The 124,426-nt window shown below is 32.7% G+C and overlaps 1 protein-coding gene across 4 annotated transcripts; it reads left to right on the top strand.

Moving 5' to 3' along the window:
* The first annotated feature begins 7,011 nt into the window (after positions 1-7,011).
* LOC143057830 (uncharacterized) lies at positions 7,012-105,326 on the top strand. 4 transcript variants are annotated; one of them, XM_076231258.1, is made up of 24 exons: positions 7,012-7,162; positions 8,957-9,182; positions 10,213-10,283; positions 13,775-13,877; positions 45,817-45,913; positions 49,425-49,578; positions 56,697-56,830; positions 57,161-57,260; positions 58,087-58,185; positions 65,878-65,958; positions 79,431-79,563; positions 82,341-82,439; positions 83,932-84,128; positions 84,860-85,006; positions 87,472-87,561; positions 87,806-87,892; positions 90,064-91,118; positions 92,370-92,535; positions 93,092-93,333; positions 96,925-97,049; positions 98,980-99,183; positions 100,007-100,273; positions 102,439-102,608; positions 104,355-105,326. In XM_076231258.1, exons 2-24 carry the CDS (start codon positions 8,957-8,959, stop codon positions 104,439-104,441), a joined length of 4,134 nt encoding a protein of 1,377 aa, XP_076087373.1. In that variant the 5' UTR covers positions 7,012-7,162; the 3' UTR covers positions 104,442-105,326. The 4 variants fall into 4 exon arrangements, with proteins under 4 accessions (XP_076087373.1, XP_076087372.1, XP_076087369.1 ...); XM_076231257.1 differs by lacking the exon at positions 100,007-100,273 and adding an exon at positions 100,335-100,505 and having other exon boundaries at positions 89,740-91,118; XM_076231254.1 differs by having other exon boundaries at positions 89,740-91,118.
* Positions 105,327-124,426: the final 19,100 nt, after the last annotated feature.

Below are 124,426 nucleotides of genomic sequence, written 5' to 3'. Positions count from 1 at the left end.
AGATTTAAAAAAAATTAATTCAAATTGTAAAACTTGTGAGGTCATTCTGTCCCACTTGCATTAGTCTGCATCATATTAACAGCTCACATATGCGTATTTAGAAAGACAAAGTCAAAGAGCAAAGAGCAAATACGGCATTCGCTGAGTTTTCATAGATAAGAAATAAGAAAAGTATTGGTTAAGGTGTAAGTGAGAACCAAGCGGGATACATTTAAGTCTTTTTTCCATCACAGAGCCAACATCATAGTTATCAGAAGATAAAATTGATACTTTGGTGAATGGTTTTATAGTGGGAAATAATTTTAAATGAATGCTGGCGACAAAGAGAAAAATATTCAACGAGTGACCGAACAATACATTAACTCACGAATGCGCGTAGTGGGAGGTTTAGCTAGCTATAAAACCAGGTTCAATCCAACATTTCCTATATAAGAAAATGCCTGCACCAAGTCAGGAATATTGCTATCCATTCGTTTGATATGTTTGAGATTTTAATTTTGCCATTTGATTAGGGACTTTCCTTTTTGAATTTTCCTCGGAGTTCAGTATTTTTGTGATTTTTCCTTTTTGCATGAACCTGGTTTATAGCTAGCTATATATATAGCTTAACCTCTCACTTGTATGACAGTCTCATTAAATTCCATTATAATTCAAACTATGTGTGAACAAAACTAACAGACACAATAGGTAAAAATGTCAAAAATAGGGGTACAGCACTCAACATTGAGTTATTATTACTATGAAACAAACAAAATTGTAACCAGAGATAGAAAAAAAGGCATATATTAAATTTAACGACCTTATTCATTGCTTTTTTGTTTTATGATTTTAAGTACTGGGACCGAATCCTTGCTCTAAGCGGCACATGGTTAGGTTAGCATTAACTATGACGTAGAATCGCGCGTTTGACGTACATCAGTTGTTCAGCTTATAAACGTCACACAAGTAGGTATAAAATTATTTTGTCGTTCAAATAAAATTTAGAATGTGTCAAAGAGACATCAACCCGACCATAGAAAAAACAACAGCAGAAGGTCACCAACAGGTTTTCAATAGCGAGAGATTCCCGCACCCGGAGGCATCCCTCAGCTGGCCCCTTAACAAATATACACTAGTTCAGTGATAAATTAATGAACATCATACTAATTTTCAAATTGTACACAAGAAACTAAAATTAAAATAATACAAAACTAACAAAGGCCAGAGACTCCTGACTTGGGGCAGGCGCAAAAATGCGGCGGGGTTAAACATGTTTATGAGATCTCAACCCTCCTTCCCCTGTACCTCTAGTCAATGTAGAAAAGTAAACGCATGACAATACGCACATTTAAAATTCAGTTCAAGAGAAGTCCGAGTCTGATGTCAGAAGATGTAACCAAAGAAAATACACAAAATGACAATAATACATAAATATCATACCATCATAACATATATGAGAAGAACATAACCCGTGCCATGCCAATAACTGGTTTTTGAATAAATGTGTTTAGTTCCAATACAAAGACCCTATAAGTAAATCAATATTAACGCCAAAATATGCAATCTTTAATGACCTGACAACAGTGTCGTAACTATATCCCTTCTTAATAAGTCTATTTAAAGGTTTTAATAGTTTCTGAGGTGAAAACTGACATTTTTGTGCTTAATAAAGAATATTTCCATAAAAAAATTGGATGTGAAATACCTGAACGTATAAGAAGTCTGCATGTTGAGCTATATTCACGAATGATGTCCTTATACCGATGATAAAATTTAGTAAATGTTTTGACTAGTTTGTGATATCGAAAACCCTGGTGTAATAATTTTTCAGTAATACATAAATTTCTCTCGTTAAAATCTAAAACATTGTTACATACACGAGCGAATCGTACAAGTTGAGATATATAAACACCGTAAGATGGTGACAAGGGAACGTCATCAGCTAAAAATGGATGATTAACGATAGGAAATGAAAAATCATCTCTTTTATCATAAATTTTAGTATTAAGCTTTCCGTTAGTGATATAGATATCAAGATCGAGGAAAGGGCAGTGGTCATTGTTAGTATTAGCTTTATTTAAAGTAAGTTTAACAGGATAAATTTCTTTAGTATACATACTGAAGTCGTCATTATTGCGAGCCAACATATCATCCAAATATCTCAGTAAAAGTATTATTAAATTTGTTTATCAGATGTTGTTTCGATGGGTCTTTGCTGATTTTTGTCATAAATTGTAACTCATAGCAATACAAAAACAGGTCCGCAATAAGTGATGCACAGTTAGTCCCCATTGGAATTCCGATAACCTGACGATATACGGAAACTCCAAAGCGAACAAAAATGTTATCTAGTAAAAATTCAAGGGCATATATAGTATCAAAGCATGTCCAATTGACATAGTTTTTTTTGTTTATTGCTACTAAAAATGAACAGAGTATATTCTTTAGTTCTTTTGTCCCTTTTATGCATATCCTCAGCAGAATTATATTCAATAACCGGATGCCTATAAAGTTAGGTTATGTCAAATGAATATCCGTCACCAAAAACAGACAAAACCGTCGAATAAAAGAAGTATTACATGTTCATAAAGACAAATAAAATAAAATTGAGAATAGAATTGGGGAATGTGTCAAATAGACAACAACCCGACCATAGAGCAGACAACAGCAGAAGGTCACCAACAAGTTTTGAATTCAATGAATACTATTTTAAGTATAACACATTATTAAGATTTAAAAAAACGTCATTACGCATGCAGAATCTATAATTCAAGACCATCGTGTATTACTTGTGAGTTTGGTACGGATTATTTATTAACAAGGTCTTGATAACTTCAGGGGAACTTCTAGTTAGAAAAAGGACGAGACGTTTTCAGACATATATATTGTGTACAAGATGTAAGTTTGTAAAAATTATAATTTGTACAGGGTTTTTGTACAAGTTATAAGTTTTTTGACACATACCTTCTTGCAACAGGTGATACAGGTTTAACTTATAAAATGTACCAGTGTAATGTTTTAGATTAAAAAAATAATATACGTCAACCTAACATTTAGTGCTATTTTTCTTGCCTTCAAACTGGAAATGAGGATACCTGAATGGTTTAAATTTTAATTTAATTTTTTTTTCTTATACCATGTTCATATCTATACAAAACCTTTGTGAAGTCTTATAATGTTTTTGTATCAATGCTCAGTATAAGACTGTATCATGAAGTTGTGAAAAATTGACAGAAATATGCGGAGCAAAAGACTGTGTACCTGCAACATCCATTTTTGTTCATCAGGTCATAAAACACTGATAACTTGTACAAAAATTCTGTACAAATTATAATTTGTACAACATTACAACTTGTACACAACATTTATACCCCTCATGCCTGGTTCATCAACATTCTAATCAGACACTGGTGACGTTTTACATGCAACGTCTGAGTAGGAGCTGCAAGCTCTTGAATACCAAATAAGTTAGGGAAATATGGGCAAATGTATATCCCATATGTAGGCTGTTGTTATATTTAGTTGCTAATTAAATATAAAGTGCGGGGACTTGATAATTTAAACATTAAAACCGTCTTGTTTAACATATATAGTGGTACTGAGATGACTGTGTTTAACAAATTCTAGGTATTAGTTTAAAAATGAGGCGGAATAAGCCGTGTTTGTTGCTTTCTTAAATGAGTAGGTCCGGTAAAGGCCGATTTTGACCTCAAATTTCAGGTTCATCTGACGAAAGATTTTGGACACTTTTTAAAAACTTAAGTGTCTATTTCAGTTGATTGAATTAGTGTATGTAAACGATTGTAACCGATTTACTCATTAAAAACGCTCCGATTTAAGCTTAAATATGAAAAATCACTCAAATATGCCAAAAATGTGGCTTTCTAGATGGTTTTGTCAAAAATGAAAGTGAGCGCATCCGTGTTCATCCTCAACCTCTATGTGTTATGAATTACATTATCATCAAATACAACTAACATTTCAATATTAACAATGAACACAAATACGGCCACTTTCATTTAAGACCGTGAAAACCGTCTAAAATTTAACTAAAATGCTAAAATTATGAAGATTCCAGTAGTTAAGCATGACTTAAAGTATGCTAGTAACCGATATATATATATATGTTTAGACGAGTTATATATATATATATATAACTCGTCTAAACATATATATATATATACTCGTCTAAACATATATATATATATATATATATATATATATATATATATATATATATATATATATATATGTGCATTGTTTAGTAAAAAACAGCGCATATTTATGTAGCATAACTGAGCATTCTACTTTCCAATAAATAACAAAAGTTTACATTGTAACAATTTTGTAAAACTGCTATATTTTAGGGCCAAAAAGGGGTCTTACTGGACCTACTCCTTTACAGTTCTGTGGGATCAGAAAAGTTCGAATTGTTAATGGAAGCAACATCATCAATATACCCGAAAGTGAAATTAAATAAACTCACTGGCTTCTTTGATATGCTGGTTTTAGTCTTTCCAGAGACATATATACTAAAGAGTTTATTTATGATTATATGTCTCTGCTATTTCGGACCTTTCGTCACGGTCATATTATGGGTAAATTGATTGACAAATGTTTTAAACTTTTTAAGTTTAATTATGTTTAACTGAATTGTCTTTTGTCTATTGAGACTTGTGGTGGTCTGCGGTTTTCTTCTTCTTCTGATCAGACAAAACGGGGAGAGCCACTAACTTCGACAGGAATGATGAAATTTCGACTTGTTAATGAACAAAAGTTTTTGTTATTTTTAACTTGGCGTGTACTGGTTGACACACGCGCACAGTATATCTGCGTTATGGAATTACCGACTGCAGATTTACCACATAGAAGTAGAAATAAAAGATTAGAACACATCCTAGGTACCGAGAGACTAGCTGTACAGAAGACGAACTACTAAGTCTATAAACCACTCGGTCATGTCATATTGAATACACAGTTAACCCTCAGTTTTCAAGTTAAACAAGTTTTGAACTATGATTCACTGTGGAACGTTAACTTTGCCGGAACGATAAAGCCCGCGCTTTTTATTGCAGAATTCTTGGAAACATAATAAAAGTTTAAAACAAAACTATGAAAGAGTTAAATGTAAAAAGCATATTTACCGAGCACTTCAGCGAAATCGATATACACGAAATTCGCTAAATTTTCAACCAAATTAAATTATAAAAATGTATTGTATGTGTTCATATCACTGAGAAAAAAAACAGAAACACCTGAGGACAAAACTATTACCAAAATAAACCAGTAGCGGATCCGGGGGGGGGGGGCTGTTCTAGGGGTTGGAGCCCCCCCTTTTATTTTGGCCGTTCAATGCATTTGAATGGGGACATACAGTTTAAACCCCCCCCTTTTGTCCTGGGTTGGGACCCCACCCCCTTTTTAAAATGGCTGTATCCGCCACTGTAAACAAGCATACTTTAGACAATATTCTACGTCTTTTAATGCCTTGTTGATCAAAATGCAACTATAAATGCCCTCAAAACATTTTTTTTAAAAAATGTGTTTTTATATGAATAGATAGCAAAAAAATGATGTATATTGATATATGTCTCTAGTGAAATCATGTAAATACGACAGCCCAAATAGAGGAAGGGAAACAAATTATCTCTGAACAACTCAAATCTCAAACACCAAACACAGCAGTCGCTTTTACAGATGGGTCATGTTTAGGAAATCCAGGCCCCTGCGGTGCAGGAGCTATAATTTACATCAATAATCAAGAAGAAAAATTAAAAAGACCCGTCTCTAACAAAGGATCAATCTTGCTAGCTGAACTTATAGCAATAAAAATTGTACTGGATTACATAGAATCTTTTTCAAAACAGCAAATTGATACTTTAACTATATTTTCGGACAGTCAGACTGCATTAGGTATCTTAACTCTTAATTGGAAAAGCGACAGCTATCATCAAACCATTAACGAAATCAAAGGGAAAAGTAAAAATTTTAAATGAACATGGAATTTTAATAAACTTAAACTGGACACCAGGACATGCCAACATAAAAGGAAATGATGAGGCAGACTCCCTGGCAAAAGAAGCTGCTAAAGAAGCAGAAACACTAGCAGTTGATGACATAGTGTTTACAAAACACGATGTAAAAAAAGCAGCTAGAAATTCTGTTACAAAAAAATGGCAACGCAGATGGGAAAACAGTAATGGTGGACGTCATTATTTCAGATTTCATCCTGAAGTTAAAAATAAAGTAAAAAAAGACTTCCCGTAAAAAAAATGTACAACATAATCAACAGTTTACGAACAGGTTATTCTAAATTAAATGCATACCAATTTATAATAAACCAGCACATCAACTCGGAAACCTGTGATCACTGCAAACAAAAAGAAAATGTCACAACACTACCTTTTTGAATGTAACCTGTATTCAGATGCCAGAGACAAATTATTTCATCAAATATACTTCATAACAGGACAAATTCCAACAGATTTAGACAATTTATTAACAATCAATTTGCCAAATGCAGAAAATGTCAATCAACTATTAGCGGAGTACATAGAGGAGTTTTAGTGGATAATTTAATACAAATTTCTTTTAATTTTTAATATTTTTTAATTTTTCATGCCATTTCGATAACCTAATTAAGCATTTTTTTTTCACTTGATACATTTATATAATTCTATAATATTTTTAAAACGCCACCTACAATATCTAAGTACAAAGGAGAAACTACATTAGTGATAATAATTTTACAAGAGAGGATAATTCACAAGAGAGATTACTCTGTCATCACGACAAAGATTGAAGATTGAAGATTGTAAATACAAAAAAGTCAATGTTTTATTTTTAAAAAAGTGAACCAAAATCCTTTTTTTTCAAAATAATACAGTTGAAATGTATGAGTTTACATTTTATAGATCTTTAGAGTAATGCAAGAGCCTTGCATACGAATATAAAAGTCTTGACACAAAGAAATTGTAGTATGGGAGAGAACTCTGCTACAAACTTATGCTGATTACCTCCCTTTCAACAGAAAAATTGTGGCCCCACAGGAAGCTGAAACTCATGGCGGAAAGAACAAAATACGTCTTTGTTTAGGTTGAAAGAAAGCATTTATACACTCGTTTAAGTCCATGATTGTTGACCGATTCATTTAAAAATATGCAGACATCCCTATTTCTTTAAGGTAATCACAAAATTTATATCAAGAAATGTCATACAACAAAGATTATGCGATATATAAACATGATGATAAACAAACGCCGGTAAAGTCTTCTAAAGATAAACACAAAATAATTTAAAATATACACAATAAAAGCTTTATGAAGTATAATAAATATGCAAATAAAATGTCCATTTTAAAATACTCACATTTATAAATTATATAAATCTCTGTAAACGACAACAAATGTTTCAAAATGGAAAGTTTAAAATTCAAAATTCCCATACAAGTTTCTCCCTCTCCTCTAGTCCAAATAATTATGACCTCTTGTAAGGCTATTATGATTTTTTTCTTTGATGCCTTACATCAGGTGGCGTCAAAGCTAAAAAATAAAATAGCCTTCCTAGATGTCAAAATTATTTGGACTACAGTGGAGTCCCTGGTGTCCGCGAGGCCAGTGATACCGCACATTAGCTGATTTCGTCATATTACCAAAGTACAAAATGTAACACAAATAAAATCGTTCTTGTTATTGTTTTAGCCTTCTGAAGGGATAAAAAACAATTAAATTGACAAGTTTTTGAAGAGTAAGATAATAACTGCAATCCCGTGATTTACAATATTTGGCCAATTTCCATTAAAAAATTACGTCATCAGATAAAATTTGTTTTATTTATGTCAAATTTATATCAGATTGAAATAATATTTGCTCTGCATCCTTGGCAGTGTGCTTGGATTAAATTCAGCCATATTTCGGAGTAGAAATTCTTTCCCTTAATGGCCTTATTCACCTTATCGCTAATCCCGGCTGACCTGGCCGCTTGAACTTTTGACGCATACAACAATCACTATTCCATTGTGGCGTCAGATATTTTGTTTTATGAAGTCAAAATCAAAAGAAGCTATTTTTGGCAGGCATGCGCGAAATCACCAGACATTGGAGGAACTCTCAGAACAGGGGTTTCCCTAATTTTGGACACACATTACACAAAATCTTGAGGGTGAAACCATACAAACAGAGGATTTTACGAAATAAAAGTATGTTATGAATGTGTTCATTATCCAATTATTGCCTTATTGGTTTTATCAGTTGAAATTCAGTCTGCACCAAAAACTTTTTCAACTACTAGTCAGAAGACCAATATTCTGACATTTTTCTTATTGGGCCAAACAAAATTTTGCAAAAACTTACTAGTCCGAATGAAATTTTACTAGTCTGGGGCATCGGACTAGTGGCTAACCGTGCAGACTGATTGAATGAAGTAAAGTCATAAGTCTTAGGTGCATGGATACACCTTACTGCACAGTACCTCTACTCCACCAATCTGAATGGGCCCACTGATCATGCTAAAACACAAAGGGGAACCATGTTGTAGTGGTTAGTACATCAGACTACTAACACAAAAGTTTCTGGTTTGATCCCTGTGATGGGAAGAAAATTTTAGGGACTGAATTTTCAGCTCTCCCTTGACATGTACAGCATTTGCAAGTATGGTCTTGAGAATATGATGATAGTCTGTCAGAAGGGGATGATAAATGGCTGACTAGTGTTAAGAGAGAGCCATATCTCTGGCACATAATAGACACCCTTGTAGATTTCAGAAAATAGCAGGCTAATGTCACTACAACTACAAGGCTGCACCAGCAAAGTGGAAAGGAATTAATATACAGATGTAGGTTGCTATAAATTGTTTCCTCATGCCAATCCACTATAAATAAATATGCTTAAACTAAAACACCTTAAAATAGACTGATTTACAGGAGTCTGGTTTACACTGTAAATAATTTATATTAACTTATTTTTTTTAATTTTAATAGATGGACAGAAATGAAATGGACATGTTGATAAATAATGGTGTAGGTTATCGATCACCTGAGAGCTCACAGACAACAGAAGACATCAAGACACCAGATGGTGCCATAACAATCCCAGTAAAGAAGCAGAAGAAAGGGTCACGATGGCGTTGTTCAGGTGTCATTACAAAAGTAGGAGAAAAGATTGTCTCGTACACTACAGAAGATGGCATCAAATATCGAAAGGGAGGTAATTACATTGTAGATTTTTAGTTTTATATCTTATGCTTATTTCAAAACTTTCCACTTTCCACAGGATTTGTATACATCATGTGGATCCAGAAATTTTCATATGTGGGGGACAGCTGAATGCCTATACTAAGAAGGGGTCTTTATTGGTGGAGGAAGCTGGAGTGCCCAGAAAAAACCACAGACCTTTGATAGGAAAACTGCCAATCCTAGTTAATTAAGATTTGAGTTGATTGCACCGGCACAAGCTTGGTTTGATCTCACAACCTCAGGGTTGACTGGCTAGTGATTACAGTTTTAATCATGAGGTGGCCATGAGGGAAGCATATGTCTTAGCAGAACAATGTTTACATGTTCATCTTATTTTTTTATGATTGAATAAACATATCTACTGAATATCTTTCCTTTCTATGTTTTGTGCATAATTTATGGAAGACTTATAATTTGTGTCTCAATTTCTTTTTATAGAAATGCATGGCCACGTTTATGTTCTCTTACCAAATGTTATGAACTGTATGCACAATGCTAATAACCACAAAACACAGATCAAGATGGAATTTTGGTGGGGTCACTTTTACCATTTTAAAGTAATATCCCTTTACAAATGGAAAAATTGATGAATTTTTTGTTTCTGTTCTTTAACTTATATGAAGTTTGCCACAACTGAATGTTATGAAACGTATACAAAATCATCATGAATGCTTATTACCACAAATCTCATATAAATTACAAATTTGGGTAGGGTCACTTCAACAGTTCTTGAGTTATTTCCCTTTTGAACATTATATGCAAAGGGGGGGGGCATCATCTGTATCCAATGGACAAATTCCCCATTTATTTTTTACAAAAATATATGACCAGAAAAAGTCAAAAACCATCAGAAGGAATAAGTAAATATGTATCTTGTAGGTTTGTAGATATATTGTCGATTGTAGATATAAGGATGTTTTAAAGACTTTTGCGTCAATTATCACCATTTAGTGCTTGGATCTGACAGGGCTACCTGGGTGATTTTATACTTTTACTTGCAGATTGTGTTTATCTTGAGAATTCAAATGTTGACCAACCATTTTATGTTTGTGGTATTAAAGAATTTCGATTGGTGAGTATAAATAGACAAACTGTATATATCTGACTGGTTTGTATTGAATGATCTGTGTGTAATAATAATGTTTATGTTCTCCTTCGCTTTGTTCATACGAACATAAAACTTTTCTGATCACTTCAAAGTAAGACAACTGAAGACTGGTACGAATTGAGAGATGCACCAAAGCAGTTTTGATAAACAAGAGGTATTACATTTACAACAATTTTATATTTATATCAAAGTCAAAGTTGTTGGCACAATCCTGGAATCAAAATCTACAAATACAAATAATATGAATTAGAACAAGAAAAACTTCCATACAAAAGCATAATAATAAATAATATCTAACTGATATATATAGCTGTCGAACTCGCTTTGGTGTTTTCTTGATAGTTAGAAAAAGGCGCCAAAAGAATTATATAAATGTCTTGAACCGAATTACTTCTTACTACACAAAGAAAAGTAAATACAAATATTTTATTAAGGTGGTACCCAACACTTTCACTAAAATTAATTTGGCTCGTTTAATTTTCATAAAATTTTGTCAAAGTATTTACTTTGACACTTTAACAAAAATATAAAAAATTAAAATTTTTTGAACCAACTGTTTTGTCAGAAAAATTACACTGGTTATATAGCAATTTGACAACCACCAATTTTGATCATTGAGAAGCTTAATATTCCTTTTACAACACAATGTAATTAAAACGTTTAGCTGACTTTACAGAGTTATCTCCCTGTAGTGTTAGGTACCACCTTAAATAGAAATATTAGTAGTAGACTAGTATGGTAATATAATTCTATGCATTAATTTATTTTCACTGAAAGTGTTTAGGACTTTATTAAAACTCTTAAAAAATGATGTCTGTAAGTCCTGTGGGCCGTCACAATATTCCTGGGCTGAAGGTCCTAGACCTTTTCTCTGTCTAAGGCATTATGTAGTTATTATTATAACCATTCATTTGTACTTCTATTTGTTTCATCTTTTTGAATTTTGTATTCACAGCTTCTCTTTGACCAGTCATGAAAGTTTAGTTAGATTTGATTTCTATTCTTGTAAAGTATTTAATGTCACTGGTGATATAATGTATTAAATTTTGTTTCAGTTATCTCCCTTGTATGTCAATTTTGTTATGAAAAAAATAATACCAATACTTGTGGGTTGTAATTGTCTACAGTCCATCATGATTACTAAGGAGGGAGGATTAAATTTAATGTTTACCCTTGTCTGTCTGCATATCTGCCAAGTTTTCAAAATGCCCATGGGGGTTTTGCGTGCAAGATGGCTGCTATACTCCTAAAAAACCTTCGAGGGGCCTTCAAATACAGTGTAATGTTGTTTTTTGGCTTCTTCATACATTTATGAGCCTCAATTCATTGTAAAATTGATTGTTTTGTTAAAATTGTGGACATAATTGCTCTTTAAAAATTTCAATTTGGGAGCCTCCATGGGGGAAATCCCCCGCAAATAGTGACAGTTGGCAGGTATCTGTCTGTATATCTGTCCTTACTTCCAATTGGTTTCAGATTTATAACTTTTGTTTTTCTAAACCAAATGTTATTATACTTATTCAAGACACTAGTTGCTATAAATTTCTGATCAAGTTTGAATTTGGAATGTGTCACATTCACTGTTCTTGGAACACAAAATGTCAATAAGTTTGAATTAATACATTGACTCTGCCATATTTACAAGCATGGGTACTGTAAAACCAACTAATTTTTGCATGCGAGTTATTTTCGTGACTTACGCAAGCAGAAAAATAACTGGAATATAAATCAACCCGAATATATGTAAAACTTGGATCTTCACATATAATTGATGTTGTTTGCCTTAAATTAATAAAGGCTTTTTCCCCTGGAGAAGAATCCAAATTTGAAAAAAAAGGCTTAAAATTATTCCCAAAAAGACAACTTTTTTCCCAAACAGTGCAGTCTCAGTAGTAATTGTGCATTAATACAAACTGAAAAACACTCATTTAAACATTTTTCATGTCTAAAATGACTAGATATGTGCAGATTTGAGGGTATCATCACTGAAAATAAAGGGGTCTTATTTCGATGGAGGGTTTAGCTCTTGAAAGAAGGTCTGCAAATTGAAGTTCCAGTCAAATTCATGGTTTATTATAAATCCCAATTTGATAAAAATGATGCATATTTTCCCAATAAAAAAGTGTAGAGGTAGTTTTGAAAAAAAGCCAACAATATCACTGCATATTAAACAACAGCAAGCAAATCTAAAAAATTGTGAAATTAAATCACCTGGAAAAGGGATAGTTTATTAGTTAGGACTAAATGCAAAATAAAGTATCCACGAAAAACAGTTGGTTAACAGTATTCTTTTATTAAAACTCTAAGAGCAGGAGTCTGTTAAAAAAAAACCCATGTCAAAGATATTTTCAGCCAAGGACTTTGCTGAGTACTAACTGGGAGCCTCAGTCTAAGGAATATCTAGTACACTTCTAGCTATTAATGAATAGTTTTCCCTTTTCTTGAAAAAAAAAATCAGCTGAAAATACTATGCTTGTCTTTATATGATTAATTGCAGTCTCAAACATTTATTACCCTAGTACAATGTCTCCCTCGTCATTGACCAGAATGAGGAATCTTCATCAGATAATGGTTGATAAGTTGTGTTACAATCCCCAGTCATTTCCAAACATAAGCCGCCAATAAAAAGTCCATTCTGCTGTGTTGAGAGCTTTCCTCTGTATAGTAATTTACAGTGAAATCATCCATTAGTTAGGACTCGGAGTCTGAGTGTGATTTACACAGGCAAATAAAAACACAATCAATATAACGCTGATGATGTTATTATTTGGTCAAAGAAACAACAAAATTTTCTTAGAAAACATAAGAAAAGGAGATATTGGGTGAAAATTGTTTAGACAGCTGATGATCTTAACAACACAATATAACAAAAATTTGGAAATGTTTTGTATGAATTAAACAGGATTTTTCTTAAAATCACATTTGACAAATGACAAAATCGCATTAATAAATACAGAATTATGTATAGTCCATTGCCTTATCCCAGATTTATGTCCCTTTGAATTAAACAGAAAATCGTATTATATGATGTTGACATAACCCTGAGTTATGCACCTTTGAACATAGAAATCTTCAATGTGTTTTAAATGCGAATTTACAAATTTATCATTGTAGTATTTCTTTTTCTGAAGAATGGTTTAAATTTTTACACCATTTTTGATATAAATCTGCACTTGCATAGAAATTCAAATATTGCTTTCTAAATTAACTAATGACACAATCTGCCATAGAGGAATACAAGAAATCAAAGCATTAAATGATTAAAGAATCAATTTAGATGAAAAAAAACAGAATTTTCAGAATTGAAGATGAAAACAACCTACAGTTAAAAATACTGGCCATATCAGAGGTTGTCAGTGCTTTTAAAGTTATAATGCTATGTTATATGGTTTAAAGAAAATAATGCCTTGATTACATAATTTGTGTATAGTCATTAAAAACCTTTATTGTTTTAGACAAAGAAAGACACATTAGTAGCTACCGTCAAATGGTACTTCAGATCTTCAGAGGTTCCACATAATGTGTACCAACATCTGGTCCATGACAGACATAGTGAAAGTAAGTACAAAATGTAGTCCTATAGAATGTATCAACATCGGTAAGCTGTCCATACATCACGAATTGGTTTTCGTTCTCTAACTTAAGTTTGCCTTACCCAAATATTATGAGACTTAAACATAAAACTCATTTTAAGTTTTAATTTGGAAGCCTTACTCTTACAGTTTTAGAGTTATGTCCCTTTATAACCTTGTATGCTAGCAGGGGCATCATATGTGTCCCTATGGAGACATTTCCCAGTTATTCATTTTTGACTTTCTCCACTCTTTATTTCGACATAGAGCACCATAATCTTTCTGAATACATACATGTATGTCATAATGTGCTTATTATAGCGGCATATATAAAGTTACTCTCTAAATTATTGAATTAAGCAAGTTTATTTGGAAAGGATCAATAAATTCATTTTAATCACCATGATGCCAGTTGAAAGCAGATCTTTGTTGTATTACTTCATAGACAGTGATGAACTTGTGTTGTTTAATTTCTGAAAAATTTCTTGCAGATACTGTAAATTTAGATTTTGCATGGATATTTGTAATCATAATATTTTGGGGAAAGAACAACAATGTGAGATTAATAATCCTGATTCAAGTAAACACTGCAAATAATAGATTCAACATTAAAAGCCCCTACTTTTAATTTTGTGATACCTACTTTGTCACTTATATTTGGCAATATTAAAAACATTGCAAAAATTTGTGTTTTGATTTAAGGTTGATTTTATAATTGTGTCTTGCAATATATATTTTGTTGATCCCCCATGTGGACCCCCTTACCTTCTGAGCATGAAATAAATTGATAAATAATATGTTTAAGATTACATCTGTTGTAAGGCGGCCAGGTGAAAACTTTGATATCAGTATACTGGTGAAACATTTACAAAGGATTACATAAAATTAACATTTATTGTTGTTAAGATCCTTATAATTTTACCAATATTTTATACACCTTGAGTATTTGTTGATATTTGTTTGGGAGTCTGACTTGTAAACGGAAGGAAACATTATAAGGACTAAGTGAAGTATATGATTGATATAGACAACAGTATATAACATGCTATTTCATGGATGGATGTTAATATCAGTGAAATAGACGCAGCAATTGATTTCATTATTGGTGAAATAGACACTGATAGTGTTTGATAATTGAGAATATTAAGGTTAGTAACGTTAAGATGATATTTACAAAGGAAATTGTTTGATTCAACGCTAATAAATTCATGACGGTTCGAGTATCAAACAATGTCGTTCAGCAATCTGTACTGTTAGCCACTAGTCCGACTATTGAAAATTAAAAAAAAAATTATATAGTCATATAGAGAAAGTTTTGATTTTTAGTTTATGGACAAGTAGTTGAAAAAGTTTTATACGCAGACTGCTTTTAGTGTCTTGGTACATATAGTTTAGCCAACTTGTCTTTTTCAATTGCCCTCGAAATTAAAATATAAAAGCTTAATTCCCATTTAGGAGCCATGGAAACTGTCAGAGGAATAAAATGGCATGTCCGAAATAATATAGTTTGTACCATCGGCATCGTCCAGAAATATTGTCCAAATACAACATTGACTGCTAAAATGACCAAATTTACCTTTAGGCTTAACTTTGCTACAACTCTTGACGTTCTGTATTTGATTCTTAAAATGTTTGTTTAAAAACATGAACTTATAAAAATTAGATTATCTGCTGTTTTAAGCAATAGATATTGTTAATTCAGTGCTGTACTGGGACCAATTCTATTTATTTTTGAGTTTTTTCATTGAAGTATTGGGAATTGGTTTTACCTAACGCCATAACCTAAAATTTTATTCAGTTTTATGATATTTTATTTTGAAAAAAATGAATTGAGTAGACAAATAATGTTTTGATTTTGATTGTTCACTGCAGTGATTACTGGTATGAGGGTTTGAATGGGGTTAAATGATTAAAGAATAATGCCCTTAAAAAATGAAGATAAGAGAATAACGGGCAAAAAAATGAAGATTAGAGAAATGCGTGGTCTAATTTTTTGAAGATTAGAGAAAAAAGGGGTTAAAATTAATTGTTTACAGAATAACAGACCCCCCCTCCCATCCAGACCCTCTTGTATTCTATGGTATGTTAGTTATGTAAGTGATATGTATTATTATGATAGGGTCGATCCGTCTTTAATCAGTGTTTTCACTCTAGATTAACAAAAATTAACTTTATATTTTTATAGAGATTCAACACTTATTTTGAATCAGTGTTATACTTTCATGAAATAAACATGTTAAAGATCAAGCAAAAAGTAAAGAATTAATTAGATTAAAAGAATTTAAAAAAAGTGGCTGTGACAGCAAACTTGCAACACAATGAAATATGAGGTCTCTACAAGGAAAACAAAATCTTCAAATTGCTCTAATTAATATAACCATTGTCCAAATATTTTTCCATCTTTTTTAAAGATTTCTTTAAATGCTGGGATTATTGAATTAATGATAATCGCAAAAATATAAGATAAAATATGATAGCTAACTAAAAATAGGTATAGTAGTGTAGCACTTTTTCATATCAGCAGGTGAAGTACTGTGAACATTCTTTGAAGTCATATTGTTTATTACTGATTGAGGGCATAACCTATTTAGGATCTAAAGATTGAGTTGATTAATTCCCAGGAATTCAGGAATAAGTACAGTGGAATCGTCAGGATTTCAGGATTATTAATGCTGATGCAGGAAGGGACAGATTATTTCCACAGGAATTCAGGATTTGGCACTTTTTTCTGTGAAATACATGATGAGACCCCCACCTACCCCTCGCATGTTTTGTCAGTAATTTTGTTTGTTGTTTATAATATACATCATTATCTTAGAGTGTTTTTCATGTACTGACTTTATCACATATAAGAAGGAGGAGATATGGTATGATTGCCAACGACTGTGCAGGATTCATTATATTTTGTGATGTACCAATTTTGTTGATTTTGTGGGTATTGGGAATTTGATTGTTTAATGAATGAAAAATTTTATATTTGTTTCTATACAACTGTTTAAAAAACTGCAAATAACCATAAAAATTTGTCTGTCATCGAAAAATTGGTACCCACTAAATTAAATGAATACACATTATCTATGTTCAATTAAGGAGGCAGACCTAGATTAAGGGAAATAACTCTTAAATCATCAGTACGTTTGTGTCAACCATTTTCATTGATATTTACTAAGCTTCTAGGTTACATAGATTATTTTCAATCTGTTTCAGGTAAATGCTTAAAATACATTATGAAATTTAACTTCAACAAATGCATCACTGATTTAAAGAGTTGTCTCCCTGAACCAAGGTCTACCCCCTTAAAATGCACTGGTCAGGATTGAAAAGGTAACGATTGTGATAATAATAAAAACAAATTTAAATAACACCCCCCCCCTTTTCACAAGTACATGTGCATGTCCCTAGTCAGGAACCTCATTACTAGACATCAGTGAATTGTCTTTTGTCAAATTGTTATGTTTTTTGATCATCTTGTGAATTTGATGTTAAACACAGATATCTTATATGTCTCTGATCAATTTATCTACAAGTGGTATAGACATTTTATAATTTATTGCACAAAATATTTACTGATTTACATTAGTACTGAACAAAACATTTGATTGATTTCTAGCTTTGTAGACTTTGATCATAAGAGGGATGTCACTTAGAAAATTATAAGTTTTCTATTAGAATTATTTATTATACAGCATTGATTTAATGTTAACTTCTAGTCGCAAAACACTGTACTTTTGCTTTGTATAAACTTAACAATTATTGATACAATATGATATATTTGACTTTATACATAAATTATAGTTTTGTCAATATTATAGCTCAATAAGATAGGTTTTTATACAACATGCTTAGGATATGAGGATATAAGCATCTGATTTCAAAGTTCTTAATTTTGCGATACTCACTCTTACAATAATTTTCATTAATAGAAACCTCACAATAATTTCTGAATGTACAGTTAACTAGAATTTGGCAAAGTGTAAACAAGATAATTTTTGTTTCTACTGCCAAACTATATACAAGTACCTGACGGTTCCCTATAGAGCCTCATCAAGTCATCATTAATAATAATAAACAATACAGCTGTTTTAAGTTACACCTAAATAACCAAGTAGACATAAATGTTAAAACTGATATGTGTAATAATATAAAATATTAATGATATTTCACATGTCAAGTTGTTAGACACCCGCACATGTATCATATGTGGATTGTGGAACGATCTAAAGCTTAAGATAAAACACTAGAATCAGGACACTTGTCAATTGTTAGACACCCACACATGTATCATATGTGGATTGTGGAACGATCTAAAGCTTAAGATAAAACACTAGAATTAGGACACTTGTCAATTGTTAGACACTCTCACTTGTATGACATATGTGGATTGTGGAACGATCTAAAGCTTAAGATAAAACACTAGAATCAGGACACTTATCAATTGTTAGACACTCGCACTTGTATGACATATGTGGATTGTGGAACAATCTAAAGCTTAAGATAAAACACTAGAATCAGGACACTTGTCAATTGTTAGACACTCGCACTTGTATCATATGTGGATTGTGGAACAATCTAAAGCTTAAGATAAAACACTAGAATCAGGACACTTGTCAATTGTTAGACACCCGCACATGTATCATATGTGGATTGTGGAACGATCTAAAGCTTAAGATAAAACACTAGAATCAGGACACTTGTCAAGTTGTCAGACACCCGCACATGTATCATATGTGGAACATTCTAAAGCTTAAGATAAAACATTAGAATGAGGACACATGTCAGGTTGTTAAAAACCTGTACATGTAAGATATGTGCAACAATTGAAAGTTATGGATAAAACACTTAGATGAAAACACATGTCTCTTTGGTTATATCTTAAACAGTTAAGTCTTTTAATAGGAATACTGGATATCAAAACAGACCACACCAACTAACAACATTTGACTGATATGGGTTGCGTTCAATATTGTAGCGGCTATGTAGTGCTACGTAAATTTTTGTCTACTGATTGAGTAGCTATAGCTGCATGTTCAATAGTCATAAATCTACGTAGTCCAAAGTAGCCGCTACAATATTGAACTCAACCCTGATAATTAACAGGCATATGAACCAAGACACATATATATATGTTCAATGTTACTGGAACAAAAACTAGATTTTTTTATCTAAGAAAAAATATTTAAACATGATAAAAGTAAAAAGAAAATAAAAATTTCACAGTCGGGGAAAAATTAAAAATATTAAAAGGTTAATAGGAGTAAAAATGTCCCCTTTATTTTACCCCTCTAATAACTTATTATTGGAACATTGGAACATTTGTAATTTATAACTTAATAATCAGTGTTGGGAAATTGTCCCTAAGCCTAAATAAGAAGTGGAAAGATTTCTCCTTGACAATGCATACATCGGATTGAGTTAATTTAAACAAGACATGTTACTGGAATGATACTGGAATGATAATCGATTTGTGGCTTAGATATTGTTAGATTCCACAAGGAAATGAAATGAATTTTCTTTATGATATGGAGCAGTAATGTTATTAGTAGTAGTTTAGTACACATTGATTCAGAAGTGAGATATCTGTTTGTTGGGGGTTAATTGGGGGTATAGAATTATGCAAAAAAGAGGTATGCATTTTCTTTTTCTTTTTGTCCTGCACTTGATTGAGAAGTATGATATCTGTTCCCTCGGGGTTACAATAAGGGATAAGGGGATACTATATTTTCTGTTCCCTCTAGCTAACAATTAGGGATAAGGGGATTTCTGTTCCCTCTAGCTAACAATTAGGGATAAGGGGAGACCATATTTTCTGTTCCCTCTAGCTAACAATTAGGGATAAGGGGATTTCTGTTCCCTCTAGCTAACAATTAGGGATAAGGGGAGACCATATTTTCTGTTCCCTATAGCTAACAATAAGGGATAAAGGGATACTATATTTTCTCACATGTACATATATAATGGAGAAATTGTGTTATTTGCAATCATTTAGTACATATTGATCAGATCTGAGATATCAGGATATTAAATAAGTAATGCAACAATGTCCAATTTATTTCAAGGTGTCAACTTGACTTAATGATGTGGGTTATTACTTAGTCCCCTAACGACATAGTTGAAGGGGACTTTAGGTTTGCACTCCTCCGTCTTTCTGTCTGTCTGTCTGTCTGTCTGTCTGTTGTATTGTTTTATCATGACAAGTTACAGATTAAGTTAGAATTTAATTCGAAACTGACAATTTTGTGCAGAGTTATGCTCCTCAAAATTTAGAAAATTCACTCAAATAATCAATTTTTCCACAAATTTTGTTCATCATTATAATGGTCTGCTTGTCTTATAGCTAATCAGATTCTGACTTATTGTTGTCCATTGATGAACATTTTTAATGAAGCATGACAATGAGTGATATCAGGTGTATACAAATTTATCTTCAATACCACTTTAGTACTGACTGATTAATTTTGATAGATATATATATTTACCAGTATATATATATAAAATTGTTGAATACACTTTATGGATATTTATACATATAAAACTGTTAAAAAAAGTGCTATGATCAATGTTATGGTATAAAAGAAATATGAATCAAATAAACTAAGTCTGACAATGATATTTTGAGCCAGACGTTTCATTTTGACAATTTCTCAAAGTTCATATATAAGAATTGGAAGATTTGGTTTAATTTGAATGAGACAACTATATCCACCAGAGGAGAATGTTGACAGCTGTTATAGTTACAACTATATCCACCAGAGGAGAATGTTGACAGCTGTTATAGTTATATAAGGATATGTTTAAGTATGAGACAACTATATCCACCAGAGGAGAATGTTGACAGCTGTTATAGTTATATAAGGATATGTTTAAGTATGAGACAACTATATCCACCAGAGGAGAATGTTGACAGCTGTTATAGTTATATAAGGATATGTTTAAGTATGAGACAACTATATCCACCAGAGGAGAATGTTGACAGCTGTTATAGTTACAACTATATCCACTAGAGGAGAATGTTGACAGCTGTTATAGTTACAACTATATCCACCAGAGGAGAATGTTGACAGCTGTTATAGTTACAACTATATCCACCAGAGGAGAATGTTGACAGCTGTTATAGTTACAACTATATCCACCAGAGGAGAATGTTGACAGCTGTTATAGTTACAACTATATCCACCAGAGGAGAATGTTGACAGCTGTTATAGTTACAACTATATCCACCAGAGGAGAATGTTGACAGCTGTTATAGTTACAACTATATCCACCAGAGGAGAATGTTGACAGCTGTTATAGTTACAACTATATCCACCAGAGGAGAATGTTGACAGCTGTTATAGTTATAACTATATCCACCAGAGGAGAATGTTGACAGCTGTTATAGTTACAACTATATCCACCAGAGGAGAATGTTGACAGCTGTTATAGTAATATAAGGATATGTTTAAGTATGAGACAACTATATCCACCAGAGGAGAATGTTGACAGCTGTTATAGTTATATAAGGATATGTTTAAGTATGAGACAACTATATCCACAAGAGGAGAATGTTGACAGCTGTTATAGTTATATAAGGATATGTTTAAGTATGAGACAACTATATCCACCAGAGGAGAATGTTGACAGCTGTTATAGTTATATAAGGATATGTTTAAGTATGAGACAACTATATCCACCAGAGGAGAATGTTGACAGCTGTTATAGTTATATAAGGATATGTTTAAGTATGAGACAACTATATCCACCAGAGGAGAATGTTGACAGCTGTTATAGTTATATAAGGATACGTTTAAGTATGAGACAACTATATCCACTAGAGGAGAATGTTGACAGCTGTTATAGTTACAACTATATCCACCAGAGGAGAATGTTGACAGCTGTTATAGTTACAACTATATCCACCAGAGGAGAATGTTGACAGCTGTTATAGTTATATAAGGATATGTTTAAGTATGAGACAACTATATCCACCAGAGGAGAATGTTGACAGCTGTTATAGTTATATAAGGATATGTTTAAGTATGAGACAACTATATCCACCAGAGGAGAATGTTGACAGCTGTTATAGTTATATAAGGATATGTTTAAGTATGAGACAACTATATCCACCAGAGGAGAATGTTGACAGCTGTTATAGTTATATAAGGATATGTTTAAGTATGAGACAACTATATCCACCAGAGGAGAATGTTGACAGCTGTTATAGTTATATAAGGATATGTTTAAGTATGAGACAACTATATCCACTAGAGGAGAATGTTGACAGCTGTTATAGTTACAACTATATCCACCAGAGGAGAATGTTGACAGCTGTTATAGTTACAACTATATCCACCAGAGGAGAATGTTGACAGCTGTTATAGTTACAACTATATCCACCAGAGGAGAATGTTGACAGCTGTTATAGTTACAACTATATCCACCAGAGGAGAATGTTGACAGCTGTTATAGTTACAACTATATCCACCAGAGGAGAATGTTGACAGCTGTTATAGTTACAACTATATCCACCAGAGGAGAATGTTGACAGCTGTTATAGTTACAACTATATCCACCAGAGGAGAATGTTGACAGCTGTTATAGTTATAACTATATCCACCAGAGGAGAATGTTGACAGCTGTTATAGTTACAACTATATCCACCAGAGGAGAATGTTGACAGCTGTTATAGTAATATAAGGATATGTTTAAGTATGAGACAACTATATCCACCAGAGGAGAATGTTGACAGCTGTTATAGTTATATAAGGATATGTTTAAGTATGAGACAACTATATCCACAAGAGGAGAATGTTGACAGCTGTTATAGTTATATAAGGATATGTTTAAGTATGAGACAACTATATCCACCAGAGGAGAATGTTGACAGCTGTTATAGTTATATAAGGATATGTTTAAGTATGAGACAACTATATCCACCAGAGGAGAATGTTGACAGCTGTTATAGTTATATAAGGATATGTTTAAGTATGAGACAACTATATCCACCAGAGGAGAATGTTGACAGCTGTTATAGTTATATAAGGATACGTTTAAGTATGAGACAACTATATCCACTAGAGGAGAATGTTGACAGCTGTTATAGTTACAACTATATCCACCAGAGGAGAATGTTGACAGCTGTTATAGTTACAACTATATCCACCAGAGGAGAATGTTGACAGCTGTTATAGTTATATAAGGATATGTTTAAGTATGAGACAACTATATCCACCAGAGGAGAATGTTGACAGCTGTTATAGTTATATAAGGATATGTTTAAGTATGAGACAACTATATCCACCAGAGGAGAATGTTGACAGCTGTTATAGTTATATAAGGATATGTTTAAGTATGAGACAACTATATCCACCAGAGGAGAATGTTGACAGCTGTTATAGTTATATAAGGATATGTTTAAGTATGAGACAACTATATCCACCAGAGGAGAATGTTGACAGCTGTTATAGTTATATAAGGATATGTTTAAGTATGAGACAACTATATCCACTAGAGGAGAATTTTGACAGCTGTTATAGTTACAACTATATCCACCAGAGGAGAATGTTGACAGCTGTTATAGTTACAACTATATCCACCAGAGGAGAATGTTGACAGCTGTTATAGTTACAACTATATCCACCAGAGGAGAATGTTGACAGCTGTTATAGTTACAACTATATCCACCAGAGGAGAATGTTGACAGCTGTTATAGTTATATAAGGATATGTTTAAGTATGAGACAACTATATCCACCAGAGGAGAATGTTGACAGCTGTTATAGTTATATAAGGATATGTTTAAGTATGAGACAACTATATCCACCAGAGGAGAATGTTGACAGCTGTTATAGTTATATAAGGATATGTTTAAGTATGAGACAACTATATCCACCAGAGGAGAATGTTGACAGCTGTTATAGTTATATAAGGATATGTTTAAGTATGAGACAACTATATCCACTAGAGGAGAATGTTGACAGCTGTTATAGTTATATAAGGATATGTTTAAGTATGAGACAACTATATCCACTAGAGGAGAATGTTGACAGCTGTTATAGTTATATAAGGATATGTTTAAGTATGAGACAACTATATCCACTAGAGGAGAATGTTGACAGCTGTTATAGTTATATAAGGATATGTTTAAGTGTGATTTAAAATAATGTATGTTTACATGAGGATGTTAGGATACTTGTTACTTTATAAATGGCAATAAGTTTTGACTTATCTCCCTTATAAATGTACAAGTAGTGACTTATCTCTCTTACAAATGTACAAGTTTTGACTTATCTCTCTTACAGATGTTCAAGTTTTGACTTATCTCCCTTACAGATGTTCAAGTTTGGACTTATCTCCCTGACAAATGTACAAGTTTGGACTTATCTTCCTTACAGATGTTCAAGTTTGACTTATCTCCCTTACAGATGTTCAAGTTTGGACTTATCTCCCTTACAGATGTACAAGTTTGATTCATCTCCTTTACAAATGTACTAGTGTGGAATTATCTCCCTTTCAGATTTTCAAGTTTGACTTATTTCCCTTTCCTAATCTCCTTTACAAATATGCAAGATTTAACTTTCCCTTAAAAATGTGCAGGTTTTCTGAAACAGCTTGTAGATTCTTCTGTGGGAAACATAAACAAAAACTTTTCTTAACAAAGAGTTTAACTTGTTCTAGTAAAACACTCAGTGACAAACGTAAAGTGTAACAGGATGAATGTCAAGTGTTTTTATGGCCAGTTAAATTATAAACATTTTGTGGAGTGCCTACTTAATTCAATATTTATCATATAATATTCGGTCCTATTTTGAAAGAAAGAATATTAAAAACTCTGGGTGTCATCTTTTCATACTTTTTGATTGCTACAAAATAAATTTCAAATAAGTACTAAAGCAATAAAGATCCTTTTGCATTTTTATACGACCGCAAAAATTGAAATATTTTTGGTCGTATATTGGTATCACGTCGTTGTCAGCGTTGTCAGCTTGATAATCATGATAATAACTTTAGTATAATAAAGTAAATAGAAATCAAAAGATTTTTACAACAAGGTTTATAACCACTAAATGAAAGTTGGGATTGATTTTGGGGGTTTTGGTCCCAACATTTTTAGGAATCAGTGCCAAAAACGGGGCACAAATAAGCATTTATTTCTCTTGGTTTTCACACAATAAATTTAGTGTAAGTAAATAGAAATCTATGAAATTTATACACAAGGTTTATGACCACAAAAGGAATGTTGGGATTTATTTGTGAGTTTTGGTCCCAACTGTTTAGGAATTGGGGGCCAAAAGGGTCCAAACTTAAACTTCGATTGATTTCATCAAAAATTGAATTATTGGGGTTATTTGATATGCTGAATCCAAATGTGTATTTAAATTCTTATTTTTAGGTCCTGTTTTCAAATTGGTCGTCTATATTAGGGACCAAAAGGGTCCAAAATTAAACTTTGTTTGATTTCATCAAAAATTGAATTCTTGGGATTCTTTGATATGCTGAATCTAAATCTAAATTTAGATTTTGGATATTGGACCATAATAGGTAAATTTCCAATTTATAAATTTTTCAAGTTCTTAGACCACATTCATTCAGTGTCAGAAACCTATTCTGTGTCAACTATTTAATCACAATCCAATTTCAGAGCTGTATCAAGCTTGAATGTTGTGTCCATACTTGCCCAACTGTTCAGGGTTTGACCTATGCGGTTGTATAAAGCTGCGCCCTGCAGAGCATCTGGTTTGTTTTGATATGAATATTTTAAAAGCAGAATTCATATATTAGTAAATTTTTAAAGAATTACTAATTTAAAGGTACCCATTTAAAATATGTTTTGTTTTTTCGTATGTTCTTTCTTTTTTTGGTTGAATTTTCAGTCATTTGCAGTCTCAGGTCTCATGGTACTATTCTTCAATAATATTGACATACTAAATGATATCAATCATTGTATGAGCAATTTTGGTCTTAGGTTTGTAATCCTTTGTCAGTTTATGCTCCATCCAGTATTTTACTGCAGGCCTGAAGTGTGTTAATTACATTGTAGGAAGTAAGCTATAAACTCTGCCAGGAATATTGTTTGATAGAGTTTTCTTTTGTAAGTTTACCATTCCATTCTGTGGAAACCATCCAGCATTTTACTACAGACCTGGAGTGTGCTAATTACATTGTAGGAAGTAAGCTATAAACTCTGCCAGGAATATTGTTTGACAGAGCTTTCTTTTGTCAGTTTACCATTCCATTCTGTGGAAACCGTCCAGCATTTTACTACAGACCTGGAGTGTGTTAATTACATTGTAGGAAGTAAGCTATAAACTCTGTCAGGAATATTGTTTGACAGAGCTTTATAAATTATAAATGGCTATTATAGAATTCCTGGTAATCTGTAAGATAGAATTGGAGGAAGTCAATAATTGTTGCTTGTAATTGACTGGTTCTAAAATCTTTATTGGTTATTGGAGACCAGAAACACGGAATTAGTAGAAGATAATACAGTTGACTTGTCAAATTTGATTATTGTGTATGCCTGGTATAGCATGCTGTAACATACACATTGAAAAGCATTCAGTAAAATACATGTTGAAAAGCATTCAGTAAAATACACATTGAAAAGCATTCAGTAAAATATATATTGAGAAGCATGGAAAATGTTAACTTTTGAAATGGTTAAAAATAATATCATTTTCATCTTTGGACTTTTATATATAGAACAAACCTTCTTGTGGAAAACCAATAATGTTTCATGGTGAAAGAATTTTTGGAAGTCCTTTAGAAAAAAGGGCCTTAAAACTTAAACCCAAGATTTAAACCTATGATAGTTGATTGGAGACTCATAAAACAGTTGATTTTACTTGATTTTACTCGTTTTTTGTTTTTTTTAAGTACATTTATCATTTAACTTCTTAAGTTTCAGAAATTGTTAATTCATTGTGTGCAAGTACAAATTAATTCAAGTTTAATAGCACATGTAACTGGAATGCTGCAAACAAGACATGCAGACATAAATTTGAATATGACTTTTAACATATATGTAATACTTAATCAGGGTTATTTTCTGTAATACATTTGTAATAAAACACCGTAAAATTATCTGTTTTAGAGTACATATTTATTGAATCATTTAATTGGCTTCTGACTTGTCACTGAGGATCTGTTGGTCGGGAGCTGTTCTTATTTCATACATTTAAGAAGAAAGAATTTTGACCAACATAAACTGTGGCGGATTTATTATAGGGTGCAGGCGACATTACTCCCATTTTGATTGTCCCCCCCAAAAAAAAAATCTTGTCTTTCACATGATTTTTTTGCATAAAATCTTCCAAAGAATTATTTTGGAATTAAGCCCCATATTTCAAAACTAATAGATCGACACATGATCCCATAATTGCAAAGATATCTCTTAGCATATTTTGTAGACATTTTTTAGTGGTTAATTATTAACAAAAAAGACATTCCAAACTTGAACCAACATTTTATCAGAAGAATAGCTACCTGTATAACTTTTCCAATACAAACTAAAATGAACATTAAAGTTAAGTATATCCTTCACTGTAAAAGTTTACAATCACATGTAAATTTTTCAATAATGCTTCATAATTATCTTCAACAGCCATGAATAGGGTTGGATAACATTATTTATGGATACATTATATATGCTAATTGGTTTAAAACATTCAAAGTATATCATCACAACTATTTAAGGTGGTACCTAACACTACAGGGAGATAACTCTGTAAAATCAGCTAAACGTTTTAATTACGTTGTGTTGTTAAGGTAATATTAAGCTTCTCAAGGATCAAAATAAGTGTTTGTCAAACTGCTATATAACTAGTGTAATTTTCTTGATAAAATGGTTGGTTCAAATTTTTTGAAATTTTTATATTTTTGTCTTAAGGACAAAGTATTACTTTGTCAAAATTTAAGGAAAATTAAACGAGCCAAATTAATTTTAGTTCAGGTGTTGGGTACCACCTTAATATTCAGATTTCACAAGTTTTTATTAACTTTTCGGTTTTGACATTCAGTCTGGGAAGGTTTCAAAAATGGTGAAAATTGTTCACACCCCTTTTAATTTTACTGACGGCTTAAGCTACCTCTGGGGACTGATTTAAATGCAGTAAAAATTGCTCACACCCCTTTTAATTTTACAGTTTGCTACCTCTAAGACTTAACCAAGTTAACCAGTCAGGCTACTTAAGTAATTACGATACTACTTGGCATTAGTACCAGTATGTCTGTTTTGTTTGGGATATAAATTTGTCATAACGTTCAGAAGTAAATGGCTTGTTTACAACACCTCATACCATGGGCTCTAACAAGTAAAACTATGATAGGATCACCTGTATACAGTTTTATTATCAAGTTAATAATAAAATGTTATGTGTACTCATTCAGACAGGTATTATATATCAGATTTATTATATTGTCATATATTTACCTGGATAAGTGACAAAAGAAGAAAAATCTCTTTGATATTTCACTTAACGTGAAAGCTTTCTTTAGTCACACGGAAATTCATTATTATAAGAAAGTGTATGTTCAAATTACAGGTCACCTGTAGGTCTATATGAGAAATTTACTACCCTCTTTGATATGGTATTTTTTTTTCCTTAGTAGATTTTTTGTTAAGAATTTTATGATGACATTGTATGTACCTCACGAAGGTTATTAAAGAAAGGTTATTAAAGAAACATGCATTGTTGCAAAGGTATCACATATTTTTTTAATAATTATAAATCAGATCATTCATTTTTATTGTAAATTAAATGTTTGTACATGCTGAATCACTGATAGACAGTAGTTAGAAAACAAAATGCCTTCAATTAAATGCTTCAAATATTTCATGCACATTCAGGACAAAAAGATTTTATATGACATGGATTTGACTGCAGTGTATCAATGAAAATCCTGTCTTACAGTGAATCACTTCAAATCACCTGCAATCATTTTTTACAGTGAATCACTCCAAATCACTAGCAAACACCCAGTCCCACAGTGAATCACTTATTAATCACCATGGCAACCACCCTGTCTCAGTGAATCACTCTAAATCACTAGCAATTATGTCGCACAATTAATCACACCAAATCACCAGCAATCACCCAGTCCCAGAGTTAATCAAGCCAAATCACAAGTAATTACCATGTCTCACAATTAATCACACCAAATCACCAGCAATCACCCAGTCCCAGAGTTAATCAAGCCAAATCACAAGTAATTACCATGTCTCACAGTGAATCACACCAAATCACCAGCAACCACTCTGTCTCACAGTGAAAGACTCCAAATCACCAGCAACCACTCAGCTCACAGTGAAAGACTCCAAATTACCAGCAACCACTCAGCTCACAGTGAAAGACTCCAAATCACCAGCAACCACTCTGTCTCACAGTGAAAGACTCCAAATCACCAGCAACCACTCAGCTCACAGTGAAAGACTCCAAATCACCAGCAACCACTCAGCTCACAGTGAAAGACTGCAAATCACCAGCAACCACTCTGTCTCACAGTGAAAGACTCCAAATCACCAGCAACCACTCAGCTCACAGTGAAAGACTCCAAATCACAAGCAACCACTCAGCTCACAGTGAAAGACTCCAAATCACAAGCAACCACTCAGCTCACAGTGAAAGACTCCAAATTACCAGCAACCACTCAGCTTACAGTGAAAGACTCCAAATCACAAGCAACCACTCAGCTCACAGTGAAAGACTCCAAATCACCCAGTCCCACAGTGAACTTCTCTAAATCACCAGCAACCACCCTGTCTCATGGTGAATCACTCCAAATACCAGCAACCACCCTGTCTCATTTCAGCAATATGATGTTCAGTAGTTGTTGTTTGTTGTTGTGGTTCATAAGTGTTTCTTGTTTTTTATATAGATTATTGTTGCATAGGTATCACATATTTATTTAATAATTATAAATCAGATCATTCATTTTTATTGTAAATTAAATGTTTGTACATGCTGAATCACTGATAGACAGTAGTTAGAAAACAAAATGCCTTCAATTAAATGCTTCAAATATTTCATGCACATTCAGGACAAAAAGATTTTATATGACATGGATTTGACTGCAGTGTATCAATGAAAATCCTGTCTTACAGTGAATCACTTCAAATCACCTGCAATCATTTTTTACAGTGAATCACTCCAAATCACTAGCAAACACCCAGTCCCACAGTGAATCACTTATTAATCACCATGGCAACCACCCTGTCTCAGTGAATCACTCTAAATCACTAGCAATTATGTCGCACAATTAATCACACCAAATCACCAGCAATCACCCAGTCCCAGAGTTAATCAAGCCAAATCACAAGTAATTACCATGTCTCACAGTGAATCACACCAAATCACCAGCAACCACTCTGTCTCACAGTGAAAGACTCCAAATCACCAGCAACCACTCAGCTCACAGTGAAAGACTCCAAATTACCAGCAACCACTCAGCTCACAGTGAAAGACTCCAAATCACCAGCAACCACTCTGTCTCACAGTGAAAGACTCCAAATCACCAGCAACCACTCAGCTCACAGTGAAAGACTCCAAATCACCAGCAACCACTCAGCTCACAGTGAAAGACTGCAAATCACCAGCAACCACTCTGTCTCACAGTGAAAGACTCCAAATCACCAGCAACCACTCAGCTCACAGTGAAAGACTCCAAATCACCAGCAACCACTCAGCTCACAGTGAAAGACTCCAAATTACCAGCAACCACTCTGTCTCACAGTGAAAGACTCCAAATCACAAGCAACCACTCTGTCTCACAGTGAAAGACTCCAAATCACCCAGTCCCACAGTGAACTTCTCTAAATCACCAGCAACCACCCTGTCTCATGGTGAATCACTCCAAATACCAGCAACCACCCTGTCTCATTTCAGCAATATGATGTTCAGTAGTTGTTGTTTGTTGTTGTGGTTCATAAGTGTTTCTTGTTTTTTATATAGATTAGAACGTTGGTTTTCCTGTTTGAATGGTTTTATAAAAGTCATTTTTGGGGCCTATTTTTGTTTAATATGCTTGTTGTTGGTGTGAGCCAAGGCTCTGTGTTGAACGTACCTTGACCTATAATGGTTTACTTTTATAAATTGTGAATCACACCAAATCACCAGCAATCATTCACCCTGTCTCACAGCAAATTTTGTATCGCTTAAGCAAGAGTGATAACTGTGTGTTTTATCATCTATATAAATGGTGAACCTCAGTGGTATAATTTGACAAGTCATAGAAGTTGACCTCGGATAAAACTTACTTACCAATACTGTTGGAAGTCTGATGACCTTTAGGCTAAAACTATGTCCAGACTTACAGCCCTCAGACCGTATGATATGTCTGTCATTTATTTACAAATCTATACTGGATCAGTCATAATATTATAATATATCATAAGACAACAAGTTTGTGACTAACATATTTACAGGGCTACCCTGGTAATGGTTAGACTCTAAATACATGTGTACTACTGTGGAGTCATCTATTTTCGTTGATATCAATTTTCGTGGATTGAGGAAATCTTGCATTTTCGTGGATAGTTGATTTCCTGGTTTTGTCCAGGTCTGAATGCAACCCAATAGCAAATTTATGATTCGTTGAACATTTAAATTCGTGGTTCACCAGTACCAACGAAAACCATGAAAATTTGTATCCCACGAAAAATAATGAATCCACAGTATGTTTGCCAGTGATGTTTCTGTTGTATGACCAGCTCTGAATGATATTGAACCATTTTTTGCTAAAAAAAAATACTTTTAGTTGTTCAAAACTCCACAATATTTTTTGCCATAACACTTTCTCTTAGTCTGCCATTCTGGACGGTTTTTGTTGGTAATTTGGTGAGACATTAAATTTTTTGGGATAATTTTGTTATTTTTTTTAGTTTGTTTGAATATTTGAGTTATGGGACTTTGATTATATATAGGGTTTGGGCTATATTCATAGTTTGAGCAAATTCCTCAAATGTAATAAGCATGTAACTTTGTTAACCAACCTTTTCCATGTTTGTGAATTTTTTTTTTAAGTTGTTTAAGAGTTTCAGGGATAATGTTTAATTTTTTTCTATTTTATGACAATTAAGATGCCAACAGGTCGTGGGTCGGCTGTTTACTTTATATATTGTGCATACATTTTTATCTACTACCTAATACACAAAATCACTTATCTTAGTAAGAAATGTTTACTTTTTATAAAATTTTATTACTTTATTATCTCCTACTTCAAATTGTATTATCAGAGGTATGCTAGTTGTTTATAGTGTTTTATTAGTAATCTTCAAACTTATTATTAAAGAGATCACACAAAGTTAACTGATAACAGGTTTAGACGTGTACTCAAGTTAGAAATACATTCATCCACCTTGTTAGAAGTTATGTGTTAGATGATTGAAAGTTACATTATTCCTGATACATAAACTCTTGAGGGGGATTCTAGGGTTTTCAGAAAAAAAGTAAGTTTTTGGAAATCCTATATTAACAGCAATTTGATTAATACTAATAGAGGTTTGGAAGGTTGGTTACAACAGGGGTGGATACAGGATTTTTAAAAGGTGGGGTGTCGTTCCATTAAACGAAAGAAATGAGGCCAACAAATTTTTGGATAATTTTATGTTAAAGAATTATATATTTTTCATCTAAAGAGGGGGGGGGGTACAGATACTCCCTCTACAGTGCTCTACCCACCTTATTTCCTCTGAAATACCACTTTAATGTAATTGAGACTTTCATTAAAAAGAAAATTGATTTTCGATTAATATTCAATTAAAGGTGCAAGTCTTAAAATTATTTGAGCAGCCTTTTCCAAAGTTTCAGTTGTGTTGATGGCCACACCATATATCATGTTTGCAAAAAATTAGAGTTTTTTTTAACTATCATTTTTAAATTATTTTAAAAACCTTTGCCTACTTCTTTGTGTTATGTTAACCAAACATTTGACATGTTGTCTCTTTGACACATTCCCCATTTCCATTCTCAATTTTATTTGACAGTCTTTCAAAACACAATATTATTTAGGACTGATGTACCATGATGATCAGGCGCGGATCCAGCCATTTTAAAAAGGGGGGGGTTCCCAACCCAGAGTAATGAGGGGGTTCCAACTATATGCTCCCATTCAAATGCATTGATCGGCCAAAAAAAAGGGGGGCTTCCAACCCCTTGAACCCCCCCCCCCCTGGTTCCGCCACTGATGATAGATATTACCACTCATTCGTGATTCCCTACCTTATATAAGTGTTAATACATTAAAGATAATCAAATTAAATGAAAATGGTTGAATATTTTTACTAGCAGTTTATGACTCGTTTATATTGTCAATTTTCGCCATTAGGCATAACCATTAAATATTAACTTCATTGTCATTAAACTTCTAAGTATACCTGTCAATAAAAGAGCATATATTAATATGTGTCTATTTACCTGAAATAAAATTAATATTTTATGGTCTCAGTTTTGAAGCTTTTTTTTAAAAGGAATCATATAATTTTGTTTTTGTTTTATGCATATGGTATTTCTTAGTGTTTAAGCAAAGAAAATGAATGTAATATTTTGTTGGCCTTCAATGCTAACTGCACCATTAACCAGAGAGTCTTTGTATTTATCAATGGTTACATTTTATACAAAGTCCATCTATGTTTTTTTTTACAAACTTAAGATTTATAGCCGAATTGCAGTTCAAAGAAAATGTTAGCCAAGAAAGAAATATTTTTTATTAGCCTTTCTATTTATTTATATTCACATGTCGAAAAAATGTATTAAATCTAATGATATAATAGTTAAATATCCAATTGTAGTGTTATTGCATCCAAGACACTTAATTTTGGCAAAATTCTATTTTAATAAAATGATAACCAATACTTAAAAAAAAAATATTTGCCTATTTCTAAAGATCTAGCTCTAAACAATTTGAGTCACTTGCAAAGAAATATATTGAATCAAATTGGCTTAAAATATTGCATCCAAGACCTGCAAAATTCAATATTAAAATAATATTCAAAATAATTTTTATTTTCCTTTTTCTAAACTAAAAGTCACCTGCCGAATTATAAATCAAATCAAATCATTTAATTGGTTTAAATTCACAATGCATTTAATATGCAGCATATGTGCAGGAGTGCATCAAAGGTAAAGAAAATTCAATGATAAAATGATAACTATAAAAAGCTGTTTCTTTCCTCCTCCCTGTGTGTTGATAGCCACCACATACCATACAGTGTTTACAAACTGTTTGTCAGTTCTCCACTATCTAACAGATCATAGGCTAAATTGCTCAACCGGTTGACATTGATTGATAGCAGGAGTAGGAGGTTAAAGGTCAGACAAGCTTAGTACACATTAATAGGTGTAATATGGTTTAGTATTTCTAAACCAAGTGGGGGAAGGATGTTACATGTTTGTTAAAAGTCACAAATAGATTTCAGACATATTTGTTTTTAAACTGTTTTTGTTTGAGTGGAATTAAAATCTTGATTATTTGTGTATTCATAGTATTGGATTAAGCACGATTTTCCTTCAGTTTATTGGAGAAATATTGGATTACAGTTGATATTTTATCTGTGTGAGAGAACATGGATTATTTGTATTAAATAGTTTATTAGAGCTCTAAGGTAAGACGCTTTTTGTCCTATTTTATTAATTTTTACAATGCAGGAGATTTTTACTGATTCGATGAGTCACGGCCTTACATATTTAGGAGGTATGTTGGAGATCACTTTACATGTAAATGATGTGAAAGATTTATTGCTCTGGTTTAATTGATAATTTGTTTATCAAAAGAAGTAAGGTATAGTCTTGTTGTAATGGCTCTCTGTTTCATAGTATCTTAGCAAAAAATGGGGTGCAGAGTTTTTACAAATTTCCTGCAAACAGTTTCACCTATCATGTCTGTTCAATGTCAGATACTTAAAATACTTGGGTATAAGACACATGTTAAAACTGTTTGTTTGTTTTGACTTGTAAAATACTGACAGTTTTAGGCCAAAAGATAAAGAAATGTATTCTGTGTTTATAAGGGTGTATTTTTTTTTGTTATGATACACACAATGACACATGTATATTTGTAGATTAAAATAGTTCAGATATATTATATTTATTTTTATATTAAATGTACATTTACTGCTTACATATTTTTTTCATTTTTGTGTGTGTGTGTTTTTACATTTTTTTTATATTCAGTATACTTTAAAAGCAATTTTTTGGACATTTTCAAACTACCGGTAATAAATTTATAAATGTACACTGTATGTCATGAAAAACATTGAATTTTTAATATACTGTTGCAATTAAAGGAGACATGTATACCCTCTGGGCCCCCTGGATATGCCACTGATATGTTATGTTTTTATATTGTATTGTAAATAAATCTGTAAGAGGGCTGGCTACCTTTGATAAATATAAACACAGGATTTATAGTTGTACATGAACCGGTAATTGGATCTTAATTTGTGAAAAATAGGAAATGATTAAAAATGTTAAACTCAATCTGTTATGATGCCTTAAATTCATAGGCTAAAATCAATGAAGTTGACTAGAGTTTATGAAATACTGCAAATTCAGAAAAAATCATGATTATGCATGCCTTTATTTTTGAGATTTTGTCATTTTAAACTAAAAAGCGATTTTATTTTTTTGTGATATACATACATTTGTATAGGAAAATCCTGTTTGATTCATATAAAAAATTTCAAATGCGAGTTTCAATTATAAAGCAACCATAACACTGTCGCATTTTTTGCAATAATAAAAACATCGCAATAATTTCTGAATTTACAGCACTGCAAAAAAGGACAACTCTGTAGCATTATTAGGATCTGATTTATAGGGTAACTAGAATTTTTTTTGAGTGGCCTAATGGATGTTCAAGAAAAATTACCTGTGAAATAGTATAAGGATGAGAGAATCTGATTTATTACATTTTTCAGGCAGGCCTATTGATCTATTAAAGATATACCATAACTAGTAGAAAATCAATTGATTCATAGCCTTCAAATTACACTTCTTGTCTTTAAAACCACAAATTTAATATCGGAAATGATTCAAATCAATAGCTTAACCTCAAATGTTAAAGTATATATATTGAAGTAAATTGAGTAATTTGAGGTGAGCCTTTGATCTTGTTTATTTTGTAAATTGTTTCATGGAGAAGCTCATATAGTCATTCACTGAGACTGAAATTAAAACAAAATGGTGATCAGGTTAGAGATTGTGAACAGATGAAATTTTTAATATTTTTGGCAAAATAAAAAAGATATGTATGTTTCCTATATAATGGTACCTCCTTATTTTATAAGCTCAGAAATAGCCTAACTTACTGTTTTTTTTTGCCATTTTTCAATAAGCCCTGTTAAAGTCAGAATGTCCCTCCCATAGACTCATTGTAAAAAAAAAGGTAAAATTAAAAAAATACCTAATACCCTTAAGTCTTTTTAAAAATGTAATAGGAAAGACAAATATTTTTTTTTTGGCCTAATAGAAAGAAAGGATGAAGATAAGCTGTAAAGCAGAAGTTTAAATTGTTAGAAAATATCTCATATTCAACCTAAACTTATATTGAATTATTTGAAATGTAGGATTAAAAACAAATGAAGTCTGACAATTGACTCCTTCTTTGGTTAACCCTTTCCTGTGCACTCGAGTTCAACTGTGATGTTTTGTGAGGTTCTGTCAGAAGTTGTTTGATCCTGTATCATGCTCAGTGTTGACTTTACAGTTTAACTTTTGTTGGTGAGTATTTTACATTGGGGATGCCTGTTTTCTATAATTTTGAGGTTTTAATTTGCAATTAGAACAATCTTACATTTGGGAAAAAGTTGAAATCAGTGCAGGACACAGTTAAGAGCGTGTTCACCACACCACGAGTCCTTTGATTGCCCCAAAAATATATAAATTAGTTTTTTGGCATTATTAAAAAAAAAAAAATACCATAAAATGTCCACAATTTTGTTGCCTCACACCTTTGGCAGTATATTTTTATCTGGAATACACCTCCTTTAAAAAAAAAACTAGATCCATGCAACCCCTGAAATTAACTTAATTTATAAACATAAAGTAAGCCTTGTGTCTCCTAAATATGGTTGATGATAAATTCAATTTTTTTTTTACTAATTGAAATTTGATTTGTTATTTCGCAATATAACAACATTAAATTAAATATGGTAAACGCCTCAATTGTTTATTTCTCATGGCAGTTTAATTTTAACATGAGACCTAATTATAAGGAATTTCTTCCAGTCATTTATCTTAATTAAAAATTTAGTTCGAATTTAAAGTGTAATCCCATATCAATTCACACCACTGCTTCATATTAGCTGCAATTATAGATTGGTGAGATTTATAAGTTCTGAATTCTCCTGTAATAGTGACATCGAATCTGTCATGGAAAATTATAAAGGTTTTACCAGATTGTATGATTTATTTATGAGATGGGAAATTAATTTCATCTTTTAATGGAATTATTAAAAGCTCGTTGTCAGAAATAGTAATCTTTTAAGAGGATTAGATCCAAGCTTATATGCTTTGTTTAAACAAGAATCGATTGAGAAATCAGTGAAAAATTCACTCTCAAGTATTGGAATCAAATGGCTTAGCTTTAAGGACTAATATTGTCAATGAAAAAAACTTTGGGGGATCAGAAAGGGGGGTGAGAACAAAATTCAAATGGAGTTAGTGAATTGTTCAAATTGAAGAGATTATTTATCCCTTTCCTCCATGAATTTTTTTTTTTACATACTAGATTAGCATATATATAGGATTTAAAAAAAATCAAAAAATCATCAGGTTTAAAGTATTGGAGCATTGTGAAAACAAATATTTCATCAATGAAATTCAATTCAGATATTCTCATGGATATCCTTTTCATATTGGATACAATTTTTTCTAAGTCTGATCCAGACATTTCGTAGTCAGAGCATTTCAACTGAGGAACTACACAGGCGTCAAAAGGCGTCATTATGGAGTAAAGGGGGTTGCGTCAAAAGGCGTCATTATGGAGGATAGGGTTAACACTCACTCATCTCAGGGGGTTTTAAATTGAAATGAGAAAAAATTGGTTGATTCTTATGAGAATTTCTGGATCTGATACTCAGGTTTTATAGACATTTCTCCTAACCTAAACCTACTTCAGATTATTCCTGAGATTTAAAAGCTCATAAATTGGCAAGTTGTGTAAATAAAGAGTAAAGAAGTAAAAGGGGCCTAAAAAAAATAGCAAAAAACCTGGCCAAGTTCAAATTTGCATGAGGCCTGAAGTGACAATATTTGTTCTATATAGAGGTTAAAAGGGGCCTTAAAAGAAAAGCAAAAAATCTGGCCAAGTTTAAATTTACTTGAAGTCTGAAGTTACAATATTTGATATAAAAATTGTAATGTGAAGTCATACTGTTTGATAATATAACTTACAATATTTGTTATAAAAATTGTAATGTGAAGTTGCATTGTTTTACAATGGTGTGTATTGAACCTGTAATATTGATTGCTTGAGATATAACTGTTACCTTCAGGGCATAACATGATTACTGACAGTTTATCAAACTCTTTGTTAGCTTATTAAATTGATTGGTTTTATATATGGTGTATAATACTACTTAGGATAAAGTACAGTTATCCTACATGAGGGAGTTGAGGGGGATTTATCAAACAGACGTGGCTTTTTAGGTATTAAATATTATGAACAACATCACCAATAATGATTGTTTTCCTTCAAAATTTAGGGTTTTGATATTTTAAGATTTAAAGATGGGTGTGAAAAATGGAAGTTATTTTATTTAATCCTTGTGCAGTCAGAGGTTAAAAAGAAAAATGTACAATATCAATTTTCATATTCATTACAAATAATCCAAGGTCATAATTGTGTCTTAGCATCTAAGCTATGAAGGTCATTTGTATGAGGGAGAATTCTGAACACTGAAAATCATTTATAGTCTTATTTGTTTGAGGGAGTATTCTGAAAAGTCAAAATTATCCAAGGTCAAATTTGTATCAGGGTCAGAACTAAGACCTGTCAAAAACACTCACGGTCATATTTTTTTTGTGGATTGAGTATTCTTACCAAAGAATCAAAACTCAAAGGAGTATACTTAAGACTGAATTGAACAAACAATGTTTCCCCCTGTTAACATGATGTTAAGTTGATATGAATAAAATTAAAATAAGTTATCTTAAGTGTCAGCATCCTCTCTGTTGTCTTTTCCACAGTCATCAGAAGTGAAATCACACATGTACTGTAAATTCAGAAATTTGAGCATACATCTATTAAATAAAGGCAACAGTAGTATACCACTGTTCAAAACTCGTAAATCTATAGACAAAACAAAATCGGGGTAACAAACTAAAACTGATGGAAACACATTAAATATAAGAGGAGAACAACGACACAATATTAAAATGTAACACACACAGAAACGGACTAAGCATTAGACAAAATCTGATGAGAATAACAAATATAACATCAAAACTAAATACATGAATTTGGGATAGAAAAGTACCGTGACATGTCTTATAGTAATGTGAATTCACACTCAAATGTGATTTTGTCATTTTAGACTGAAATGCGATTTTATTTTTTGTGATATTTAGGTAAATCCTGTTTCATTCATATAAAATATTACAATATGTGAGTTTAAATTATTGACATTATAATCCTGTTGCATTTTTCGTAATAAATAAAACAATAGCAATAATTTCTGAATTTACAGTACTTATAAAGTCCCATGATTAATACAGCACTGTAATCCAGACTTAAATAATGGTCATTCTTCCTATCCATCATATAAATTGATCCAGTGAAAAAGTTCATAATATCGCCTGGTGTAAAGTTTATTTACCTAGAAATGAACCTTGACTACATGTAACTTCTGTTACTCTATCTAACTCTTAGCAACAACACCTTTATTGTCTCAAAGTTACGTTCCACCTTTCTTATTCAACATGGACCAGAAACTCATAGCAACAGCACCTTTATTGTCTCAAAGTTACGTTCAACCTTTCTCCTTCATCAAGAACCAGAAACTCATAGAAACAGCACCTTCATTGTCTCAAAGTTACGTTCAACCTTTCTTCTTCAACAAGGACCAGAAACTCATAGAAACAGCACCTTTATTGTCTCAAACATACCTGTCAACCTCTGAAAATGAAAAGTCAGGTCATGACCTGCATTGAGAAAAAAAATCTCAGGTCATAACGCGTACGACATTTTGCGGGCTCAATTGAAGAACAAAAATATGTTTACATATAATTTATATAGTCAATATGTATATGAAACAGTTAGAACATGTATACAAGTTTATTTCAGACTATTGTTATATTCCATAGTAGCAGACTTGGCATTCTTTAAAAGAACTGCACTTGGTTTCAGTTCATAGCAATGCAAATGTGTATTCATTTTACAAGAAAGAAGAGCACACAGTGTATCCTTATTAAGATCAGCCCTACACTCTGTAGCTATTTTCTTTACTAAAGAAAATGCCCTCTCACTGTCTGCATTGCTGTTTGGCAAAACCAGTAATGTTTTAGCAAGTTTTGACAAAACAAAAAATCTTGGCTTGTTTTCAACTACCACTTTGTTATTTTCAACTGAAAGGGCCCTCTTTACTATTTGGGTGGTTTTAGTTTTTCCACAGGAATAACCTGAAGCTATTCCTTCACAGCTCAGGTAAACAGTCCTACATTTTGACTTTTGGTTACATTGAAAAAGACCGATAAAACCGAAGGTCGCATTACTTCTAAATACCGGAAACAATTCCGGTCAGAAATCCGGGTGAAACGGGTAATGTTAGAAATTCCCGGGACCCGCCGGGTAAAGAAAAACTCCCGGGTGAGAGGTGAAAATAACGGGTGTCACCCGCAAAAAACGGGTGAGTTGACAGGTATGCTCAAAGTTACGTTCAACCTTTCTCCTTCAACAAGGACCAGAAACTCATAGAAACAGCACCTACATTGTCTCAAAGTTACGTTCAACCTTTCTTCTTCAACATGGACCAGAAACTCATAGAAACAACACCTTATGTGTCTCAAAAGTTCAATCTTCATCCTTCAACACAGAGCAAAAGCTCATACCTCACTGCAAGTTTTAACTTTAAGGCAGCTCCCAGCACCAGTTTGAGTATAATTCTCTGCTGGATGTCAATCATGATATGCTGATCTGTGCATCAAAGAATACAAAGGATGTTCCTTGTTTAATTTTCACAGCCCTGTCAATGGTAGTCAATGGTAATCAATGGTAGTCAATGGTCAGTTTTGGCTTGAATTTTATATCAATGCTACATTTGTCATTATGGGACTGTGTAGTTATCTCATTAATATGCAAATTCTAGAATAAAGATATATTTGTACTCTCTTTGATCTCCTTACACTAGTGGACACAATAAAAATTAGGTTGAAGTATTTTCACTCCTTAAATTAGGCCTACAAGCATGACTTCAGTATGTAGACATTAACATTTGTCAATACATACAAAGGAATAAAAGAGGAAAATATCATTAATAAAATGTAAATTAATTTCTTTGTAATTTTGATAAGATATTCAAATATTGAAATCTTTATTTAACACAAAAATCCATTAGTTTGTTGTTGCATTCACTTCAAAAGAAAATAAGAATATACTTCAAAAATGTTCAAAGACAAAACAGTTTTGAACGAGACAATTGAGACAAAAGGTCAAAAGGTCAAATTCACATGCAATATTTTACATATGCAAGATTGAACAAAAAATTGATATGGGTTTTGTAAATAATATATTATTTGCTTTAGTGATCTTATGCACAATAGCGTGCTTGGTTTGAGTGTGAGATGTAGCAGAATCCAACCAAATAGGTTGTTAAAATTAGAACTTTCCGCTAGGCCACAAAGCTCAGACACTCAGACCCAGCATTTATAACAAAGTGTAAAAACAAAAGAACCAATTGGGGTCAGCTCAGATGTATAATTTATTTAATTACTAGTAATATAATAAGGCAATAAATCAATAGGACAGAACACACATTAATTTTCTGTTGGAAGCTATTTCACATAAGCTATAAATAATGCATTTAAAGGTAAATTAAATTTCAATTAATTGGATTCTAAATGCTTCTTTGTTTTTTTTTACCAGGATGTTAAATCAATTATAGATGTAGTTTAAAGTAGCTCATAAATGGCTTTTGTAATGATGAATGTTTTTTTTTTTAGCAAGGGAGCATTTAATTGAAACCTGAATTTGACTCTAATATTATTTTGATATTTTGCAGGAGTTAATTCTTGTTCTTTGATTAAAGTACATTACATTTACTGGTTTTGAGTCTGCAATGAAAAACAATAGGATGAGAAACATAAAAACTGTAAATTCAGAAATTATGGCGAAAAATGTGATGGTTATAATCGATATCTCAAAAATTAAAATCGTATTTTAGTCTAAAATGGCATAATCGCAATAAGAAATAAGAAATGCGCCCAATAATTTTCTAATTTACAGTATTTCTTTAAATTTTGTTATATATCAAATCAGAAGATGTGGTATGATATCCAACATAGTCCAAATGACTCAGAGTATGTGTATGGTAAGATCAATGCTAAACTTCCCACCTCACTTGACTATTTATCTGAAAGTATTTGTATATTGTAGTAATTAAACATTTCTGTATCTTTTTCCCATAATTCCTTTTGGTAGCAGCAGACCGTAACAGATTAGAATGTTTCAGTCAAGATCAAGCCTTTAGAAATGACTTTCTTGTTCCCCATTGATGATGCCTCTGTTTTCACCAAGTCACAGTGTATTGAAATCCATATTGTATTTGTAAGGCATTGATGCTACTCCTGACTTGCATTATTCATTTGATACAATTGTAATTTAATGGAAGACTCGAAAAATAAATGGAAATTATAATTATAGCTATTGTGGCTGACTCTATGAATATTATAGAAGAATATTCATGTCTACTCATCTGCTTCTACGATCCCATTAAGTTATTAGAGAATTACTTTGATGTATGTCACATTTATTGAAAACAAAATGTCTAAAACAGAAATGCAGGAAAAGTCCAATTAATTTACGCACTAATGGTTGAAAACACAAAGCTTAAAAAGTAAATTATGCATTTAAATTAGGGAAATAATTTTAGTTTTGAATGGAGAAGCTCTTGGCTGTTTACAGCATGTGCCTGGTGTGCTTTTGTTAAGACGACCTTGATATTCTGTTGAAGGTTAAATAACTTGTATCAAAACCTTGAATGAGATTAAATTATCAGAAAAAAAACAACAAATGAGTTATGAGTTATTTCAGGAGGGATTTACCTTAATCCTGCACATTAAATATTTATCGTTATTTTTAGCAATGCAACTCTGAAATTTGGTTGAAGAAATATGGTTTTCAAATTTGTTTGTTATTTTGTTAGATTATACGTGCAATTTGCAAATAAGTGACTGTTTTTATAGGTTAATTTTCTGGAATTCTTACATAAAAACATCATCTAGCAATTTTTTTTTAATGCAATTTTGAGATTATTTTTGAAAGTACTATAGTCTTATTGATCTGGTTTGGACTATCTGTTATCTGACTGGTCATTATAATCTGACTTAATTAGGGCAATGTATGCCTGACAATATCTTAAGTTCTATATTGATTATTGGACACTGATCTGGGAGAAAGATTAATTACTCAACAATTACTGGTGTGCTATGGGTCATTACAAACTACACAACAGTCGTGTGTGTCTCGCAGTGAAGAACACAGGAAATTAACCACAATGTTATGGAGCAAACTTAAGCTGTTAATATTTCATGTATGAAGTGATTTAATTAAACAAATCTTTACAATTGAATGGAAACCAAATTGACAAGCCCATTTTCGTTAACTTTATGTTTAAAGGTTTTTATAGACAGACTAAAAACTTGATTTAAAAACCACTTTGTAAAGGTATTTAGAAATTGTTGATTTTTATGGTTAAAGGCGAGGGGTGATAATGTTATGATTAAGATCTTAGGAGTTGCTTTATGAAGCGTGATATTGAACAAGTCTTTAGGATTAAAGGCCAGAATGTTAGTGTGTGTGACAATATTCAGTCAGGATAGTTATTTTATGATAATATTGTAACATTTTCGGTATTGCCAACCATTTAAGGTTGCAAGGTGGAGTTAATATTGTTTTGCGTGTAAAATTGTGAATGCAAGCCATTTTTGTAAAGTGATCCGATATTATTTGAATTTCTTTGTGAGGAACCTGTTAGTACAGCCATTATTGTTTACATTGTAACCTCCATGGTGGATTAAATAACATGTCGTGTCCGAGCTGGTCCATTGTGGTTTGATTTAGGATACCATTAGTTATATTGGCAGGAAAATGTGATTTTATTGGGAATTGATGCTAATGATTCTTGATGAAGTTCTTAAATGTGTTGTATGAGTTAATTACAGTTGGGGAGGAATAAAGATACATGTATTGATTGTATTGTAAGTGTCTGGGATTAATTGAAGATATACAAACATTTTTGTGGATTGCTTTTGTTTACTTTGTTTGTGAAACAAAAATCAACATATTTGTTATCTGGATTGTTGTGTACATACAGCTAGGTAAGTAAATTGAATAAAGTAAAAAAAAAACCAGAGATAAATAAAAATTTATAATTAAAGGATTAAAAGTGTTTACAAAATTATCTTAAGTATTTTCTTAAAGTCATTTGATTTTGTTATTTCACTAAAACTTAACTTAAAATATTGTAAAAATATTGAAAATGTCAAAAGGTTTACAAATTTTTATGTATCCTATGTATTGTATTTACTGGAAAAGAGGACCGTGTACAATTAAGTTTTGTCAAATCTGTGCCCATTTCCATTCTGACGAAATTCCACTTGATTTGAAGTGTACCGGTAGCCTAAATACCATACCTCAAAATGTGTTTTTCCTAAATATTGTATGTGCAGGAAAAGCAGACTGACTAATAGATGATCTTCAGGTTTTGCCAACTCTGTGCCCAATTTCATTATAGATGAAAATTCCACTGGGTTTGAAATGAAGTGAAGATCATACCATTGTTTTCAATTCTTCAGGGGTGTCTTTTAAATAAACTTAAACATGAAAACATGACACTTGGTGGGTTGGAAGAGGTTCTATGCTTGATCATGTCTGTAGAGAAATAAATAGTTATGCATTGAAATCAGCTTAACAGGTACATCTATAGAGTTTGGGGTATTAAATCAGTCCTGTGGTCTTTATGGATTATACTCCGTTGTCTCTTTGGCAATTATATTCACATATACATGTATAGCTAGTGTTTTATGTCAGTTTGGTAATGAATTTTAAACCAATAAAATATCCTTACCTTGATCCCATCTTTGTAGAAATACTGAGTAGACATGTGATTGACTTGACAGATCATTTATTACGTAATCACGTTTGTGATTAACTAGCTAGTTTAAAACATTATCATATTTGATGAACTAATGCCTTAAGCTTTTCTACAAATCTTTATTTAATTGACAAAAACTTGCTGTAAAGTTTATTTAACACAAATTTAAGTGTTTGATAAACTTCGCTTTAAGTCAATTCACACGTAATTGCATGTTTTTTTATAAACATGCTTAAAGTTATTTTACACATAACAATGTGTTTGATAAATGTACTTATATCTCCTTTACATAAAATTAAGTGTTTGAATGTGTTGGTTGCTATAGGTACAACCTTTAATTTCTGCAAAATAAAATTTTACCATAATTTGAACAGATAAGCAACTAATCTATTAGAAAGAATTGTTTGCCATGGGAAAATGTATTGACATATAATGTTCCAGCCTTTTAGCTAGCTATAAAACCACAAAAGTTTTCTACATAAGAAAATGCCTGTACCAAGTCAGGAATATGACAGTTGGTATACATTCGTTTGAGCTTTTGATTTTGCCATTTGATTAAGGACTTTCCGTTTTGAATTTTCCTCGGGAGTTCAGTTCTTTTGTGATTTTAATTTTTCCTAACTTGACGACATTTATATTTTCAGATAGTGGTCGCAGTCTTGTTATACAAGATCCTGTGATTAGATCTCGAGAGCTCTTCATCTCCAATTCCACAGATACTTATCCAGTTAAAGCATTAAAGTAAGTAGAACTCAAGAGGTGCTCCTTCATTCAAAGGAGGTTTATATTGTACCAGGAAAGCTCAATTGTAAAGTGATTCTAGGTAATTATCAAAATAGGTCAGCGTCTAGGAAGAGAGATGATGATAAAAAGCACCCAGACTGTTTTGAAAGTTTAAGATGGATTTAAGATTTAAAGAAATACTTTTATAAATCTCTTCCGAAGGGAACCATGCCATGCGGAGGCCTGTTACATGGCAATAATTAATATCCTAATCCTGCCTTAAACTTTAAGTGTTATATTTTCTAGACAGTAAAATTTCCCACCTGTCCCTCTTTTTGTCAACATATCTTTCCTTTATTTTTCAATTGGTTTTGAATGCTGAAGATGTAGAAAACATCTGCAACTGAAAGTTGAGCATTAACGTCAGCATACCCAAATATTAAGTCTCTGCTTTATAGAACAGACATACTTGATCATTACAAAAATTGACAAATCCAGAATATACTCTCCAAAGCTCCCTGTTGAAGGCCGTACCTTGACCTATAATGGTTAACTTTTATTAAGTGTTATGTTAATTGGATGGACAGTTGTCTCATTGGCACTCATACCACATCTTCCTATATCTTACTTGAATTAACCTTCTGTAGTTAGTAAATGTTAAAGTTCCTTGATAACATTATAAGCCAGCATGTATGCAGGAAACTCTTTACATTGTTAGCATTTATTTCCTGACTAAAGATAATATACATCACAAACTTAAGTGCAACAAAAACAATTAAGACATTTGTATCTACACACCATGTAAACAGTTAAATATCTGTCCAATCTTTTGTTGAGGTGATTTTAATTTACAATAATTATTATGAATAGTTCACACATAGCAGTCTATATTTTCTTAGGGTCATAAAACTTTTAGTCAGTTTTTTGTACTCATTCACCAAAATCAAACTATCAAAGAGCTGGATTTCATGTTACAATCAAGACTTGTGAGCTATGAGCACTGAGTCAAGTTTTATGCCTTCAAGGCCAGGCCTCACAGTCATAAAACTTTCGAGCATGATTTTGTACTCAGACTCAAAAATTAACCAATCAAATTGCTGGATTTCATGTTTCGTGCATGATTTTTGTGCTCGGAGCACTGAGCAAAGTTTTATGCCTTCAAGGCCAGGTCTGCATAATTTCCCTTTTTCTGCCCATTCCTGTAGATTTAGTTCCATGTAAATATTTAATTGTACAATTTCATCTCCTCAATGATTATGTATGAAATATTATCTACATATTGTACTAGGTATTAAAAGTCAAACTAACAGCTATCAATCAAATTACATAATTTATATTTACATAGCTAATTACCAAGCTTAAATTGCAACAGGTATTTAAATGAATTGAATAACAAATTATTACGCCATTCAGCCCTAAAACATCTTTAGGGCACTGTAAGACCTTCAATAATGAACAAAACCTATAAAACTGTTTAAGGTGGTACGTAACACTACAGGGAGATAACTCTGTAAAATCAGCAGAACGTTTTAATGACATTGTGTTCTTAAGGGAATATTAAGCTTCTCAATGATCAAAATTGTAGTTTGTCAAACTGCTATATAACCAGTGTAATTTTTCTGATTAAACGGTTGGTTCAAAGTTTTTGAAATTTTTATATTTTTGTTAAAAGGTCAAAGTAAATACTTTGACAAAATTTAATGAAAATTAAACGAGCCAAATTAATTTTAGTGAAAGTGTTGGGTACCACCTTAATAAGTCCTCCACATGACAAAATGTGCAACAAGTGAAAAGAGAAAACCAGCTGCCTTATTTATGCTGAATACAAGAGGAGGCAGACAACCAATAATAACCACTGAATAAGGGGTGTCTGACTTGAGACAGGCACTTTGAGAATGTGGTTGGGTTTACAGTGTTTGTGGGCTCTCAACCTTTCCCCCTAATCAAGGACAGTGGTGTTGAACACAACATAAGAACAACCATAAAAATCAGTTAAAAAAAAATCAAATATTTATTGCCATATAAACTTAATCAACATTAAATTTGTGACAAATACAAAATAAGTCAATAATATAACTAAAATCAGTAATCAGGCTTGTATTTTATACATAAAATTTGCAACTGTTGTAAGTAAATAAACATCTTTAGATTTAGCTGTAAAGAATTTCTCAATCATAACATCCTATCCTCCCTGTGTTATGTTAGGTCATCATCTTATTGCTGTATAGTATCTCTGATCACTGCATATTATACAAAACACATCTGCCGTACCATTTATTGGCAGACGCTCGCTTAAATCTCATAAACAGAATAATTTCCCCTCATGAGTGTGGAGATTTGAGTAGATTTTATTTCTAGTGTATTAAATCTCCCTGGTGAATAATTAAGAATTTTCCCTTAGATTTCAATCAAATTCTAGGTTTTAACATTCCTATAATAACTGCTTTCAACTGAGTATCGATTTATACATCAGCCCGTTTTAAATTGGTATTTAATTTAGCGTCTGATAACATCAACTTTTGTATGATATCTAAATGTGTTAAAAAGCCGGTAGAAGTCTAATTACTCAAGAATATGTTTTTATTTGATATCGTATTGATATAATAATATGGTATATACTCATTGAGAATTATCTGACAGAGTGTCATTGTGAATTGATTGTACAGAAACCTAGGTCTTGGTACTGAATATTGATTTTTAAAGGAGCCGCATAGGAGCCTGTAATTTCACACCTGGGAGTATTATATAATGCATATTTAAGTATGGTTTATTGAATAGTGTAACAAACTTAAATGTCATACAGGGTCGTTCTAAAGTTGTTAAAGTTATTTACCTCCTAATGCATTTTGAAATTAATATTGATTAAAGTATGTCTCCTTGCAGAATATTACCATAAATATATTTATGTACAAGTTTTTTTCTGCATCAATGCATTTCCTAATAAAAATATTTTATGCATGCTCTTTTGCCTTTAAAGCATGTTACGTTTTTAAGGAGAAATAAAGACTTTTAGTAGAAATCAAAGTGTGAGATATATATTTATATTGTTTTCATGATTGCAAGTTAGTGAAACTCATTGCTAAAAATCGTTAAAAAAATATGCATCTTTGATATTTAGGTATGACACAGTGTGAATTACCATATATCTTTTGATTTCTATTAACTGATATGAAAAAGAAGATGTGGTATGATTGCCAATGAGACAACTGTCCACAAGAGACCAAAATGACACAGACATTAACCATGTTAACAACTATAGGTCACCATACGGCCTTCAACAATGGGCAAAGCCCATACCACATAGTCAGCTATAAAAGACCCCAAAGCACAGTTGACTTTGACCATGCTATACACACATGCACACAGAACAAGATAACACCTACAAGCTTTGAAATTTTAATAAAAAAAAGAAAAAAGGTTTGAAAAATTCTAAGGGTACTTAAAATATTTGATATATTTTCAGAAAAGTTCAAATTCAATATTGATAATTTGATTGAAAAGTTTGTTGTAATCTGTTTTAATTTTGTAGAGGAAAGTGTCGAGTACAGCACTTCCCAGATATATACTCAGTGAAGGACTTTAGAGTAGAGAGGGACAATTACTTCTATGTGTTAGAATATAATCCTAAGACGAAAAGACTGGCCACCACGCAGGGGGAAATTAGAGTCGGGTCGAGCCACCAGGTATGTAAAACACTAGCCATCACCAAGGGGGAAATCAGAGTCAGGTTGGAGCCATTAGTTATACATGTAAAACACTGGCCATCACCCAGGGGAAATCAGATTTGGGTCGAACCACTAGGTATTTAAAAATTTAAAAGACTGGCCACCACCAAGGGGGGAAATTAGAGTTGTGTCGAGCCACCAGGTATGTAAAAGACTTGCCACCACGCAGAGGGTAATCAGAGTCGGGTCAAACCACCATGTATGTAAAAGACTGGCCACCACGCAGGGTGAAATCAGAGTCCGGTCGAGCCACCAGGTATGGAAAAGACTTGCCACCACGCAGGGGGTAATCAGAGTCGGGTCAAGCCACCATGTATGTAAAAGACTGGCCACCACGCAGGGTGAAATCAGAGTCGGGTCGAGCCACCAGGTATGTAAAAGACATGCCACCACGCAGGGGGTAATCAGAGTCGGGTCAAGCCACCATCTATGTAAAAGACTGGCCACCACGCAGGGTGAAATCAGAGTCGGGTCGAGCCACCAGGTATGTAAAAGACTTGCCACCACACAGGGGGTAATCAGAGTCGGGTCAAGCCACCATGTATGTAAAAGACTGGCCACCACGCAGGGTGAAATCAGAGTCGGGTCGAGCCACCAGGTATGTAAAAGTCTTGCCACCACGCAGGGGGTAATCAGAGTTGGGTCAAGCCACCATGTATGTAAAAGACTGGCCACCACGCAGGGGGTAATCAGAGTCGGGTCGAGCCACCAGGTATGTAAAAGACTGGCCACCACGCAGGGGGTAATCAGAGTCGGGTCGAGCCACCAGGTATGTAAAAGACTTGCCACCACACAGGGGGTAATCAGAGTCGGGTCGAGCCACCATGTATGTAAAAGACTGGCCACCACGCAGGGGGTAATCAGAGTCGGGTCAAGCCACCATGTATGTAAAAGACTTGCCACCACGCAGGGGGTAATCAGAGTCGGGTCAAGCCACCATGTATGTAAAAGACTGGCCACCACGCAGGGTGAAATCAGAGTCCGGTCGAGCCACCAGGTATGTAAAAGACTTGCCACCACGCAGGAGGAAATCAGAGTCGGGTCGAGCCACCAGGTTTATATATCTTTAAAAAATGTTGTTTTGGCTTGTAATATTTGCCACTGGATTTTAAATGTTCTTCACCTAGTCCTTGAGGTGTCCTTTTCATGTTGGTGGGTTCTTTCTGATAAATGCAAACCTCATATCTCTCTTTATTTTTTATTGTAAGAGGTGCTCTTCTAAATTAAATGAATAATGCAGATCCTGTACAGATATAAAAGGGAGGGTCCTAAATCAAAACTTCATGTGAATTTCATGTGAAAATTATTGATACAGAATTTAAATAATTATGTACTTAAATTGTGTATTAAAAGCTGAGATTGAAATTCACATGAAGTTAACACCAGATTCAGTTAAGATTAAAATTATTTTCAAATTAAAACGAAACTTAAGTGCCTTGAATTATAAGCTCAGTTTAGATAAACTTTAAATGCATTTTGTGATATTCTAGTGATGAAATATTGCCTACGCTGAATTAGAAATTGAGATTATATTTCATTTTCATGGTCCATGAATTTGTTATTTGCGTATGTAATCAATTAAAACCACCTTATTTGTAATAAGTTAAAATATCAATCGGAATTTCAGATCTTTAAATTGAATGTAAAAAGGGAAAAATATTTTGGCAAGTGTTGTTAAGGTTTTATTCACACTTTACAAAATTTACTTCTGCGCTTATGTTGATTTTGTCATAAATAAACAATTTATCGCTCTGTGTTCATTCTATTGACATTGTATAAAATGAATATAAAATATTTATAATACCTAACCATCTCAAGTGTAAAAACTTGAATCAGAAGTCATGAGCTGTTTAAATCGCTACAATGGAAATAAAATGCCGTCTTTTTGTGGTGGCTTTTAAATCTTTATGGTATGATCGCTGTAATCCATTTAGAGGTTTATATTGATCAATTTATAGACTTTTAATAAACAGATTGTCTTTGTCTGCAATGAATTGGGAAATTTTTACAGTGAAATTGACATTAAGAGAGACGACATGTTATAGTAGGATCTTTGTATTAAGGCTTTATAGATTTCTACATTTCTTTGGCTACCGGCTTATTGATCGAGTCCATAGACCTTCCGAGATATGAACTGTCAACATAACATAGTTGTCTAGCTATTCCGTATTAAATTATACAAATATATTATCCAGTGCATATATATCACCAATGATTTCTCTGCAGAAAAGAAATGTCAATTTAACAGGTTTCAAAGACACAATGTATATTTAAACTGATAAGATAAAATCTGTTAAAAATCGCCTAAATTTGTCCTTGTTGGTGATGTTTTTAATAATCAACTATTAAATATTTTTTCTTTATTTAATAAACTTGCATTGTTGGGCTTTATAAATATTAACTGAGATTTTTATTTTACTTTCTATTTATTCAGAAATGAAGTATTTCAATAATTGACCTTCAGATGAGAATTGTGTATTTCCATTTATGAATTTTCAATACTGTATATTAAAGAATGATTTTCAGAAATTAATAAAAAACAAAAAGAGTATCATATTTCTGAAGGATTATTTTAAAGTTACTTTCCCCCACAACAAGAGATTACAACCATGTATGGCCATAACTATATTGCACATTTTGGAGATAAAATTCTCTAACTTAAAGCTTGAACTTGATACTTTTTTTTAACAGTGTTCTTGAACTTGATACTTTTGTTACACCAATGAAGTCAATTAAAATGGTTTGATATACAGTATAAACTAACATGTATTTAAAACTAATCAATAATTAAGTGATTAATATACCTATTTAATTACACCATACTAAGTAAATTAAATAAACAGTATTAGGTTTGACTGTGTATCAAACTTGCTGACACCCCTGGGTTATCTGATCAGCATATAGTTTGACACTATCATTGTCTACCTTTGGAGATATTGTCTTGTTGTGGTGACCCGCGATCACCTTAACTTCACGATTGAGTTATTGTACACCCTGATTTACTTTGAAGTCGTCCTCGTACAGGTAAAATAGTTTTACCTGTGGAATTATCGGTATTTACTGCAAAACTGTCTGGTACAGGCTGAAATATTTTTTTATTTAAATTATAATATTTGTTAAACTGTGTTAAATACCACAATTTCTATTAAAATCAAATTTTGCAACCTCATGACATTTGCGGTGTAAATTGTGAAATAAATTGTTGGCATTTTATGCATTTAAGTGAAGACTATCAACACAAAAAGTGTGTATAAAAGGTCAACAAAGTGATGGTTTGACTTTAATTCTCCCTATCTCTAAACTTTATATGCATTTAAGTTTAGAGGCCAGAAATAAAAGAAAGTTTGTATTATCATAAGGTTTGTGAATTTGTGAAAAAGGCGCTTAGATTTTTATTGAAGGTCCTCTTTAATGAGCATTGACAAGATCCCTATACAGGGTTCGACACTAACGGTAGTCCGGTAGTTCGGTGCCCCCCTAAAATCTAGGAGGACTACCAAAACATGGTTAATCAGTAGTCCTGTGGACCACCTGGAAATTTGTATATGGTCTGGCTATTTCAATGCTAAAAATTGGCATAAAAGTCCTCCCAATTATGTTTACATTTTTCAAAGACAGTGATGGCATTTGGAAGAACGTAAATTTTATATTGTTATTATGAAAGCACTTTTAAGATCCAGATTTCTGATCAGAATCTTCACAGTGTTTGTAACACATGGGATTTTCAATGTAAAATGAAAATGTCTGATAACCTAAATGTGAAGAAACTGAAGATTAGACAGCAAAGGTCAGCAATAAAAACGTAGGTGTCAGAGTTAAAAAAAAAATACTTCCCAAATTTGGGAAAAAGAATTATTACCCCTAAAAAAAGAAACAGGAAGAGGTAGTCTGAAAAAAAAAGCCAACAATATTTTTTGGTGGCTTTCTTATTAAAAAAAACCCATATATGTCATTCAAAATGGTATAAATTATTAAAGGCATTTTGTTTTAATAATAATGATAATAATAATAATTCTTTATTTAAAGAGGGTTACACAGTTAGCTGTAAAGCTAATCTTCCCTGAGGCCCTCATGAAATACAATGAAATATAACAAACAATTACAAAATATCAAACAGACACACATACATGAATAATGAAATAAAAAATTGTTATGAAATATACAATTTTCAAAACAGGTAAAAGTTACAAATTCATATATGACATGTATAGTATTGGCATCAGCAATATCATAAGTTTGAGTAAATGTGTGAAAATTATTATGCATATAAAAAATGCACATCTTCTTAATGTTCCATCAAGTAATTTTTTTAAATCTTTTTTGAATGAGCTTGTACTTGAGGTTGATTTTTTCAGGGATATTGGTAAGTTATTCCATAAAATAGATTCTGAATATATAAAAGATTTCTTATAAAGCTCTGTTTTGGCATTTGGAACTTGTAAATTTTTGCAAGAGGCATTTCTCAAACAATATTGGTTTATTTCTGGCATTTCTTTAAACTTTTCAGGGAGATATACAGGGGCTTTATTCTTAAGGCATTTATGCATCATAACTGATTCGTGGTATGAGATTCTGTTCTCTACTGTCATCCATCCAAGCTGTTTAAACAGTGGAGCTGATGATGAAAGTGGATCAGCATCTAAAATAAGTCTTGCAGCCCTTTTCTGCAATTTTATTATTCTGACTAGCTAATTTTTAGCACAACCACTCCAAATAATACAACAATAATCTATCAGTGGGAGAATATAACCATTATAAAATAATAGCAACATATCCACTGAATTGCTTTCAACAGTGATGATGAAGTTGACCTCTAGTTCACAAACAAAGACATTGTATCACTACAAGAAAAATCTTATAAACTGTTTGAAGAATTAATGAAAACTTTGACTTATTTTTATCCTTTTTTTCTAAATAATCCTGGAATAAAAGGTCAAATAACTCCACCTAACAAGGCCTTAGAAATTGTCTCAGATTGCAGATTTTGCATTTCATTTTTCAAAATTTTCTGACGGTAAAAGTTCAGGAGTAATAAAATTTATTCACTGAATGTCAACTTTAATTTATCTGAAAAAAAACCAAAATATTTTCAAAACTCAAATGAACATTTGTGTGCTTTTGAGGTGCTCAGATGGCAGGAAATTGCATCTTATTTTGAAAAATTTTCTTGGGGGGGCATGCCCCCAAACCCCCCTAGCTAGTTCGGGCCGCGTTGCGGCCCTCAACGGTGATAGAGGTGGACTACCAGGACTACCCAAAAAATTTTCTTGGTAGTCCTGTGGACTACATCACCTCTAATGTTAGTGTCATTAACCCTGCTATAACTAAATATTTTTGAATTAAAGCTTTTTTAAGGGATTTCTGCTTCAATTCATTCATAAACAAATTCATACATGTCACCTAGAGTGGTTTGTTCTAATGGATAATTAGGCAAGCTTTTTGTCAAGAGAAAACCTTACATATTCAAATTTTGAGGGGTCTATAGGTGGCCTGTTGCAAGGCAAAATTTCTGCCACTATCCAATATACCCTCATTTTCCAGTGGCAGTCCAAGTTTCCCTGACCATCATCCTGGGTGGCCTCTATTATTACAAGACCTATACCTATTCTATTTTGTTAACTTGTTCTCGTCCTGAACATGCATGAAATATTTGCCACTGGACATTAAGCAACCAACAATCAATCAATCAAAATTTATGATCATCCTTCCAAATAAAGTTGAGGAAATGAAAATGATATTGTCTTGTTGTGGTGACCCGCAATCACCTTAACTTCACGATTGAGTTATTGTACACCCTGATTTTCACTTACATTTATAAAAAAAAAAAGTTTCATGTTTGCAATTATATAATAAAAAATTCTGTTGGCTTTCTGACTCACAGAGATATACCCCAACCCATATCTCCTTTTATATATACTTGATATACGTTTGTCTTTATATGGTAACAAGATAGTAAATGAAATACAACTGTAAATCACATGTTTTATATCCCCTGGCACAAACAGAAGTGAATATAATATCAGATGTTAATCCCTAGGCAAAGGGAAAAAAAGAGTTGTATAGTTATACAACAAGGAAATCTATTGCAAATGTCTTCAAAGATATAAAAGTGACACAATCTTTTAACACTTATACTGATTGAGGACATAGAGGGAGATATATTGGAAGGTTTTAATTCAGCTAGAGATTACATCATTACATGTAATGTATACAGTAGAGGGAGAGTTATCGGAAGGTTTTAATTCAGCCAGAGATTACATCATTATACAGTCATTCCCATGGTCTGACAGACATGTGACAATGTCCAGTAATAAATGGTTTGGTCCAGTTAAAGTTCATCAATTACTGGACCAAATGAACAGTGAAGATGCAGGAATTTTGTAATACTCATCATGTAAAAGACTGCTACAACACTGACTGGACTAGCAATGCTTGAACATATATTTGACCCGAAGATCATTGAGGTCCCAAATACCCTCAGAACCTTCTCAACATATACTGGACTAGAAATGCTTGAACATATACTTGACCCAAGAGGTCCCAAATACATTTGGAACCTATTCATTATATTCTGGACTAGAAAAGCTTGAACATATACTTGACCCAAATATCATTGAGGTCCCAAATACCTTTGGAACCTATTCATTATATTCTGGACTAGCAATGCTTAAACATATACTTGACCCAAATATCATTGAGGTCCCAAATACCTTTGGAACCTATTCATTATATTCTGGACTAGCAATGCTTGAACATTATACTTGACACAAAGATAATTTTTTGAGGTCCCAAACACCCTTTGAACCTACTCATCATGTATAGATATAAGATTTTATTGTGTAAAATTGAATAGTCACAGTATTTTATACTTGATAAATGGTGCAAATTTTAATTGATTTATCTGCATGTGCAGAAAATCTGAAACTGTTACTTCCACTTCTAGTGATATTTTTTTTTACCAGGGTTTGGAGGGGAGGGGGGAATAAAAAAAATTAGCAATATTAAATATACACATTTTGCTTGTTGTTGCTGCTTTATATTTAAACAAAAAGGTAAATATTTCTATTTTATTTCAGGCTCGTTTACCCGTCTGTCAGCAGAATGTGCCACCATCACAGATGCCGGAAAAAATGGAGACTTGGGAGGTCCCCAAATGGAGGCCTATGCTTGTTGTGGATGGGGACTTAATGATGTATCTAAGAGCTGCAAGGTAAGCTTACAGAAATATTGTAAGTCCCAAATGCAGTGAGTTGTATATTGACTGTAGTAATTGTGAGATAATGCTGTGGTTTAAAGTTTCTTGTTAACAGTTGTTAATTACAACCATGTTAACAGTTTTTTAGTAATAACCTTGTTAACAGTTGTTAGTTATAACCTTGTTAACAGTTGTTAATTATAACCTTGTTAACAGTTATTAATTATGTTACCTTATTAACAGTTATTATTATGTTACCTTATTAACACTTAGTTAGTTATAACCATTGGGGTTCATACCACATCTTTTTATATCCTTGTTAACAGTTGTTAATTATAATTGCAGAAGTGTGGCGGCGTTTACAGGAATGTGTGATGGAGGATCAACAGATGATGGTTGCCAGGCGGCCTCTATGGACGAGACCACCATTAATGCTATGGATACAGTAAGTGTTTATCTACCCAGCTTCAAGGATCTTTATCATAATACTGTGGATTCTTTAATATTCGTTGAATATCAATTTTAGTGTATTAAACGGATACAGGGAAACCACAAATTTAAACGTTCAACTAATTACAAATTTTTAAAAGGAATGTATATAGATTTTGCTAAAACCACGATATTAAACATTCAAGAAAATGCAAGTTTTCCTCAAACCACGAAAATTGATACCCACGAAAATAGATGAATCTACAGTGAGTTGTAGAAACATATGTGTGTTTAGTTAAGGACAGCATTCATATTTGTATTCCTGTGATTTTAAGAATTCTTTAATTTGAAATGGAAGGAAACACAAGAAAGTAATGAAGACAGTCCTTCAAAGCTAACTTTGTTTTGAACAATTAAAAGGGTAAAAAAAATATCACAAAAATACTGAATTCCAAGGTAAATTCATAAAGGGGGGCAAAAATGACAAAATCAACCAATAAAAAGAATGGAAAACCAGTCTCATACTCTAGACTTGGTACAGCATTGTGCATAGATAATTCCCAGAAGAGTAATTCCCAGAAGAGTAATTCCCAGAAGAGTAATTCACAGAAGAGTAATTCCCAGAAGAGTAATTCCCAGAAGAGTAATTCCTGCCAGGAGCATCTAATAAATGAAGTAATGACAGTAAGTTGAGATTTCTGAACATGTACCCCATTTCCATTGTCAATTTTATATATTTTGTTTGCTCTTGTTGTTGGGTTGCCATTTCATTGATATTAACAATACAACATTTTTATGAGTATTAGCTTCAATGTTATAAACAAAATGTTTGATATTTACAGCTACATAATCACAGCTATGATACTGGGAAAGCTCTACAAGCCCTGGTCAAATCACCAGCCCTTCGTAGCATTGAAAAGAAGTGGATGGATGAAGACTCGGTAAGATTTTTTTTGTGAAAACATTAAAAAGAGCATTTGGCCTGTATTGGTTTCCCTGGTTGATGAACAGCTACTGATACAGATTATATGATGTATAATTGTCTCTGTATTAGCATTAAAGACCAGGGTTAGGGTATAAAAGGGAGACAATTCATGAAAATATGATTTTATTCAAATATTGGGCAGGGTTAAGAATTGAGAAGCATTTTTCAAAATTAATTCAAAAATTGCTATCTTCTTTACTCTTAAACTTGTACAGTTGTCAGAACATAAATAATGGTCAGTTAAGACCAAAAAGTGAGAAAATAAAATAACTCACAATAAAGATATTTATTTTCTATTTACACAACAAGCAAATTCACTAAAAATAATCTGTTTCTTATCTTAGCACTGCCCATATCCAAATAGGCTTAATTGCTGTAGGGGTGTAAAATTTTCTAGGTCATTCCCGGTCTTTAAACTCTTTCCTCTTTCAGTACACATATATATCATGTCCATTTGTTATAAGGTTGTTATACTGATTTTATAAGGATGGATTTTTACAAAATTATTATAAATATCTTTTCTACTCATTTATCATGTTGAATGAGATAGGTACATTTGCATTCACTGAAATTGATATTTAATATATCTGGTCCTCTATCAATATTTGATTATCATATTGGCTGAAATAGATACTTAATATATCATGTACATGGCCTTTGTCATACACATTTTTCATATTGGCTCAAATAGATATACAACATTTGGGGTCTTCTGTCAAATACACAATTATCGTATTGGATGCCACAGATAATTAGTATAGCATGCCCTTTGTCAAATACATTTTTCATATTGGCTGAAATGGATATAAAATAATAACAGGTCCTCTGACAACAGCTGAAATAGATAAATGATATAAAAATTTGAATTGATTATTGATTGAAAAAGAATAATTTTATTGTTTTATATTTTATCATCTGCTTTCAATACCCATTCATAATATCCCAAAATCTGTTTATTGGCCGAAATGGATTAATACTCGCTTTAATCTGTAATCAATATTAATCATTTCACAAAATGCAAACATTGCTTAATAATGACCGCATACTTCATCCTCAGTAGATATAGATCTTGATTTATCAAGTCCAAATATCTGTGAAAGGATGTAATTGTATAAAATATCTGCCTAAGTTCTGAGCTATTGATTGGCTGTCTTATTTACATCTAATATCTCTCCATCTAGACTGTTATCCTCATTCAAGCCTCAAATAGCATATTGATTATAGAGTGCTCGGCAAAACTATCAAATATATAGTCATTGTCTTCCCTGATGAAAATCACATTCATTTTCATACATCACTACAGCTTTGATAGAGTGATTCCAAACATTGACTGAAATTGCAGCTCTTTGGATCATCTCTCAGCAAAATTCAGTGGTAATAACACAATTGTTATTTTCCGATTTAGTGAAAAAAAATCAATACTTGGTATTTTGCTCTGATACAATTATTACGGAGACATTGAGTTGTGTGGACATATCTCCAGTGTCTTATCCTTGTAGGATATTGGTAGTTAGAGACAACTCCACAGTAGCATATCAACAGTACAGAACCATATCGTGTTTCTTTTTGCTGGTTATAAGCAATTACCGTCCAATCACTCATCATCCGGTGTAACGATTGGCAGTTTATTTGATGTAATAGATTGGTGTTATTGAAAAAGCTGTTAACGGGGTTTCTGGGAAAGCTATTTAGTCACTCATCCATCATACTTATATACTGATTACTATGTGATTTCTGTTCCGATAATGATCAGGTTCAAAATAAATATGCTTCACTATTGTGTTTTGGCACTTACAAAATAAATAAATGTGGAAACAGATGATAAATAAAATGAAACACTTCAGCTGAGGTGGAGGAAGGGGAGGGAACTATGAACTTCAACATGTTCTACTAATTATTCTCTCTACTAATTACTGTAAATTATTGCAAGGTTTTTATTATTGAGAATAATGCATCTAACGGTAGGTGAGAATCCTGGCTCCTGACTTGAGACAGACACACACACAGAGAATGTGGCGGGGTTAAACATATTACTGGGATCCCAACCCTCCCCTAAAGGCTAATTGAGAAATAAAATGTACACATATTGGCCTCATTTTTTGTGCTTAGACAATAGGTATTTATCAGGTCCAGAAATTTATTCATTAATATTGTTCTTTAAACATGTTAAATAATATCAATACTTTTCAATGTATAGATATAGGAAGATGTTGTGTATAGGTTTAGTCAAACATCTCAGACAAATGATTAATTTATTGGTACATTGACACCCTGTTAACTTCTTAAAATCTACTTATTGCTACTAATATATCTTCCAGCAGGACAGTAGACACAAATTTACATATTTTTCTTCTCAGTTTGCCAGTTTTCAATTTGATAATGTAACTTAATTGTAAAAATATTTACCCCTTTGCTTGTGTTGTTAGGCAGACTTTGTGAAGTCTTCAAACTCAGACGTACAAAGTTTGGTCAAACAAATGCTGTTATTATTCAAACATATAAATAGTTAAGGCTTTGTGTTTAGAATTAAATTTAACTTTTGAAATTTAAGTCACACATACTTGAAAATGAAGGGTGAATACATTTCCTTTTTGTCTTGATTTTAGACTTTTAATGTTTAATATTACAAATTATGTGAAATTGGTAATTGAACCAAATATTAATTTTAATGTGCGTATTGTTATTCGTTTACTTTTCTACATTGGCTAGAGGTATAGGGGGAGGGTTGAGATCTCACAAACATGTTTAACCCCGCCGCATTTTTGCGCCTGTCCCAAGTCAGGAGCCTCTGGCCTTTGTTAGTCTTGTATCATTTAAATTTTAGTTTCTTGTGTACAATTTGGAAATTAGTATGACGTTCATTATCACTGAACTAGTATATATTTGTTTAGGGGCCAGTTGAAGGACGCCTCCGGGTGCGGGAATTTCTCGCTACATTGAAGACCTGTTGGTGACCTTCTGCTGTTGTTTTTTTCTATGGTCAGGTTGTTGTCTTTTTGGCACATTCCCCATTTTCATTCTCAATTTTAAGTCTTGATATTTATAAAAAAAAAATCAGATATGTTTCTCATATTGTAAAGAATGATGAATATATTGTTTGTGCTTTCATATTTGTCTTTATAACAAACTTGAATTAATGCAAATGTTTGGTAATTTCAATTGCCATGACATTTCATTAATTTGCTATTCTACAGCACATATACTTTGAATACAGAGTAAATTTATTTAAACCTATTTGTTTGTTTTCATCACAATTTTATTACACTTGGTATACAAATGAAATGACATTTGAAAATAGTCATGAGTATCCTTTGTGTTTAAAGTTGCAATCAAATTGAATTACACATAACTTTTTTCTAACATTTTTATAAATTGATTCTTTTCAAGCGTTGACTTTGTTATGATGCAATAATCTTATAAGGAAATAAATAAATTTACTGTACAATTTCTCATATTCAACCATTGAATTTATTGTTAAAAACACATGTTTGATATGCATTCATTGCACTGAATCGTTAAATGATTTCTGGAGGTTAAAAAGCGCAGTATGATTTGCCATCATGTTGCATAATTCTAAAATAATTGAATACACTGTAGCTCTACATGTTACATGCTAAGCTGGATACAGAACATGTAGTTTTATTTTTTCTCTTAACTTTTTTGAAAGAGATATTTTTTTTATTATTTAACTCAATTATACAACTTCAAGATTAATTTCCGATATTAAAGTACAAATGTTAAACTTATTCACTTTCATGGTTTCGTTATTCACAATAGTTTAAATGGAGTCCACAGTTTTCTTAATGTAAAATTTATGAGATGGAGTTATCAAATTATGACACAAAAGCAATCTTTCTGTGCTTTTTATCATCACAAAGTCACCCCAAAACAAATTCAAAACCAATGGTGCATTCAGAAGGGGGGGAGGGGGGCCTAGAGAATCTATTTTCCCTTAGAATCTCCTGTTTTTCACCAAACATGTAAAGTTTAAGTATGAAATCATTCAAAAACTTTTGGACTTGCAAGGTGTCAACAGGCCCAGGGGGGGGGTCGTCCGAACCCCCCCTGGCTACGGGTATGGTGTCAATCATACTACACATGTGTATCAAATTGTGATGTAATTAGAACAAACATCACTATAGTAGGCAAAGAATTTAAAAAAAAAGACTAAGGGCCTCAGTGGCCAAGTGGTCTAAGTAGTTACTGCTGTAATCACTAGCCAGTCAACACTGAGTTTGTGAGTTTGAACACTGCTCATGTGGGTGCACTCGACTCCAATCTTAATTGACTAGGTCAGTGGTTTTCCACAGGCACTCCATCTTCCTCCACTAATAAAAACTGTCGGCCACGAAATAGCCTAAATGCGGTGCTTAAAAGTGGCGTTAAAACACCAAAAATCAAATAATTCTAAAAAAAGATTGTGCAGTGTACAATACTGTGGAAAAACCCTCTAGCAAACCCCTGAACAAATAAGGAAGGACACTTACCCTCTAACAAACCCCTGAACAAATAAGGAAGGACACTTACCCTCTAACAAACCCCTGAACAAATAAGGAAGGACACTTACCCTCTAACAAACCCCTGAACAAATAAGGAAGGACACTTACCCTCTAACAAACCCCTGAACAAATAAGGAAGGACACTTTCTTTGCATTCAACATATTAACTATAAGATGATTTAATTTCCACTAGAGAGTACGTATACCCTTTATTGGCAGAATCAGTACAATATTACAATACAAAAGAAAAACATCTCAAATATATAATTTATGATTATAAATGTGTTTCACAATTGTCACCATACTGGATGGCAGAATCAGTACAATTTTACAATACAAAAGAAAAACATCTCAAATATTTAATTTATGATTATAAATGTGTTTCACAATTGTCACCATACTGGATGGCAGAATCAGTACAATTTTACAATACAAAAGAAAAACATCTCAAATATTTAATTTATGATTATAAATGTGTTTCACAATTGTCACCATACTGGATGGCAGAATCAGTACAATTTTACAATACAAAAGAAAAACATCTCAAATATTTAATTTATGATTATAAATGTGTTTCTCAATTGTCACCATGCTGGATTCCCAAATCTCACATTAGATAATCGACTCCAGTCATAACCATTTCAATATTAAACATATTGGGTAATGATTCAGGATAAATATGAACTTAATATTGGAAGTTATTGTAGATGACTGTTGAATAATACATGGTTCAGTATTTGCCAAACGAATTGTAAAACCATTAATATCTTTGATGTAGTGTATAACATAGTGAGCATGTCACTATATTTGTTATGAATATTTAATTAGACACAAAGGCTGCAGATGTGTCAGTGTTAAGATTAGGCCAAGTGAAGAAAATTACATACTTTGGTTATTTGATCAAACGTTGGTGTATAATTGGCCGTTTCATAATATAAAGAATTATGGATAATTTCATTGTTAGTAACCCCAAAATAAAAATAACGTAGTCATTGGTTAAATTTCCAATTGTTCATGACATTTTTAACCAATATGGAATTTTTGGTGTACACTTTTGAAAATATTACCCATGATGAATTAGATTCTGAACAGGGAATTAATCGAAAGTAGATGTCAAGTTTTTATTACACAGTTGTAAAAAGTGTGAATTATTTTATTATTTGACTGTACATTAGATATTTGATATAAAGCTGTAAGCAAAGCTAAACATAGCAAAGTGGGTCAAGAGACAAAAATATGTACTTCATTTGATACTAAAAATGTTGAATGAAAAAAATGTTTCTGAAGGATGATAATGCCTGAAAACACATTTGTGAAGGGGAAGGTCAATGTAAAAACTATCAGTTTACACTCTTTAAAATTTAACTGAAAACATGAGGTGGCTTAAAAATTATTTTTTTTTAAGGTGGTACCTAACACTACAGGGACATAACTCTGTAAAGTCAGCTTAACGTTTTAATGACGTTGTGTTATTAAGGGAATATTAAGCTTCTCAATGATCAAAATTAGTGTTTGTCAAACTGCTATATAAACAGTGTAATTTTTCTGATAAAATGCTTGGTTCAAATTTTTTGAAATGTTTATATTTTTGTCAAAGGGTCAAAGTAAATACTTTGTCAAAATTTTATGAAAATTAAACGAGCCAAATTAATTTAAGTGAAAGTGTTGGGTACCACCTTAATGTTATACAAGTTTTCAAGGAATTATTTGAATCTACATCGTACACTTCTAATCAATTTTCCAGAATCAAAATTTTTCCAGATTCAAATAATTCCTTGTTTACAGAATATTTTTTGTATTTGCTCAAGTTGTTGGTTTGTTGCTGTCTAATTGATGTTATACCCTTTATCTTTTTTTTTTCATCTTAATTTGCCTGGATGCATTCAAATAAGTTTGCCAATGGCTACATAGAAATGCAATTAAATACAAAATATTGCTACTGAATTATCTTGACAGACGTTGATAGATTTGTCAGCTTGTTTGTAACTTTTTAAGCTAATAAGCATTTGAAATGATATATTATTAATTTACCAGTAGAAACAACTGGTTTAGTAGGCAACCATTTTCCTTAACGTTTGTGTAAGCAATGCTATGAAATTAATGAGTAATGAATTGTAGCATAAAGGCTTTTGATTACAATGTGTAAATGTTGAAAGCTCTGGGAAAATTTACAGATTTCTCAAATTGGTTTCTTGATTGGATTAAAGTAGATAGGTGTTTTACAGAGACAGCAGTACATGGTAAAATCCATAGTGCTTTCTGTAATAAACGACTCATAGTAGTCCGGGGCTAGAGTCAAAGGGTTAGCAGTACATGGTAAAATCCATAGTGCTTTCTGTAATAAACAACTCATATAAGTCTGGGCCTAGAGTCAAAGGGTTAGCAGAGTAGTACATGGTTAAATCCATAGTGCTTTCTGTAATAAACAACTCATATAAGTCTGGGCCTAGAGTCAAAGGGTTAGCAGAGTAGTACATGGTTAAATCCATAGTGCTTTCTGTAATAAACAACTCATATAAGTCTGGGCCTAGAGTTAAAGGGTTAGCAGAGTAGTACATGGTAAAATCCATAGTGCTTTCTGTAATAAACAACTCATATAAGTCTGGGCCTAGAGTCAAAGGGTTAGCAGAGTAGTACATGGTTAAATCCATAGTGCTTTCTGTAATAAACAAGAGTCAAAGGGTTGATATTATAGATTAGCATTGTCAGCTTAGGGACCAAATATCCAAGGTTAATGTATCTGAAATAAAAAGAAAAATCACTTAAGTGCACTGTATGTATTTTAAGGTACTAGAATGAACGACATGAAAAGGAAATTTTTTGTGTATAAGAAAATTATGTTATTAACCGAGTTATGTAATTATACGGTATGTGATTAAGTGGATTCGGCAAATCCATTACTTTTTCCGTGAATAGCAGTTTGATGATTGTCATAATTTTAAAAATGTGCAAGTGTCACAAAATAACCCCCCCTGATTTTGCTGAAATTACTTCGATAACAAGGGAGATAATCCAAATTAAAGAAAAAAAATTGTTAATATAGTTCTTAATTGTAATGAGAATTATTGTAAAGTTAAATGATTTTTCATAAGCCATTAATGTAAGTGTTTTCACATACAGCTCAAATATTACATTTTTTTCTCCTTCAGAAACGATTTGTGAAAGGTCTTCGACAGTATGGTAAAAACTTCTTCAAGATAAGAAAAGAGTTACTTCCACATAAAGAAACGGTAAGTGTCTGCTGAAAGTTAGGGTTTTGTAAATCATGAATATTTCATTTCAGACTGACTGTCCTTTTTCAGAGACAATATTTGCAGACCATTTAAGAGTCCCTTTTCAGAAACATGATTTGCTGACTAATTCCCAGAAATTATGCAGAAACAAGATTTGCTGATTATTTCAGTCCCTTTTCAGAAACATGATTTGCTGACTAATTCCCAGATATTATGCAGAAACAAGATTTGCTGATTATTTCAGAGTCCCTTTTCAGAAACAAGATATAACCTTTAAAAAATTTGTATCAATCCAGTGGATTTTTTTTGTGTAATATAAGGAATCATATGAAATAACCCTATCAAGATTAAATATCATATCCCAATGGATGTTTCTCCCTATCTACATTGTTGTTATAGAGATGATATTGTAGCTAATAGAAGTGTAGTGGTTACATTGATTCATGACATGTTTTGTGTGGTCACAGCATGAATAACACAGAATTATATTGACAAAAATTCACTGTGAAAGGCCATGAATAATTCATTTTTGATCTTTGAATTTTCCTGTATCAGTTTTTTGTACAGATCAGGTTTAAAGAATATTTTTTATTGCAACAGATTTTCCTGAATTTGACCTCTCTCTGTTGTTCATTAATTAGACCCCTTACAGATGGTCTTTAATTTGATCTCTTACTGTTATTCCTGAATATTTGTACCTTTGCACAATTTTGGAAAGGTAATCTCTTTGTATTATATAAACTGGAACTTAAAAACCAGATATGTCAGAGGTGAAGAAGTTTTTCAAGGTCAAAATTGAAAATTGTTTCAAATGGTATGAATTTCTGTATGATATTTACTTCTGAAATAAGATTCTTGATGAAAATGTGGAAACTGAGAAATCAAATTTACCCCTTAAAAAACAGTTTATCAAAAGAAGCAAAGTATTTGTTACATTTGGCCTGAAAACGTGAAAAATGAAGTCTTTCATCTTTGGTCAAAAGATATAAATGATTTTACGGAAATTAATTCATTATAACCATATTTTTCAACTCAATCATTTTTCTAAACAATGTTTTGTTGACTGTTTAACTGAAATGTTTACAAATATTTGTATCGGCTTGTTATACAGTTTAAGTTTTATTTAGGAATTAAAGGTCCATTCTCACTTAACTGTGAGTTGTTTGTTCCCCGTTCATAAAAGCAAATATTTCAATACAATGACTTTGGGTTTGAAAGGCTTTTAAAAAGACATACATTGTAAATATATATGGGACTTAAAATGTTTTATTGTAAAGTGAAATATTGATTTGCTTTTTTATAAAGTCATCAATTATACCCTTTTAAACTTTCAAAAAGTCAGGGGGAAGCTAAAAGGGACTGATAATATCTCATTGAATGGACCTCTGAAACCAATCATTATTTTGTATATAAATATTTTTAGTGAAAATTAATTAGAGGAGAGCATTAATGTACATTGTTGGCTTGTTATTTTGTTTGCCAGGTTAGTCTGTTCCTTTAAAGTGGTACCTAACACTACAGGGAGATAACTCTGTAAAGTCAGCTAAACATTTTAATTACGTTGTGTTGTAAAAGGAATATTTAGCTTCTCAATGATCAAAATTGATTTTTGTCAAACTGCTATATAACCAGTGTAATTTTTCTGACAAAACGGTTGGTTTGAAAAAATTTAAATTTTTAATATTTTTGTTAAAGGGTTAAAGTAAATATTTTCACAAAATTTTATGAAAATTAAACGAGCCAAATTAATTTTAGTGAAAGTGTTGGGTACCACCTTAAAGTTATACGAAAGAAATGAAGGAACTTCTAAACAGGCTGAACAACTGGACCTTCTTTGTGATAATCATGTTAAATATGCTTGAAATAGACAAGAAGGGAAGACGGGCAGACAGCACGAGCAGGAGCAAATCCAGCGATTTTAAAAAGGGGGGTTATACCCAAGGATAAAGGTGAAGGTTCCAACAACATGTCCCCATTCAAATGCATTGATCGTCAAAAAAAGGGGGGATTCCAACCACTAAATCTGCCACTGAGGAGTGTTACAAATAAGAGGAGATAAAGGTGAAATGTTATGGAAGTGAAGGAACCCAGTTTTGTAGTCAACTAGCTTTCTGTCATAAACATTATCAGAATATTTTCACAAAATTCTTCCATTAATTCAAACTGTTTATATTCAATTATTTATAAGGAAATGTGACTTTAAAAGTATAAATAAACAAGTCTTTTCATCATCTTTAAAAGTCCTTTCACCCCTTATTTAGTGTAACTTCTGTAGTTAAGACAGATGAAAAAACCCACCTCTCTGCCTCTCTATATGTTCACTGTAACTTCTGTGGTTAAGACAAGAATAAACCCCCCTCCATGCCTCTCTGTATGTTCACTTCTAACCTTTGAATCCATCACCATCATAGCAAACATGGTTCTGGAGTATTTTGAGATAGAAATCTTAATGTCCTTTTTTATTGGGTGCACAAATACATATAATGCACATCAAATACATATTAAATACAGGCTATAAAGGTTGGTTCGATCTGTCCACATGGTGCTAACTTTATTTTTTGCATCATTTGATGTGCATTCAACTAACATGTAATTTGCTCATGCAGAAAGAAAACATTAACTGGGCTTGACAAGAGTTTCCGAAAGGTAATTGAGGTAACATACAGTTTCTGATTTGATACTAAATGTTGTACCCTGTCAACTTCTTCTTGCTGCAAGTTTTAGGTAAAAGCATCATTTCTTGAACTTGCAATAATTAATCTTGCTTTTTTGTCCATTGTTAAACAATCAAAATATTAAAACTTTTTGAATTTCATCAAGTATCAGTGATCTTATTAAATGGTGACTTGTTTTGACTCACTTTTGAGATCCATGTAATAATTTTATGAACAAAAGAAATGTATGTGTTCTAGGAAAAGGGGGGGGGGGGGGGGGGGGGGGGAACGTGCTTTTGCAAATGCAAATGCAATGTCAGCCATGTAGTTGAGAGGAAAAATAAAGAACTGAAGAAGGCCAATGGCCGAAACGTCTTAAAAAATTGATTTATTTATACAATTATATAAAAGAAATGTAGGTGTAGGTCAGTAACTGTAAAAAAGCCATTAAATACAACTAAATATATTTAATGCATTTTAATGTGTGGCACAGGTTGTTGTCGTATAAACGTGTATATTGGACTTACTCATGTGTGAAATGCGTTGTTAAAGAAACTTATCTTACAAGATATTTAATGAAAAACTAATAACAATCGGTTGTTTGTTCATTGGAGAACTAAATTTATCCTTTAGGTCTTTCTCATATGTTAAATCATTCAGAAATTACACAGAGTATCAAACAAGATCAAGCGGTTATTATCTTCAGAACATTCGTTTTATATTACAGTGAAATCATCTAAAGGAAATTGTACTTTAACCATTATCCTGTCTGAAATGAATTGTGTTCTAGGAAAAGGAAGGGGGGAAGAACGTGCTTTTTGGAATGTTGAATATAAAATATAAGGGAAATAAAATAGCTGGATGTGGGATTAAGGGGGGGGGGGGGTTACATGGGATTGACGAATAAAACTGAATAAGGAAACAGAAGTTGAAATCCACATCCCTTCCCATAATTTCTCCTTTCTTCTAAGTTCGTAGGGAAGCACACATACTGTGAATGCTTTTCACTCCCATTTAACTTATTAAACTTGAAACTGTATATATTCCAAGTTTTAGCTGAATCTTTTGTCGATTTTAGCAGGTTTCACTGTTTTCTATCACCACATCTGCAGCTGAACCAAAGATCAATTTTATTTTATAGATGGCTTACATCACATGCAGTAAATATTTGCTTATTACATAGTAATGAAATAGACTTTGGTATTAGTTGTATATTACACACAGATGAAATAGACTTAGGCAATGAAGCATGAAATTATCGAAGGAATTACCCTCCATTGATCTAAGCTTTGATGACAAAATAGGAAAACTATCAGAAATGCAATCTTTAGAATAACTTTATTTTGGTTTGTAATCAGAGCCTTTAATAAAAACATTTAGCCTGTCTGTTTCCCCCCAAAAAATCACTTTTTGGTCTCTGCTATGACAAACATTCAATTTAACCTTGACTTGAATTTTACTTCTTTTATATAACAAACTTAATTTATCCCAGACATGTGTTTCTTCTACAAAAGGCTCATCAGTGAGGCTTTCATATATAAGTAAAAAAGGCTAAATAAAGAACAAAGTTAAAGAGATTGAGGACCCCAAAATTCTAAAATATTTTGCCAAATACCACTTTTAATGTAATTTTTTCCTGTGGTAGAATACAACAACAACAACAACAACAACAACAACAACCCCACCACCACCACCACCAACCCCCGCCCACCCACCCTCCTTTTGAAATTGGCTCGATCCGCCTCTGTCTGCTACCATAAAGCCAACTCAAATTGCCTTATTGGGAAAAAAATCCACTGATGAAGATTAATACTGAAAACCAGCATTAAATAACTGAGGGTCCCTGTACAGCTTTACATACCCTTAAAGACATATTCATGATTAACTGGGTTCCTGTACAGCATTAAATACCCTTAAGACATATTCATGATTAACTGGGTTCCTGTACAGCATTAAATACCCTTAAGACATATTCATGATTAACTGGGTTCCTGTACAGCTTTACATACCCTTAAAGATATATTCATGATTAACTGGGTTCCTGTACAGCTTTACATACCCTTAAAGATATATTCATGATTAACTGGGTTCCTGTACAGCTTTACATACCCTTAAAGATATATTCATGATTAACTGGGTTCCTGTACAGCTTTACATACCCTTAAAGACATATTCATGATTAACTGGGTTCCTGTACAGCATTAAATACCCTTAAGACATATTCATGATTAACTGGGTTCCTGTACAGCTTTACATACCCTTAAAGATATATTCATGATTAACTGGGTTCCTGTACAGCTTTACATACCCTTAAAGATATATTCATGATTAACTGGGTTCCTGTACAGCTTTACATACCCTTAAAGATATATTCATGATTAACTGGGTTCCTGTACAGCTTTACATACCCTTAAAGATATATTCATGATTAACTGGGTTCCTGTACAGCTTTACATACCCTTAAGACATATTCATGATTAACTGGGTTCCTGTACAGCTTTACATACCCTTAAGACATATTCATGATTAACTGGGTTCCTGTACAGCTTTACATACCCTTAAGACATATTCATGATTAACTGGGTTCCTGTACAGCTTTACATACCCTTAAGACATATTCATGATTAACTGGGTTCCTGTACAGCTTTACATACCCTTAAGACATATTCATGATTAACTGGGTTCCTGTACAGCTTTACATACCCTTAAAGACATATTCATGATTATTGTGTTTAATGGAATTGATTCCTGTATTCCAACAATTTGCCGGAGCAATTACGATCACAGCATTAACAACACGGTGAAAGAGTTACTAACACTTATGACCAAAAAGAGGCTCATAAAGTGAATTGATGTTCATCTGCAAATAAATGAGTTTGCCACTTGTAATAAGTTAGCCAATATTGTGCAAACATGAGGATCAAAGTTGTTGAACAATGGAGAAAATTGATTTTCCTACGTGTCATGTTAGTTTTGTTAGGGTCTTGAGAATGTTTGTTTAGATCAGAGATAAATCTTTTACGTCTTGATCCAATGGAAATTTTGTCCTATTGATTTTTGCTGAAAAGATAAATGCATATTATCTTGTCTGCTCATGTCAAAATAAGTCAAAGTTGTGTTTAACGGTGCATGCTACTGTTAAATCACAAATAATTGTGTCTTTATAAATGCAATTTTTGAATAACGAACAGATAAATGTCAGATGATAATGACGACAGTGTCTGGGATTCAAAATGTGAAATTGTTAATTCTTCTAAATGTCATACTTATTCTATGCAATTTTATCACAATGATAAAAACAATATTCACATTTCTTGATTGACAGATGTTTACATTATTCAAAGTTGTATTCTACTGTAGAAATAAGCTAAAAAAAAATCATTTTCTGTAGGCTTTTTCTAGAGGAACATTTCTAAAAGTTTGTCTGAGTTCAAATTTAGATTTGACCATTTTAAGGTCCCTCATGTCAAGTTTTTCTTAAAGGGATGGAAGAATTTAGGAAATACTATATTTAGTCATAATATCTGCTACTTTGGTTCTACTTGGTTGTCAGGGAATTATCAGACACAATAATGACAATAGATATAGGAAGATGTGGAATGATTGCCAAATTGAGACAACTCTCCATCCAAGTCACAATTTATAAAAGTAAACCATTATAGGTCAAAATACCGTCTTCAACACAGAGCGTTGGCTCACATCGAACAGCAAGCAATAAAGGGCCCCCAAAAAATACTAGTGTAAAACTATTCAAGCAGGAAAACCAAAGGTCTAATCTATGTAAAAAAACGAGAATCAAGAAACACTTATGAACAACGTAAACAAATGACAACATTTGAACATCAGATTCCTTTGCATAAGAATATGTTATTGTTACTTTATAACAGTAAAAGAGATAATACTCATTTTTCTAGCAAAACCGTTTTTCAGATGAACTTTTTTTCAATGCAATTAGTAAAGATACGATTATAATTAGTTGCCATTACCGAGTAATGCAGTGTCTTATAGTTTTGGTACATCGATAAACATTTACAACCAATAATCAGAGATATATAATTAAACAAAACATACCAGTGATTCTGTTTGTTACATAATCGGTTACGATTTTTATGAGGTACAAAGATGAAGACATTCTCCAAGTGCAGAACATGCAAATTGAAAATACATGCTTTGATGTGCACCGTGTATACATACATTAGTAAATATCATTTGCTGTCTAGAGTAGAGAAAGGTTTGCACCCATTCTAAAAGTTAAATGTATTAACTTGAAACGGGATTCAAGCTTTTAATGTTTTTAATTTACCACCAGTAGTTGTTGTGTTTGATAATGTTATTTCGTATCTTTAATATTATTTGTATCAGACTCAAAGAACTGATTTTATTGAAAATGGTACTAACTTTCAGTAGGACAATATTAATACAGATTATTAATAAATACCCTCAATCAATTTGTCAGAACAATGATAATTAAAAGTCATGAAGGGTTTTTGTTGAAAATTATACTTTGAATATTCTAATATCTGAATTAAAAACTTGATCCTTCAAAATTTGATAGAATTTCAACATTTTTACTACTACTAGGGGGTTTCTAAATACATTGATTACCCCTGATGAACATTTTTCTTTAATTTCTATCATTTGATATTTTTTTTAATGATTAGAAAAGTTATTTATAACAAAAACAGCATCTCTCCTACTTTTGCATTATAAAATTTTACCAGCAACATTTTTACCCAAAGATAATATAATCTGAGTAAAATAGTGTGGGATCTTGATTGACCCTTAATTAAACTCCTGCTTAGAATTAATAGTTTTATTTTTGGAAAGTGTAAACATTTTGAAATAAAGCCAATGTAATGTGTTCTAAGGGAAAGAACTCCATTTAGAATTGATGGAAAAAAAGTAAGAGAAATGTACAAGTTTAATGCTAACTTTTTAGAGATAATTACTCTCAACAGAATTATGTGGAACTACTGATTGGATGATATAGGGTTGATATTATTTATCATTTGAAAATCAACAAATTATAACAAATTTTAGAAAATGTAATGCCTTATACAAGTGCAGACAATATATTCAATCTTTAAAAATTTGCCTCTCCCGTTAAATTCAGATATTTGAGGCGGATGTAGGGGGGGGGGGGATGTGGTTGCTTATATAAAGAATCACTGAAGCATGACTGGAGTGGGCCCCCTCTTATGCAGTCAGTGGGCCCCCAGTTATGAAAAATTTCTGGATCCGCCACTGGATATTTGAAGCTTCTCTTACAACCAAATTTAATGTAAACTTTTCTACATTATATAGCAGGTAAATAAAATGCTAACATTTCTAGTAACAAATTAATAGTTCGTTTATTCTTCCAGAAATAAACATTAAATTCAACTAAAACCAATGGAAAATTAATTACAAATAAATGCATCATCTTGACTTTTGCTATGACATTTCTCCACTCAACACAGTTAAGTTTTGTGTTTAAATATTTAATTTGTAACTGTGATGATTGTAGATATATCATATTGATGATTTAAAGACAAACTTGATCTTTCCTTTTCAATGATTTGCAAATAGATTTCTATTTTATATGTGATGTCATCAGGCATTGTTTATGCCCCCCTCCATAGAGGAGAGAGAGGGTATTAAGTTTTACCATTGTCAGTTTGTTCATCTGTGTACGTATGTCCAAAAAATTGGTTTCTGTTCTCTTAACTTTAGTTTATCAAAACCAATTTTTTTTAAACTTATGCATACTGCTAATTACCACAAAACACAGATCAAGTTTGAATTTTGGTTGCATCACTTTTACTGTTGTAAAGTTGTGCCCCTTTACAAATAAAAAAAAATGCTGAATTATGGGTTTCCTTTCTCTTAACTTAAGTTTGCCGCAACCAAATGTTATTTTAAGTATTACGTTATTTGTAAGTGTTGACATCATCTGTGTGCCATGGAAACCATCTGTATCCCATGGACACCTTCCCCATTTTCTTTTCTAACCTTGCAAATAAACTCATCATAGATACCAGGATTAAAATTTTATAATTGGGTACGCCAGACCTGTGTTTTGTCTCAAAAAGACTAATCAGTGATGCTCGAATCTAAAAAAATGTTAGTTTAAACATATTTATTTATAGCTGGATTGGGAAACAAGTTTTGCAACTTATATTAATCCCTTTCCACTTTGCGGGTGCGAGTGCTGCCTTGTAGCGGCATTAGCCTGCTCTTTTTCGAAATCTACAAGGATGATTTTAAAGTGCAAGAGATATAGCTCTGTCTTAACACAGGTCAGCCATTTATCGTCCCCTTATGACAGACTATCATCATTTCCTCAAGACCATACTCGCAAATGGTGTCAAGGGAGAGCCGAAATTCAGTCCCTGAAATTTTCATCCCAAACGGGAATCGAACCAGGAACCTTTGTGATAGTAGTCCGATGCACTAACCACTACACCACGGCTCTCTTGAAAAAATGTTTAAAGGGCCAAATGAAGTACGAAGTTGAAGAGCAGCAATAGAACATTGAATGCAAGAATATGTTTACGTCTTAATTGAATTGTGTTTTCTAGGCAGATCTTGGATTTGTTTCTTTTACTCTCAACTTTTAATTAGTTATCAAAAGTACCAGGATTATAATTTTATACGCCAGATGCGCGTTTAGTCTACATAAGACTCATCAGTGACGCTCAGATCAAAATAGTTAAAAAGCCAAACAAATACAAAGTTGAAGAGCATTGAGGACCCAAAATTCCCAAAAGTTGTGCCAAATACGGCTAAGGTAATCTACTCCTGGGGTAAGAAAATCCTTAGTTTTTAAGACTTTTTATGAAATTTATGGCTTTACATTATGAATGGAAATGTATCTATTGTTTTCCTCTGCATACTTATAAAAACAGTATTAATTCAACATGTACGATAATTGCATTTTAACGTTGAATTTTTGGTAAAGCATTACTAACTTTTAATTCACATTCATTATGCCCTGGCTGTAACTGACACATGGTCACATTTCCTATTTAATCTTTTATATAATTACCAAATTTGCTATTTGAGGGTAGGTAGTTCCATGGTCTTATTATCGTTTGCCTCTTTAATGTTTCTTAAAAATTGAAAAAGTGCAACCTATTGTTTCCAACTTCTGAATCCATGAAATGAAAATTTGCATCCTAAGAAAAACATGTATCAATGAATTCACAGTATATAATATTTTCTAGCTTTAAATGATCCTGCAATATTGATCCGCTTGTATATTATATGACCCTATTTGAATTAAAAAGTAACTTCTAACAATATTACCGGACTGACTTTACAAGAAGCCTAATAATGAAAAATTAAGTTATTAGCTTAAAAAGATAGATTTTTGATCTTCTATTTACATTTGGATTTACATTATTTTGAGTATATAATCACTAAATGTGATAAATTTTGAATTTCTTATTTTCCTATTTAAGAAAACAAATTATAAACTTTCATGCTTACAAATGTAAGTAGCAGCTTATAATCCTAATCGGATTTTTATAAAACTTGTCACTTTTATAAAGTAAGTTGCAAGAGTCAACATCCGTTTTATCCTCCAAATATTTCCTTGTATAGTTCAGGGTAAAAATGCATGACTAATTTTTCAGTGGGTAATATCCAAGCATATTAACCTGTATTATTAACATCAACATAGATACGATTATCTTCTCAAAAAGTTAAAAGTTTTACAGGGTTTTTAATCAAATGAACTCAGCGGTTGTCATTTACCTCCTTTAATTGTATTTTATCTTGCCAACAGCGAGAAAGTAAGCTACCTGCCCTGCGTACATTTATATTTCACTTCTTATACTGGGAAATGTCTGATGAATTGTTCAGCCTTCCCTTTAACTGCCTGTATGGATGTTATGCTAGTATGATTGTGAGGCTAAGAACAAGCGGCCATATTGGTTTTAGCAGAAGTCACTTCACTTGGAATGTATTCTTTAGTGTTGTATGCTAATTTGAGATTTTTTGTAGAGAACTGTCACAATATAATGTAAGTTGACTCATTTAATATTTGTATTGACATTTTCACCTCTAGTAATCGGTCGACTGGACGTTTATTTGGTGTTATTCCCCTTGTCGATGAATACCTATTAAATGTTATTATGTTAAATCAAATGTGCAAGAAGAAAGGAAAGAAGAAAACTTATCTTTGTGGGATTGTTTTTAAAAACATGAAAAGCCGTGAATAAGATAGCATGACTTTAATGAGATCTTGTTGTAAACAAGATAAATGCTTTGTAATTGAATTGGTAAACATTGTGTATTGATGTACACAAACAATATGGATGCCAGTGGTATAAACACAAATAGTTAAAGGGCTTGCCATGCTATAAGTAACAATGTATGGTTGACTGATATCTAATAGAGCTTGACAGCTTGGGGTCATTACACTGGCTGATTAACATTATTGGTAATTATTGTTGATAAGCTCTGCACCTTTGTATATGTCTGCCGACTGCTGAAGGTGAGAGTCTTGGCATGTTGGTATTTATTACAAGAAGGGGGGAAAACAGAGATGAAATTGATAGAAAGATACTGTCAGTAAAACATCTTCCAGAAAGAAAAAGGGGAAAAAAAGCAGAGATAAATAGATAGAAAGATACTGAGCATCTTCCAGAAAGAAAAGTTCATCAAATTCTGTAGACATGAATCAAAAGTTTATGTTTCAGGAAAACATAAATTAAAGGCTTGAATACCATTTTTGATCATTTAAATATTTGAATATTTTACTTGAAATATTTCTGATGGATTATATAACTTATATGACTATAATAAAGTTTATTATCACTTTATTATGATGATAAAGTTTTTTCTCTCTTCACTGAGATTTGTACACTTCATTCATGTAGATTTGACATCAGGCATGATTCTATATATAAGTTTATTGAATATAATGCACATATAGAATTCTCTTTCTGATACTGTAAATTCAGAAATTATTGTGTGCATTTATTATTGTGATTTTGTCATTTTAGACTCGAATGCAATTTTAATTTTTTTGCGATATTCAGAAAAATCCTGTTTGATTCATATAAAAAATTTCATAATGGGAGTTTGATTATTGCGATTATAACCCTGTCGCATTTTTCACAATAATAAAAACATGTCAATAAATTCTGAATTTACAGTATGCAGAACTTCATTTGTTGGTTTGGTTTACTGTTTCACTGAACATCTGAAAGATCACCTCTTAAATAAGTCAACATGCCTGCCCTACTGCAACATGTAAACAACTTTTCTTTGGAACTCTTCATAAAGTATGGTCTTTGCTAATGCTGATTGAATTCATTGGACATTCAAAAATTACCAAATGGTGCCTTATATAATAGACAAGACTTGCTAAGGTCAACCTTTCTGTCTCTGAGGGTTACAGTATTTTATCACTGTATAATTCCTGAGTGTACTAAGTATATATAACAGTCCATTAACTATGATATTAATTCAGTGGTACTTAATTGACCTTTGACAATCACATTATAAAGGTCATATTACAGTGTTTATGTGGTGGAAATGTCATGCTACATAAAACAATAACAGTTGAATTTTTAAATATTTGTGGTTTGACTTTTGACCTTATAATGAAACATTGCTGGTATATAATATAATCTGTGTGTGGTATTTATAAAAGTATTCCTTGTATTTAAAAGGTTTTGTTGATGATGGTTTATTTAAAATTGCATAAACAATGTTTCTAAACAGATTAATTTTTTGGGTTAATATATATGGTCTCAAAATCCTCCCAGCTAGATGTTGTTTTGCAGTCTGTGACTTTCTGATTTTTACAAAGACTGGAATGAATCCAGGATTTTTCAAAGGGAGGGACATATGAAAATTGCCCCCCCCCCCCCCCCCCCCCCAAAAAAAAAAAAACATAAACTGCTGACGAAGGGAGGTGAAACATTTTGGGGACGATTTTATGCCAAAAGATTATATATTTTTCAATCAATTAGGACCTAATGTCTCATTGGCACCTATTTCTCTCTTTGGCACTTACAACACATCTTCCTATATCTATAAAGTCAAGTCTTGCATTTTCAAATTCTGATTGAAAAAAGGAAAACCATTGACAAATCATTGAAATTCATTAACTCTATCAATTATTGAAATTTTGTTGCTGCATTATTTATCTCTTGGATTGTAAAATTTACATATTCACTAATGAAGAACTATTATATGTTATGCACAAAACTATGAATGACATTGCTGTCAAGTTTGTTCAGTCATGGAAAAGATATAAAATTATGTATTGATAAGAATATGAACTGAGTAATGGTCCCACGGTACCATTTTCTAGAAGAGATGAAGTTTAAAGGAATTTTACCCTTATTCCTTTGCATTGAAGTTTAAAGGAATTTTACCCTATTCCTTTGAATTGAAGTTTAAAGGAATTTTACCCTATTCCTTTGCATTGAAGTTTAAAGGAATTTTACCCTATTCCTTTGCATTTAAAGGAATTTTACCCTCATTCCTTTGCATTGAAGTTTAAAGGAATTTTACCCTATTCCTTTGAATTGAAGTTTAAAGGAATTTTACCCTATTCCTTTGCATTGAAGTTTAAAGGAATTTTTTCATGTTCCTTTGAGTCTTTGTAAAGATTGTTTTTTATTACAGTTTTTCTTCACAATAGTTATTTTTCATTAAGTTTCAAGTTGAGAAATATTTTAAGATATGGTGAATTCAGAAATCAAAGAGGGCCTCAGATTATTTATGAGGAAAAGTAGGTATCAAATGGTTTTGGAATATAAAATTCCTTGTATTATCAGGTGTTGTATATTATTATATATATTTTTTTAATTTTAGGGTGAATTAGTTGAGTATTATTACTTCTGGAAAAAGACGCCAAGTGCTGCAACAAACAGGCCTGTCAGACGACACAAGAGACCAGCTTTTAAAAGAAACACACGATCACAAAGACCTGCATCTAGTGAATTCTGTAAGTCATTCGCCAAATCCCCCTCCCAGGATCACAAAGACCAGAATCTAAGGAGTTCTGTAAGTCAATTGCCAAATCCCCCTCCATGGATGTTCGTTCTGTAAGTCACTTGCCCCTCCCAGGATGTTCCTTCTGTAAGTCATTTGCCCCTCCCACAATGTTTGTTCTGTAAGTCACTTGCCCCTCCCAGGATGTTCCTTCTGATAGGAAACACTAATAAGAATTATTATCTATAGATTTGATTTATGAATTATGAATAATGTTAATTGTCTGTAAAAACTATTTTTCTTACTTTAACAAATGTAAACAGTAAATTGAAAACAGCTTGAACAGAGTTTCTTAAAAAAAATTGCCATCATAAAATCAGAAGGAAGCATTAGAAAATGTAGTGAATAATATTGACCTTCAATTTGAAAGATAATTCTTCTAAAAAATTAATGTAAAGTTTTTGTGTACAATTGATGGGACATCTTTCAGGGCAGAAGTTTTTTTCGCAATAAATGTGGTATACCGGTAATGTGGATTGATTTATTTTTGTGGATTAAGGAAAACATGCATGTTCGTGGATTAAGGAAAACATGCATGTTCCTGGATTAAGGAAAACATGCATGTTCGTGGATTAAGGAAAACATGCATGTTCGTGGATATTTGATTTCATGGTTTTACCAAAGTCTGCATACAAACCTATAGAAAATCTGTTATTCATTGAACATTTTATTTTGTGGTTCACTTGTACCCACGAAAATTGTTATCCAACGAAAAATAATGAATCCACAGTCATGACAGTATACTGGTATTAAAAATTTTACTTAGTACGTTTTCCTCCCATGTCAAAACATGATATTTGCAAACTTTGTCACCAAAATAAAAAATGTAAGAGCTATAATGTAAGTACAATAGATACTCTTGTTAAAATTTGAGCCTGAAAATTTTTTGGCATTTCTTTTAAAAAAAATTGCCTTTCCTGGGAACAATTTAAACTGATATGGCAAAACTTGTTTTGAGTTCTTTAAAATTTTCATATGTTTACATTTCTCATACAAAAGAGATTTATAGGCCTTCTCCATTTTGATTGTGAATTGTCAAGTAGTTCATCAGAGAGATAAGATCTTACATGCAAATGCTTGGTGAAGTTTTAATTAAACTTTTACATAATTCATACTTATTAAAAGACAGATTTTAAATCGACTTTATGTATTTGTTGATGTTTGAATGAACCTGTCATATCAATTTAATCGGCTTTAAATCGAAACCAAATGAAGAACGAGTGTTTGGCCCGAACAAACATATGGACCAATTATAAGTCTTTGTACATTATAAACTTTCGACAAACTGTATATTCAATATTGTGTGGGATCTAAAAGAACATGTTGTCGTTTGTTTAATCAGGTAAAAAAATAACATATAAACTTGTTAAGTACGTTTAGATAAGACGTGAGATATATATTGATTCTTGTGTCATGTGTGTCAATACATGTGAACTTGTGTTAGTCTACGGACTTGAGAGCAAACTTACTGTGCATTCAATGGTATTCATTGGATACTAAATTTCATGGTTTTCATGGGTACAGTTCAATGAATTGATAGGTCTAACAAAATTTTTCCTAAAAAAAGAGGGGGCCCTGGATCCACTTCTTTTTGCCTAAGGAATGGATGCATCCTTTAGCAAAACCATGAAATCATCCATCTATAAAATACAAATTGTCATCAATCCAGTAAAATTGTTGCCCAGGAAAATAAATGAATCCACAGTATTCTAAAAATAAAAGCCAAGGATAGAACTTATGAGTGGTTAATTTTTTATTTGAACAATCAATGTATTTGAATAGGGACATGTAGTTGGAACCCCCTTTTAAAATGGCTGGATCTGCCCTTTGGTACATAAAATGTACTTGCCTTAGCTTATTTTAATAGTATATTAAAAGGAGAAGAGATAGAGTGAAATATTGAGTGAGACAGCAATCCAACAACTTTAATGACCATCTTTTTTCTTATTTAAAAAAAACATGTAAAAAGGGAAGTTATAACAATTTTGTTTGTTTGAAAATATATGTGGAAAACGGTGAAAAAATGTTTGAAGCACCTAGAGCCACAATTAGAAAGTCTGACTCGGAGCCTTGTTTACTGGTTTATTTTGTCAAAAGTAATAAAGCACCCTTTTAAAATAATTTGGAGGAACACTTTAGGCAGTCTTTTCATACACAATCTTGTAAAGATTCATGATAAATTAAGTGTAGAATCACTTTTGGATGAGGGTCCTGATCATTCACCCTTTCAGCTCAACTCCTTGTTTTTGTTAAACAAAGAAATATGAATAGAAATAAGAAGATGTGGTATGAGTGCCAATGAGACAAATCTCTATACAGGTCATAAGTTGTGACAATGTGTAAAAGTAATCCATTACAGGTCAAAGTTACAAGGCCAATATAAAAAAAAAAGAAGATGTGGTATGATTGCCAATTAGCCAAAATTGTCCAAATGACACAGAAATTAACAGCTATAGGTCACTGTTACTAACGGCCTTCAACAATGAGCCAGTTTTATTTTACAGATGTGGTGGAAACAGCTACATAGAGAATAGAAATTTTTTCCTGATTTATGGTTCAGATCAAATATATCTTTGTTAAATGGAATGAAATTTTTAGATTTTAGTTAACTTGACCAAATCTTGAAAGCTAAAACAATTTGCAAACTTGTTAGCTGCACCTTATTTTTTTGTCGGATATTTTGCTATTTTGAAACACATGTATTGACACTGGCCACATTTTATATTGCAGTGGACGCCAGTTCTGCCAGTGAATGTTCTGATCAGGACTCTGACGACAGTGGAGGCAGCAGAGAATCTGGATACTCATGTCGTCATTGTTTAACAACAGGTATAGTTATCTCCCCTTTATGATTATATCAAACAAAACATAAACATTAGAAAAAGATAATCAAATGTTGTTTAACTAGAAAAAGATACCTAAAGGTTGTTTAACTAGATAAAGATACCTAAAGGTTGTTTAACTAGATAAAGATACCTAAAGGTTGTTTAACTAGATAAAGATACCTAAAGGTTGTTTAACTAGAAAAAGATACCTAAAGGTTGTTTAACTAGAAAAAGATACCTAAAGGTTGTTTAACTAGATAAAGATACCTAAAGGTTGTTTAACTAGAAAAAGATACCTAAAGGTTGTTTAACTAGATAAAGATACCTAAAGGTTGTTTAACAACAGGTATAGTTATCTCCCCTTTATGATTATATCAAACAAAACATAAACATTAGAACAAGATAATCAAATGTTGTTTAACTAGAAAAAGATACCTAAAAGTTGTTTAACAAAGGACAAAATGTACAAACTTAATCACAAAGAAAGCTTTGGATAAAATAAAGGCCTGTAAAAAAAATGTAGAAGAAATTTTGAGAACAAATGTCTGCTGCATATTTCTTGTACGATTGGTTCGCCTCTAAAATAACATTGCATTGTGGGAATTTTCTTGTAACTGATTGGTTGTTTTGTAGACGTATAAACAAACTTATTATAATTGAAAACTCAAGTATAACGCTGGTAATGTAAATTCACCCGAATCAACCTACTTCTTAACAGGGCTCTGCATTACTGTGGATTCATTAATATTCGTTGGATACCAATTTTCGTGGATTTCGTGGGTTAAGGAGAACCACGAATTCAAATGATCAACGATTGAGAAGTTTCCTAAGGGATTGTATGTAGATTTTTCCCAAACCACGAAATTAAATATCCACGAATATGCAATTTTACCTCAAACCACGAAAATTGGTACCCACGAAAATAAATGAATCCACAGTAGATACAATAAATGTTGATGAAACTTAAAATGAACTGACCTTGTTATAAACTCAAGATATATACTGAATATGTGTTTAAGGTGTACCCAACTGACACTTGGTTATAAGGTCAAGATATATAATGAATAAATTTGTTTAATGATTTTGAAAGTGACTTATAGACCTAATGGGTCGAATGTATTTTATTGTTTATGTAATATATTTGTATTTTATTAAACTGTTATTACACATGCCACAATAATAAAAATTTACTTACTTACTTACTATAATGAATGTGTGTTTAAGGTGTACCCAACTGACACTAATTTTAAGGTCTGACCCAATGGCTTTTTAGAGAATTTCTTCACCATAAACATCACCGATATATCTGTTTTTTATAATGTTCACTAACACATAACAAACTTAGAGAAAATGATATGAATAATACTGGGATTGGACTCTAATTAGTTTTCTTCATTCTGACTAAAATTAATTGCCATCCTTTTAATAGTTAAACAGCAAATCTGAAATAATCTTACTTAGTTTTTGTGAGGACATAATTGCATTTCTTGTTTCAGTTTCCAAAGACTGGCACCATGCCGGAAAAGATAAAGGTTTACGATGCACAGAGTGTCGTCTGCACTTCAAACGATATGGGGAGGAGCGCCCCCTAGACAGTCCAAAAGAAAATCCTTCCTTTTTGTTCAAGCCAGTCAAAGAAGAAGATTCTTTGAGTGGCAAGCAAGACATGCGAACACGACAAACACGTGATTCTGTAAGTGGAACTAAATTTTAAGATTCTTTTATATACTGTGGATTCAGTTATTTTCTTGGGGACAAATTTTTGTGGATTGTTCAAAAATTGCATATTCATTGATATTTGATTTCTTCGTTTATCCAATTTCTGAATTTAAAGCCTATTGAAAATATGTTATTCGTTGAACATTTGAAGTTGTGGTTCACATGTACCCACAAAATTGGTATCCAATGAAAAAGCAATGAATGGACAGTACTAACTAGGAATTGTTATTTGTTTCCAACGTGACCAGTGACGAACAGATTTATCAATTTTACATAACTTAAATTATTGTATGCTGGTTCATATTCTGGACGCCAGTCTTTGCTCCTTTATAATATAGTTTAAACCCGTCGAATTTTTGCGCCTGTCCCAAGTCAGGAGCCTCTGGCCTTTGTTAGTCTTGTATTATTTTAATTTTAGTTTCTTGTGTACAATTTGGAAATTAGTATGGCGTTCATTATCACTGAACTAGTATATATTTGTTTAGGGGCCAGTTGAAGGACGCCTCCAGGTGCGGGAATTTCTCGCTACATTGAAGACCTGTTGGTGACCTTCTGCTGTTGTTTTTTTCTATGGTCGGGTTGTTGTCTCTTTGACACATTCCCCATTTTCATTCTCAATTTCATTGTGTTTGATACTGTAGCTGTAGTATTGAGAGAGGAAGGTTAAACTCAATTCTGTTATTTATTTTCCTTCTCTAATTTCAGGCAAAGAAGAAAAAGAAAGATAGAAACAATAGTAACAGTAGTCCAGATATTGTAGATAATTCTTTGTTTCACAAAAATTCTGAGCCTAAATCACCAAGTGAAAATAGTACAACTAGTAATAGTAGTACCGACTCTAAATTAAATAAGGTATGTAAATCTGTACCAATAATCAGATATATAAATTGGTACAACTAGTAATAGTAGTACATACTCTTAATTAAATAAGGCATGTAAATCTAAAATTGAGAAAGGAAATGGTGAATATGTCAAAGCGACAACCACCCGACCATAGAGCAAACAACAGCCGAAGGCAACCAATGGGTCTTCAATGTAGCGAGAATTCCCGCACCCGTAGGTGTCCTTCAGCTGGCCCCTAAAATATGCATAATAGTACAGTGATAATGGACGTCATACTAAACTCCGAATTATACACAAGAAACTAAAATTTAAAATCATACAAGACTAACAAAGGCCAGAGGCTCCTGACTTGGGACAGGCGCAAAATTGCGGCGGGGTTAAACATGTTTATGAGATCTCAACCCTCCCCCTATACCTCTAGCCAATGTAGAAAAGTAAAAGAATAACAATACGCACATTAAAATTCAGTTCAAGAGAAGTCCGAGTCTGATGTCAAAAGATGTAACAAAAGAAAATAAATAAAATGACAATAATACATAAATAACAACAGACTACTAGCAGTTAACTGACATGCCAGCTCCAGACCTCAATTAAACTGATTGAAAGATTATGTCTTCATCATATGAATATCAGGTACAATCCCTCCCGTTAGGGGTTTAGTATCATACTATCATAAAATATATGAGAAGAACATAACCCGTGTCATGCCAACAACTGTTTTTTTAGAAATAAATGTGTTTAGTTCCGATGCAAAGACCCTATCAGTGAATCAATGTTAAAGCCAAAATATGCAATCTTTAATGACCTGACCACAGTATCGTAACTATATCCCCTTTTAATAAGTCTATTTAAAGGTTTTGTTAGTTTCTGAGGAGAATACTGACATTTTTGTGCTTTATAAAGAATATTTCCATAAAATTTTGGATGTGAAATACCTGAACGTATAAGATGTCTGCATGTTGAGTTATATTTACGAATTATTTCCTTATACCGGTGATAAAATTTAGTAAATGTTTTGACCAGTTTGTGATATCGAAAACCCTGGTGTAATAATTTTTCAGTAATACATAAATTTCTCTCGCTAAAATCTAATACATTGTTACATACACGAGCGAATCGTACAAGTTGAGATATATAAACACCATAAGATGGTGACAAGGGAACGTCACCATCTAAAAATGGATAATTAACAATAGGAAATGAAAAATCATCTCTTTTATCATAAATTTTTGTATTAAGCTTCCCGTTTATGATATAGATATCAAGATCGAGGAAAGGGCAGTGGTCATTGTTATCATTAGCTTTATTTAAAGTAAGTTCTACAGGATAAATTTCTTTAGTATACATACTGAAGTCGTCATTATTTAGAGCCAATATATCATCCAAATATCTAAAAGTATTGTTAAATTTTTGTATCAAATGTTGTTTTGAATACTAATGATAATTTCTGTGTCAAGAAGTTGCATCAATAATCAATAATGCTTAAACAAATATTATTTCTCTTATTTTCTTTGTTGTTTCCGTTTTTAAATTAAAACAATTCAAGAAGTAAGATATTGAAAAAATATTCAACTCCTGAATGAACAAAACTAAAAATGAACTCATTCACTATGCTCATACGTAAATTGTTGTGTAGTTCTTGGTTGAACCGGTTTTGAGATTGTAGTATCAAAGTGAATAACTTTTATTACCGTCCGTGTAATATAAGCCCATCGTCTTTTTAATATATGCAATTGCGTTTTTTTACTGTGATTTAACAAAGTGATTTTAGCGTCCGTGTAACATAAGCCCACTGAGATAATAAAAAAAATTTGATGTGCTCCTAACCACAGGAGGAAGTTACTGAAAGAAGAAGAAGAAGTTGAGAAACACTTTGTTTGGAGATTCGCTACTCAGTTTCAAATTAACGATCTTTTTATAACACTAGTCAGGGGCGGATCCAGCCATTTTAAAGGGGGGTTCCTAACCCAGGACAATCGGGGGGTTCCAATTACATGTCCCCATTCAAATGCATTGATCGTCCAAAAAAAAGGGGGGGTTCCAACCCCCGGAACCCCCCCCCTCTGGATCCGGGCCTGCTAGTTTATATTGATAGGGAATTAATAAAGGAACAAAAAGAGCAAAAAAAAATATAGGTCAATGTGCTTGTTTTCGAGATATTAGTCATTGAAATTTTGTCGGGAATATGTTCTCTTTTGATTTTTTTGTAGCTTTATCATTGACAAGTATAAGTTCTCAAAATCTATTAAAAAATAACAAAACAATATAAGACTTTTACAGATGGCTTATGATTATACATGTAAAATGTTTTTAAAAAGAAAAAATAGGGATCCATGGGAGAACATTTGTAAGGCAATTCAAATGGATAAATCCAGAGAATTCTCAAAATATGACAAAAATTCCAAAACATGACAAGCAAACATCCTTAAAACTGTGTTAACTAGACCATCAATTGTTTATTTTATTTTATATAGAAGGATACAGATAGTCCCATTAAAGGGAAGAAGAGGCAGCTTAATTCTGATACGGAGGATAAAATATCCAAAAAGAAGAAGAAACAAGTGGTAAGAAGGACTTTGTGTAGCAGGTTTTTTTTTAATATTGTCCAAATTCATATACTATTACCATACAAGAATTTATGAAGAAAATATTTTTTTGAATATAAAAGTAGAATTTGATTAGTTGAAAGTTCTTAACATAGTTTTTTGAAATTTTTAAAATCATTTTAAGACAATAAATTTGTAATGGCAATGCTTAAGTTTAATCTTATTGATTCTTAACATGATTTTTTGATACATTTTTAAACAGGAACAATCTGATTCTGAATCCGACAGCAGTAGTTTATCAGGGAATGATGAGGAGAATGGGAATGATGGAGATATAGAAAATAATCAGGTAAATATACAAAAAGAAGATGTGGTATGATTGCCACTGAAACCAAAACGAGAACAAAATGACACAGAAATTAACAACTATAGGTCACTGTACAGCCTTCAACCATGAGCAAAGCCCATACCACATAGTCAGCTATAAAGGCCCCGAAATGACAATGAAAAACAATTCAAAGAAGAAAACAAATGGCCGAATTTATGTACAAAAAATGAAGTTTGAAATAAGAAGTGATTTAGAATGCACAAGACAGTGGGTCTCAATGGAGTCTAAGCGTGACGCGGTATTGCCGATTTTTGTTAAGCGGGACACGTGAAAGTCAAAATAGTGTGTCGTGAAAACGGGAAATGAGGTCTAGTTGGACCTGGGAAATGACAAAAAAATGAGAATTGCTTACGTACATAGTGTAAGCGGGATACGGGAATCTGACAAAACAGTAAGTGGGATCTGGGATCAGAATCCCACAATGAGACCCCCCAAGACACATCATCAAAAATATCATATCTGTGGCAAAATTCAGCATGATTGGTAAAGATAAAATTTCTATTCACTGCTGAAACTTTTTTGGAAAACTGAAAATTTTGTTGGATTATAAGATACACACATTTTTAGCTTACCTGACTCTGAACTTTATTTTCATAGAGAAAAGGTTTATTTTCTAATAAAACCTTAAATGTGAAATCTATTTACTTTATTAATTTTTTTATTCAATGATAAAAATAGCATTTTAACATGTTGAAAATGAAGTTAAGAGTTGAATTCAAATGACCTTGACATGACCTTACATAACTTCAGCTATCTCAAACTAAAATTCTGAATCCACAAATATTAATGAATATACTGTTCGCACAATGTAAATTCATAGAAACATTCCTGCTGGTGTGAATCACAGTTCAACAGAGGGATTGCTATTGGTGTAAAGTAATACCACTATTTACTACAAAACACTGGCCCAGCACACATGTTCGTAGATTTTTTAGATATTTTGTCTACACATCCTATTTGACCAAAAGTGCACATAAAAAAATTAAAACTTTTGAATTTACACAGAGTGAGTCATCAAAAGTCATCAGCATTTGCTACAAAAGGTCTCCACCGAGAATGATTTTAAATAATGCTGTACAGTACTTACTTTAGTTATCTGCTGTGAAAGAACTTTTATTTAACTTGTTCAGACTAATTTTCATGGATTTCAGTGTAAAGCAAAACCTATAAATTTAAGTACTTACTGTGAGTGCCTCAATCTTTTTCTTTTGTAGGCAATTTTGTATCCTAAAACACAATAAATTTCCCACATTAAAACAGAAAGATTCATCCCCTTTTCAAAAAAAAAAAATTTAGCACAATCATTGAGAAAATAAAGTTATAAATGCAGGCGATTGGTTAAAATTTGAAATTTTGTATATTTTTGGAATTTATTTGTCAACAAGCTCAAAGCTTTGATTGAACTTTTACTATTCACGAAAAAACAACAGGATGAAAAGTCCACAATGTAACTTATTTCCCATTGGTTTGTGAGTAAAATTACTATACCTTAAAGTAAACCATGAAACTTTATCCATTTATAAAAGTTCTTCACAGTACCTTATAGTAGGGTTATTTTCGTGGGTGTAAAATTTCACCATTTTCATTGAATAAAGTATAAGAAATGTTTTGGCAATTATCACTTTGGCGGATATACAAAACTTTTAGCAATAACTTTGCACGTGTAAAATTGCGATATTATTTTGGCAATTTTCTTCTATCCACGAAAATAAACGAAAATTTACACGCCGTGAAAATAACCCACTATACTGTATTAGTATATGTACATAACTATGACTGTGTCTGCATGATCTCTTTGTTCTTTACAGGATGATCTCAGTTCTTCGTCTCCTCCCAGCACTCCTCATTCTGTAGACACTGACGTCACGAAACCGTTACCACCTGTTTCTGATGTAGATGTGAAGCCGGAAACCCCAGCTAAATCACCTACACCACCTAAATCTCATTTCTTATCACCACCTTTGAGAGTTACTTCCCCTCTTGAACCTCTTCATTCCAGCACACCTCCTGTAATCCAGCACCTTCCTCCTCACTGTCCCCCACCATCTTTAATTCCATCCTCAACATCACAGACTATCAAAAATGTGGAAAATATAACCAATAATTCTCCAATACCACCTCCAATATCGCAGGTACCCCCGCCACTGGTTCCCACCTCATTGGCAGCTTCAACCAACAAACAAACAGACCATCGGGCACCAGATCCGTTTGCAAGACGACCGATTACATCATTACCTCAAGAACAATCAGCTTTTACAGACAAAAACTTGCCCATTTCTAAGGCTGCATCAAGATTGCCAGAAATTCCACCATTGTCATCGTTACAGTCACTGAGCAGTGGTCATAATTCTGTACCACTAGCGTCAACAAGTGATCAATTAAAAATCCAAAAACTACAAGAACGCTCTGTGTCGCCATATCAACAAAAGCCATCACCAAGACCATATTCACCAAATTTTTACAAAAACTTTCCTCTTAGGAATACTGAGCAATCACATTCGTCACTTTCTAAACCTATTGTGCAAAGGACTTCCGAAAGGCCATATTCACCAAATCAACAGAAACTGTTATCAAAACATTCAGAAGGACCATTTTCTCCATTTCATGATAAAATATCATCAACTGTGTCACCTTCGTCATCTAAACCGTTGGTAGATCAAGTGTTGCCGGCATCAAAGCTTGATCAAGTTCCGCCACCATTACGACCTGTGAACTCTAGTACTGACCAATCATCAGACGTTCAGAGAACAAGCAGGCCATTGTCACTGCCTTTAGTGCCGCAACATCAGATGTCGTTATCTGTAGATCTCATTCAAAACATTAAACAAGAACCACATTCCCCTCCTGTTTCACCAAAACAGGAAGTGAAAAAGGAATTCAAAGATTCTGGGCATTGTGTGCCCCATCCAGTGCTGATGGATAGTGCTAAAGACTTTATAAAAACTGAACCAGATTTGGTCAAACCTGTAGAAACTCCTACAAATGTGTGTGATGAAATCAAACCATGTGATCCACAAATCGTAGTTAAAACAGAAAGGGTTGATAGTGAGCAAGGGAAAATAGAACAATCAGAACCAGTAGTTGAAGTGATGGAAGAAGAAACAGATTCTGATAGAGAAGGAACATTAACTCCAGGGCCAGAACCAACAAAATGTAATGTGGAGGTCCATAGAAGTAAAGCTGCAATGTAAGTACTTGTTATATAGATATAGGGTAAGAGATCTAAAAAAAGGGGGAGGGCTGTACCTAAAAAAATGTTAGGTGAATATTTACAAAGGTTTTAGTAATAAGATGTCATACTGAGATCCACTAAATTAAATGTGCAATGTAAGTACTGAATAGATGGTAAGTTGAAAAAGATATAAAAAAGGGCACTTAACCAACAATAAAAAGGGCACTTAACCAGCAATAAAAAAGGCTTAACCAACAATAAAAAGGGCACTTAACCAACAATAAAAAAGGGCACTTAACCAACAATAAAAAAGATTCATAAAAGTAAAGTTGCAGCACAAATATCATAATTTAAAAATGGTCAAGTAGGACTGCAGAAGAATGATTCTAGGCTGTTAGAATTTATTTTTAATCTCATGTTGATAATAAATTCAAGTGTTTTGCATCAGGAGAATTCTTGTAAGTCTTATATTTTATGCTAATTCTGAAAAAAGATTCTTCATAAATGTTACTACTTGTAACAAGTAAGTATGTGTATGTATGAAAATGTCTTGTGCATTAAAACTCTAGAACAATAAAATATAACTGCCTCAGTGGTCTAGTTTTAACTATGCAGAGGCTTAATGTTTAGATGTAAAAAAGAAGAGGTGGTATGATTGCCAATGAGACCAGATGACACAGAAACCAACAACTTTAGGTCACCCTACAACGATGAGCAAAGCCCATACCACATAGTCAGCTATAAAAGGGCCCGAAATGACAATGTTAAACAATTCAAACGAGAAAAAAAATCAGCCTAATTTATGTAATAGATCATTTATGTAATAATGATTTGGCTGTACCAGATGGCTGGTAAATCCAAATCAAATAGATATAGGAAGATGTGGTGTGAGTGCCAATGAGACAACTCTCCATACAAATAACAATTTAAACAGTAAACCATTATAGGTTAAAGTACAATTTTACTAATTTATGTCAGTATCATAGGAATCAGAAAATCTTCATATTTTGTTAATATGGTGTTGTCCTAGATATAAAAGTTATATTTGCCACTGGACGTTAACATCCATCATGTCCATCATCATAAAAAATACAAAGACTGTAGTGTCTGTGTTAAGAATCAGCTCTTTAGAACACAACAATCATGACTATGTAAAAGAAATGAACTTTATTTTTAAAAGTTTTGAATTTTGCCTTTGGGAACAGCAATTTGTATAGTTCCTAAAGTTTTTATTTATTTACATTTCATCTTTTTAACTATTTACAGATTGTTACGAATACTTGCCAGGGGAGATAATAATTCCTGTTCACGCTGTGATTTCATATTTAAAGCACCAGCAGATTCTAAGTTAGCACAGAAACGTCAGGCTCCGTCAACACCAGCTCCACCTGTCCAAACACCAATTAAGGTCGAGGAAAAGGTATTTTTAGCTGTACGTGTGATTTGTGTCTGTTTCTCTCAGACAGTACTCAAACACGCTTTCGTTATGTCTTGTTTCATTTTATATGTGTATTTGTGCTTTTTGACAATAATAATAAAATATGGGTTAATTGTCTAAAAAAGGAAGACCATAAAAAATAAAAATAAGGATGTTATGTAGTAGGATTGATCTTGGAACCAAAAAAAACCACCAGAGTTCAATAAAGTCAGTTATGGCAGTAATAGGCCATGATACAGTCTTCTACAATGAAAAAACCAATACCATATATGGCTATATAAGGCCCCAACATGAATAATGTGTAACAAGTTTAACAAGAAAACTTAAGAATTAATTTATTAACAAAACAATAGGTTAAATAACGTTTTATTTGATAAACCTTCATTCAGCAACATGCTGGAGATTGAAAAATAGAGAAATCCTATTATAAAAAAAAAAAGTTAATGACTGACGATTGACACCAACAAACATACAATATGCTATAGGAAACTACAAAATATGCACAATAAACTCTAATTAAAAATTAAAGGTTTGAAATGTTTATTTGTAGAAGAAGCCTGACACCCCACCTCCTAACCCTACAGCAGACGCACAAATTATCAGTAACGTTCCTTCATCTCATTACGAACGGCCAAGATCATACCATGACACACCAGCATTACGTCAACTTGGGGAATATGCCAAGCCTCACACAATGGGAGATCCCTCTAGATCACATCCGTATGGACATATGCCACCAAGTATGGACCCATTGTTAGCTTACAGGATGTATCCTCCAGGCTCCAGGGAAAGGTAAGTCTTAGTCTAGTAATATCTTTCGTCCATTTGGTGGTGCTAAAGTATTTTTATACGACCGCAAAATTTGAAAAATTTTTCGTCGTATATTGCTATCACGTTGGCGTCGTCGTCGTCGTCGTCGTCGTCCGAATACTTTTAGTTTTCGCACTCTAACTTTAGTAAAAATGAATGGAAATCTATGAAATTTTAACACAAGGTTTATGATCACAAAAGGAAGGTTGGTATTGATTTTGGGAGTTTTGGTTCCAACGTTTTAGGAATTAGGGGCCAAAAAGGGCCAAAATAAGCATTTTCTTGGTTTTCGCACTATAACTTTAGTTTAAGTTAATAGAAATCTATGAAATTTTGACACAAGGTTTATGACCACAAAAGAACGGTTGGGATTGATTTTGGGAGTTTTGGTTTCAACAGTTTAGGAATTAGGGGCCAAAAAAGGGCCCAAATAAGCATTATTCTTGGTTTTCGCACAATAACTTTAGTTTAAGTAAATAGAAATCAATGAAATTTGAACAAAATGTTAATGACCATAAAAGGAAGGTTGGTATTGATTTTGGGAGTTTTGGTCCCAACATAATAAGGGGCCCAAAGGGTCCAAAATTAAACTTTGTTTGATTTCATCAAAATTGAATAATTGGGGTTCTTTGATATGCCGAATCTAACTGTCATGACTGTGTATGTAGATTCTTAACTTTTGGTCCCGTTTTCAAATTGGTCTACATTAAGGTCCAAAGGGTCCAAAATTAAACTTAGTTTGATTTTGACAAAAAATGAATCAGTTAGGTTCTTTGATATGCTGAATCTAAAAATGTACTTAGATTCTTGATTATTGGCCCAGTTTTCAAGTAATAATAAGGGGCCCAAAGGGTCCAAAATTAAACTTTGTTTGATTTCATCAAAAATTGAATAAATGGGGTTCTTTGATATACCAAATCTAACTGTGTATGTAGATTCTTCATTTTTGGTCCTGTTTTCAAATTGGTCTACACTAAAGTCCAAAGGGTCCAAAATTAAACTTAGTCTGATTTTAACAAAAATTGAAATCTTGGGGTTCTTTGATATGCTGAATCCAAAAATGTACTTATATTTTTTATTATGGGCCCAGTTTTCAAGTTGGTCCAAATCAGGATCTAAAATTATTATATTAAGTATTGTGCAATAGCAAGTCTTTTCAATTGCACAGTATTGTGCAATGGCAAGAAATATCTAATTGCACAATATTGTGAAATAGCAATTTTTTTTTTAATTAGAGTTATCTTTCTTTGTCCAGAATAGTAAGCAAGAAATATCTAATTGCAAAATATTGTGCAATAGCAAGATTTTTTTTTAATTGGAGTTATCTTTCTTTGTCCAGAATCAACTTAAATCTTTGTTATATACAATGTATATTCACTTTTTACTACCAACTGATAAATTAAAATAATCTTTACCATTCAGTGATAACAAGCAGTTTTTTTTACATCTTAATATTTTATGATGTATTTAAATGAGTAGTTATTGTTGCAAACTCCATTAGAAATTTTAATTGAGATTAGTTTTGGAATAAGGGAAAGGGGGATGTGATTAAAAAAATTGGGTTCAATTTTTCTCATTTGAAATTTCATAAATAAAAAAGAAAATTTCTTCAAACATTTTTTTGAGAGGATTAATATTCAACAGCATAGTGAATTGCCCTAAGAGAAAACAAAAATTTTAAGTTCATTAGAACACATTCATTCTGTGTCAGAAACCTATGCTGTGTCAACTATTTAATCACAATCCAAATTTAGAGCTGAATCCAGCTTGAATGTTGTGTCCATACTTGCCCCAACCGTTCAGGGTTCAACCTCTGTGGTCGTATAAAGCTACGCCCTGCGGAGCATCTGGTTAATTATACTGCCGACTGACATGAAATTATGACATCAAAACTATTAAATTCAATTACGTGTATTACATTGGTTGCAATGAATTACATTGATTTCCCATGGAAATTATTCTACTTTAATTTCATAAAAAAAAAGTCATTTGCCAATGTAATTAAAAGAAAAACTTAACAATGAATTCAAATATCTAAAAATATTCAACTCCTGACCAGTACTCATGACCAGTGTTCTCCCCAGGCCGTTTTAGCGTCGCGGTACCGCAACGCTATATTTTTTCACCGTGAAGCTATAATAATTCCCGCGAAGCTATAATTATTCCCGCGACACTATAATTATTTTGAAGATGCTATTTTGATTACCTGTCCTCAATTTCGAACTTTCATCTATTATCGATTATGATTATAAAAATTATATCACCTTTAATTGTAATCCCTTTAAGTCGGACACTGTAGGCAATTAAGAGATTAAATAGCTGGGTGTTAATTGCCCTCAGGGTGATAACTGTTTGGATGCGAATATCCCAAGCTGACACTTGTGACATGACTAAAACCACGTGTCTGCAATCACCAATTTCGACATGGAAAAATGCAATCACAAAACAATTTGAAATCTACGTTTTGTATTAAGAAATTTCAAAGCTTGAAACGATTATTATTATTTTTTTTTAAAGATCGTTTATTTGTGCAACTCTCCAAAAATTACTTTCTTTCTCTTCCGGTAATACGAGAGCGAGAATTTTGGTTTACAGCTAAAATAAGTTTAATACTTCTTTAAAAAGTTATCATAATTGGCTTAAGTTTATGTTTAATCCATTTAATGTATTAAAAGCGTCTTATTCATTCACAATCTCTTGTCAAACAATGTTTATTCTCGGACTCATTTTCGTAAATTTTTCTACGGCCCCCATTACACATTTTTGTGTAAACTACGGATAGGAACCGGACGAGATATGACAAAAATCCGCATTTTCACGATAATGACAACAGATGGACAGTAGACAGAAAAAAATATAACAGACTATTTGTTAGATAACTTTGTTAAAAATACATATCATCTTAATGTAAAGATAAGAAACTACTGGGACTAATTCATTGAGTGCCATATCCATGAAACAATGAATTTCATAAACATGATAAAAAAAAAATTTTAAATTGATTTTTTTTTGCTACTTTTGCTACTTTATCTTTACTTAATATAATATAAAAAATAGTTAATTTTGTGTACTAGATATTTAGTTTTGTATAAATACAGGTTGCACTATAGGTATAATGAACCATTCATTCATTCATTTGACTTATTGTTGGGTAACTGAAACCACATATTTATTTTTGTTTGGCACAAAAGGAAAAAAATAATTCTGTAACTATAAATGAATAAAGAAAACATAAACTGAAACAACTGTTTTTGTGGTTATAGTTTAATTGTATTCTCAGTTATGAATTGAACAATATAAACTTAAACAAATAAAGGAAATAGAGCATCAACGCGACGCGTTAAATGACATTAAAAAAAAATACAGTTAATTTTTTTTACGCAAAATGTGATGCTATCCAAAATTTCTTGGGAGAACACTGATGACTGAACAACACTGATAATTAACTCGTGCGCTAGGAAAATGTCTGCACATACACAAAAGTATGAACAAACACAAAAAAACGTGCACATGCAAATTGTGTAAATACACAAGAAGTATTATAGAAATGATTTAATATTTTTTGTATTGCAGGCTAGAATTAGAGCTTGAAAGAGACAAGCGTGAACGAGACGCCAGAGAGAGGGAGATAAGAGAAAGAGAAATCAGAGAAATGGAGATGAGGGAGAAGTTAAAAGAAATAGAAATGAAACCTCCAGGTAAACAATTCAATAGGAACAATAATACCAGAAAGACATTTTTTTGCTTTATTTCAATCATGATTTTTGTCGAGCCTGCAACTTTTGTTGCAGAAAGCTCGACATAGGGATAGTGATCCGGCGGCGGCGGCGGCTACGGCGGCGGCTACGGCGGCGGCGTTAGCTCACTTCTTAAAAGCTTTATATTTTAGAAGGTGGAAGACCTGGATGCTTCATACTTTGTATATAGATGCTTCATGTTACGAAGTTTCCGTCAGTCACATGTCCAATGTCCTTGACCTCATTTTCATGGTTCAGTGACCACTTGAAAAAAAAGTTCAAATTTTTTGTAATGTTGAATTCTCTCTTATTATAAGTAATAGGATAACTATATTTGATGTGTGCGTACCTTGCAAGGTCCTCATGCCCATCAGACAGTTTTCACTTGACCTCGACCTCATTTCATGGATCAGTGAACAAGGTTAAGTTTTGGTGGTCAAGTCCATATCTCAGATACTATAAGCAATAGGGCTAGTATATTCGGTGTATGGAAGGACTGTAAGGTGTACATGTCCAACTGGCAGGTGTCATCTGACCTTGACCTCATTTTCATGGTTCAGTGGTTATAGTTAAATTTTTGTGTTTTGGTCTGTTTTTCTCATACCATATGCAATAGGTCTACTATATTTGTTGTATGGAATGATTGTTAAGTGTACATGTCTAGCGGGCAGATGTCATGTGACTTTGACCTCATTTTCATGGTTCAGTGGTCAAAGTTAAGTTTTTGAGTTTTGGTCTTTTTATCTAATGCTATATGCCATAGGTCAACTATATTTGGTGTATGGAAATATTTTATGATCTTTATGTCAGTCGAGCAGGTTTTATTTAACCGTGACCTCATTTTCACGGTTCATTGCACAGTGTTAAGTTTTTGTGTTTTGGTCTATTTTTCTTAAACTATAAGTTATAGGTCAACTATATTTGTTGTATGGAAGCATTGTTCATCTGTTCATGTCTGCCTGGCATGGTTCATCTGACCTGGACCTCTTTTTCAAGGTTCATTGGTCTTTGTTTAGTTATCTTGGTTAATGTAAAGTTTATGTGACAGTTGTAATAAAGCTTAGATTTATACTTAAAACTATCAACATAATATCAATGATTAGTATAGAAGGCGAGACATTTCAGCGTGTGCACTCTTGTTAAAAATATATGTTATCATCCTATTAGGTATCATCTTCATTTAAGCCATACCTTCTTTTTTTTGCCAAGTGTTTGTTTATGTTATGTTAGGCTAATAACAATTTTACAATACATTGACAATTTACAATATTCATACTAATGTCAATCAGTTGTGGCTCACAATTATGAGGGTCTGGATGCTACAATACTACATAAAAAAGGGCAAAAAAATAAATAATAGAGAAAACTAGGCAAAAAAACTAATACAGAATAGAAAATATGGGGTGCTAAAGAATAGAGAAATCATAAAAAAAATTGTCAATAAATGTAAAGAATAGATCTAAATTAGGGCTATTCCAGAAAAAAATGTATGGTGGGGTTGGAAGGCACATTATATTAATAATACATGGGTGATGGGTATCAGAGCAACTTTTCACACTATAATGCACTATAATTCTCAATTGTCTGGGTGGCGGGTGCTGACAAAAACTGCCTTCCAACCCCCCACCCATACATTTTTTTCTGGAATAGCCCTTACTTAAAATGTAAAGAATACAGGAATGAAGGCCCACTCTATCATCTCATTAATGAGTTCAGGACTTGTCACTGACAAGTCATACATGTGTCTTTTAGTCACTATACAGTATGCCGGGATGACATGTGTCTTTTAGTCACTATGCAGTATGCCGGGGTGACATGTGTCTTGTAGTCACTATACAGTATGCCGGGATGAAAAGATTTCAGTTTTAGACAAGTGTTTGTATATTTATAGGTTTAGAAAGGTTGCTTCCACCCGGTGCTAACCCTATGGATCCACATTGGCTAGAGATTCAGAGACGATATGGTGGTTACCCTCCATCAGGACAGTTGATGCCACCAGGCCAGCCTGGTGGCCATCACCTCCCTGGAGTGTACCCTCCCACCAGTCTAGCTAGTGATCTGATGCAGAGAGAAAGAGAAAGGCTAGAGAGATTAGGTAAGAGGGAGTACCAGCTGGTTGTCAGTTCGTAAAAAAAAAAAAAAATATCACAAAATTGAAGAATACAACGATTTTAATTTCACTTGTTGAGTGTAGTATCCCAATCTCTTGGTGTATAAGATTAGAGGTAGTTGATTTTTACCAAATTTATGTAAAAGCTAGAGTTTTACTGAAATTAAACACATAATAAATTCACAAAATTTTTGATAGACTATAAAACTTGATATAAGTATAATTGTTTATGCATGTAGTACAAAATATAGTTCAACTGTATTAGACTTCTTGCAGTATGGCTTGAAAATTAATTCTTATTACAGTTTGCCTTTACTTAACATGTTTTATTGAATTCAGAGCAAAAAAATACATGTTACATTGAATAAAAAACATCTCTTTGCAGGTCTTGACAAAAATCTCATATTATGTGTAAATTGAAACCTCATACTACATGTATTAAAAAAAACTTATGCTATGTAAATCTTGTGATATGCCAGATTTTACCTTATGTGTATAAATATATATCATTTTTATGCTGATGTCTTACAGAAAAATGGAGGGGCAGGGGGATTTTAAGAAGCACATAGAAACAAGGAGAAGCTGAGAAATTCATTTATTTATTTGATGCACTGATATAACACAATAACTTCTTAACACGTTGAATAATATGCTTATACCAGTGTTTGCAGACGTTTATATTCAATATAAATCTGATAATACCAGAAACAGATTTCGTTTTGTCTTTGCCAGCATGCATTTCAATTAAGATGGCTAAAAGTTAACGTATTGGGAAATGAAATTGTTAAAAATTGTCTTGTCCCTATAGGGTTACCCCCACTCCAAACAGCAGAGATGGCATACGCAAATACCTTAGAAAGATTGTCCATTGAGAGAATGCAAGCAGAGAGACTTGCCATGGTCGATCCCATGGCAGCTCAGCAATATGGGATGGCACAAAGACTGGCTGCTGCAGGACACACCCACAATCATGCACACAACCACACCCACCTACATCTACATGGGCAAGATCAACAGCCGCCACCGCCACTCCACCACCCACTGTTTCCCCATCATATGATGCCCCTCCCCCCAGGTAAGGAATAAAATGTTTTATCGTTGTTTTCTCTAATTACTTCCAATTTGTGTTCTTCCAGATATTCTACAAAATGACCAAATGACAGGGCGAATGATATACCAAATATACTCACAACGCCTCACTAATGAACAAATCTACCTACAAAGGGTTACAAATGAATGTATTCTCCAAACAAAGCATGAACGAAGCTTGCTAGATCCAGCCTCGCATTTGGTCTATCAATTTTCCCGTAAGTCCTCTGGGAGTAAAAACTTTCTCAATGTTTGCTTCTTTTTTCTTTTTTTTTTTTCTTTTTTTAATGGCTGTCTCAGATTTTTGTTTTCATGAAAAAAGTTTAGAAATTCTGAAAAATTTATAGGAGACATTTTGTATATTTAAAATGAATTATTAATTATTAATTTTTCAGTTTAAATTTGACTCTTTATAATAAACAGCTTGATTTACTTTACATTTTGCTTGAGCTCACAAAATTTTATCAGGAAATTATCTTTATGTGAATTTTTATTTTTTTATTTTTCTGCTTGGAAATTTCAAACAGCTAAAAAATTAGTGACAAAACTAAAAATGTTGATTTTTATAACTGAGACGAGTCTTAATTTTATTGTAGTTTGGCTGTACTATATAATTGTTGTACATTATTTGCTTGTTGGCATTAAAACTGTACATTGATTTGTGACCCACATTAGTGAGGCAGATCACATGACAGTATACTGTAACTATTTTTAGATATTTTTTTCCTGAACTATTTTTAGATAATTTTTTTCCTGAACTATTTTTAGACATTTTTTATTCGATCAAATTAATAGTTTCTTCAGATAGAGGTTTGTGGTTACAGTATACTGTCATCATCATTATAAACTACATTTATTTTACTTATATGCATCTCAACTGTTCCATACAAATTGTCAAATAGGTGATAACATATATACTGTGGATTCTGACATTTATTTTCATGGATTCAAGAAAAATTATGATTGTTGTTACTTGGATTTTATGATTTTGAAAGTTTATGCTTACCAGCCTGCAGAAATTAACACCAGCATTAACAGCTTTCAAAAAATCAACAGCTTATAAAATTGCCATTTTGTTGAAGACGTAAAATATTCATTCACTTTTACCTATGCCTTTGAAATCCATAAAAACTAATCACCCACAAATAAATATGACTTCACAGTATATAGTTCCAATTGTTTGCTATAACATTATTCATTTATTGTGAACATTTCTCCTTGGAACAGTTGGAGTGAGATTAAATGCAGATCATATAATTACATGTTTGTATTAGATACCATATAACGGGTTATATTCTCGGGTGTAAAATTAAATTTCACAATTTTTATTTGATAAGGTATACCTAATATTTTGGCAGTTATTATTTTGGTAGAATCAAAACTTTTATCAATACCATTGCATGTACACTTTTAAATTGGCAGAATTTATTTTGGCGATTTATTTATGTCCGCGAAAGTTTACACCCTGCGAAAATAACCCTCTATAGGGTATTGGATTTTCAAACATTTTGGACCTCAAGCTTTACTTGATTAAGAAGAGACATTAATGTTGAATTATACATCCAGTGCAGTCAAATTGGTACAGATTATGTTATTAAATGAACATTGAAAACTTCTTCAGTTGAAAGGAAACATGAGAACAATAAAATATCTCAATAACAGACATTAAAATAGGAAATAACGTGAGACAAATAGAATCAAGAAACAGCAACATAGAAATCAAAATCATTGAATAATGGCTTAAACATTTATACAATTGTCAGCCAGACACTTTAAAATTCTAATGAAATGACTCTGATTGTATCTATTCTGGGTATACATGGGATAGTTACTGTAAATTCAGAAATTATTGTGATATTTTATCTATGTGAAAAATGGGATTCCTTGAGTATCACAAAAATAACTTGCATTTTGATAACTGATACATATATCTATCTAGCTTTTTCTAAAATTATAATAATTCTCAATATATTATTTATTTTTCAATAATAAATGCACACAATATTTCCTGAATTTACATTATTATACATACATTTTATTGTTCTTGTTTATTACCTCATGTCTGTAGTATATACTGATACCTTACTGTTATATTTATTAGGAGCTTACCTACTGTAGTATATTCTGATACCTTACTGTTATATTTATTAGGAGCTGACCCACTAGGAGGTGGCCTGCCAGGATCCAATACACCTGTGTCGCTGCCCTCCCCTCTGGTACACGGTCTTCCTCCACATGCTGGACTCCTTTCAAACAGGGAACAAGAAATGTTACAAAGTGATCTCTACAGAAGGGCTTATGACCCAGCATTTGCTCATCAGGTTAGTGTGCTCATATTTTATAGTTTAATTTCAATGGAGTTATTTCCCTTTTGAGTTTTGTAAATGAAATGAGAATTTTAAATCTTGTTTTATCTTATATTTTATGTCTCTATTCCATAAAAAGCGATTGAATTGTTATCTGTCTATCTATTAGCCTGTCTGTCTTTTGGTTCCATTCTCGCACTGACTTGGAACAATATACCTTTTGGATTTGACTTAATTCTGTCTACTTTCATGACAAGCTCGATTTGAACAATTAATTTGACTTAGTTCTGGATACTTTCTGGACATTTTCACTTCTACCACTGGGTTTACTTCACTTAAGTTGAATTTTAACAATTAATTTATGCTACTGTAGGCCATATGATGGTTGCCTTGATGTTTATAAAATAATGGACACAGGATTTTAATCATTTATCCGTCTTTATCTTGAAATCATATGGTTTTATTTTGGATTTTAAATGTTTGATTATTTCCCTTTGATACGACATGAACATTGTTTTGAAGAAGAAAAATGTCAAACAAACTGCACAAATTGAACATTTTTAACAATTCTTATGTTTTAACAACAATTTTCTTGAATATTACATGTGTATATCTATATTAGGCTAAATTACTGTGTACCAATAAATTTCTTTTCTTTTTTTTTTTATATTTCGGATAAATGCAAGAAAATTGAAAGGCAAAACTTAGTTTTATTTTTTCATACATTATAATTGACTTTATAAACATTATTTTTTTAATTTTTATTAGTCATCCTTGTCGGACTGGTATTCAAAGTCAGCATCAAACAGTTATGCGGTATGGTTTAAGACCGTACAGTGACCTATAGTTGCAAACTTCTACATCATTCGGTCTCAGGTGGAGATTTGTCTCATTGGCAATGATACCACATCTTCATATCTTTTTGTCCTCTATGCAATGCATTGTAGGGGGGGGGGGGGTAAGAATACTGTCTGTCCATTCAGTCTAATGTTAGCACTCTTTAACATGTACAATTCTGTCATGATTTTTATTAGTCTTATATCATAGATTTATATCAGCAATATCTTGAACAAGTTTGAAAATAAATGCTGATCAAATGTTTTAAACTTTAAACAAGTTATGGCTATGCCTCTTGAAAATATTATTTATAACAGAAATCCCATTGCATATACTCTCAAGCCTTAAAATTTCTCTAATATATTTACAAAAAAGTTTTAAAAAAAACAAAACAAAAGTGTTTTTATTAGATTTTTAAATCAGTAAATTTTCTGTTTTTAATAACACTTACATTCAGTCATTTCCCCTTATAGCACCAAGCTATGACAATAGAGGCTGCATGATTATGAAGGGTGCAACTAAAGGTCATAATACCCAAAATATTTTAAAGGGAAATAGATAACACATAATAACAAATATTGTAGATGTGATAAGTTAGAAAAAAGAAATGGGGATACTAAAAGAAAATAGAAAAAAGGGATACCAAAAGGAAATAGAAAAAGGGGTACCAAAAAGAAATAGAAGAAGGGATACAAAAGGGCAATTGAAAAAAGGATACTAAAAGTATCAAAAGAGACAACCTATCAAAGACATTTAAATAATATCAGGAACAGTTGAAAAATATAAACATTAGAGAGAGTGGTAGCAGCAACATTAATAGTAAATACTACTGAATATTGAAACACAGAACCTCTTCGAAAATAATAAATTGCTATGCATGACTCCTGTATGATTGTTTAATAACAGATAATTATTTTCTTTCAGTTATCAGCACAAGCTGCTCAGCATGAGGCCATACAAAGACAGATTGCATTAGAAAGAGAGAGATATGGTCCCCTGCCACCACATTGAGAAAAAAGATAGTGACTTTTAAACTGTGGAGAGGAACCAGTTTGCCTCAAAATATTAATGTTTGTTCCATGTGTGATTAACTGGATTCGAGAGAATTACAAAACAAAATGGATGTTTTATACAAAATATGTTTCTCTCTCAAAATGAAGGAAGTGAGTTTCATCTTTATTAGGCAAAACAGACATTAATACAAATGATAGGTTTTATAGCATTGATAAAAGGTGAAACTTTACAGTTTTGTGAATCACAAGAGATGTTAATGATAGAATAATGATTGGTTTATGAAGAATGACAACTCCAAACTTTTGGAACAAAGTGAAAGATATAGCTAATATTTATCCACTTTGATAATGGACGGAAAAGGTTGGAAAGTTTATTAAATGGATTATATCTTAATGCAGTGATATACTTTTGTGTTGTAATTTTCATAACAAGGCATTATATAAATATGACAAGGTGCAATTAAATGGCATGTGCAAACAAAGTGGTGTCAGTCCTCCACAAGGATGTGTTCCATGATCACTGGCATCTATCATTGAGGATTCAAACTAACTGTGAGATTCAAATGCATTTAACGGCAAAACATAATCAGCGTCACATGACATGTGTATATATTGAAGAATTCCATTTGCATTGACAGTATTAGTTTATTTATAGACTAAGTGTTTATATGTTGTATATTTCTTTTCATTAGATGTAAGTTTATTTCAGTGATGAATGAAATCCAATTGCAATGTTATTTTCTATGTAATATATATAATTGTTGATTGTAATTCATACAAATTAATTCTTTAAACAAGATGACCCATTCCCACAGAACACCATCTTGAATGAAACCAGTGTATTTCCAGTTTGCACTGAAACAAATAAAAGATCAAGATTGTGTTTATTCTTCATTATAATTACAAAATCTATTCAAAATTAGTTTTGAGTCACGTTATTTTGGTGTAATAAGTGTATCGCTTCAAAATTATTTTTATGCAAATTACTTAGGAAGATTCTATATAATCTACAAGTAGTTTTCATGGCATATTAATTTTCTGAAAAGAATAAGGTAAAAGATCAAAGTACATATAGTGGATTTAAAAAAAATTGGTAGCCAATGTTACAAATACTGTAAACCAACTTATTCTCGCAAGCAATTTATTTTCGCGACTTTCGCGAGTAGAAAAATTACGCGAATATAAATCGTCGTGAATAAGTAAATCTTTATTAAACTACATCAATTAAATGAGAAAATCGCGAATTTAAAAAGCCGCGAAATGGACTTGAATTGGTATAACGCAAACTAAAGTATCCGCTAAAATAAGTTGGTTTACAGTAGTCTTTATTTTAAATTGTTTACCTATCCACAGTGAGCAGTGAACCCTATCAAACTTTATCCTTTCTTTGGAAAACAAATAAATAACTTGATCTTTAATAACTTGATTTCAGTAGTTCCATCTCCACTACATGTACATTTTATTATAAAAAATGTTCATTTAAAACCTAGAAACAGTTTATTTCTAATTGATAAACATTAAAAGAATAAAAGAAAATAGTTGTCAGCCTGTAGTTTTTGGAAAGATTGGAATTTTATTTTCAAATCTTTCTTAAGGCATCACCAGGATATGTAGCTGTATTAGACACAAACATTTCTAAATACATTGAAATAAAGTTCCAAATCACCAGGATGTAGCAATATTACACACAATATCTCTACATACACTGAAATATAGTTCCAAATACTTGCCATGTAAATGTCAGTTTATGCATAAATTAACTTCAAGAGATTTAATTTGGAATTCCATCCTTTCATTTCATTATTTCACGCCAAAAGACTTTAAAAAGGTATTTGACGCATTTCTGCGAAACATGTGGCATTAAGGAGTACAAGCAAAGACTGGGCTGCTTGGAGACAGAAAAACATGTCCATTTAGGATACTTGTCTTCCTGGCCATGGGACTGTTACCTTGTAAAACTAGAATGTTCAAAATCTGGATTAGTGTGGAAGTGTAGTACAAAGCAGGGTAACCCCGCTACATTCTGTATGTATGTGCCTGTCCCAAGTCAGGAGTCTGTAATTCAGTAGTTGTCGTTTGTTTATGTGTTAAATATTTGTTTTTTGTTCAATTTTTGTACAGAAATTAGGCTGATAGTTTAGTTTTTTCGTTTGAATTGTTTTACATTGTCATTTTGGGGCCTTTTATGGCCGACTATGGGCTTTACTCATTGGTGAAGGCCGTACGGGGACCTATAGTTGTTAATTGTTGTGTTATTTTGGTCTCTTGTGAAGAGTTGTCTCATTGGCAATCATACCATATCTTCTTTTTTTTATATATTAATAATCATTTTACATCAACATATTCTCTTCCTGAACATGCTGAATATGTGCCTAATTTGCTGCTGGACATTAAGCTGTCAACCATCTTCAAACTTTTGATCCTATAATTAAGTGTAACACTGACTGCCCTGATCTTACAATAAACAAGAGGTGGCAGATACAAAAAGTACATTAAAACTCATAAATTGAAGAAAAGTAATACCATGGCAAAGGGGAAAAAAGATTGAAAGACAAACAATAGTCACAAAAACTACTACATAGAAAACTTAAGATTAAAAAAAAAATTTAATGAACCCATCGAAAAAGAATTGATCTCAAATGCTCCAGTAAGGTAGACAGGCTCTGGGCTGATCCAACAGTAGAATAATATAACTTCTTTCTATGTCAATTAACATGATTAACAGCTGTATTTTACATTTCAAATGACCCAGCAACTGACCCTTATATTAATCAACATGTAATAAATTTAGATTTAGCGAGTGCATGATGATTCAGATGAGATCGAGTGAGTGCATGATGTTTCAGAGGAGATTGGGTGAGTGCATGATGATTCAGAGGAGATTGAGAGAGTGCATGATGGTTTAGAGGAGATTGAGTGAGTGCATGATGGTTCAGAGGAGATTGGGTGAGTGCATGACGGTTCAGAGGAGATTAAGTGAGTGCATGATGTTTCAGAGGAGATTGAGTGAGTGCATTATGTTTCAGAGGAGATTAAGTGAGTGCATGGTGTTTCAGAGGAGATTGAGTGAGTGTATTATGGTACAGAGGATATTAAGGGAGTGCATGATGTTTCAGAGGAGATTCTGTTAGTGCATGATGATTCAGAGAAGATTGAGTGAGTGCATTATGGTTCAGAGGAGATTAAGTGAGTGCATGATGGTTCCGAGGAGATGGGGTGAGTGTATGATGATTCAGAGGAGATTAAGTGAGTGCATTATGTTTCAGAGGACATTGAGTGAGTGCATGATGGTTCAGAGGAATTGGGCGAGTGTATGATGATTCAGAGGAGATTAAGTGAGTGCATGATGGTTCAGAGGAGATTGGGTGAGTGTATGATGGTTCAGAGGAGATTGAGTGAGTGCATGATGATTCAGAAGAGAACGTCAGTGCATGGTGATTCAGTGGAGATTGAGTGTGTGCAATATACTTCAGAGGAGATTGAGTGAGTGCATGAGGATTCAAAGGAAAGTGAGTGAGCGCATGATGATTCAAAAGAGATTGAGTGGGCGCATGATGGTTCAGAGGAGATTGAGTAAGTACATAATGATTCAAAGGAGATTTAGTGAGTGCATAATAATTAGAAGGAGATTGAGTTAGAGCATGATGATTCAGAGGAGATTTGAGTGAGCGCATGAAGATTCAGAGGAGATTGAGCGATTACATGATGATTCAGAGGAGATTGAGTGAGTGCATGGTGATTCAGAGGAGATTGAGGGAGTGCATGATGATTCAGAGAAGATTGAGTGAGTGCATGATGATTAAAATGAGATTGAGTGAGCGCATGACGATTCAGAGGAAGTTGGACGAGTGCATGAAGATTCAGAGGAAATTGAACGCGTGCTTGATGATTTAGAGGTTATTGAGCGAGTGCTTAATGATTTAGATGAGATTGAGCGAGTTTGTGATGATTTAAAGGAGATTGAGCGAGTTTGTGATGATTTAAAGGAGATTGAGTTATGCATGATGATTTAAGGGAGATTGAGCGAGTGCTTGATGATTTAGAGGAGATTGAGCGAGTGCTTTATGATTTAGAGGAGATTGGGTGAGCGCATGATGATTTAGAGGAGATTGAGTGCATGGTGATTCAGAGGAGATTGAGTGAGATGTTATGGTAGTCTTGACACCGGAGATATGGAGAGTTGCTTGTAAATTAAAAGTAAAATCACCAAAATACTGAATTCAGAGGAAATTTCAAAACGGAAAGTTCCTAAGCATATTGCACAATCAAAAGCTCAAGTTTATCAAACGAATAGACAACTGTCATATTCCTGACTTGGAAAAAGCATTTCCTAAGGTAGAAAAAAGTAACCTGGTTGTTATATAGTTAGCTAAACCTATCACTTGTATGACAGTCACATAAAATTCCATTATACTGACAACGATGTGTGAATAAAACAAACAGACCGTACGTTGACCTATATTGGTTTACTTTTGTAACTGCGACTTGGATAGAGGGTTGTCTCATTGGCACTCATTTCAGTCATACTTGTGATTCTTTCATAGGAACTTGAAGTGCATGCATCCCATATGGAGCGAGGATGGATTATCGTCCTTGTCGATACAAATAATTGTTATCAAATTGAGTTATCTCCCTTAAACCGGACAGATTCTTGGCAATGCCCTCAATCACCATACCTATTTCTAAATAAAGGCAACAGTAGTATACCGCTGTTCAAAACTCATAAATCCATGGACAAAAAACAAAATCGGGATAACAAACTAAAACCGAGGGAAACGCATTAAATATAAGAGGAGAACAACGACATAACACTAAAATGTAACACATATAGACAAAATCCCACGAGAATAACAAATATAACATATATATATAACATCAAAACCAAATACATGAATTTGGGATAGACAAGTACCGTGACACGTCTTATCGCAATGTGAATTTACACTCAAAAATAAGAGAAAACAAACGACACAACGTTATAATGTAATACACACAGAAACGAACTATAATATAACAATGACCATATTCCTGACTTGGTACAGGGCATTTTTAAAGGAAAAAATGGTGGGTTGAACCTGGTTTTGTGGCATGCCAAACCTCGCACTTTTATGGCCATGTGAAATATAACATCAAAATGACAACACAGGACTACAATATAAATAAATTGGAGAACACAATTGACAAAGAATCACACGAACAACAGCCAACAAAAGGCAACAAGTTCAAAATTTTAATACGCCAGAAGTGTATTTTGTCCACACAAGACCTATGTGTGACGCACAGATACAAAAGTTTGAAAGCCGAAACGAGTACAAAGTTGAACAGCATCGAGGACCAAAAGATCAAAAAGGGTTGTGCCAAAAACGGCAAGGGTTTTCTGTTAAGTTACCAGAAAATCCCTATAATTTAGAGTAATTTATACTTTTGCAAACAGTAAATTTAATAAAATGAATATTCAAAAGATGTACATGATAAAGCTGAAGTATTAACTAATTACAGGAAACAACTGAAATACATTTACATAACCAGACATTTGAAACACAAAAGTAGACACATCCGAATACGTTTAAACCTCTACGCCAAGTGACGTCCTATTTGAAACTGAAAAATGACGAAAAAATGACGTCATTTGAATTAGTAAAACAGAGCATCAAAAAATGAAAAATGACGTCACATAAGAATGAATAAGATAGAATTAGGATTAATTTAAGATTATGTATTTGAACTAAATACTGATATTGCATTTAATAACAAAGCACATTTTAATTCTTATTAATATAAAACTGAGGTAGCAATTAACTATATTATAAAACTATGTCAGGTTTGTTATGAATCTAACTTCAAACGTAAAATATCGTACTGATTACTTTGAACGAAATCAAATCTGATAAATGAAGGCGGTGATTAATTTTCTTTACCATAACACATAAATATAATAGAAAAGACGTCAACACATTTGACAAAATCCGATGAGAATTACAAATATAACATTAAACATTTAAACTTAATACATGAATTTGGGATGTATAAGTACCGTACCACGTCTTATAGTAATGCGAGTTCACACTCGGCAAAACAGTCACAATCGGGAATAAGTCACGTTTGGTAATTAAAAGATTAGACGACATTATGACAAAACACAATCTACCATGTGGTAAAAATGTCCTTAGCTAGTTTGGTCAACGAAACATCGTATGGATCCACCAAATCGTGATGGTGTCCATAAAATTTACGGAGTGTCAATTTTAATCTGTCCTCCTCATAACTTTGTTGGAGCAGTTTCTGCGTAAGGAGCACACTCCTGTATATGAAGTCCGTATAGTGTGAACAAGCACGTGAATAACGTATCAATTGTGATATGTAAACACCATACGAAGGGGCAGAGGGTATGTTACTGCTGAGAAATGGGAAATTGATAATTGGGAAGTTGAAATCGTCCCGTTTATCATAGATTTTCGTGTGAAGTCGTCCATCTACGTCAATATTGAGGAAAAGATCAAGGTATGAAGCAGTCCTTCTAGTATCAGTGGTATCCTTAATTTCAAGTTCACTTGGATATATGAGATGTAAGTATTGGCTGAAATATGGGTTATTCAATGATAGAACATCATCAATATATCGGAAAGTAAAATTAAAGAATTTCGCAAGGTGCTTTTTCTTTTTGTCTTTTAGAAGGTTCTGAATGAATTCTGCTTCATACGAGTACAAAAACAAATCAGCCAGCAGGGGTGCACAATTAGTACCCATTGGAATACCGACTGTCTGTTGAAATATAAATCCTCCAAACTCAACAAATATATTGTCGATCAAAAAGTCCAGCATTTTGATAATATCATCTTCTGTATATTTTCTGGGAGATTCAGTGTGATTTTTCACAAAATATGAATTATTGTAACCCAAAACAAGAAATTTGTATCTACGATTTCCATTTTTATAGAAAAAGCTCTGTTTTATGAGATGGTGTAGTCGATCTTTCAACTGAGCATGGGGAATAGTAGTATATAGCATAGAAAAATCAAAAGTTTTTATGTTGCTGCAAAATTGCAAAGATTGTGATTGAAGGTTAAGCAGTAGATCTTTCGAATTTTTGAGAATCCACATCTGGTTAACACCACTGGTAGAATATATCTCCTCACAATATTTTTGAAGCCCATCTTTAACTGTCGAAAGAATAGTAGTCAGTACTTTAGAAAGATGTTTGGTTGAACATTTTGAAGACCCAGCTATGTATCGTTCTTTATATGGAGTTTTGTGTAATTTGGGTATCCAGTATAATGAAGGCAAGTTTTCTTCGTTTTCTTTGATGTTGATACCAAAAGAAAGAAGGACAGATTTATGATTTTGTAAAATTTCGTCCTTGGTAAATGATGTTAAAGAATATGTAGGATTACCAGTAGTTTTATCAATTCCAAGCTCTGTAGTGAGACATTGCAAATAATGTTTTTTACATATGAAGACAATATTATTGGAGGCTTTATCTGCTGGAACAACGACATATTTGTCATGCAAAGAGGATAAAGCATCCACAACCTCCGGATTCTTGAAAGGGTTAGAAACTTTAGTACTCATATTACATCGTAGTTTTTGTATGCGCCTCTGAATGCATGATCGAATAGCTTTGATCCATTCAGACAAAGTGTCCAGTTCTGGTTCGTCTGGTTCGCGCTTTACCCATTTTCTTGCATAGTCCTCAACTGCATCCATCAGTAACTTGAAATTCTTTTTCCAGTTGATGGGCTGGGGGATTCTATATTTTGGTCCCTTGGCTAACAACTCTCTTAGTTGTTCATTGGTAACGATGCCAAGGTCTCCAGTAATAATATGACCAGCTGGACTGTAATTGTATTGTGACAATGCACATGAGCAATCCGGAGGCTTGGATTTTGTATCTTTGAGGTTAAAAGCCTCTAAAACTCTCTTGTGGTTGAAAATCTTGGATGCAATAGACTTGGTGTAAGTATAAGAAATAACAGGTGTAGCTTTATTTTTGAAGTAATCAGGTATAGTTTTTTGTACAGATTTTTGATGGAAAATATTGCTAATATTTATAGCATCTAAACCTTTATTGGCGAATTCTACCTTAAAAAAATTACGTTTTTCCTCACTATTGGATGTAGTCGATACGGGTTTGAATAGTCTATGGTTAGCAATGTCCATGATAATTGCAACTAATCTATACAAAACAGAACGAGAATCAGTAACGGAAGTATTTTGGGCATCTTGAAATAGTAAAGAAAGTTTTGACAATGGAATGGAGTATAATTTAGTTCTAATATGATGAATTCCTAAAGGTTTTTGAACAGACGTTAATAGACTATCAATTGTCACGGTGTGTACAGCAGGTGGTATATATTTTCTGTGACCATGACTTCTATTTCGTCGAGCAGAAGTATTAAACAATTGTAATGTATTGACAGTACTACACCTGGGACTAGACAAAATACCTACACCATCAATTTTGTCATTGCATCCATAGGGAATGGCTGTTCCCAACTCTCTTATCCAAAAGTCTTCTCTTTGTAAACGATATGGTGTACTCAATATGGGGTCATTTGTTGGATGATATATTTTCTCTATAATCCGGACTTTCATTGAAACAATAGAATGGTCGGGCTGATTGAAATGTTTATAGAGAAATTTGTTGTTATTAGGATCATTTACATTAGACCGATGATCATTCATCCTAAAATTGAGTCTTTGTCGAGTTTCCCCGACGTAGATCAATCCACAAAGAGTACATTCAATACCGTATACAATATTGGAAGCAGTGCAATTCAAATCCTCATGACTATGTGTATTGTAATTTTTGGTGGTTAAATTACTTTGAAAGTGGGTATCAGTTATAAGTATATCACAGGTTTTACAATTTTTACGGTTACATTTGGAAATAGAGCAATATTGATGGTTGTCATTGAAATCTAAAATATCTGAAAGTTGAACAGTACACGGCCGAATATATTCAAACTTGTCTGATTTTTTATAGTATAATGAGGATTCAGAAGACTGCACGTGTGTCATTTTCATAACATCATTTAAGATGATTCTTGGGACACCTGATAAAATCGGTGTTGTTGTGTCCTTGACAACAGCCGATTGACACCTTTTTATCCTGGGCGTCGTATCATCCAGTATAATATTTTTTGTTCTACTAGTTTTCATGCTGTTAGGCTACCGGACTGGTAGAATCCTCGGGGACAGATTGTCCACCAGCAGAGATTCCGGTCCGGTGGTGATAAATAAAGGCAACAGTAGTATACCGCTGTTCAAAACTCATAAATCCATGGACAAAAAACAAAATCGGGATAACAAACTAAAACCGAGGGAAACGCATTAAATATAAGAGGAGAACAACGACATAACACTAAAATGTAACACATATAGACAAAATCCCACGAGAATAACAAATATAACATATATATATAACATCAAAACCAAATACATGAATTTGGGATAGACAAGTACCGTGACACGTCTTATCGCAATGTGAATTTACACTCAAAAATAAGAGAAAACAAACGACACAACGTTATAATGTAATACACACAGAAACGAACTATAATATAACAATGACCATATTCCTGACTTGGTACAGGGCATTTTTAAAGGAAAAAATGGTGGGTTGAACCTGGTTTTGTGGCATGCCAAACCTCGCACTTTTATGGCCATGTGAAATATAACATCAAAATGACAACACAGGACTACAATATAAATAAATTGGAGAACACAATTGACAAAGAATCACACGAACAACAGCCAACAAAAGGCAACAAGTTCAAAATTTTAATACGCCAGAAGTGTATTTTGTCCACACAAGACCTATGTGTGACGCACAGATACAAAAGTTTGAAAGCCGAAACGAGTACAAAGTTGAACAGCATCGAGGACCAAAAGATCAAAAAGGGTTGTGCCAAAAACGGCAAGGGTTTTCTGTTAAGTTACCAGAAAATCCCTATAATTTAGAGTAATTTATACTTTTGCAAACAGTAAATTTAATAAAATGAATATTCAAAAGATGTACATGATAAAGCTGAAGTATTAACTAATTACAGGAAACAACTGAAATACATTTACATAACCAGACATTTGAAACACAAAAGTAGACACATCCGAATACGTTTAAACCTCTACGCCAAGTGACGTCCTATTTGAAACTGAAAAATGACGAAAAAATGACGTCATTTGAATTAGTAAAACAGAGCATCAAAAAATGAAAAATGACGTCACATAAGAATGAATAAGATAGAATTAGGATTAATTTAAGATTATGTATTTGAACTAAATACTGATATTGCATTTAATAACAAAGCACATTTTAATTCTTATTAATATAAAACTGAGGTAGCAATTAACTATATTATAAAACTATGTCAGGTTTGTTATGAATCTAACTTCAAACGTAAAATATCGTACTGATTACTTTGAACGAAATCAAATCTGATAAATGAAGGCGGTGATTAATTTTCTTTACCATAACACATAAATATAATAGAAAAGACGTCAACACATTTGACAAAATCCGATGAGAATTACAAATATAACATTAAACATTTAAACTTAATACATGAATTTGGGATGTATAAGTACCGTACCACGTCTTATAGTAATGCGAGTTCACACTCGGCAAAACAGTCACAATCGGGAATAAGTCACGTTTGGTAATTAAAAGATTAGACGACATTATGACAAAACACAATCTACCATGTGGTAAAAATGTCCTTAGCTAGTTTGGTCAACGAAACATCGTATGGATCCACCAAATCGTGATGGTGTCCATAAAATTTACGGAGTGTCAATTTTAATCTGTCCTCCTCATAACTTTGTTGGAGCAGTTTCTGCGTAAGGAGCACACTCCTGTATATGAAGTCCGTATAGTGTGAACAAGCACGTGAATAACGTATCAATTGTGATATGTAAACACCATACGAAGGGGCAGAGGGTATGTTACTGCTGAGAAATGGGAAATTGATAATTGGGAAGTTGAAATCGTCCCGTTTATCATAGATTTTCGTGTGAAGTCGTCCATCTACGTCAATATTGAGGAAAAGATCAAGGTATGAAGCAGTCCTTCTAGTATCAGTGGTATCCTTAATTTCAAGTTCACTTGGATATATGAGATGTAAGTATTGGCTGAAATATGGGTTATTCAATGATAGAACATCATCAATATATCGGAAAGTAAAATTAAAGAATTTCGCAAGGTGCTTTTTCTTTTTGTCTTTTAGAAGGTTCTGAATGAATTCTGCTTCATACGAGTACAAAAACAAATCAGCCAGCAGGGGTGCACAATTAGTACCCATTGGAATACCGACTGTCTGTTGAAATATAAATCCTCCAAACTCAACAAATATATTGTCGATCAAAAAGTCCAGCATTTTGATAATATCATCTTCTGTATATTTTCTGGGAGATTCAGTGTGATTTTTCACAAAATATGAATTATTGTAACCCAAAACAAGAAATTTGTATCTACGATTTCCATTTTTATAGAAAAAGCTCTGTTTTATGAGATGGTGTAGTCGATCTTTCAACTGAGCATGGGGAATAGTAGTATATAGCGTAGAAAAATCAAAAGTTTTTATGTTGCTGCAAAATTGCAAAGATTGTGATTGAAGGTTAAGCAGTAGATCTTTCGAATTTTTGAGAATCCACATCTGGTTAACACCACTGGTAGAATATATCTCCTCACAATATTTTTGAAGCCCATCTTTAACTGTCGAAAGAATAGTAGTCAGTACTTTAGAAAGATGTTTGGTTGAACATTTTGAAGACCCAGCTATGTATCGTTCTTTATATGGAGTTTTGTGTAATTTGGGTATCCAGTATAATGAAGGCAAGTTTTCTTCGTTTTCTTTGATGTTGATACCAAAAGAAAGAAGGACAGATTTATGATTTTGTAAAATTTCGTCCTTGGTAAATGATGTTAAAGAATATGTAGGATTACCAGTAGTTTTATCAATTCCAAGCTCTGTAGTGAGACATTGCAAATAATGTTTTTTACATATGAAGACAATATTATTGGAGGCTTTATCTGCTGGAACAACGACATATTTGTCATGCAAAGAGGATAAAGCATCCACAACCTCCGGATTCTTGAAAGGGTTAGAAACTTTAGTACTCATATTACATCGTAGTTTTTGTATGCGCCTCTGAATGCATGATCGAATAGCTTTGATCCATTCAGACAAAGTGTCCAGTTCTGGTTCGTCTGGTTCGCGCTTTACCCATTTTCTTGCATAGTCCTCAACTGCATCCATCAGTAACTTGAAATTCTTTTTCCAGTTGATGGGCTGGGGGATTCTATATTTTGGTCCCTTGGCTAACAACTCTCTTAGTTGTTCATTGGTAACGATGCCAAGGTCTCCAGTAATAATATGACCAGCTGGACTGTAATTGTATTGTGACGATGCACATGAGCAATCCGGAGGCTTGGATTTTGTATCTTTGAGGTTAAAAGCCTCTAAAACTCTCTTGTGGTTGAAAATCTTGGATGCAATAGACTTGGTGTAAGTATAAGAAATAACAGGTGTAGCTTTATTTTTGAAGTAATCAGGTATAGTTTTTTGTACAGATTTTTGATGGAAAATATTGCTAATATTTATAGCATCTAAACCTTTATTGGCGAATTCTACCTTAAAAAAATTACGTTTTTCCTCACTATTGGATGTAGTCGATACGGGTTTGAATAGTCTATGGTTAGCAATGTCCATGATAATTGCAACTAATCTATACAAAACAGAACGAGAATCAGTAACGGAAGTATTTTGGGCATCTTGAAATAGTAAAGAAAGTTTTGACAATGGAATGGAGTATAATTTAGTTCTAATATGATGAATTCCTAAAGGTTTTTGAACAGACGTTAATAGACTATCAATTGTCACGGTGTGTACAGCAGGTGGTATATATTTTCTGTGACCATGACTTCTATTTCGTCGAGCAGAAGTATTAAACAATTGTAATGTATTGACAGTACTACACCTGGGACTAGACAAAATACCTACACCATCAATTTTGTCATTGCATCCATAGGGAATGGCTGTTCCCAACTCTCTTATCCAAAAGTCTTCTCTTTGTAAACGATATGGTGTACTCAATATGGGGTCATTTGTTGGATGATATATTTTCTCTATAATCCGGACTTTCATTGAAACAATAGAATGGTCGGGCTGATTGAAATGTTTATAGAGAAATTTGTTGTTATTAGGATCATTTACATTAGACCGATGATCATTCATCCTAAAATTGAGTCTTTGTCGAGTTTCCCCGACGTAGATCAATCCACAAAGAGTACATTCAATACCGTATACAATATTGGAAGCAGTGCAATTCAAATCCTCATGACTATGTGTATTGTAATTTTTGGTGGTTAAATTACTTTGAAAGTGGGTATCAGTTATAAGTATATCACAGGTTTTACAATTTTTACGGTTACATTTGGAAATAGAGCAATATTGATGGTTGTCATTGAAATCTAAAATATCTGAAAGTTGAACAGTACACGGCCGAATATATTCAAACTTGTCTGATTTTTTATAGTATAATGAGGATTCAGAAGACTGCACGTGTGTCATTTTCATAACATCATTTAAGATGATTCTTGGGACACCTGATAAAATCGGTGTTGTTGTGTCCTTGACAACAGCCGATTGACACCTTTTTATCCTGGGCGTCGTATCATCCAGTATAATATTTTTTGTTCTACTAGTTTTCATGCTGTTAGGCTACCGGACTGGTAGAATCCTCGGGGACAGATTGTCCACCAGCAGAGATTCCGGTCCGGTGGTGATAAATAAAGGCAACAGTAGTATACCGCTGTTCAAAACTCATAAATCCATGGACAAAAAACAAAATCGGGATAACAAACTAAAACCGAGGGAAACGCATTAAATATAAGAGGAGAACAACGACATAACACTAAAATGTAACACATATAGACAAAATCCCACGAGAATAACAAATATAACATATATATATAACATCAAAACCAAATACATGAATTTGGGATAGACAAGTACCGTGACACGTCTTATCGCAATGTGAATTTACACTCAAAAATAAGAGAAAACAAACGACACAACGTTATAATGTAATACACACAGAAACGAACTATAATATAACAATGACCATATTCCTGACTTGGTACAGGGCATTTTTAAAGGAAAAAATGGTGGGTTGAACCTGGTTTTGTGGCATGCCAAACCTCGCACTTTTATGGCCATGTGAAATATAACATCAAAATGACAACACAGGACTACAATATAAATAAATTGGAGAACACAATTGACAAAGAATCACACGAACAACAGCCAACAAAAGGCAACAAGTTCAAAATTTTAATACGCCAGAAGTGTATTTTGTCCACACAAGACCTATGTGTGACGCACAGATACAAAAGTTTGAAAGCCGAAACGAGTACAAAGTTGAACAGCATCGAGGACCAAAAGATCAAAAGGGTTGTGCCAAAAACGGCAAGGGTTTTCTGTTAAGTTACCAGAAAATCCCTATAATTTAGAGTAATTTATACTTTTGCAAACAGTAAATTTAATAAAATGAATATTCAAAAGATGTACATGATAAAGCTGAAGTATTAACTAATTACAGGAAACAACTGAAATACATTTACATAACCAGACATTTGAAACACAAAAGTAGACACATCCGAATACGTTTAAACCTCTACGCCAAGTGACGTCCTATTTGAAACTGAAAAATGACGAAAAAATGACGTCATTTGAATTAGTAAAACAGAGCATCAAAAAATGAAAAATGACGTCACATAAGAATGAATAAGATAGAATTAGGATTAATTTAAGATTATGTATTTGAACTAAATACTGATATTGCATTTAATAACAAAGCACATTTTAATTCTTATTAATATAAAACTGAGGTAGCAATTAACTATATTATAAAACTATGTCAGGTTTGTTATGAATCTAACTTCAAACGTAAAATATCGTACTGATTACTTTGAACGAAATCAAATCTGATAAATGAAGGCGGTGATTAATTTTCTTTACCATAACACATAAATATAATAGAAAAGACGTCAACACATTTGACAAAATCCGATGAGAATTACAAATATAACATTAAACATTTAAACTTAATACATGAATTTGGGATGTATAAGTACCGTACCACGTCTTATAGTAATGCGAGTTCACACTCGGCAAAACAGTCACAATCGGGAATAAGTCACGTTTGGTAATTAAAAGATTAGACGACATTATGACAAAACACAATCTACCATGTGGTAAAAATGTCCTTAGCTAGTTTGGTCAACGAAACATCGTATGGATCCACCAAATCGTGATGGTGTCCATAAAATTTACGGAGTGTCAATTTTAATCTGTCCTCCTCATAACTTTGTTGGAGCAGTTTCTGCGTAAGGAGCACACTCCTGTATATGAAGTCCGTATAGTGTGAACAAGCACGTGAATAACGTATCAATTGTGATATGTAAACACCATACGAAGGGGCAGAGGGTATGTTACTGCTGAGAAATGGGAAATTGATAATTGGGAAGTTGAAATCGTCCCGTTTATCATAGATTTTCGTGTGAAGTCGTCCATCTACGTCAATATTGAGGAAAAGATCAAGGTATGAAGCAGTCCTTCTAGTATCAGTGGTATCCTTAATTTCAAGTTCACTTGGATATATGAGATGTAAGTATTGGCTGAAATATGGGTTATTCAATGATAGAACATCATCAATATATCGGAAAGTAAAATTAAAGAATTTCGCAAGGTGCTTTTTCTTTTTGTCTTTTAGAAGGTTCTGAATGAATTCTGCTTCATACGAGTACAAAAACAAATCAGCCAGCAGGGGTGCACAATTAGTACCCATTGGAATACCGACTGTCTGTTGAAATATAAATCCTCCAAACTCAACAAATATATTGTCGATCAAAAAGTCCAGCATTTTGATAATATCATCTTCTGTATATTTTCTGGGAGATTCAGTGTGATTTTTCACAAAATATGAATTATTGTAACCCAAAACAAGAAATTTGTATCTACGATTTCCATTTTTATAGAAAAAGCTCTGTTTTATGAGATGGTGTAGTCGATCTTTCAACTGAGCATGGGGAATAGTAGTATATAGCGTAGAAAAATCAAAAGTTTTTATGTTGCTGCAAAATTGCAAAGATTGTGATTGAAGGTTAAGCAGTAGATCTTTCGAATTTTTGAGAATCCACATCTGGTTAACACCACTGGTAGAATATATCTCCTCACAATATTTTTGAAGCCCATCTTTAACTGTCGAAAGAATAGTAGTCAGTACTTTAGAAAGATGTTTGGTTGAACATTTTGAAGACCCAGCTATGTATCGTTCTTTATATGGAGTTTTGTGTAATTTGGGTATCCAGTATAATGAAGGCAAGTTTTCTTCGTTTTCTTTGATGTTGATACCAAAAGAAAGAAGGACAGATTTATGATTTTGTAAAATTTCGTCCTTGGTAAATGATGTTAAAGAATATGTAGGATTACCAGTAGTTTTATCAATTCCAAGCTCTGTAGTGAGACATTGCAAATAATGTTTTTTACATATGAAGACAATATTATTGGAGGCTTTATCTGCTGGAACAACGACATATTTGTCATGCAAAGAGGATAAAGCATCCACAACCTCCGGATTCTTGAAAGGGTTAGAAACTTTAGTACTCATATTACATCGTAGTTTTTGTATGCGCCTCTGAATGCATGATCGAATAGCTTTGATCCATTCAGACAAAGTGTCCAGTTCTGGTTCGTCTGGTTCGCGCTTTACCCATTTTCTTGCATAGTCCTCAACTGCATCCATCAGTAACTTGAAATTCTTTTTCCAGTTGATGGGCTGGGGGATTCTATATTTTGGTCCCTTGGCTAACAACTCTCTTAGTTGTTCATTGGTAACGATGCCAAGGTCTCCAGTAATAATATGACCAGCTGGACTGTAATTGTATTGTGACGATGCACATGAGCAATCCGGAGGCTTGGATTTTGTATCTTTGAGGTTAAAAGCCTCTAAAACTCTCTTGTGGTTGAAAATCTTGGATGCAATAGACTTGGTGTAAGTATAAGAAATAACAGGTGTAGCTTTATTTTTGAAGTAATCAGGTATAGTTTTTTGTACAGATTGATTTGTACCAATGATTTAAATCAGATATTTTCATATAAAGTGAACCCATAATACAACAGCAGTGGCGGATCCAAGGGGGTCCGGGGGTGGAACCCCCTTTTTTTGGGGACGACCAATGCATATGAATAAGGGCATGTAGTTGGACCCCTTCCCCCTTTTTGTCCTGGGTTAGGAACCCCCTTTTTAAAATGGCTGGGTCCGCCTCTGACCAGGGAGAGTCTATGCTAGTAAAGAAAGTAAAGGATACAACAAATAATAGACCACCATGTTAAAGAGCTGCTTACGTCTTTTATAATGTTTTATCCATGCCGACACAACACATTGTATGGCTGAACCTGCTAATGTCTACTTCATAGATATATAAAACGTCTTCTCTCCAGGCCAATACAACACATATTTTTGACAAGCCTTCGACTTTTAAAGTCGAAAAGCGATACATAGCGATCCTATATTTCGTCGTCGTTGTCGTTGTCGTCGGCGGCGGCGTCCACAAATATTGAATTTCACTCTGGTTAAAGTTTTTTAACAACTTTCTTAAACTATCCTGGATTTCTACGAAACTTAACAAAGCTTGTTTATGGTCATGAGATAGTATCCAGAAGTATATTTTGAAAGACCAAAAAAATCCCATTTTTTTCGTATTTTACTTAAATGTGGACTTAGTTTTTCTACTGGGAAACATTACATTCACTCTGTGGTTAAAGTTTTTTTCTTTAAACTCTACTCGATTTGTACCAAACTTGGACAGAATAAAATTGAGAATGGAAATGGGGAATGTGTCAAAGAGACAACAACCCGCCCAAATAAAAAACTTGTTTATGATCATAAAATAGTATTCAGAAGTAAAATTTGTAAAAAAAAAATCTTTTTTTCCCGTATTTTAATTTACTTTTAAATGGAGTTAGTTTTTCTGCCAGGAAACAATACATTTACTCTGAGGATAAAGTTTTTAAAATTTTAATAACTTTCTTATACTATCCTGGATTTGTACAAAACTTTGACAGAAGCTTGTTTGTGATGAAAAGATATTATCTGGAAGGAAATTTTTTTTAAATTTTGTACCTGTTTATCTATATTTCACTTATATATGGACTTAGTTTTTCTGCAACTTAAAACAATACATGCAGTCTGCTGTCATGGCTGTTAAAGTTTTTAAAACATTTATTAGATTCATAAACTATCCTTGATTTTTCCAAACATGGACAGAAGCTTCTTTAAATCGAAAGTATCAAGAGGAATATTTTTATTGACTTTTTTCCTCAATTTTTTGTTGAGTTTGCGATTTACAGCAAAAGTAGGCGAGACACTGGGTTCCGCGGAACCCTTACAATTTGTTTACTAGCTGCTATTGTTTACTAAGTATTTCAATCCATGCCCACCCAACCCCTGGGAGTATTAAACTAATAACATGTTATGTCCCAGCCAACACTAAATGTATACTATTTCAACACATGCCCACACAACATGCCGTATAAGCTTCATGTTAACGAACTTTTAGTGTTGAATGTCAATATTTCAAGCCATCAATGCTCAAACAACACACGCCGTATAACTTAAGCTTCATGTTAACGAACAACTATTTTAACTGAATATTTTCAATCCACGCCCATACAAAACATGCCGTATAAGCTTCATGTTAACGCACTGCCAATGTTAAATGTCACTATTTCAAACAATGCCCACACAGCGCACGCCGTATAACTTCATGTTTAACTGTCAACTAATTTTGACTGAATATTTAAATCCATGCCAACACAACGCATGCCGTATAAGCTTCATGTTAACGCACTGCCAATGTTGAATGTCAATATTTCATACAATGCCCACACAGCGTACGTTGATTAGCTTCATGTTAACTGTCAACTAATTTTGACTGAATATTTCAATCCATGCCAACACAACGCATGCCGTATAAGCTTCCTGTTAACGCACTGCCAATGTTGACTGAATATTTCAACACATACCTTCACAACACATGTCGTGTAAGCTTCATATCAACTGTCAACTAATTTTGACTGAATATTTAAATCCATGCCAACACAATTCAACGCATGCCGTATAAGCTTCCTGTTAACGCACTGTCAATGTTGACTGAATATTTCAACACATACCTTCACAACACATGTCGTGTAAGCTTCATATCAACTGTCAACTAATTTTGACTGAATATTTAAATCCATGCCAACACAATTCAACGCATGCCGTATAAGCTTCCTGTTAACGCACTGTCAATGTTCAGGCGCGTAGCTCCCTATACGCCAACACGCAGTTGCGTGCACATCGATTCGGCAAGCAAAAAAAAAAAATGCCAAAATAAAAATTTATAAATTAATTATGGTTAAAGGAAACACCTATGTTGTCACTTTTTTAATTGATGAACTGTCAATAAATAACGGCATTTCAAATTAAACGTTTTATTGGAGATCATGTAAAAATCGGACAGTAACTTGTATCTTTCACCAGATTTGAATTTATTATACTCAGTCTTCTTAAGACGGCGTAGTTTTGGAGCACATGTTACAGAGTACGGCTTATCTGTTTGCGATGCGATGTACCAATCGACATTAGATTTATCGAAACCCTTTGATATTATTGAAAATATGCCGAGGCGATGTTTTCGACAGACTAACAGAGCCAATCACCCTGAAAACACGCCAAAACAGCATTGGAAAGTCTCATTATATTTTGCGTTCACACACGTAGACCATATGATAATGGAATTCGAGAGTGTTTGGTATTATCAGAAAATAGCTTCTTTGTGTCGTACATGTATCTGCTTTCCGTGTTGTAAGAAATATAACCAACGAATAATTCTCAACATTGTCTGAGACATACAAAATGACCTGGCATGTACTTTGACAA

This window comes from Mytilus galloprovincialis, chromosome 13, assembly GCF_965363235.1.
Source record: "Mytilus galloprovincialis chromosome 13, xbMytGall1.hap1.1, whole genome shotgun sequence".
Taxonomy (NCBI): domain Eukaryota; kingdom Metazoa; phylum Mollusca; class Bivalvia; order Mytilida; family Mytilidae; genus Mytilus; species Mytilus galloprovincialis.
This window is presented reverse-complemented; position numbering and strand designations above follow the sequence as displayed.

Coding starts and splice junctions, on each gene's coding strand:
- LOC143057830 (XM_076231254.1), top strand. CDS start 8,957: ATGGACAGAAATGAAATGGACATGTTGATAAATAATGGTGTAGGTTAT. Junction 56,831..57,160: donor ATGTATCTAAGAGCTGCAAG/GTAAGCTTACAG, acceptor TTATAATTGCAG/AAGTGTGGCGGCGTTTACAG. Junction 102,609..104,354: donor ACCCAGCATTTGCTCATCAG/GTTAGTGTGCTC, acceptor ATTTTCTTTCAG/TTATCAGCACAAGCTGCTCA.